General features: G+C 36.5%; 3 protein-coding genes across 3 annotated transcripts; all 3 read left to right on the plus strand.

Annotated features, from left to right (window-relative positions):
- Positions 1-12,659: 12,659 nt before the first annotated feature.
- On the plus strand, positions 12,660-30,169 carry LOC131436743 (nose resistant to fluoxetine protein 6-like). The gene is made up of 11 exons (XM_058605628.1): positions 12,660-12,789; positions 12,906-13,057; positions 13,127-13,270; positions 13,330-13,492; positions 13,554-13,685; positions 28,499-28,692; positions 28,752-29,093; positions 29,155-29,348; positions 29,409-29,559; positions 29,619-29,948; positions 30,021-30,169. The coding sequence occupies exons 1-11, from the start codon at positions 12,705-12,707 to the stop codon at positions 30,141-30,143; spliced, it is 2,010 nt and encodes a 669-aa protein (XP_058461611.1). The 5' UTR covers positions 12,660-12,704; the 3' UTR covers positions 30,144-30,169.
- A 6,926-nt stretch (positions 30,170-37,095) lies between these two features.
- Positions 37,096-53,285, plus strand: LOC131434247 (nose resistant to fluoxetine protein 6-like). The gene is made up of 11 exons (XM_058600905.1): positions 37,096-37,221; positions 44,190-44,341; positions 44,415-44,558; positions 44,624-44,786; positions 44,846-44,977; positions 51,634-51,827; positions 51,894-52,238; positions 52,301-52,494; positions 52,550-52,700; positions 52,761-53,090; positions 53,154-53,285. The coding sequence occupies exons 1-11, from the start codon at positions 37,137-37,139 to the stop codon at positions 53,283-53,285; spliced, it is 2,022 nt and encodes a 673-aa protein (XP_058456888.1). The 5' UTR covers positions 37,096-37,136.
- Positions 53,286-76,392: 23,107 nt separating this feature from the next.
- On the plus strand, positions 76,393-114,442 carry LOC131436449 (nose resistant to fluoxetine protein 6-like). Its single transcript, XM_058605173.1, has 12 exons — positions 76,393-76,644; positions 97,113-97,261; positions 102,011-102,157; positions 102,245-102,539; positions 102,610-102,973; positions 103,042-103,210; positions 103,272-103,351; positions 113,284-113,397; positions 113,463-113,613; positions 113,679-114,008; positions 114,072-114,189; positions 114,256-114,442. The coding sequence occupies exons 1-12, from the start codon at positions 76,545-76,547 to the stop codon at positions 114,327-114,329; spliced, it is 2,091 nt and encodes a 696-aa protein (XP_058461156.1). The 5' UTR covers positions 76,393-76,544; the 3' UTR covers positions 114,330-114,442.
- The last annotated feature ends 11,721 nt before the right edge of the window (positions 114,443-126,163 follow it).

Genomic DNA, 126,163 nt, shown 5'->3' on the forward strand with positions numbered 1-126,163 from the left:
TATTTGATAATTACCCAATATCAGTTAACAAAATTGAAGAACAGTCCAGTTTCTATTTTCGAATGAATTTTATTGTCTAATGTAATGAAATCAAACAATGAATGTTTATAATGAATTAAAACGTTTGATGTTTTACTGTTATTTCGATAGTAGCCTTATTTTCAAACAATGATTTCTGATATATTATATCGTGGAAATCCCATATGAACAAACATGAAAAAACATACTTTTGACGAGTATATTAAATTTCATTTATTAGTTCGTTATTTAGGTTTTGCAAAAACGTTTCGTATAAACTGCTTGTGAAACAACGTAACTTTTGCGTGTAAGTTTTGTAACATGAGAGTTCATGAATTCATTTCGTTCTATCAGTTACCCCTTTTAGGTTTTGCACGAACATGCCATAACCTCACAAAAGTTAACAAAATGAATCAATTTTGACAGCTATCAGTGGTTTGTTTATGTGTTCATTGCGTTCATTCTAATTTGAACACGTGTTTATAGATATGTAAACAAACCACTGATAGCTGTCAAAAGGTGAACTTGATTCATCGGCAATTCATTGGTAGTTCATTCGAGTGGTCATCGTGCAAAACCTAATTAGGTTTTTCACGAATATGCCATAACCTCACAAAATTCTTTTTTTGACAGTCGACGTGCACTTGTTTACAGTTTAAAAGTTCATCAGAGGTTCATCGTTCGAATGTAAAAATTGCAAGTCGCCTCACACTAAACAGATTCATACATAACAGATCGGCTGAAAAGTTCGTATCGTTTCTATGAGAGGGCGCCACTAGAATTAAATCCATACCATTTTCAGTTAGTACCAACCTTCAAAAGATACGTGTATAAATTTGACAGCTGTCTGATTATTAGTTTGTGAGATATTGCATTTTGAGTGAAGCTACTTTTGTAATTGTGAAAAAAATGGAAAAAAAAGGAATTTCGTGTGTTGATGAAACACTACTTTTTGATGAAAAAAAGTGCCGCCGATACCAAAAAATGGCTTGATGAGTGTTATCCAGACTCTGCACCGGGCGAAGCAACAATTCGTAAGTGGTTTGCAAAATTTCGTACTGGTCATATGAGCACCGAAGACGATGAACGCAGTGGACGTCCAAAAGAGGCTGTTACCGATGAAAACGTGAAAAAAATCCACAAAATGATTTTCAATGACCGTAAAGTGAAGTTGATCGAGATAGCTGACACCCGAAAGATATCAAAGGAACGTGTTGGACATATTATTCACGAATATTTGGATATGAGAAAGCTTTGTGCAAAATGGGTGCCGCGTGAGCTTACAATCAAGACTATGCACCGTGTCACAAGTCGATGAAAACCATGCTGAAATTGAACGAATTGGGCTTCGAATTGCTCCCTCATCCACCGTATTCTCCAGATTTGGCCCCCAGTGGCTTTTTCCTGTTCTCAGACCTCAAGAGAATGCTCGCTGGTAAAAAATTTAGAAGCAATGAAGAGGTAATCGCTGAAACTGAGGCCTATTTTGAGGCAAAGGACAAATCGTACTACAAAAATGGTATCGAAAAGTTGGAAGATCGCTATAATCGCTGTATCGCCACTGATGGCAATTATGTTGAATAACAAAAACGAATTTTGGCAAAAAAATGTGTGTTTCTATTAAACGATACGAACTTTTCAGCCGAACTGTTATATCGCTCCTTGATGCTGGAAACACATACAGGGCAATCTTTTTAGTTCTTTTCACTGTGGAATACGTTTTTAACAGGCACTTTTTCGCCATTTTTCAATTTTTAACTTGCAGTCGCAAAACAAAACAAGTACACGGCAACTGTCAAAGATGAACTTGATTCATCGGCAGTTCATTTATGTCGACATCATGCAAAACCTAATAAGGGCTACGTGAAAAGTTGAATTGAGAAAAACTACATATGTTTTCACGTTGTATTGAAGTGCGGATTTATTTGAGTATACAGTTATAAGCTGTGGTAGATTAGGTCACTACGATGTGGAAAAATAGCACTGTAAATCCTTAAATCGGATGTGGGCAAGGTTGATCAAGACGATCAAGTTAAACAAAATTCAAGTAGTATTTATGGGTGGCACCGAACTCCCATGGACTGAGTTATTCGGAAAAATGCACTCAAAAAACTAATCACATCATAGTTACGTGAAAATTCATGTGAAAATTTCCACACTGCTTTTCACGTAGGTTTTATTAGACTGCCATTTTGAAGCTGTTTAGTGCATAATCCAGTAAGAGTTATGCGTTTCATAGATCACATTTGAATACCAGAGAATTGTTTCAAATATTGATTAAAGTCATATGGAGATTTTCTCAGATTTTCATTAAAATTCATAGGATTTTTACCATGAAAAACATTTATTTTAGAAAAAAAGCATTTCAGAAAAATAGCATTCAATGGCTCGAAAAACCACCAGTAACCGATAACATCGTTTATTTCATAGGCAATATACATAAGTTTTTCTTCGCCGTAGCATCCACAATACATAGTACTTTACACCTAATACATTTCGAATATCATATTAGTATGTTGGTATTCATAAGTTAATCTAAACACTAAATACATTTATTTTGTACATGATATTATGATTATTTAGGTTTGTTTGTATTAGTTCATTGATTTTATTCAATAGAATATAGCTGGTTATTGGTTGAACTCATGGAAGAGAAAACAGTCTAACATAAAATAAAATTTAAATTGGAACTCCAATGCACAGTGGTCCGAAACGGAAAATTAGCGTGACAAAAATATTTTCACTATTAAATATTAGTTTTATGTAGTTGGTGTCTTCACAAAAGTTGTTTGTAATCAAATGGCGCTCCTTTTGATGGAAAATGTTACTAGGGTGGTCCTCATTTAGATTGAAATCTGAAATCTAACTTTCTTAATTGAACTTAAAAATGATTTTGTTGTACAATTAAATTGCAGGAAATTTTATTTTGAGCAACTTTTCTGCAACTTTTGAGCAACTTTTCTTTTAGGATTGATTTTATTTTGGCCCACTTTGTAAAAATAACCACCAAAAGTTTTACTATCTTTGAAAAAGCCTTCCACAATAGGTAATTTGAAGTGATTAGCTTTTAATTGATGCAACATGGGTATCTAATTTTCATATTCTTTTTCCCCTTACAATCTTCTGTTGAAATTGTTAAAAAAAACGAAAAACAGTTCATATAAAAACCCCAATCGAATAGTTGTACCACACTTCAACCGAGAACATTAAAAAAACAACTAGGGTAAAGTGTTATAATATGCCCCCCTTAAGAAAACATTGAGATATTTCCAAGTGTATTGATATATTTTCCTCTAGAATGTAAGTGTTTCATTGTAATACGGACGAGGAACATAATTTTCTATGATTCCAATAGAAAAGATGAGAATTTATTGATATAAACACATTTTCCAAAGCGCCTACGTTCTTAGTTTTTTTCGCTCGCCTCAGACATAATGCCCCAGCAGCCGTAAAATATGTCTCACAACAAATCAGTGGCATGACACACAACAAAAGACATTTTATCCCACAACAATGATGCATTATGCTTCTTGAAATGTCCATAAAGTTACTGTTTTGAGATAATCAGTACGTCAAAGAAATGGCGGATAAAACATCTATTTAGTCGAAGCAAAACCTTACATCGAAAAGCTGTCAAATGAAATTTTTAGTTTTTTCATACTTTCCTGCAAACGACAACCACCAAACTTGCATAGCAGATAGATCCTACGAAAAGATAGTGTTAGTGATAAAACTTTGGTTCAGAAAAGTCTTCAATGCTTAAGAAAGGAAAGGGGGCATTTTGGCTAGCAGGGGCGCTTTATAAGACTTTCCCCTAATATTTTAGTTGCATTGCGATCGCGGCTCGCTTCATGCACCAGCTTGGTGTTGTTTTTTACCATCAAAATGTTGTTGATAAACATTTAGTGAAACGTGTTGATTGCAAAAACTGTCACATTATTGCGTAGGTAAATTTTCAACAATAACATGTTTTGTGCTTACGAGAACTAATTAATGAATGCTAAGAGCATTCATAAATTACGTAATTAATTCTAAACGTTACCAAACTAAAGTAACTCTTCAGCTTTACTTCACTGTGCTCTGTATTGTGGTCATTAAAAGCTTCATTACACTTGCTTTTGAAACTCCTACGGATGAGAACACCAAACACGCGTGGTTTGTTTGTTTTATGATCTACTCTAGATTCAGATTTATGAAAACTTTAAAACAAGGACCTCGAAATACAACTGAACCCTTGCAATACCAAAGTAAATATACATGCGATTTGCCTTTTCCCAAACAACAACCGATAAATTATCGCTTAAATTGGTGAAGAAAGTTTATTCTACGGCTCAAATTTTCTGCAAAACAGCATGTTCCATCGTGTCGAAGCCATTGATTGCGGTCCTATTGAATGGAACATGTCCGGTGGAACCCTTTTGAAACCACGCGCTCCTAATAGGTTGCATGTAAACCAGATAAGACAATAAAAAAAACCGAAACGATTAATAAACGACGTACGACGTTGGCAAGCCTCTTAGGATGGTCTTAGTACGGCTAGGCAATTTGTGCAAACAACTTGTCCTCAAATTCTTAAACCCAAACGGTATGGGGTTGAAATTTGTTAGTTTTGTGACATCTTGTCTGTTCGGGTTACCGCTGATCGTTCTCGTGAATGGAGATTCGTTCAATTGTAAGTACGGTTTAATAGTAAAAATTTATCCACCGATAACAAACTGTCAATAATCAAATAATTCAGATTCGAAAGTAATATCTATGAAATCATTGAGTAGTGAAAAGGGCTTATTTTGGATCTACTATTACAACAATTTGAGAAAATAACGAATTATGCTGAAAACGAGCAAATATGTAATAAGCAATAATTGTGTATTAGGTTTTAGCGGTCGAAACGTCCGGAAAAAACAGCCGTTCTTATTTCATAGATCGCTTAAGACGAATTCGTAATCATTCTAGAAAATAACAACAAATAAAAAGGTAGTAAAATCAGAATCGATTTATTCAAGTTTGGATGAAACTTTGAGCACACCTTCAATGTGGCAAACCGTTTATTTTGATCAAATGAAGAGATCAATTCCCCTACGAGTATACATTCTTCAGATCTAAGTAGTAGACTATCTTGCACTTTCCTTACTTTGATATCATTGATTGAATACCGAATATCGAATACATGGGATCGTTAGTAGTAGAACTTGCTCGCAAAGCTGACATACTTTACTAATTAACTTTATCGAAATAGTCTTTCTGATCATGAAAACGTTAGCGTTTTAAAACTGTTTCGAGCGAGAAACGATAGCGAACTGAAGACTATAATAATGATCAAATATTTCTTTAGAAGATGATTTGCGGTTAAAATGAACTGCTATTTTACTATAAAAAGTAGTATTTTTATTTTGTTCTAATAATAACACTGTTTTAGATGCAGACTTTACAGATGCTCAAAAAACACTTCGAGTAGGTTTTACTCAAATTAGAGAGTTACATGAGTTTTTCGGTGTGCTACTTTGATCGATTACACTCTTTAAGGGCTGAGGCCAGTAGATCGCGTAAAACCACGTGGCTCGCTGTGCGTATTACATTTCTCTCCATGCTCTCTCGCAAATGTGTAAAATTACTCTCAATGTGGCCGGGTGGCCAAGAAAGTTTTGATATTTTCGATTACATCACATAAAATCCAAGAAAGCTACCGCTTGTTTGGCAGCCTTTTTGAGCCGATTTTATTTCTCTCTCATGTTTCGTTACGTTACAAGGGAACTAAAATGGCGCCGCCATAGAAATCGACTTACGCTAACAAAAATTACTTAAACTTCATTTTTATCGCGACAACATATATTATGCACTGATCGCATCTAAATTAAATTATCTAGACATTGTCAGGATAGATTTTTGATCCATGCTTTTGAAGGCGAGATATTCAATGAACAAGTTAAAAGACGGCGTTTTCAGCTATGCAAATATTCCTTCAGAAAAAGACTTTCTCGTCAATGAATCAATTCACAGAATATTCTAAACTAATTTTCTAAGAGATTGTCAGTTGGGTTTTTTGATATTCGTCACCGTTTCTGAGAAAATCAGATTTGAAGCGTGAAAATAGCCCTCTGAATCAACCTAAAACACACTGGCCTCAGCCTTTAAGCCCCTTTTCAGTGTTAAAAACTCTCGCTTCGACACTCCGTGTATGTGACGAATACATGCATTTCAAAGAAGAATGGTTTTGTCACACTTTTCCATTTAAAAAGGGTTTTAAATTCTTCAGATACTGTTTTTTGACGTTGGACTACGTCTTTCTCATCTTTTGCATCATTTGCTCATCTTGGTGTATTTTCAAAATTTCACAACACAAAAGTGTAACGAAATTTCTCCAGATATGTTTTCTTGAAAACTTTTCCCCTGTTTGAGTATTTTCTCTTATTTCGTTTACGAAAAGAATGGAAAAAGATGTAAGATTGTTGTTAATACCACGTTTATCACGGAACATTGTTTGAATAGTGAAAAAATAGATCCAAACACGAAACATTAAAATCAACCGAATCAGTAAACAGACCCTGTTGAACGTTTGCTAGCTTCAGTCTATGATAATCCATGAACGGATATACATCGGGTGCACAGGCTGCCATCTACGCCAACACCCGGTATTATTCAACTGGTGCTTAAGTCTTGCCATTGACTATATGAGGTTCCGTTCCTCAAGCCTAAGCGTAGACAAACAACAACTAGTTCTTCTGTGTGTGAGTTTCGCTTCAAACAAAAGTGATTGCATCGTCCAGCTTCTGGTTGTTCGCATAGTGGACAACGATGGGGAACATTATTCAAAATCAGCCGTTCTTAAGGCTCTGAATAGTATCTAAAGAGCTAATAATATTACTTTTCTTTCAAATCTAAGGTAAAAATCATCAGTTTAGTGCAAATTGAAAAATAATTTGATAGGTTATCCACTTTTCGTTGTGCAAAATTCGCACCAAACGAATGCAAAAAAGGTCAGCATACGGCATATCAATATCGTAAAAAATACCACCTTCAGTTAATCATATACATTAATTTGATTGTGTAAGATCAATTTTCAATCAGAATAAATGACGTCTCTAATACATACGGCGTGGGTGCCACAACTTGGAGCGGAACGTTAGCGCTGTAGGGAAGGGCACGCAAGCATGTGGCAGATTTACTTTTGTGCGCCGTTCGCTAAACGAGAGGCAACCGATTTGTTCGGAAACTAGCACATGGAAATAATTGTCAACTGTGTTGAAAGTTTAAGAAATGGTTCATTTAAGAATCCAAAGCATTTTACAAAGATCGAATGAGATTTTACTTGAAATGGATGATTTATTAGTAGAACAATGTACCAAAATAAATGTGCATTTTTAATGTAATCTGCCCCTTGTCGACAGGGGTGTTACGTCAATCTCGCGGATATGTCTCTAACATTACAGCAAGTATTTTTGTTATCCGTGACAATAGTTTAATTATCTTTTTGATATTTATATTTTCATGGAATAGTAGGGGAGAGTCTTCGGTTATTGGCACCATTTTATTTTAAGCTTATAACTTCTGACTAAGTGCACATTATGCGGACAACTGATTAAGCAATTAAGTTGATTTATTTGATTGGAAACACTTCATTATCAATTTAGTAAAGTGATAAATTTTTGGCCATTTCGGTTACCGGGAAACAGGAAAAAAATATAAGTAATGTCTGCAACTATTCAAAGAAACAACGGAATATATTCTTTTCGGATGCGTTTTGGACAAAAGTCTTCATTGCCTGATGGTGACTTCGCCTTGGCTCTCTTGGCCGATGATTTGGATGGTGGTGCCTTTGGTGTTGATTTGGCCGGCCTTTCACCGGCTTCGCGGCATTGAATACGTTACTGCAGACGAATTTAATTGGCTTCTTATCCTCTAAATAATGGCATTAATCAGTGCATTAGAGTTAATTCTCCTTGACTTTGACGATTTGTTTGGAGTCGCCATGGCTAACAGAACCTGAGAACCAAAGTTTTTACTTATATGACGGATGTTTTGAAGCTGTCAATTTGTCCACGTGTTGCGTATCACCAGAGATGCCAGTTAGTACAATAAGTTTAGTTAGTAAAATCAAAAAGATCGCACCAATTTTAAAAAGTCCTCAGACGAAAAAAGATTTGCAGGTTCACTACGAAATTTGATAATTTACAGACAAATTTGGAGATTTGGCATCTCTGCATATCACTGACAATTTTTCACGATTTGTCGAAAAAAATTAGCTGGCGGTAACTAAACATCTTGGGGTACTGGTAACCGAAATCGGTAGACATTTTGAAAATGACGGAAAGAAACATTTTTTTTTGTTTCGATTATAGAGGTTTTAACTTTAAGGCCGTTCGCCTCTTCGGACCAGAAAAACTTTCTGACCCTATGTGCGGGGTTTGGAATCGAACCCAGGCGGGCTCGATTAAAATTTGTTTTGAGCGCAGCAAAAAGTACAAGCGTCTGTTTGCTTCGGTATTCGACACAAAAAGAACGTGCTGCTATTACACACACATGACATTTGTCGGAATGACGCTATCTGCTTTCTGTCAAAAGTTACGGTGGGGTGCCGGCAATCAAACACCTTCCCCTATTATTAGCAAGTGCGTTGTTAACAATAATGGAATAATCATCGAAGGAAATCTAGTAGAACTGATTTCATCCCGATATATGTCTACATAACGCTGTTATGTATGTGATTTGTGTGTGTGTGTGTGTGTGTGTGTGTGTGTGTGTTTCATCGGTTGTGCATCTGATATGTTCATATTTTCAAAAGGACCAATCCAGATTTACCTTGCAGTAAAATTTTAAATGTAAAACGAAAAAAAAACGATAACGACCCAATAATTTTGACGTGAATAAGTCTTACTTTACTATGGGGCGCCTTTTTCGAAAATTCGCCCTGTGAAAGATTGGATAGAACTTAATCGTGAATATCTCGAGTTGTACTCAACGCAACAGCATAATTCTTTCTTCATGCCATCAAAAATATGATCAATAATTTATAAATTAATTTTCAACAGTGTGAGATAACCATGAACAACAGAAAAATTAAGTATACCTAAACCTTTGGAACCTTTTTCGCATTCGGACGACGGTTTTGGGGTAGTCTCGTGTTCAACTGGACGAGTATAAATGGTAAATCATAATCAAAAATCGATAATTTCATTTTGTGCGTTAGACGGAACTGTACGTCGCGATGAGGACCCTTCACCAACAGCAGCGCCTGAGTGGTATAAAACCTCAAAGGATCAGGTCGTGCTCTCATTCGCTTCGATTATCCATTTGCTTCCAAAATGCATTTGCTTTTGCTTCCAAAACACAGGTTCAGAATTTAAAACTAAGAATCTGGAACTAAATCATAGTTCTGGAACTAGATTTTGAAACTCCATTTTAAGAATTCAGCTTCAAATTTCTGGAACAAAATTCAAGATCTGGATTCTGGAACAAAATTTTAGATTCAAACTCTGAACCTAAATTTTAAAACTAACTTTTGAACCAGCATTCAATCTTTGAACTCAGTTTCAGAATTCACTCCCAGATTTCATGTTCAGAATCCAAAGCCTGCATGCTGGAACTCAATTCAAGTTCAGTATTTAGCTCTTGAACTAAATTCATGAACTGAATTATTGATCTGTATTCCGAAACTAAACTCAGAGCCTGCTTCTGGTTGCGAATTAAGTTCTTGAATTCAGTTCCAGTTCCTTAATTCTGGTTAAGAACTTTAATTCTAGTGTGGATAAATAAATGATGGCAAAAGTACTCAATACTTTCAAACATCGAATAAATATCCCTATACCCCTGGATAAAAAACTATACAGTTTGTTTGGAACTACTGAACGGATTGCTATCTAACTTGGCACACGAACTTCTTGCTCTTAAGAGATGGTTATAAGAATATTTTTATGGGGGAAGGGAGCGTAGCAAGTGTCCTTAACAAAGGGGGTCATTGAAAAAATTATCTAATTTGACGAGAGTATAATGTTTGTAACGACATAACTCCGGAACTACTGCACGGAACTACGTAATAATCGGGACTTCGTGAATCGAATTATGACACAAAGAAAGTTTACGTTATTTGGAATTTTCAACGTAAAAAAGGTTTTCCTTATGTATGCGTACTATTGGATATGTATAACATAATCGATAACTATGGAACAAAAATTATTAGTATTTGCAGGAAAAGGATGTTCTAAGTCGCATCAATTTCCAAGATGGCGACTTCCGGTTTATTGATATTCTTCAAAACGATGATGGTGGGCATGGGATTCAGAACCACCTCAAACATTTTTGTTCAACATGTACTCATCCAACCCGTTCCGAAAATATCCATATTGTAAAGGTTTTCAAGGAATATCAATATACCGGATGTCGTCATCTTGGAATTCAGAACTACTTCAAACATCGTTTTTCGACCTCTACTCATCAAACCCGTTCCGAAAATATCCATATTGTAATAATTTCCATGGAACATAAATGAGCCGGAAATTATTTTCATTGCATGCAAAAACCTCTTTTTACGAAGTAGGTACGTAAAAAAAGTTTACGTTATTTGGAATTTGGTTCGTAAAAAAAGATTACGTTATTTGGAATTTTGTTCGTAGAAAGAGTTACGTGAAAAAGGTAACGTAAAAAAGTAGTGTATAAAACTTGGCACAAATATTTCTTGCTTTTCAGAAATAGTCATAAAGGTATTTTTATAGGGATGGGAGCGTAGCAAGTATCATTAACAGGGGATCACTTGGCACAGCTGCTTTTTGCTCTTCAGAAATAGTTGTACGGGTATTTTCATGGGGGAGGGAGCGTAGCAAGTGTCCTTAGCCTGAAAAAATATTTAATTTGACGAGAATCGATACTTTTTGAAGACCATACATTCTCTTTGCGCAACTTAGATATGATTATAAGGGTATTCGTCCGAAGTGGATGTAGCAAGTGTCTTTAAAAAGAGGATGTAATGTTTTTAACGGCATAACTCCGGAACTACTGAACCTATTGATGATCATTAAGATATTTTCATAGGGGGGGGGGGTGTGTAGCAAGTGTCCTTAAAATGGGAGAAGGGGGTCAATGACGAAATTTATATAATTTGAAGAGAATCAACATTTAGACTAGAAGGAAAGGTTTTTGAAAATAAATTTTTACCTCCCATTTTTTGTAAAACAAGAGAGTGGCAGGAATTTCAAGGTTGTAGTAGATAGCACTGCTGTTGTTAATTTGATTGCAACGCAATTCTCTTCAAATAATTTCAAAATATCTGGTTCCATTTTGCGGGGAAATAAAAGAACTAAAGAAAAATAATGAACGCGAGTGTATTTAAGTCTCAGCATAACTAACTGAGGTTCACAAAAATATTCACAAGAGTGAGGGGGTATAAATATTCTCAACATTGATCTGAATTGACGAAATCAATGTGCATTTTTTTTACGTAAATTGAGAAAACTGTCGAGTCAAGGTGATGGAAATAAGTTTACAACAACATTTGTATGAACTGAATCGTTATTCAATAGGTTTTCCTCCCCGGTGAACGACCAAAATGGTTGAAGCCGGGGTAAAATAAATGATATAAAACAGTTATTCTATAGTACGAATGTAGTTATGAAGTTAAACAGCCTTTCGTTATAAAAAAATCATAATCAGATGGAAATTTTTTTACGATTACGTGGAAATAAAGATATCATAAGAAATTTTTATAACGAGGAGGGAGTAGCAAGTGTTTATAGCCATGGAACCCAAAGGTATTGTAGATCGAATGTGACGAGGAAGTACGTTACAAGCGTATATACATATGATATTAGGAGATTACTAACAAGGTATTTATAGAAAGAAAGGTGTTTTAAATGTTTCTAACAAAATAGTTCGAATATTAAAACTAACCCAATTAGTCGAGAATATCATGGAAATTATGATTATTGTGAGATCTGAGATGGGACACTGATCATACGCAATCTGAACAAGAACGGAGTATTGTTCAATCGGGTTGTCGTCTAAGTTGTGCTTCATTGCAATCAGAATATCAATAGGGAGAACAATTTTCAGAATTTTGTTCGGCCTTGCCTTCACGAAACATTTCCGAGCAACGCCGGGTAAATCAGCTAGAAATAATATTTTAATGACTGAGTCAGGATTTTGAGGTAACGTCCTTACAAATGAGATGAAATACAGAACCGTTACCCTAATTCATTACATCTTTCGAGTACACCAAATAGATCCTATTATTGTTCATAGAAAATGATTCGTTCGAGGCATTTCATCATTAGATACCGAATGGGTTATACTAATCGTCAAATGTCCAATACTAAATGATCGTTATTTTCACCATCTGAAGCTCTATCCTGGGCAGCAACGTGCTTTGTTTGCTTTTTGTACCGAGGGGACCTCTTTCGATGTTAATTACTGCTTTAATGAAATGTTTGTTCTACTCAAATTGGAACATTTGTTCTCCAATCTGGAAAATGATCAGACTTGAATGAGTTTCTCTAAGTAAGTATTTATCACTGTTTGCTCACCTTGGATCTGTAGAAAGTTAACAATCAGAAGTAGCAAATGATAAATTAGAGAAAATACAATCGTCTAATCACCCGTAGGCAGCAGATGCAACGACGTTAGCTAGACTCTTAGGATGTTTAGTATGACTGGGCAATTTGTGCCAGTAGCATGTTTGCAAGTTCTTGAACCGTAACGATATGGGTTACAGTTTCGTGAGGGTTGTGGCTTTCTGTTTGTTGAGCTTATCGCTCGAAATTTCTGTGAATGGTGATATATTTGATTGTAAGTATAGATTTTTTTTGGGTTGAGTATCGTTTTTGATGAAGTAAGTAATTAATCATTGTTATCTTTAAAAAAAAAACAATATATCTGTGCAGTAATACTTATTCCTTTTCCAGTATCCCAGTACCACCGCATGCCCAGGCTAACGGAGTTCGATGACTACGATCAATGTTTGGAAGATGTACCCGCCGGCAAAATGGCCACGTACTGCGTTGTACGGTTGGCCATTAAACCGGACAACAACTCCAAACTGTGGCAGGATATAGAGGTTGAACTCTTTCGATCCCGTTGGTAGAAACCACAAGCTAATCTGCGAACCAAAATTCATTCTCTTTAGGAATTCTCCAGTGATCGAAGACATTACAATCATCGTCATCTACAGCGTGGAGTCTGCGTTCAAGATTGTTTGAAATCGGTGAAACAGCTGTCCAACAGGACCCGGCAGGCACTTCGGGTGGAAAAGTTCGACTTTGATTACCCGGTAAGTTTAGTGACGTTACACCAGAGTGATTAGAATGATTTGCAATTATTCAATTTCAGTACATTTTCGATGTCACCGTGTTCAAAGATACCGAAGCTCATCGCGAACGTTATGCGGAGTTACTTGATGTTTGCTTGAATCACAAACTGAATGAAACATTTCAACTGAAAGCCTACACCGAGATTGAAGTTTGTGATCGAAATGACGATGTCAATGAAGTTGGTATGAATTCAGTTGAATCGTAAACTTTTTGTGTGCAACGTAAAACTATTGGAATTTTCAGATTGGCTTGACATGCTGTTCCTGCTTGTATTAATTACGCTGTTAACTCTTGTGGTGTTCTCAAGTTGGTATGATATGAGTATTAACAAGAAACAAGATACAACGCACTACCAGGTACAACTTGATACAAAAAGTGAGTTTTTTTTTCATATTTCTAAGCATATCTGTTCTGCTAACTATTTTCCGAAGAATTTATTTTTAAGCATTTTCAAATTACAAACCTACCAATGCAAAAAACAATCTTTCAAAGCTTTGGTATCCGGGTCTAAAATTCGACTCTCAGGCTAGTTGACATATGCTCGAGCCTCGTTTTTGAAAAAGATTTGGTCAGTGGGACTTTTAGTTACTATCCAACGAAAATCGAATTGGAATAGGACTGATAAATGAGTTAGCAAAAATGGAAATTGGCGAAATAAATTGGAAAAAGTCTGAACTTGTACGGATTCTGTACAGATGGGTTGCAAAAGAAGTAGTTTTTTTTATCTGATTCAGAGTAGTTAAATTGGCAGAGCAATAGGAAAACACATTTTTGAGTTCCAATTTCTGAGAAGGTTTCTTAACAATTTTATTCTCATAATTGTTTCCCTAGTCTGCCTTGAGATACTGATAGAAAGTTAAACCAAGTTCATGACGACTTTATACGTCATAACGAGTCAAATATCAAACTAAGTGTAAAGACAGTAAAGAATTGACGATAGTATGACGGGAGAAAAAAAAATCACAAAAGCATGTAGATTGGTACTAAGTTTCGGTTAAGTTGCTGGTTCTTAAAAGAACCGATCAATAGAATTTCATCCAATTTCTTCGATTGTGAAAATTTGCCGAATATTAATAAAAATTTTCCTCTCGCATGAGGCGACCAAAGCAATTTGCGTTAAGAAAAAAAATCCTCAAAAGGCCCACTCACTGCACAGTGGTTCAAATGCCCAATTTCACGCTATTAATTGATAACTCATTAAAAACGTGGTTTTCGAGGTACTGTATCCTACACACTAAGATTCAATTCCGTTGTTCGGTAATTTTTTTGACGAAAACTTTCGATAATCAATAGAAATTACCGATATTTCGGTATATGAACGTCGTTTCACAAAAATTATGCAAATTTTTACCGGACGATCAGTTCTCATTGCAGAGTTCGGTAAATAGATAAACAATTCATACGGTAAATGTGAATAGTCGCCGAGTACGGTAAAACCCATACAGTCCGTATGGTAAAATAATCTTCCAACAACAGAACTTCTGTAAATACTGATTGTCGTGAAAACTAACTGTCAAACAGTTGATCAAATTTTCAGTAAGTGTCTTTTTATTAATCAAATCAAAATCTTGTAGAGTTCATCGAATGGATTGAGGTACAGGTGCTAAAGTTTTTAAAACATTAGAACCACTAGAAACTTTTTGTTTCCTGTACGTGGCCGAATGAGCCATTTTTTTGTTAGTTAAATATATTTTTTAAGGCTACGATTTGTCTTTGACTCATCAGTGCATAGCAGTTTATGTTGAACTGCTAGTGCGACCTGACGGCTCAACATGAACCGCTAAGCAGACTTTTTTTTTGTTAGTGGATCTCGTTGTCACCCTTTTTTGTGGGGCAGAGGAGCTTCCATTTCCATCCAGTGAGGATTGAGGGGCACTTTGTTCGTGACTCGTCTTATCATCCATTGATTCGTTGTCGGTATTGTTGATGTTGTCATCAACTGTTATAGGTGGTTTCAGTTTTCTTTTCGTTTTCATTGTTGTTCGCAGTAAGTATTTTTGAAACAGGAGTACTGGGTTCACTAGTTACTCTTGCTGAATGGGTTGCTTGTCATTGGTTTAAGTTGTTTTTTCGCAGTTTCATTGCAAGGTTTACCGTAGTTTGAATGATTCAGTGATTTACAAAACTGACATGAAATTAGCTGATTCTCGTAAGTTACTAGCGATTTACAAGGATATCTTCTACACTGTCTTAAAATCCCGTAGAATGGAATCGACTTATGACAAAAAAAATTCCTTTTTGATGAAAAGATTTTCTCCGTACTGCGACATGTTTTCTCGAACGTAATGTTCTGTCACCTGCGTGGGAAAATCATGTACACGAACTTCTATTGCACCGTCTACCACGTACACAAGGATTTTGTATTTCATGTTATCATACTCACCACAGTGCAACTCGTTGTTAACCGAAGCGAATGCAATTGCATCTCGTTCACGTTCAAACATATACATATCCCAAGTTACAAGATGAACATGAACTCAGTGAAGCACCTTTTGCCAATGATAACGCAAATAGGTGAATAATCTGTTGCTAGCCAGTTACTAATTAGTGGCTAATTAGTTACGGTGATTATGACTTTGTTTAGTTTTTAAGTACTTCGCTAAGTTAACGAAGCACCTCTCCCAAATAAGCCTGAAAGTAAATTGAAACCCAGTCGATAGTTTGTTTCTAACTAGTTTGTTCAAGTTTTTACACTTGCTGCCTACACAAATCGTTCAAGTGTAATTTCTGGTGGACTCGACGGATTGTGCAGTGTTTTGGAAGGTGCTCATAATTCCGGTCAGCCGGAACATTTGACCCTTTTTTTCGTGGAATGAAACCATAGCAGGTTGGAATTTTCTTCATTCATTTTTGTGAATATGTGTAGTTTTCTAAAATCAGAGAATAAAAGAATTTAAATCAAAGGAAAATAAAAAACAACAAATTACCGAACAATCAGTTAGATCCATTTGGTTTACAGTTTACGGTAGTTGTTTGACAGTACAGCAATTACCGAACGATCGGTAATCAATTCAATTACCGAACTGATTACCGAACGTTCGGCTGTTGAAAATTCGGTAAAAAATTACCAAATTCTGGGAAATTTTCTAAGTGTGTAAGCTAAGTGGCTCAAAATGATAGGCGCCATATTCTGGAAAATTTTATTTATGTGATTATACCCCCTAAAAATGAGATAAAAATATTAGTTTAGCTCAAAACCAACATATCAAACAAATTTGCTGAAGTTTCAGTTCAGAAAATAGTTTTGAAGATTTTTGTTGCATAATAATACTACATTGATACATTTGAATTTAAGTTTAATTTAAAACTATTCAATCATATGTGAGAAAGTGAAGTGAGCTTCATTTTATTATATTTGATTATTATTGTCGGTACTTCCGGAACCGAAAGCTGGATATTGGCATAGTGACATTCGATTCATTCAACCATGCACTAATATGACCTACACATTTTTTCACGGTTCTCTATGACGATTTGAATTTTAGAAAAAAATGTAGTAGTAGTCGGACTTGGATAAAATTCAGCAAATCTTTTATAAGAATCTAATTCTGTGAAAATCGGTTCTGCCATCTCCGAGAAAAGTGAGTGACATTATTGTATTTACATTTGTAATGCTTTATTTCCATATTTTTGGTGCATATCACCCTATCAAGTTGGACCCATATGAAATTCCGGAACTTTGTTTGGAACCATGAGACCTTTAATTTGAATCTAAGTTTGTGAAACTCGGTCCAACCATCTTCGAGGAAATTAAATGATATTAATTTCACATTTTTGGTGCATATCATCCTGTAATTCTGGAACCAGAATCGAATCTAAATGATATTCAGGAACTTTGTATGGGACCATAAGACCTTTCAGTTGAATATAAGTTTGTGAAAATCGGTTCAGTCATCTCTGCGAAAATTGAGTTACATTATTTTCACATTTTTCGTGCCCAAAAAAACTTTGTAAAACATGAAAAACTCATATAAATTGAAAATATGTCTTCTTATAAAAACTGGTTTTAGGACATCCTTTTCAGAAAATACATCATATCATTAGTTACACTCAAGTTACGGGAATAGTGTCTTCAGCAAATTTGTTTGAAATAACTTTCTGCACAGCTTTGCCGAAGTTACTTAGCCCCTATGTTGGCTTTGAGCTAAAATAATATTTTTATCTCACTTTTGGAGGGATTAATCCCATAAATAAAATTTTAGAAAAGATGGCGCCGATCATTTTGAATAACTTTGCTAAAAATACTGTACCACGAAAACCACAGTTATCAATTAAGAATGTTTTATCGCAGATTTTCAAAGTTAGGCGTTTTTTACGCGGATTTCCGAAATTGCACGATTTTTCAAAATTATCCTGTTTTGTCTTAGACCTCAGTGTACACTATCATTAAAATCGTGGCTCACATGAACAAAAATGTCACAATAGACAATGGAAATGTTTTTATATCATCATATCCGCTGCCAATTTTGTCATGAAGAAAAAGGCGGATGGGTAACGTCGGAACATTTTGCCTCAGATTACCCATGTTAGCAAATGCTTACTACACCCCCCTCCAAACAAATATTCTTATAGCAACATATCACCAGCAACAATAACTTGAGTCAAGTTAGGTGTGAGGTGTGGTAATCTATTGAGTTGTTTCGGAGTTATGATCGATCATAAAAACAATCACACTTCCTTTCTCCTTAAAAATGCTCTTATTATCAGCTGAAGTGCAAATAATATCTGTACTTAGTATCGATTTTTATGGGAACTTCACATTAAACCTTATTTTTAGAGGCACTAATTATATCCATAAAATCATATTTGAGTTCTTCAAAAAGTATCGATTCTCTTCAAATTAAATAAATTTCGTCATTATCCAAGTCAACTTTTTGGAGACTTTTACTACACCCCATCCCTTTATAACCGTATCTAGGATATGCAAAATGTATCTATGGTCATGAAAAAGTATCGATTCTCATAAATTATATAATTTTTTTCATGACCCTCCTGAAAATGACAGTTGATACGCTTCCTCTATCAAAATATCCGTATGACCATCTTTGAAGAGCAAGAAGTACCTGTGTCAAGTTTGGTACATTATACCCCCCTTTTCAGAGGCCCTTACTACATCCATTACCTTTATAATCATATCTAAGATATTCAAAATGTATCTATAAAGAAAAAAGTATCGATTCTCGTCAAATTAGAAAAAAAAATTGGTTATGATCCTTCCTTTTGAAGACCCTTCCCCACTAAAATACACTTATGACCATCTTTGAAGAGTAAGCGTTACAAACATTACAGCCCCCTTTTTGAGGGCACTTGCCACATCCACCCCTCATTTAATCACAACTATTGTATGCAAAATGTTTCAATGGTCTTCAAAAAGTATCCCTTGTTAAATACCCTTGCTACGCTTGCTAAGCTAAAAATACCCCTATGACCATCTCTCAAGAACAAGAAGTACCTGTGCCAAGTTTGGTGGCAATTTGTTCAGCAGTTCTGGAGTTATGCCGTTACAAACATACAAAATTATATCCTTTTTATAAATATAAATATATATGGATTTTTTTAAATATACAGGGTGATTTTTTAAGAGCTTGAGAACTTTTTTAAACAATAAAACGCATAAAATTTGCAAAATCTCATCGGTTCTTTATTTTAAACGTTAGATTGGTACATGACATTTACTTTTTGAAAATAATTTCGTTTAAATGTTGACCGCGGCTGCGTCTTAGGTGGTCCATTCGGAAAGTCCAATTTTGGGCAACTTTTTCGAGCATTTCGGCCGGAATAGCCCGAATTTCTTCGGAAATGTTGTCTTCCAAAGCTGGAATAGTTACTGGCTTATTTCTGTAGACTTTAGACTTGACGTAGCCCCACAAAAAATAGTCTAAAGGCGTCAAATCGCATGATCTTGGTGGCCAACTTACCGGTCCATTTCTTGAGATGAATTGTTCTCCGAAGTTTTCCCTCAAAATGGCCATAGAATCGCGAGCTGTGTGGCATGTAGCGCCATCTTGTTGAAACCACATGTCTACCAAGTTCAGTTCTTCCATTTTTGGCAACGAAAAGTTTGTTAGCATCGAACGATAGCGATCGCCATTCACTGTAACGTTGCGTCCAACAGCATCTTTGAAAAAATACGGTCCAATGATTCCACCAGCGTACAAACCACACCAAACAGTGCATTTTTCGGGATGCATGGGCAGTTCTTGAACGGCTTCTGGTTGCTCTTCACTCCAAATGCGGCAATTTTGCTTATTTACGTAGCCATTCAACCAGAAATGAGCCTCATCGCTGAACAAAATTTGTCGATAAAAAAGCGGATTTTCTGCCAACTTTTCTAGGGCCCATTCACTGATTTGCAAGCGTTGCTCGTTAGTAAGTCTATTCATGATGAAATGTCAGAGCATACTGAGCAAATAATAATGCATGAAAATCATAACCTCAAAAAATCTGAGCAAATACTAATGCATGAAAATCCTAACCTCAAAAAAATCACCTTTTATATAGATTTTGAGGCTTTCACTCAATGTAAAAATTTTTTGCGCTCTTTTTTATCATGTATATACGGGTAAAGAACTATTGAAATTATTCGCCTCGATATGTCGGCATGATTTATGAACATACCGTTTAATCATACCCGGCTTTAACCTATGGCGGTAGTCGTGATCGCCGCTACTTTATAAACAAAACTTTGTGATTACACCTTGTTGATATAAATCAATTTTATTGTGTGAAAATAGTGCTGGTGTTCCGAAAATCAGCTATAAACGTCATCCATGTTTCCTTTCCATTTTTATTTGATGTCAGTGAACGTTACGGTAGAACATAAAAATTATGAACAATAATTTTTCCCTCATGCTAATTAAGGAGTGTATCGATAAGTAGTTAGCAACATTCAAACAGTTATTACTCTGAAATGGCTTAATTTTTTGCAGCGTGTTATGCGGTGACATGTTTGTTTACATGTCAATAACAGCTGCGCAATCAATTGGTTTCGGTACGGTTTATCGTTTTAATGATGAGTCGCACTTCCGGTGAAACTCTCAACGGATGAACACGTTGCATCGTGTTAGTCCGGAGAAAATTCGAGTATTTCGCAAGAAAGAAAGGATTTCCAGCCGTACTTTGACGATTCGACACAGCCACACAGCGAGATTTTCGCTTGTAGTCAAGTGAAAATAAAGTCCATTGGACTATAAACGAAAATTAACTGGCAATAAAGCCTTAGTTGCTGTACCATCAATTCGGCGTCATCTCAAGTGAGGTGACGCCAACCAGAAAAGAAGAAGAAGAAGAAGACAATGATGAGTCGAATTGATCCGGAAACGCGAAAGAAAATTCTGCACACTTGGTGCTCAGAAAGTGGTGTCACGTACAACGAAATTGCAAAACGGGTCAAAGTGCACCACACCAGTGTTAAAAATTATTATCCAGAAGTTCGGTAAGACCCTTTCCATGGAGGATTTGCCCCGATCCGGTAGGAAAACGGGTCCCAGCCAGCCCGGCCAGGACTTAAAAGTGGTTGAGTACATCAGGAAAAACCCATCGGCGTCGACGCGGGATTTGGCCAAGCATCAGGATGATTCAACGGATCAAAGTTCGGAACTCCCTAAAAACGTACAAGAAACAGAAGGTGCCGAAAAAGTCCCTGGTACAGCAAGTTCAGGCCAAAACAAGAGCGCGAAAACTGTATAACCGGATTCTACAGAATAAAGACGGATGTATCCTGATCGACGACGAAACCTATGCTTAGGAAGACTCTCGAGCGCTGCCCGGACCGCAATATTATACGAAATCGGTGTACCAGGACCTGGACGACGCTGACACCACGGTGGCGATGGAAAAGTTTGGGCAGAAGGTGTTGGTCTGGCAAGCAATTTGTACCTGTGGTTTGCGGTCGTCGATTTTCTTCACGAAGGGCACAATTAACGCCAAGGTGTACGAGGAAGAATGTTTGAAGAAGAGAATGCTGCCACTGTACAGAAAGCATACGGCTCCTCCTATCTTCTGGCCGGATTTGGTTTCAGCCCACTACGTCAACTCCGTTCTACAGTGGTTGTCAAAAAATAATGCACAATTCGTGGAAAATGACATCAACCCACCGAACTGTCCGGATCTTTGGCCAATTGAAAGGTATAGGGCAATTGTCAAGCGGCACTTTCGGAAGGAAGGTACAGTGTCCCAAAACATGCAGGAGTTAAAAAAACTGAACAGCTGCCACCAGGAAAGTCAACTAGGATTTTCTTCAATATAATCAGTGATATGCATAAAAATGTAATTTTTCTACAATATATCGAACACTGATGTTAAAATATGATTTTTTTCGCTTTTTTGTTCAATAATCAATGTTGCTAACTACTTTTCGATACACTCCTTACACTGAAACAAAGAAGAAATACATCTGATATCGAATCTAAACCGTCACACAGTGGTCCAAAACTGGAAAAAGACGGTCAAAAGTCTGTACTGACATTTACTGATTTATAAGAGCTAACGTGTCTTCGAAGTTTAACAAGATTATATAAGGCTTCTTTTGAAAGTGAGGGTAGTACCAATTTCGAGAAAAAATTATTTCTTTTTTTTTCTATCACATTTTGAAGAAAAAAACATTTGAAGTATTTTTACTGAAGATATAAATAATGTAAAAAAATATTTTTTTGAGATATATTCACTTTATTTTAAAAACAGTTTTTAGGTATTATCTACGTAGAATCTACCTCTATTACCTAAGTATCTACTACAAAGTGCGCATAAATACGCATAAACAAGCTCATGCTTGCACGCGCAACTTAAGCAAATGGTTGCGATTTTTATTTTGTTTACTTTTTGACATTTAACAATAACAGAAAAAATCTAAATGGAACCTAATGCAATATTTTAGGCATTTTCAAAGTTAGTTTTAATTATTGAAAATCCGAAAAATTATCAAATGTTCTACACATATTTAATAAATGGAAAAATGTTTTCTAAACAAAATATGATAAAGTATTGTAAAAGTACAAACCTTTACGAATTTCCTATAAGTATTGCGAAAGTTTTCTGCATTAAGTTGCATATTTCGCTTCGACACAAGGTTTTTTAGGTAAAATGATGCATAACTTTTCCAGAAAAGAATAAACCTATGCACTACCTTCAACGAAAATATGGGATTTTTTATTTTCTACAATCATTCCAAACAAAGTATGCATAAAAAATAACTCAAAACAAGTTATGATTAGGAAACTAGTTTTAAAGGGGTTACCATAATTCAATAACTGAAACTAACTTTGAAAAGGCCTAGAAAAAAGTTTCATCGAGTTCCACTTAGATTTTTTTATAGTTTTGTGCATATCTTTTTCTATTAATTTTGTAAAAATCAGCTGCATAAAGTTGCATATTTCGCTTCGGTTCAAGGTCAGTGATATGATACCTTTTTGGCATTAAAAATGCCTTACTCTTCACTATATGGGGCCGGGTGTCAATTAAAAGTTTCAAAAATAGTCGCGTAACCTTTTTGTGTCATAATTTTGAACGTTAATAACTCGGTCATTTGTTAATGGATTGTTATAATTTAACAACCAATCGATTCGGAAACTTTTAACTTAAACATGTATGACGACGTAGTTTCAGTATTTCAATAGCATACTATTGAAAAATTGGTTAGAAGTGACCTATGTTTTCATCCACCAATCCCTGTTTTACAAAATGACGTCAACTTTTTGTTCGGCATAGGAGGCTTTGCGTCATGCATAAAAAACACCGTATCGTTATGCGTAGTATGAAGGGAAATCTATAAATATAGGCTGCACAATATTTCTTTGCCTAGTTGATGTTTGACTGTGAATGAAACAAGTAGCTCGTCCAGTGAGCTGATGACTGGATTGTATATACGTTCACTTGCTGGATTGTCGCTTTTGCATTATGTGCTGGTGTAATTTTCTGTTGTCTGCACAACACCGCTTCGTGTTCGCTTGAATATCTTATATATCATCTAGCTATTGAAGAACCGAATCAGCGTGGTTATCGGTTCTTTTAAAATATCCCACGTATTTAGCAAATTGTTGGTAGATTTTGCCATTAAAAATGCCTTACACTTCGCTTCCCGAGGCTGGGTGTCAATTTAAAACATGCAAAACTAATCGCGTAACATTTTTCTGTCATAATTTTGAATGCTCATACCTCAGTAATTTGTTGATGGATTTATATAATTCAACAACCAATCGATTCGGAAACATTTAACTTAAACTTATGAGATAACGTCATTTGAATATTTCAATTGCATACCATTGGAAAATTGGTTTGAATTGAGTATTTTATTTTGGTTTTCTGGTAACTATCAGACCAATTTAGAATTATCGGTGATAGATTTTTCGGATATAATTTGCAGCGCTTGTTCCTCGATGATTTGTTAATGGATTTTCCTCATTTAAATGATTCCAAAGCTTCAATATTGTAAGCTTAAAAATGTTTTAATTTGGATTTGGATTTGGATTCAGTATAAAGTTGTGTTATGATGATAATCATAGATACTTCTTCTTCATTATATGTGACTGAACAAGTTGTTGTCCCGTCAGGAATTAAACGCTTCAAAAGATTCAAAATTAAATTCTGAAACTTATCTAAAAGCGGCCTCCTCGGTTTGGTAGTATAAATGAGTTCCACAGGCTCACATATACAGTATAATTCGATGCAATATCATATAGTATCAAAGATAAACTAAAGGTAAGTTTACCTGCGATTTTACATGTATCGTTTGAATAGCAACCCTCGTAGAATTTGGTTAACCGCCAGTTTCAGTTTAATCATTATTAGCTTCAAAACAATAAGCGTCTGATGGCTACACGCGTTGTAACTATGACAATGTTCATTCATGTGTTAATAACATCAAGTTACAATATGAACAAAATTTCTGAATTTTGTTGCGTACCCATTCCGTATATTCCTAATATGCCAAAGCGAAAATTAATGTAAGTAACTAAATATTTTATGCGGACTGTTTCACAAGTTTTCTTCCTCGTATTGTTGCCATATTATTTACCGACACTTTCCGAAGATTATCGACGATTTTGAAAAATGATTAATAAAATACACTATTACTGAGTTTACTGGTACAACATTTTTCGCTAAAATAAATAAAATTAATGATTTTGTACGTTTCTCGAAGATTATTATCATAAAATAAATCAGTTTCATTTGTTCAGGTTTAAATCTTTAGGTTGTTTGTATCTAAAATTGAGCTTTCTAGTTCTAGTAGAATTCAAGTTAAAGGACGTTATTCAAAATCTTAACAATGTAAAAAATTGTGGAAAGGGATCAAAATTGAATAGAATTTATTATCAAGAAAGAATCTAATTGTAAATTTTATCATTCGCCAACAATCTAAGCGCTTAAACTAGAGCAAGTTTGTAATTAGTCAATTGAAAAAGTTTTTAGTTTAGTGTATCGTCATCATTATCATCTTTATTTTTGTATTTATTATGAAGACCCTAGAAACGTTCCATTTTTAATGTTATTGTGCTCGGTCGTGCCTTAAATACAACCCTCTAATTTTTTATCAATCAATATTCTTCGGTATTTCAGTTTTCATGACATTGTTCTAATGTCCGTCATTTTAAGTGGCAATTATAGATTTTAACCACTCATTACTCTGTAGTGTCGAAACTAAATTTTTGGGTGCCTTCCGAAACGAAAACTGAGTACAACCAAGAATGAAATAAGTTTCATTGGTTATCGACTATCCAAATCTGCTAACCCGATAAACCTGATTAATTTATGTAAAATAGACTATTTTATACTAATCACCCTGTATCTTCGAAACCGGAAGTTGGATCTGACTGAAAAACAAGATGTTTTATAGAATCTTAAAACTTTTCATTTGAATCTTAGATGATTCTTAGATTTTATTTGAATCTTAGATCGGTTCAGCCATCTACGAGAAAAATGAGTTACAGTTTTAATTTCGTTTCACATATCATCCTGTAGTTAGGCAACCAAAGGTCGGAACCAAACATAATTCAGGAACCTTGTTTGGGAGTATACGACTTTTCATATAAATTTGAGTATGCAGAAAACGTTTTTTTTTATTTGTTATTTGTTTATTTGGGGCAGGGAAAAGCCCGGTGGAGTTAGTTTCTCTCAAACTTGCTCTCCAACGGGCATAAAACCTCCTCATCTTTTGCATCAACAGATTACAATAATCCAAATGATACATTTCACTTAAACATAGTATTTCTAAACTAACTAAAACTAAAACTTATTAGATAGTAACCCGAGGAAGAATTTCTTGACAACGTTTCGTGATCGATTAAAGTCGAATGAATTGGAACAGTGGTTGAATGTTCGGCACATGCTTACAAAAGGCTCGTTATACCCATAATTAGTTCTAGCATAGGGGGTCCTAAGAAAAGAATAGTTTCTAGGATTACGGCAATGGATATCAATTTGTAAATTCTTTAGTAACGCGGAAAATGAATCTTAGCAGCTTGGAGGCTTTGGAGATAGTAAACTCAATGTGTTTCTTGAAATTTAACTTAGACGTACAGACGATGTACGTTCCAGAACAAGTTGTGAAATATTATAGTCGAAACTGACTATAGACTGTTTGAGACTAAAAGAGATGATGGAGCATTTGGAGGCGTTCAAAACCATTCTGTTGATATTACACCAGTTAGTCAAATTATTCAACTGCTCTTGTAGGAACTCTGCGTCAGCTGTGGATTTGATGACATGAAATAATTTGAAGTTATCGGCGAATGATAGTTTCATGCACTTGATCGAAAAATTTAGATCTTTGAGATAAAATAAAAATATAAACAATCCAAGGTGACTTCCTTGAGGAACTCTAGAGGTAACGGCGAACGGTAAGGTTGTACAGTCTCCTATTTTCACTATCAATTCGCAACTAGTAAGATATGAGTGAAGCCAATTCAGAAATGACCCGTTAAATCCTAGTCTATTTAACTTTGAGATTGTTATTTGATGATTAGTCTTGTCGAACGCAGCGGAGAAATCGGTGTAGATAGAATCTACCTGTAGTCGTGATTGTAACGAACGATTCGGCATGAAACCATGTTGAGTCTCAGATATGTAGTTAGAGCAATTATGTGTTATAAAATCCAGAGAAAAAATTCAAACAGTTGAGATACAGTTGACTATAATGGATAGTGGAACTAATAGGCTGCCAGAGCAGTTTTTTTATTTGTTTCAATTATAGAGGCTTTAACATCTTAGGTCATTCGCCTCTTCGGACCAGAAAATCTTTCTGACCCTATGTGCGGGGTTGGGAATCGAACCCAGGCGGGCTGCGTGAAAGGCATCGACTATCCCATCACGCTATACCCGTCCCCTCAATGCCAGAGCAGTTTTTTATTACCACAGATGGGATTCCATCGGGTCCAGCACTAGATGACCGTTTTAACTTAGCACATGCTGAGCTCAAAGTAGCAGTTGAGATAATAGGATGACATCCAATTGGAGAATGAAGAGGGACAGTTGTTGGTTGAGTCATATCCGAAAAAAATTGAGTGAAATTATTTGACACACATGCATTTGCTGATCTCGACGAACTGATGCGAATGGTATATGGGTGTCATGTTCTTCCAGCATTTATTGCTGTAAGTAGTTTAAATCAATATAATTATGGAATTGCTTTCAACTCGAAAATTCTACCATCATCTGGTTTACATATGGCATATTCGAACGATTATGTTGCCAAAAACGAACCGTGCTAAAATCGGTCCGAGGCAAAATATCATGCTGTACACAGTCTTTTGGGTACTTAGAAACAAATGTATGACACAGTATAAAAAAATCGTGTTTTATTTTGCTCCCAAGCATTTCTTTGCCAGACAGCGCTCAAAACTTCTACTGCTGGAATAGGGGAAAAAGTAGCTTACACAGAAATTTCGATATCTCCGTTAAAAATGGACGGATTTTAACAATCTATGGCTTGTTGGATAGGTATTACCGTGCGGAATCTAAGTCTGAAAATATATCCTGTTTTCAAGGTCAATTGTGACAGATACTGTCAAAAACTGAAAATTTTGACATAAAATTTCGTATAACTCAAAAAGTAAACATCCGATCTCAAAACCATTCAATAGCGTTCAGGGTGACGGAAAGGCCTTTCATTTGCGACAAGTTTGATCAAAACCGGTCCAGCCATCGCTGAGATCTCGACCTCTTAGTTGACAACACACATACAGACACACACACGGACATTTGCTCAGTTCGTCGAGCTGAATCGATTGGTATATGACATTCGGCCTTCCGGGCCTCGGAAAATTTTTCTAAAGTTTGAGCGAATTCTATACCTATTTTTTATATTTATAAAAAAAGGTAAAAAGATAAAATGTTGTATAACTTTGCCAGGAAAGAACAAACCTATGCACTACCTTCGACAAAATTATGGGAATTTTTAATTTCTACCATTATTCCAAACAAACCTTGCATAACAAAATAACTCGAAACAAGTTATGAATAAAAAACTGATTTTAAGGGGGCTGCGATAAAAACGCTTTGTCTATCCGAAACGATGCGACCTAGACTTTTAATGTATTTGGCAAAGTAGATTATTAAATTTAAATTTATTAAATTATTTTCTTCCACCATTATTTTAAAACTTTGTAGAAGAAGAAATGTTTCTATCTCTTCAGAAAAAAAAGTTATGGTAATATTTTTTGTCAAAGTAGGCCATGAACAATTAGAGATAGAATCAAATTACGCGGTATATATTCGTAAATAATTTCATAAAAGCAACTATATGCATCAAAAGAACGGATTATCAGCTACTGATTTATTTCCACGTTTTTATTGATTCGAGCCACTGTGCGTCGTTGCGGGTACGACGAAGAGAAACATCCGTCTTGAATTTTTTTTTCTTTTTTTTTTGTTTCGATTATAGAGGTTTCAACCTTAAGGTCATTCGCCTCTTCGGATCAGAAAAAATTTCTGTCCCTATGTGCGGAGTTGGGAATCGAACCCAGGTGGGCTGCGTGAAAGGCATGGACTTACCCATCACACTATACCCGTCCCCTTAGTTTTTTTCTTTGTTATCGTAAATTGAAAATTTTATCATATTGATGATCATACAACAAAAGATATTCTGTAAAAAATGTTTGGACGAAAATTGACTCCGGGACTTCTGTGCATAAAAACCGTCATCACCTACTTTTATACTCTATCCTGTGAATGCAACCATGAATTATATTTTCCAGAACAAATGCTCCTCGCATCATTTTCCATTCTCCGTAATTGGTACACACTGACCGCTCGCTCACAGAACGAATCCATCCGGGAGCTGCGATTCCTGCAAGCGATTCGTTTCATGACGATGTATCTCGTCATAATGGGCCATGCAGCACTTCTGTACACGGTTATTCCCGTACAAAACACGGCTAGGGCAGAAATGGTACGCGGATATTACTAGTGTCCAGTCTGAGATGATTTTACGAACGCTCTTGTTTTTAGATGTACCACGACATTGGAACGATGGTCCTAACCGGCGGAGTTCAAATCACACAAACATTCTTCTTTATGAGTGGAGTGCTGCTAACAATCAACCTGATGTCCTATGCGAAGAAACGCAACAGCAATCTTGGGATTCTGTTTTTACTGAAAATGGCGATATATCGTTACATGCGATTAACACCTGTGTACGCCTTTATAATCCTGCTGCAAGCTACTTGGTTGACGAAACTGCAGGACGGTCCCCTATGGAAAGTAGGTTCGGAAACCGAGAAAGCCTTCTGCCGACGGAATTGGTGGACGAATCTGTTGTACATTAACAACTACGTCAATGCAGATCAACCGGTAAGAGGCTATATTTGATTGAAAGAAAAAAAAATGCTCATAATGATCTTTATTGCTACAGTGTGTTCAACAAGGATGGTATCTGGGATGCGACTATCAACTGTTCATCGCTGGCAGTTTGTTCCTGATTCTGATCAATAGGTTCCGTAGGTTACTGGTTCCAATAGTCGTGGTTACCGCGATCGGATCGTACGTGCTTCCTGCTTTGTTCATCTACTACCAAAAACTAGAAGGAGTGTTTGTGATAACACTCGAGTAAGTATACAAACCATCGTCGCATTTTCAAATCAAACTGTTTTACACATTATTTCACAGGGCTCAACGGTTCATCATGTGGTTTGATGAGCTATATTTAAAATCTTACATACCGTTGCACGTAAACACCGGAAACTTCCTTGCCGGAATTGTTACCGGTTTAATTCACATCCATCTGCGAAAGAAGGCTATTAATCCCGTTCAGAAAAAGGTTGGGCAAGGAAATCAATACTTTTGGATCATTTTTCATTCACCTTTTGTCTATTTTAGTGGTTCCGTGTTCTTTGGTATCTGCTTTTACCAATGGCAATTGTCAGTTTTCTTGTGCACTATATCTTCTACGTGTATGATTTTGAAAAACCTTCTCTGTGGATGGCAGTCTACTATCCGGTGATGAAACACACCTGGGGAATCTTCTGCAGCATTTTCGTTATCGGGTTCACAAACGGAATTACGCCAATATTGAAGAGGATATTTGATCATCGAATTTTCGAACCTCTGGGACGAATGACCTATTCCGCCTATCTATCTCACGTATTTGTTATGCGGTTGATTCTTTTGAACACCCGATCTCCGACACATTTCAGTTATTTGGGAATGGTAAGACATCGTGCTGAGACGGGTTAAAATGATAATGGAATCGAAAATTGATTTGTTTCTTGTTTTTTTCAGATGACGATCAACTGTGCCTCGGTCGTGTTTTCCTATTTGATGGCAATATTTCTATGTTTGACGCTGGAAGCACCGGTAACGGTACTACAGAAAAGGTTCATGGGAACGCTGAAAGGTTCATGAGATAAATAAAATGGGAATATAACAAATTTGAAAAACTATATTGAATCTGTATAAAATGTTCAAAACGACGTATGTAACAATAAGATATTCTCTTTGTTTACTTTCTCTTTTGATTATTACGGCACTCTTAGCAATCCTTCTTTTCAATTATTTACCGATAATAATAACTAAAGCTATCATCTTTTAATCTGCTCTGGAGAAATGACCGAAAAAAGCAAGAATATTTCGCAATAATCGAAAGAAAAAGCAAACAAAGAGAAACTCTCATTGTTACATATGTTACGCCGTTTTGAACATTTTATACAGAAATATGTTGCCCAAAAAGAAAAGACATTGGAAGTTACTATTCGTCAAAATACAAAAAACGGTTTAGGTATCTGACGAACATTGTCCTAGTAGAGTGTTCCTTAAAGTAATGCAAACGTAATTATTTAATCTTCTCCGCGCAGTGCCAGGATCTGAGGAAAAAAAACTAAAAATAATAGAGAATATGAAATATTTGTGTCAATGTAAGATAGATCTCCGAAAGCCTACTTACCTAACTAGAAGCTATAGTGCTGTTAGAGGGCGGAGGTCAGGGCCGGTGAAAGAGGTTGGTACGGTGGGTAGTACTAACCACCCGAAAATTCCAAAGGTGGGTAATTACCCACCTGAAATTTCGAGCGAAAAACAACGGTAACTTTAGTATTATTATTGTAATTCGGAGTAATAAATAAGATCCAAATTATAGAATGCTAGTTCTCAAGGTAGAGCGAGGATGTGAATTTTTTTAACAATATATTTATTAAGATGAGACTTGACAAGGATCATTTGAGCAAGCAGAAATCTTTTAGTAACTTAATTTTCCCCTTCCAGTCGAGCTTAAGCATCTCGTCAATGTAAACCACTCAAGTCTCCGATATACCGGAAAGTACCGATAAAGGTATTTTACCCTTTACTATCCGAACCGGCAAAAGAAGAATGCAGTAGAAAGTAACAACTTCTGGTAGCTTGACGAATCTAATAGTAAATGGTAGAAGTGCTTTATCGGATTTTTTCCGGCAGATGTTTAAGCTCGACTCCTTTGGTATAAAGTGAAAGCTAGGATACTAAGATACTTGTCTCGTCTCAGCTTCTATATTTTCACATAAATAAAATCACTCAAAATCTTTTGACATAGGACTACGTTTATGTTTTCTACACCGGTGTGCAAATTCAAAATACAGAAAATAATACCGTACAAACAGGTTTTGAACATTAATATCTCAATCATTTTGAATTGATTTTCAATATCACAAACACAAACATCACACAAACTGCTTGGAAATATTTCTACGCATATTTCAGATTGGAACTTCAGTTAGGAACGAAAATCATTGTCATGGGTTCTTTTAGCAAATAAGACAGTTTCGTCTGTAGACGGTTTTCATAAGATTTCTGGGTTTCAATTACTCATACAAAACAAGATTCTGTATCGAATAGACTCCATCCTTATAAAATTATTTGTCAATGACCTGAACATAGACTTCAGTTATAGTGATGACTGTCTCGTTCGAGCCAAATATTTTTCACTTGCGTGTCTTTTTCTGATCAGTAAAGGACAAGCAGTCACTGGGGGCTAGGTTATTGTGAATAAGGTGGGTGAGGAAACAAATTGCAGCCCAATTCGTTTAATATTTTCATTGACTTATGTCACGATGCATTGTCTTGGTTAACGGTGATTTTTTGGTTCATCTTATGAGGCTGTTTTTTTTTCAATTTCGCACTTCAAACGCATCAATAAATCAATGTAATGATCACTTTTGAAGGTACTTTGTAGCTCAAGGTAGTCGATGTTAATGATATCTCGAACACCTCAGCACCTCAGCTACCTAATACGTTTTTGGGTGACTTTTCAGTATGAATACTGGTATGACTCCGGATAAAAATAGTGGATCCATGTTTCGTCCATTACTTCATACAAACGCATTGTGAGCGAATTCGGCATCCATTTGGAAAAGATCTTTATTATGCCCAGATTTTCGTACAAGATCGTGAAAGAACTTCAACACATCTAATCTAATGAACTTTATGAAAACTTGCTTAATTTTTTTCATTTGGCCACGTTCAAAATCAGGACACCGCAAGTCTTTATTTTTTCGTTATTTCCATTTTTCATAAATGAATTAGTAACGCCGCTTATATGTAACGTCTTATATTCAGTGTTTGTGATGCTATTGATGTGAAAATTTGACACATGTTCTCTGACGGTTGGTACTTTCGAAAAATGAGATTAGTTCGACATCACAAACGTCATCTCTGGGTCAGTCCCGGGAATAATTGATCAATGCGCTATGTACATCAGCGGCTGGACTGTTCATGGATTTGATTGAAGATCGGTTGTTTCTTTGTATTCGAGGAAATGCTGGATGACCTGGAAAATTCTCAAAGAAATAATTTTGAAAATTCGCAGACACGAATAAGTTAAAACGGATCACGAAAGCCTGCTGGTTTTGTAATGAAACTAGCTGGGTAGTCCTTCGTTACATGCAATGTTTTATAGAAACAAAGCATTAAAAAAAAACGATAAATATAATTGCCGTTAGAATAAAGCAATACAGTTAAGGGATAAATATAATTTCCGTTAGAATAAAGGAGTACACTGGAACCTCAATTTACGCGCAGAGCCGGGGGTGCGTGAATAAAATTTCGCGTAAATTAAATAAAACATCGCGTTATTTCAATTTTTTCGGGTGAAAAAAGGTTTTTCAAATTTCATTTGATTTTAGTATAAATAACATGAACAATCCTACTACGTTCAATGCTTTAGCACCTGAGGACGTTCTGAGTATGTTCTGTGACTATGAAAATGCTTAAGAGATGTTCCAAGATCCAAGAACTACTTCGAGTACTGTCCTTAGGAACTACACTGTGTCACAACAAGAACTACAACGGCTAATACATTTTTTGTTTGTAGTTCAAACTTTTAGAGTTACACATTGTTTACTTGTTTATTTTTAACTGTTCCAGGTAGGTTCCCAGTCGTCCAAGAACTTCAGTGAAAACAGATCTTAAGATCTATACGAGCATGCAGCAGTTTATGTATAGTTTTTCAATGATGCATAGTCGTAAAGCTACATACTGCTCACTTCTGTATTTTTATCTTTTCTCGGAACATTCTCAACCGATCAAGAACTTCAGAGAAAACAGATCTTAAGATCAATACGAGCATTCAGCAGACCGAGAACGATGAGTTCGTTAATACACTTTGTTACACTGGTAGATCTTAAGGCCTAAGCTCCAGGAAGTTTTCGGCTGGATTATCGGTTACGTTGGTAGATCTTGATGCAAAAACATCATCATTATGCAAAAACCTTTTTTACGCGATCATCGCGTAAATTGAATCAAAAATCGTGTTATTTCAAATAAAACGTGTGAAAACAGTCGGGTAAATTAAATTCGCTTAAATTGAGTTCGCGTAAATTGAGGTTTTAGTATACTTTAAAATAGTGGGTCGTTTCCCCCGGTATGAAAATTACCCACCTGAGTTTTACATGTTTCACCGGCCCTGGCGTAGGTCCTCTGCCAACATAATCCAGGCCTCGTGGCCATAGAGAACAACCGGTCTAATGAGCGTTTTGTATATGATTAATTTCTTGCGGTGACGTACTTTACTCGATCAAAGTGTTTTTCTGAACCCAAACTAGGGCAGACCAGGGTTAAGTCGGACACTTGAAAACTTAAAGAAAAACATCTATTACAACTAGGTTTTTACCCAAGTTATTTAAAACCGTTGTGTAACCTCAACCTTCAGCTACAATTCCCAACTTGTCGCTAGGAAAAAAAATTCGTTAGTTTCCGTAAAAAGTCGCGAATAAGTGACTAACCCAAAATCCAAAATTTCCGTGAATGCGGAGTGAAACCGGACTAACATGACCGGACCGGTCTTTAAAAAATTGAAAAATCACCCATTACACCTTCAGCTACAATTCCCAATATGTGACTTGGAAAAACATGGGTTAGTTTTTGTACCAAGTCACCATGAAGTGACCAACCTAAAAACCAATATCTAGGAACCTCTGGGCTAAACCGGACTATAAAGCTAAAGAAATCAGTATATGAACGCATGACTGATGACTTTTGCATATCATTTGAGTGCGGTATGTTTTTGAAGTACTATATTCAGCAAATTGGCATACTGTGGTAATGTCTGGGAAATTCGTGTCCATCCAAAACCTCCTTGGAATAAAGGCCTTGAGGTCTACCAACGAAACCGATTACATTAAAGAGGAGGATGCTCTGGGTCACCAAAAACTACCTGGACCTAAGGCTTTATGATCTACCAACACAAGGAACTGCGTTAATGAGCTTTTGGCATTAAAAATGCCTTACTCTTCACTATATGGGGCCGGGTGTCAATTAAAAGTTTCAAAAATAGTCGCGTAACCTTTTTGTGTCATAATTTTGAACGTTAATAACTCGGTCATTTGTTGATGGATTGTTATAATTTAACAACCAATCGATTCGGAAACTTTTAACTTAAACATGTATGACGACGTCGTTTCAGTATTTCAATAGCATACTATTGAAAAAATGGTTAGAATCGACCTATGTTTTCATCCACCAATCCCCGTTGTGCAAAATGACGTCAACTTCTTGTTCGGCATAGGAGGCTTTGCGTCATGCATAAAAAAACACCGCAACGTTATGCGTAGTATGAAGAGAAATCTATAAATATAGGCTGCACAATATTTCTTTGCCTAGTCGATGCTTGACTGCGAATGAAACAAGTAGCTCGTCCAGTGAGCTGATTACTGGATTGTGTATGCGTTCGCTCGCTGGATTGTCGCTTTTGCATTATGTGTTGGTGAAATTTCCTGTTGTCTGCGCAACACCGTGTTCGCTTGAATATCTTATATATCATCAAGCTATTGAAGAACCGAATCAGCGTGATTACCGATTCTTTTGAAATATCCCTTGTATTTAGCAAATTTTTGGTCGATTTTGCCATTAAAAATGCCTTACACTTCGCTTCCCGAGGCTGGGTGTCAATTTAAAACATGCAAAACTAATCGCGTAATATTTTTCTGTCATAATTTTGAACGCTTATAACTCAGTCATTTGTTGATGGGTTTATATAATTCAACAACCAATCGATTCGGAAACATTTAACTTAAACTTATGAGATGACGTTATTTGAATATTTCAATTGCATACCATTGAAAAATTGGTTTGAATCGAGTATTTCATTTTAATTCTCTGGTAACTATCAGGCCAATTTAGAATTATCGGCGATAGATTTTTTGCGGATCTAATTTGCAGCGCTTGTTGCTCGATGATTTGTTAATGGATTTTCCTAATTTAAATTATTCCAAAGCTTCAATATTGTAAGCTTAAAAATATTTTAATTTGTCTAAAAATGTTTTAATTTGTTGATGGATCGGTGTTTTCAATTCCCATACGAACAAAACGGGACAATGTTACTGCAGAAGTTGTTGTCCCACCAGGAATTGAACGCTTCAAAAGATTCAAAATTAAATTCTGAAACTTATCTAAAAGCGGCCTCCTCGGTTTAGTAGTATAAATGAGTTCCACAGGCTCACATATACAGTTCAATTAGATGCAATATCATATACTATCAAAGATAAACTCAAAGTAAGTTTACCTGCGGTTTTACATGTATCCTTTGAATAGGAACCCTCGTAGAATTTGGTTACCCGCCAGTTTCAGTTTAATTATTATTTGCTGCAAAACAATAAACGTCTGATGACTACACGCGTTGTAACTATAACAATGTTCATTCATATGTTAATAACATCAAGTTACAATATTAACAAAATTTCGGAATTTTGTTGCGTATCCATTCCGTATATTCCTAATATGCCAAAGCGAAAATCAATGTAAGTAACTAAATATTTTATGAGGACTGTTTCACATGCTTTCTTCCTCGTATTGTTGCCATATTATTTACCGACATTTTCCGAAGATTATTGACGATTTTGAAGAAGGATTAATAAAATTACGCTATTACTGAGTGTACCGGTACAACATCTTTCGTTAAAATAAATAAAATCTTTTCTTGGATCGATTAACTGTTTATAAAATTAATAAGTTTGTACGTTTCTCGAAAATTATTATCATAAAATAAAAGTTTTATTTGTTCAGGTTTAAATGTTTAGGTTGTTTGTATCTAAAATTGAGCTTTCGAGTAACTTTGAATTCATCATAATTGACTTCTAGTTAAAGGACGTTATTCAAAAACTTAACAGTGTAAAAATTTGTGGAAAGGGATCAAAATTGAATAGAATCAATAATCAAGAAAGATTCTAATTGTCAATTTTATCATTCGCTAACAATCTCAGCGCTTAAACTAGAGCAAGTTTGTAATTAGTCAATTGAATATGTTTTTAGTCTAGTGTATCATCATCATTATCATCTTTATTTTTGTATTAATTATGAAGACTCTAGAAACGTTTCATTTTTAATGTTATTGTGCTCGGTCGTGTCTTGAATACAACCCTCTAATTTTTGTACTCGGCCCATACTCGTGATACCGCATGCAAAAGCTAAGGATCGATTTTCGGGACCACCAACAAACTACAGACCTACAATTAATTATCAAAGAGGTCCGACGCATTATCCTTATCGATAGCACAACCTGCAACTAACGATACCGAATCAAATGTCCGTTGAATGTTCGTTTACTGATACATGCGTGGGGTGTCGTGCTCGACTCGGTATCGGTCATCCCTAATACCCAGACCTTCAATATAATCCAGTTAAGTAATCGGACTTTACACCGAGACCGGAGTTTTTTTTTTATCACGCCATTAACGTTGGCAATAACGCTTCATTTCAGGGCAGTTCTCGTCTCTGTTAATTGAAGCACTCGTTCATTTTATGATGTGTCTCAAGTTCAGATTTTAAAACCGCAAAAACAAGTAACTAGGAAAAAATGAATACAGTGGTAGATTGTTCTTAGTGCAGCTGTGAAATTTGAACTAACATGTTCACAAATCCGTGAATCACAACAATATGGCTAACAAATTCTTCGGTTTCGTGATTTCCTGCCTGTTGGGTTTATCAATCACCGCTTTCGTGAGCGGTGACTCGTTCAATTGTAAGTAAAAATCAAGTAGATTAATTTTTGATTGTAAAATTAGTGGTATATGGTGGTATTCAAAGCGTCACTTTTGCGAAGCGTCGAATTCGTAGCAAAGCCTTGGTATTACATTCCTGTAGTGGAATTTGACCTTCTGTTTCAACAGACCTCGCTGCCGATTCAGAGTGTACAGAACCATTGTATGGCTGGTGCTACGATTCTACTGACGCTACGAATCCTTCCAGGTCGGGGCTCGAACATACGACGACTGGTTTGTAAGACCAGTGCCCTATGCATTGAACCGCCAACCCGGGACAATTGGAATTCGTTAGCAATGAATTACCTCTAACATTGGTATATCCGAACTATGTAATCAGCCCCTGGAAGGACTGAATATAAAGATCAGAAAAATATATCTAAGCTCGATCACACGCACGGCTGTGTGTATTCGCATTCATCACATAAAATTCAGACTGTTAGATGACTGAAAAGGTTACAATATTTTACATACATTTAAGGGAAAAACTAGCGTGCCTATAACCAGAGTGACGACTTCTCATCCGTAATGTTGGCAACAATTCAACACATTTAATCCGAAATGTTGGCAGTGTCGTTAGCTTTACATTGCAATTGAAAGGTCGTTTGCTCTTTTGAAACTGGAAGCTGTCATTTCAAATTAACAGCTGTCGTCACTCTGGTTACTGGCACTCTACACTCTTATCAGCCGCTACCTAATTTTGGGTCAGATCCTACCTAAAATCGACTGAAGGTAAATGTAATTTTACCCAAAATGTTATGCCATAACAAAGCACTACCCATTTTGTACGATCAAGTGAAAGTTTGAGTAGATAACGAACTAATTTTGGATAGCTTATAGAAGAGCTCGACAATGAGTGATTTCTTCTCAAAAATGGGTAAATATAATTTTCAATGTAGAAAAAAGTAGTGGAAGAGAGAAAGAGAGACAAAAATACTGCTCTCTCCTGTAAATTCTACGCTTTGAATAAAAGACCTTACAAGCCAGTTGTCGTATGTTCGAGCCCGAACATCCTGCAAGGATTCTTCGTGTCAATAGAATCGTAGCCAGGGCTAATAAAAGTCATTTTCATTGACTAAAAAATAGAAGCAAATTACAAGAAATTACTGCCATTCTCAGCTTCGCTTGCAAACTATGAGAATGAAATCCATGTCCAGTCAATGACATAAGCGGGACAGTAGTTTCAAAATTGTGTTTTTTCTTTCATTTATCCTTTCAGTCATTTGCAATTTTCAGTGAAAATCCCATAGTATGCAGCGTCGATATTCAACCAAAGCTGTGAGAATAGAAAATGACAGAAAAAAGTTTCACAATAACTTTTACCTGTTGGTGCTCGAATTTGTAGTAGTTTTGGTTTCCAAAGAGGTTCTGGGATGTAATTACTTCGATTTGTCACATTTTAGTCACTCTTTATAGCCCAGTGTTACAGATTTTCAATACATCGACGAAAGAATGAGAATTGAAATTCTGCCGATTCTCCCTGAAGACGATAGTTTGATTTCGTTTTGTCATAGAGGAAAGAGTGGCGTTGGCAATTATACTCTCTCTTTTTGCAATGATAATGTTTGAATGCTTTGTCTATCTTTGTTTGTTCTGGTGTCGGTCATTTACGAATGAGACAGTAAAACATTGAAAATGAGACTGTTGGAATGATTTCTTTCATTGAGAATGCGTGACAATTTTAAGCGCTGATCGTAGCACCAGCCATGGATCGCATCAATACCAACCATGCTGTACGCTACGAATCGGCTTCGAACAGAAGTTCAAATTCTACAAAAGGAATGGATGTAATACCAAGGCAAGGCTTGTTTTAAATCAATTGTAAAATAGTGTAAACTTTTATGCTCGAATATTTCGGTCACAGTAGGCGTAAATTTCAACGATTTCATCACACAAACACTTTTCACGCAGCTGTGTTGGGATCGCACTTAGCAACGAAGGTTTCAGCAAACCTAATATAAAAACCAGGTTCGAAACTGACTCGATGTTCAGTTTAACAACATTGAAACTAGTGGCGTTTTTCATTAAGAAACACTGCACAGTGGTCCGAAACGGGAAACTAGCGTGACAAAAATATTTTCACTATTAAATATTAGTTTTTTGTAGTTGGTGTCTTCACAAAAGTTGTTTGTAATCAAATGGCGCTGCTTTTGATGAAAAATGTTACTAGGGTGGTCCTCATTTAGATTGAAATCTGAAATCTAACTTTCTTAATTGAACTCAAAAATGTTATTGTTGTACAATAAACTTGTAGGAAATTTTATTTTGAGCAACTTTGCTGGAAAAAGCACTCTATAGCTTTTCATTTTATCGAGTTACATCAATTTTCCCGAATAAAAGTAGGGTGGCTCCTGAAAATTCACTTTTTTTGTTTTAACTTGTTTGTGAAACATTCTATGAAAAAGTTGTCTTTAGAAGAGTTCTTGTACTAATTGTTGCGCATAATTTTGCTCAATCAAGCTTTTTCATATGAGCTACCAGTAAAAAGTTATGATTATTTTTTCATCAAAAATTAGTCAAGCTTCAAATATCAATATTCATTAGATGCCAGATCGATAAAAATGTATCCTATGCGGTTCCTGAAAGGTCATAATATAAGTAAAAATTTAAGAGAAAATTGGAAGGGTGTTATTTTTTTAACTTATATAAATTAGTTTTAAAAATACCTTAAAAAAACTCAAAAACATTGCATAACTCTTAAACGCCTTAAGGTATCAACATACTTCTTTTAGCAGAATAATAGTATCAAATTAATTCTACAAGTGTTCCATACATTGTCCTTCCGAGAAATGAGACACTGCAGCCAAAAATAGATTGCAGAACAATTTTAATTATTTATTACCAAAATAACTACTTCAATTGAGTTTGAGCAACTTAGAATTAGAGATACTGTGTAATATGGTTATTTCAAACTAGTTGGCCATGATAAATTTCCCGTTTCGCACCATAGTGCACTGGTGGCGTTGATTGCTCTGGTTTTGCACTTTCGAGCAGAAATGCAATATTTGGACGGTGTTTCATTGCTATTTCTGCTCGAAAGTGCAAAACCAGAGCAATCCACGCCACCAGTGTTTCTCAATGAAAAACGGCATAGGTAAATTCAAATGGAAAATTATCAAATGCGGATTCGCCACACTGTTTTTGTTCATGTGCTGTCCGACCTCACTTCCAAACTAGAACAATTAAACCTAGCTTTGAGTATACGGAGCGAACGAGGCGGTTACAGGTTTGTATGCTTTGTGCCGCCGAGCCATCTTGGCTTCGGTTATGTAGCAGCACCAGATCAGTTAGGGGTAGATGGGGTAAAACGCACCCCCTAGGGAAATGTAGCTATATCTCAATTATAAAGAATAACACGGAAGAGTTTCATGCATGACTATCTTCCGTAATCATTATTTCTCAAAATTACGTACAAATACTCGCTGAATGCATTGAAAAATACATTAAATATCTTATTTTCCAAAACCCTTAAAAATTGTCTATTGAAATATATGCGGGGTAACGCCCGATCGTGGAAAACATGAAAAATATACTTTTTAAATTACGCGAAGTGACGATTATCTGAACATAGAGGCAGGATGATCTTGATCAACGGGTAAACATCCATCAAAACACCGGATTAAAGCTCATGACTACCACGGGGCAATAAGCACCCTCAGAAAGCTTCTTCTTTTTATTTAAACAAAGCTTTACATTTTTCGTTGACGAAATATTTGCCAGGTGGAAGATTGTTTACTATTACTTATTAAATTGATAACTTATGGATAATTTTTGTAAGCGAATTTTTGAGCATTTTGCCTCACACAATTCAGGTCGTTTTGCCCCCAAAAATATGAGACGATAAATTTGACGATTGTTCTAAATAGCAACAAAGAGAATTTTGATGTCGATTATTTTATTTCGTATTTGAATATTTCAGTGAAAGAAACCATCAAAATGCCGTACGGGATTAATTTCTGGCATTCAGAAGGGCCAAATTGTGTAATTCTCTAAGATATTGAACTCTGTTGTGATTTTCGCATTGTGAAAATTGCACAAAGCTAATCAAATTATCCTAGATTTGGACTACACTGATGATTTTATTTTCCGATTCACAAAGAAGTGATCTTTATAGTTCTTTAAATATCATTTGGAGCCATAAGAAGGGCTGATTTTACATAATGTTCCTCCCATTATGCTTTTTTGGTTATATTTTGCTCCAAAGCAAACGACCAGCAGCAGGATGACGTGATCGATCTTCTATGAAGAAAAACTGTGGCTCTGTGACCTGAGCGTTTGTGGCTTTATACCACCCAGAAGGTCTGCTTTCATTGCCGACTGCTCCTCCTGACGACCGAAGTCCAAATGAGAGGGCGATTTCAGCGTTTAACGCTTTATACTTGGTTTGTTATTACTGCTGTTGGTGGGAGAATCTCACCTCGATATCCAGTTTCGTCTGTAGCAATAGAAGAAATGAACGATTTTCAATCAAAGTTTACCTTTTATACTCGTAGATAATCGGAACTGATATGTGCCTGACTACCTCAAACCTGATGAATTTTACTCAGTATTTCCAAACGGTTTAGAAAACTTTGTTTTTCAGTTATTTATGGTTATATCACGCTGTTGAAAATTCAGTCACAAATTCCTGACCATATTTTCGATAGCTTGTAGAAAAAAATTAGAGGGTTGTATTCAAGACACGACCGAGCACAATAACATTAAAAATGAAACGTTTCTAGAGTCTTCATAATTAATACAAAAATAAAGATGATAATGATGATGATACACTAGACTAAAAACATATTCAATTGACTAATTACAAACTTGCTCTAGTTTAAGCGCTGAGATTGTTAGCGAATGATAAAATTGACAATTAGAATCTTTCTTGATTATTGATTCTATTCAATTTTGATCCCTTTCCACAAATTTTTACACTGTTAAGTTTTTGAATAACGTCCTTTAACTAGAAGTCAATTATGATGAATTCAAAGTTACTCGAAAGCTCAATTTTAGATACAAACAACCTAAACATTTAAACCTGAACAAATAAAACTTTTATTTTATGATAATAATTTTCGAGAAACGTACAAACTTATTAATTTTATAAACAGTTAATCGATCCAAGAAAAGATTTTATTTATTTTAACGAAAGATGTTGTACCGGTACACTCAGTAATAGCGTAATTTTATTAATCCTTCTTCAAAATCGTCAATAATCTTCGGAAAATGTCGGTAAATAATATGGCAACAATACGAGGAAGAAAGCATGTGAAACAGTCCTCATAAAATATTTAGTTACTTACATTGATTTTCGCTTTGGCATATTAGGAATATACGGAATGGATACGCAACAAAATTCCGAAATTTTGTTAATATTGTAACTTGATGTTATTAACATATGAATGAACATTGTTATAGTTACAACGCGTGTAGTCATCAGACGTTTATTGTTTTGCAGCAAATAATAATTAAACTGAAACTGGCGGTTAACCAAATTCTACGAGGGTTCCTATTCAAAGGATACATGTAAAACCGCAGGTAAACTTACTTTGAGTTTATCTTTGATAGTATATGATATTGCATCTAATTGAACTGTATATGTGAGCCTGTGGAACTCATTTATACTACTAAACCGAGGAGGCCGCTTTTAGATAAGTTTCAGAATTTAATTTTGAATCTTTTGAAGCGTTCAATTCCTGGTGGGACAACAACTTCTGCAGTAACATTGTCCCGTTTTGTTCGTATGGGAATTGAAAACACCGATCCATCAACAAATTAAAACATTTTTAGACAAATTAAAATATTTTTAAGCTTACAATATTGAAGCTTTGGAATAATTTAAATTAGGAAAATCCATTAACAAATCATCGAGCAACAAGCGCTGCAAATTAGATCCGCAAAAAATCTATCGCCGATAATTCTAAATTGGCCTGATAGTTACCAGAGAATTAAAATGAAATACTCAATTCAAACCAATTTTTCAATGGTATGTAATTGAAATATTCAAATAACGTCATCTCATAAGTTTAAGTTAAATGTTTCCGAATCGATTGGTTGTTGAATTATATAAACCCATCAACAAATGACTGAGTTATAAGCGTTCAAAATTATGACAGAAAAATATTACGCGATTAGTTTTGCATGTTTTAAATTGACACCCAGCCTCGGGAAGCGAAGTGTAAGGCATTTTTAATGGCAAAATCGACCAAAAATTTGCTAAATACAAGGGATATTTCAAAAGAATCGGTAATCACGCTGATTCGGTTCTTCAATAGCTAGATGATATATAAGATATTCAAGCGAACACGGTGTTGCGCAGACAACAGGAAATTTCACCAACACATAATGCAAAAGCGACAATCCAGCGAGCGAACGCATACACAATCCAGTAATCAGCTCACTGGACGAGCTACTTGTTTCATTCGCAGTCAAGCATCGACTAGGCAAAGAAATATTGTGCAGCCTATATTTATAGATTTCTCTTCATACTACGCATAACGTTGCGGTGTTTTTTTATGCATGACGCAAAGCCTCCTATGCCGAACAAGAAGTTGACGTCATTTCGCACAACGGGGATTGGTGGATGAAAACATAGGTCGATTCTAACCATTTTTTCAATAGTATGCTATTGAAATACTGAAACGACGTCGTCATACATGTTTAAGTTAAAAGTTTCCGAATCGATTGGTTGTTAAATTATAACAATCCATCAACAAATGACCGAGTTATTAACGTTCAAAATTATGACACAAAAAGGTTACGCGACTATTTTTGAAACTTTTAATTGACACCCGGCCCCATATAGTGAAGAGTAAGGCATTTTTAATGCCAAAATTATGCTGTTGGGTTTAGTACATCAAGAGATATTCGCGATAAAATTCTGCCCAATTTTGTACAGGGTAAATTTTGAAAAGGCTTCCCATAGTAAAGTAAGTATTCACGACAAATTTCGCCATTACCATTTCAGTGTCCCAGTATCACCGCATGCCCACGCTAACAGAATATGACGACTATGATCAATGTTTGGAAGATGTGCCCACTGGTCAAGTGGCAACCTACTGCATCGTGCGGCTGGTCCTTAAACCAGACAACGACTCTAAACTATGGCATGAGATTGAAGTGAGTTTAGCTGCCATCAGAATGTGCATAATACGATCAGACTAATCAAAGGTTATCGATTCATTGCTGATAGGAATTCTCCAATGACCAAAGACATTACAATCATCGCCATTTGCAGCATGGCGTCTGTGTGCGAGAATGTTTAAATACGGTGAATCTCTTGTCCAATGCAAGCAGGAAGGCACTCCGGGTGGAAAAGTTTGCCATCGATTATCCTGTAAGTTAAATAATTTATTATTGAAATTTTTATCAACATATGGCAAGTTTTGGTTTTCATTTCAGTACATTTACGATGTAAGCGTATTCAAAGATACGGAAACAAACCGCGAACGTTATGCGGAGTTGCTCGACATTTGCTTGAACAGCAGGCTGAATGAAACCTTTCAATTAAAGGCCTACACGGAAATTGAAGTTTGTGATAGAAGCGATGAATCCATTGAAATCGGTACTGAAATAGTGGAAACGAACGTTTTTAAAGTATTTCAGTTCTAGGATTTCTTCCAGATTGGCTTGACATGCTGTTCCTATTTGTGTGTCTGATGCTAATAGTTCTTGTCATACTCTCAAGCTGGTATGATATGAGTATTAATAAAAAGCGAGATTCAACGCATTATCAGCTACCACTCGACACAAAAAGTAAGTTTGAGAACATTTCATTTAAACCAGTCGTCTCATAGATCAATCGTAGGTTCGAGGTCCAAATTGTGCTTTGAAGATTTTTAAAATGATCCTGTACTCTAGTTTATTTATGCTCAGAATTCTTCATATATTTACAACTCAACGAAAACCATGTAGATTCCTAGAAGGTTCGTCGCTTAGAACCTTGGCTTGTAGCTAAATCCTCCCAAAATAGTGGTTTTTCATTGTATTGCACCATAAATAACAAAAGACGTTTTTGAAAACACTCAGTCTTGTTTCACTTGATGAATCGTCGTTTGGCTCTCCACAGATGCAGATAATCTACCAAATAAGATACTTAGAAGCTGGTGCGTAGGCGCTCTTATGTTACTTTATTTCAGAATGTCGTTAGATGTTTCTTCAGGACTTCCAAAATTTCAAATTCAAAATTAGCCCTCTGAAAAAGTGATTAGTTTTTTGTCATCAATATTTCTTGTTGTTTCTTACGTATTAACATTTTTTTCCTTCATGCCATGGAAAATATGATCAGCAATTTATGATAAAAATTTTAGTTGTATGAGAACTACAAATATTTCATAATTAAAATTTTCTTAAATGCACACTATCAACGAGTATCTAAGAGGAAAACTCATAACTCGTGGCGACGGTTTTGATATATTTTGTTCACTCTAGCCTGCGTAGTTGACTGAGCAGGATGTAAAGCAAATGAATCTTAACCACTTCATTTCGATTGGTTCAGATTCAGAGCTCAGTTCCAGAATCTAGTTCCAGCCTCAAGAATTTAGCTCCTGAATACAGTTTTAGAATTCGATTCCAGGTACAGAATCAAGCTCCAGAATTTTTCATCCAGGAAAATGACAATTAATATTGTGGAACATCGAAGTGATATAATTAATCGGTTCTTTTCAAAGCCTCCATCACTATTCGCAAGAAATTACTACGGTATTTACCAATCGACATTTTAGTGACATCAGGATATGAAAGTGGTATCAGATATTATAATGTTAATTACATCTGCATTTAGAAATTATTTGTATTCACGTCAATCCGGTTATGTCTCCGACATTACCCATTCTCCTCTTTTAGAGCAGACTTCGCCCTCAACCCCTTATTTAAATCTGTTCCAGATCAACTGTTGAAAAAAATGAATCTTTTAATAAGCAACCTTCATTGCTTTGTTTTAAAAAGACGAGTGGGTAATGCCATGGACATAACTAATGGACGTGAATACGATCAAAACTGACATACTTTTTTCACATTTCCGAATATAGATAACCGTTCGTGTTAGTTGATTGCGTGGATTTTACCACTTTTACTGCTTCGCTTCCGGAAACTCACTTTGTGAACGGTGCCTCAAATAAATCCGCAGTATTCTTTTTTTCCACACCAGAGCGAGCGTTACGGCGTTAAAAGCCAAAATGAAAATTACTATTTTTTTACATATTTTAAAGGAAAAATATCGAAGAAATTTTATACGAGAAATGGTGAAGGCTCTGAAAATAACCGATTAATTAAGTCACTTCATAGATCCACAATATCAATGCCGTTTTCCTCGAATGCAAGAACAGCTAAATATTCCTCCTCCTTTCAAAACTGAATGCTTCTAAAACAGAAATCGCAGGTGAAACTGAATTCTGAGCCTGGAACTATATTCCGGAACTGAATTCTTGATACTGGAACTGGAACAGAGATCTGGACCTGAACCAACCAAAATGAGGTGCTTACTTCTTACTCAGTTAATTGTGCTGGCTAGAATGAACGAAACTTACATCAAGAGTTAACCTAAAGAACGCTGAAATGAAAGGTCGCTAACTACCATCGTCACGGGTACGAGAAAGTTTAACGCCCGTTATAAGTTTTCTTCTTTGTTACTTATTGATACCATACATAATTTTAAATTATTTTTGGTTATATCGTATAACTGAAAATTCTATCACAAATTGCTGATCATATTTTCAAAAACACGTAGTAAAAATTATGGTTACACGTTAGATACAACCAGAGATACTCTCAATTAAAAACTCTTCACTCTTCCAGAGGGTCAATTTTAAAAAGGCTCAAAATATTTACGTCAAAATACAACAAACAATATTATAGTTGATTTTTAGGAGATTCACATATTCAGTAGAGGAAAACTGCATAATTTTTTGGGAATATTTCAATGGTCCTAAAACCAACCGGTTTGTGGAATCTTTTGAGTAAGGGAGAGTGTTCGGTTACCGGCACCCTTTTATTTTAAACTTATAACTTCTGACTAAGTGCACATCATACCGATCAACGGAAAGCTAAAGTCCCTAGCTAACAACTGATTGAGAATTATCAATCATTATTATCAATTTAGTAAAGTGATAAGTTTTTGCTATTTCAATTATTCAGGGACTGAAACTGAATTAAATAACTAAATTTGAAATATAGAAAAACCTCAGAATTGCAAAATTCTGGTTCGAAATTCTATCCCTGTTTTCCGAATCCAGAGATTCTGGAACAGAATTCTAAACTTGAATTCCAAAATCTAGTCCCAAAATTAGTTCTAGCATGCAGTTCTAGCTTCTGAATTCTTGGAATTGAACTCTTAACTCTTCGGTTGCCGGTTCCAGAAAAAAGTGTTCAAAAATCCCAAAATGGAAATTACTTTACTTTGTTTTTTTCGAAAACTGTTCGACTACTTTTCATCAACTCAGATTCAAATGAAAGATTTTATCATCCCATACATTACTATGTAATGTTATATGGATCCGGCTTTCGGTTTTGGAATTATTTGGTGAAAAATATTGGTAACTATACAAATAAATGCGAAAATTCTGAGAAACCGTACTAAAACTTTCCTAATATGTAAATTGTTTTAGTTGATTACCAAACTAAGTGGTTTTGGCTATACTAGGTTCTCAGATTCGGGTTCCAAAATTACCGGAAGTACTGGCCAAAAGAATGTATAAAGACTGTCCCAGAAAGTATGGACGCAACCAAAAACCGCTGCCATTTCGCAATGGTTCAGAATCTGTCAATCTTTATGGCTGCGTCCTATTGTTTACACTCTTCTCTAACCACTTTTGCCGTTGTTTGTTAGTTTTCATTTGTTTGTTTCGAAATGCGTGGACTTTCAGCAGAACAACGCCGAAAAATTGTGTACAAATGGTGCACAGAACGCGGACTGTCACTGATACCGTTTTCGTTTTTGAACCTACCCGCATACGCATGGCTGCCAGACGGCTGACTAAACGCTGCCAGCTGGTAAAATATGGCTGGCAGACATTCTGGTGACCGACTGGCTCACCGCTGCCAGATATACAACTCAAACGATACAACCTTATCCACCAAGATTTTTCCACATTGAAATCTTTGACATTTTCAGCAAAGGTGAGAAGATGAAGACGCTCGGCTAACTTAGATACAGGCGACTTTGTTTTGTCAAATTGGATTTGACAACCGTCACTGAATCAATTTTGGTAGCCGTCTGGTGGCCATGGCTGCCCAGGTAGCAAAAACGCTATGCGGGTAGACGCGGGCTACTCTGACTCCGAGTAAAACGAACACGTGGTACGCGCCCTAAACAACAACTCATGAAAAAAAAAAGAAAAAATAAACAAACTCGGCTAGATGCGTGGTGCGACCCGAGAAAATTTTCAGAGCGAAACTACGCGATTGGAGTCCGATCTAGAGCGACCTCAGGTTGATAAAACAAACATATCAAACGTTTTTTGGGCGACTCTGGGTCAGCTTTCGGGCTGCTCTGATCAATAAACGAAAACGGTATGAGAAAGATAGCAAAAATTGAAGGAGTAAGTGAAAAAGCCGTGCGAGCAAAAGAAGGAGATTTCAGTTCGGGATGTGGCCAAAAAAGTGGGCACTTCGAAGTCAAATGATCTTCGTGCTAAAGAACGTTTGAATCTTCGAACCTATAATAAGCAGAAACAACCAAAACGTAGTCCGAAACAAAAGCATCGATCAGGCCGAGGGTTCGAAAGCTGTACAATACGATTCTTGCTGGAAATTTGAACTGCATAATCATGGACGACGAAACCTACGTGAAACTCGATTACAAATCCTTGCTGGGACCACAATATTATACGGTGCGAGAGGGCCAGTGTTAAACCAGTCCGAGACATCGATTGAGATCGAAAAATTTGATAATAAAGCTAAGTGGTAAGAAAGGTAAGTCTGGCAAGCAATTTGTAGCTGCGTCAAGATTTCGAAACCCTTCATCACCACTGCTTCAATGAACAGCGAAATATACATCAAAGAATGTTTACAAAAACGACTTCTACCCATGATTCGAAGCCACAAGAATCCTGTTGTTTTCTGGCCAGATCTTGCTTCTTGCCACTACTCGAAATCAACGGTAGAATGGTATACTACCAAAACTGTCACTTTCGTCCCAAAAGACATGAATCCTCCGAATTGCCCATAACTTCGACCAATTGAGGAATTTTGGGCATTAACGAAGGCACATCTTAGGAAACATGTCTCGGCAGCCGAAACCATTCAACAGTTCGAAAAAGATTGGAAAAAAGTGTCAAAACTTGTCGCCAAGAAGTCTGTACGGAATTTAATGAGGAACGTTCGCAAGAAGGTGCGTCAGCTAGTCTACAATGGATAATTAGCAAATGTTGAGAATAATATTCTGTTGTTGTAGCCTAATATTATCAGTATATCGAATAAAATTTAAATATCTAACACTTGTGAATTATTTACAGCGAAATCAAAGTGCGTCCATACTTTCTGGGACAGTCTTTAAATAAAATTGTGTGAGAAACCGTCGTGGGCAGAATGTGACAACTACTCGTAACTTTACTTTTGCCGGTTCGGACAGTAAATGGCAAACGACCTTTGCCTTTACTTTCTGACATATCAGAGACTCGGATAACTCGTATCGCTAAGATGCCTAAGTTCGACTCCTCTGGTAGAAGGTAAAAGTTTAGATACGAGAAGCCTTCTGCTTACTTAAATGACCCTTGTCACGTCTCACTTTTCCGCACTTTATTCTTCACATCCTTGCTCTTCCTTGAGTACTATGGCTCTATGATTTCATATTCTTTCTCCTCTTATAATCTCTAGTTAGTTTGATATCGTTAAAAAACCGAAAAAAATTAAATAAAATGTACCGATGAAAGTGTCCGATTTGGGGAGGGGCGTACCCCCCTTCTGGGTGCCTGCATCGGGACCGATATGTGGGGTACGAGAAAGAGCTCTCCTCAGTTTCCAAAAATTTGAGAAAACTTAACTTTTGAGTTCTTTATAGTTATCTCACAAATTCGAAAAATTGAATCACAAATTGAAAGAACTATGATGTTTCGTGTTTAGTACTACTCGAGATATTAGCATTAACATTATGTTAGCACTAGAAACCGCCCGTGTGTTGCTACTCCGTTATTGATCAGAACCAATTAGGCTGGCAACATGTTTTTTTCTGAAACAACTTGCTTGGGAATAGAACGTAGTTCCACATTGTGTAAGCTGCATTGATCCCTGCATGCTGGTCAATACCGACGCCGTCCACGTCCGAATGCAAATCTACTTGGGAAGGAAGGATTGTTAGTTCAGTGCATATTGCTGCTAGAAACCGAGGAATCCTCTGTATTTCCACATGCATCGAAGGAAGGGGTTGTTTGTTATTCTATTTAAAAAAAACTATTATCATGTGTTTATTGTTCTGGGTAGCCGGTTACCGAGAATACGTTGCAATGTTATCGCGTTTTGTACTAATATGCGCTTCCTACTAAAATACGAACTTGCTTCCGAAACTCGCAAAACTCCGGACAACCGACTGTCGAGAGGTTCGCTATCAATTCATACATTTAATTCATAAGGAACAATCTCACCAGTATCCTGCTTCTCCTATTTGCATTGCTGTTGACAAAATAAAAAAAATTAAAAAAACACTCGCGCATGGGTTTGCTGCAGACCAGTTTTAGATTTTTGGCCTGAATCACACGATTGACTTGTAAATTTTCACACATTCCACTTAAATCTGATAACAAAAATTTGATAAAACCGACAATGATATGCAGATGGCGCTTCGATCGCTAGACATAGTTTCATTTTGGGCGGAAAATTCACAGCAACCGTCGGTTGAACATTTATTAGTTTCGCAAATCAGGATTATTCCATGAATAACACTTTTAACACTTTCCACTACACAGATAGAAACATTTTGTGAATTTACATCAATTTTCATGCACATATTTGGAGCAGACAATTGAATTGAAAGATACTTTATAATTCTTCATTTTTCAATATACTTTGAAAGCTATACTAAGTGTGTTTTGAAACATACAGTCCTGTTTATTGATAAATCGATGCATTTGAATTGAATTTTACATCCATCATGGTTTCAAATCAAATTCTCGAATCAACTGATGTATATTTCAATTAAATTATGTCACAGTTGCACTATCACTCAAACTAACTGTTTCGATTGATTACTTTACTATAAGTTGAAATTAGACTGTTTTGAGAGCAACATTTAGGCTCAGGGATATTCACGATTCTTCCACTAGGCGAATTTTGAAAAGATGCCCCATAGTAAAGTAAGACTCACTCCCTTTAAAAAAAAAAACAAAAAATAATTCAATGTCATCACCTGGCATACTACTAACATCCTACAATATTATTATGCCAACCTTTTTTATAGTAAATTGAACCATATTTTTTAGGAAAAATGTTATACGCATCGTTTTCGATTCTTCGCAACTGGTACAAACTGACCGCTCGTTCCCAGAATCAATTGATCAAGGAGCTCCGATTCCTGCAAGCTATTCGTTTCCTTACAATGCACCTCGTAATAATGGGTCATGCGGCACTTTTATTTGCGGTTATTCCCAAGCAAAATACGGCTAAGATGGAAATGGTATCCTAATACCGAACATACTTATAGTACCATAACTAATATCTATTGCTCGATCGATGCCCACAGACTTACCACAACATTGGAACAATGATCCTAACCGGTGGAGTACAAATCACACAAACCTTTTTCTTCATCAGCGGCTTACTGCTGACAATCCACGTTATGTCCTACGCTGACACTAGCAACTCGGGAAAACTTGGGTTTCCATTTCTAATGAAAATTGTCTTATATCGCTACATTCGTCTAACGCCTGCGTACGCCTTCGTGATTTTACTACATGCCACTTGGCTTTCGAAACTGCTGGATGGACCATTATGGAAACTTGGGTCGGAAATCGAGAGGACCTTCTGCCGGAGGAATTGGTGGACCAATTTGCTGTACATCAACAATTACGTCAATGCAAATCAACCAGTAAATACATTTTGACTAAATTGTTGCAATTCAGTAGACTTACACTATTTTTAACTTCACAGTGTGTTCAGCATGGATGGTACCTGGGATGTGACTATCAATTATTCATTGTTGGAAGCTTGCTACTGATACTGATCAACAGGTTCCGTAGGTTCCTGGTTCCAATAGTAGTGGTTACCGCGATCGGATCGTACGTCCTTCCTGCTTTGTTCATCTACTATCAAAAACTAGAAGCAGTATTCGTGATAACACTCGAGTAAATTTTCAATCGTATTCCATATTTCAACCTCAAAGTTATAATATTTTGACAGATCTCAACGATTTACCATGTTGTTCGACGATTTATATTTGAAATCTTACATACCGCTGCATGTCAACACAGGAAACTTCCTTGCCGGAATTGTGACCGGCTTAATCTACATTCATTTGCAAAAGAAGGCTATTGATCCTGTTCTGAAAAAGGTTAGTACAAATATTTGATAGAAAAAATTGCAGATTCTAATCGATCAAATTTCATTACAGTGGTTTTGCATTATTTGGTATCTTGTCTTTCCAATGGCAATAGTCAGTTTTCTTCTGAACTACATTTTTTACGTGTATGACTTTGAGAAACCATCTCTGTGGATGGCAGTCTACTTTCCAGTGATGAAACATTCATGGGGTATTTTCTGTGGTATTTTTTTCATCGGAATTACTCACGGAATACAGCCGGTACTGAAACGGATCTTTGATTTTCGAATTTTCGAGCCTCTGGGACGAATGACCTATTCCGCCTATTTGGCTCACGTATTCGTGATGCGATTGATAGTTTTGAGTATCCGATCTCCGATTCATTTCAGTGTGCTTGGAATGGTACGTTACTGTTTGTGTATTAGTTAGAACAACCCATTATATTTGATTTTTATTCATTTTTAGACAACGATCCACTTTGCCGCCGTAGCATTTTCCTATCTCATGGCAATACTACTATGCTTAACTCTAGAAGCACCGGTTGCGTCGTTGCAGAAGCAGTTTTTGAATTCGGTGAGAGCTACACAAAACGAATAAATTCTAAAAAAAATTAAGCGAATGAACAAACTTGATTACATGAACTCTTTAGTTACATTTGAGTGAAATTACAAAAAAAAATCCAAAATTCAATTTATGAGATATCCCCAGTATAAAAACGACCGTAGTAGGCGTGTGCGTTGGACGTGAATTTTTTTAATGCAAAATGTCTTGGAAATGCATAACACCAGATCTCGACTTTTCATGCATTTCTAAAACAAAACAAGAAAACCAATCCGCGTAAAAAAAATCCGCGTGACTTCGGTTTTGGGTTTGGTTTGAGACGACGAGAAAATGTTTGTGGCTTTTAAAAAGCATTGATACTTTGGAAATTGTATTCCATTACTCTTCCAAGTTAAAAGGTTCACGACTCCTAGTCCCATTCAATGCAAGTAGCAAAAATTTAACACAGAAATACTCGTGTTGTAGTACACCAATATTGCCGGCAACATTACCAAAATTAAGTGTTTTTTAATGAAAAAGTTGAAAATATTCAAAAAAATATATCGTCTTCGCATCACGCCGACTTTATCGATGAGACTGAAATGCAAGTTAAGACAGTAAACGTGAAATATATATTTCATCACTTGTGCATCGCAACCGCCTGTATGTTATGCAACCTTCTGAAAAGTTTGCTATGAAACTTAACAACCCTCTTAGAAAAAAACGTTCAACGGTGGTCCTTCATTGGTCCAATACGTTAGATCATTGGTCCAATGAAAGTCCAATCAAACGTTCAACGGGAGGCCAACACGGGGCCTTCGTTTGCCGATTTTGAAACAGACCGTTGTACCGAATGCCATTTTTTTCATTCAACAAACCCGGCAGACAGAGGTCCATTCTTGATCCATTTTTAATATGAGGAGTTGGGGCCCCGTTGGACTAGTTTCACTGCCGAATTTCTGAAGTTTTTTCCACTTATTTTTTTAAACTAACACTACATAGCTGTATAATACTTCTACTTCACGTAGAATAACAATAAATTTTCTTTCTATGTAAAGGTAACACTTAATTTTCACACTATTTTTGCAAGAGGAAAAACAACAACAAACCGTTCCAGCAAACCGAACGAATATTTCGTGCAATATGTCGTTCAACAAGCGCTCATAGACCAACAAAATAAAACGGCCTGCTGAGAGGGTGAATTTGTGTTAAAAATCTGCCCAAATTTATGCCAAAAATTATCTCAATGAAAAAATATGTTTATGAGACTGTTTGAATGGCAAGAGAAAGGCATTATCAATGCCCTAGGTGGATGAGGAAAAGATTTTTCAAGAATAAGGAGAAATCATGGTATAAAAGCAGTGTAGACCGGTTGGTAAGCCGTTAGAACAATTATATTGCTCTTATTGAATATTGGGCACGTAAGGGCATTCATTGGGCACGTAAGCGCATATTCAGCAACATTTTAGAAGTCGAATGTATCAGCAATAATACATTTGAACTTGATCATTGGCATAATCTGAAAATTTCAAATTTATCAAATTTGATCAGTTTTCTAATAGTAGCTTTCAATTTTAAATGAAGACTGTTGAAATCGTTTCTTTAATCCTCGAGACAATTGAGCATATGAGGAAGTGCGATTTGTCCGTCTCGTCACTTCTGTGATCGTTGATCCATAGCCCAATATTAGCTTTTAAACGTGTCTAAGGTTGTTGAAAACGGTTTAGCCGAAAAAATGTACAGATAGAAAGAGAAAGTGATATCTTCGAAACCGAAGGTATCTGCAATTCATTTTACGAATTTGATTAACGGTTTAGCAGCATCTTTCAAACTAACCTAAACTGCTTACAATCGCTTCCGCCATTTTCGAGAAATTGAGCGGAGAGAAAATTAATGCGGTTTGTCGGTTACGGCACTTATAGCATTATATCTTCGGAACCGGAAACGATAGTCAATCGATTTTAAAACTTGATTCATAACTAACAGTAGCTTCTAAACAAGCCCAAGTTTCTAGAAAATGGTTCAGCTATCTCCGAGAAAAAAAAGTTCGTTTTATTGATTACGTCACTTGTACCACTTGTACCAGCCAAGCGGAGAGAAAAATCATTGGAGGGTGCACAAATACACTCATATGTACACACAGAGAAATTTTCAATCTCGTCGAGCAGAATCGAATGGTATACAGCAGTAAGGGTTTCCGGAGCTTCGAAAAGTCGAATTTTCCAGCAATTCCATTACCTTTTAAATAGAGTTAGGTAAATCACAGAAAACAGATATGCAGGCTCGCATATAAACTTTTCTCAAGCAGTGTAGCGAATACTTGCAGATGTTACCGCGATCGACACTATTTTGGGTGCTACATTCACTTCACAAAGAATGTTGGTTAAAATGACTATTACATTTTTGTTTTATTCCGATCGAATTCACGTCTTTTACACTTAAGTTGCTGTCAGAGTGAACGCGGAACGCGGACTGAAGCGAAGCTATTCAATGCGATGTACTGTTTTCGCATCGCATTCACTCTGACAGGTTTGCTTTGATCAAATACAACTAGCTCGTACGCGCGTGACGCTTTCACTCTGACAGCAACCTCAGGGAAATCGTGTGAGAGGTATTCAAATTGTTGTAGTTGGAAGATTTTACTAAGCAGGCAAACTTTGCTATCATTCCAGAAAACTTTTGAAATCTCGCGGCGAACAGTTGAGTTGGGGGCAGTAGTGATTTTTAAAGGTTATCTAATCTGAAATTTACTCAGGATTTTTCAAAAAAAAAATTCGTGACTGTATAAGGCAACGGCTTCCTATTTAAATAATATAATTAAATTAATTTCACGGATACCAAAAAAAGCTTGTAGATTATAATTTAAAGTAAAACAACAAACATTTTTTGTGACATTTTGACAAAACTTGGCAACCATGCGATACGAAATGAGATGAAAACAAAGCGCAATCAATTGAATTAAGAGAAAATTTTCATCTCATATAGACTTTTATTACTTGCCGGGTGATTTTAGAAGTATTTAATCGTTAATTTAACAAGTGAAAAGTGAACATTACTAGCTGTGAAGTCATCCAACATTCAATAATGGTGTTATTATGTGAAATAGTGATCATGTTTTGAGACGAATCAATTGGTAAATATTCAGAAATATGGCGAACTGTAAAACTTGAGACGAAAATGTTTTTTTTAATCGAAAAGTGATTTTTTTTAATTGGAAAAAAGAATTGATAAAGAATTTAATACCATTTTTTTAATTGGAAAAGTGTGACAATAACTTAAATAAACATTTTAAAACATTTCACAGTTTGGTTCAGCTACGTTGTAAGATATGATTCATGTTCAAAGTTATTAGATGAAGGGATGAGACAAAAATAGGAGCTCAAATGAATTAGGGAGCTGTTATCTGTGGTATAATGCTTCAGTCTCAGCGATGACCTCATCATTCGATACAAATCTCTTTCCAGCAAGCTTATGTGGATAAAATTGAAAAGCAGGGTATGAGGCCATGAAACCATATATTTAAACTGGTTTTGCAGTCTTTGTGAAAATCGAAAGATTTTTCATAAATTTTTCTCATTTAACACTTTAAATTACTCCAGAACTGGAAGTTGATCAAAATAAAATGCATTGACAAGCCTTCAAACTGCAAGATCTTTCATTGGGATCTAGGCTTGTGGAAATAACTCCAGCGGTTTCTGAACAAATCGTGCGCACTTAATTTTCTACCATGTATGTTCGGAACCGGATAGAGCTCAATGGCAGGCTTTAGAATTAAGAAATTCATCAGCGGTTTCTGAGAGGAAATCAAGTGAATTTTGTTAAAATGTACTGCACATTATGTTCCGTTACTCCGAAACCGGAAGTTGAATCTGAATGAAATTCAGTAGCAGCCCTCGAGACTGCAACTGACCTTTCATTTGAATTTATAACTGTGAGAAGCGGTCGAACAATATCTAAAATATATCGAGTGCAGTTTTTTCATGTTTTTACCTTTTTTTATATATATAAAAATAGGTATAGAATTCGCTCAAACTTTCGAAAAATTTTCCAAGGCCCGGAGGGCCGAATGTCATATACCAATCGATTCAGCTCGACGAACTGAGCAAATGTCCGTGTGTGTGTATGTGTGTTGTCAACTAAGAGGTCGAGATCTCAGAGATGGCTGGACCGCTTTTGATCAAACTAGTCTCAAATGAAAGGTCTCCCCGTCACCCAGAACGCCATTGAATGGTTTTGAGAACGGATGTTTACTTTTTGAGTTATACGAAGTTTTATGTCAAAATTTTTAGTTTTTTGACAGTATCTGTCACATTTGACCTTGAAAACAGAATATGTTTTTAGACTTAGATTCGGCACGGTAATAGCTATCCAACAAGCCATAGATTGTTAAAATCCGTCCGTTTTTAACGGAGATATCGATATTTTTGTGTAAGCCTTATTCCAGTAGTAGGAGTTTTGAGCACTGTATGAAAAAGCAATGCTTGGGAGCAACGGGAAACACGATTTTTTATACTGTTACATATAATTGTTTCTAATTACCAAAAAGACAGTGTACAGCATCCTTTTTCATGACAATTTGCCTCGGACCAATTTTAGCACGGTTCATTTTTGGCAACATAATCTTTCGAATTTGGCATATGTAAACCAGATGATATCAGCATTATCTAGTTGGAAGTAATTCCATAATTATATTGATTTAAGCTACTTACAGCAAAAAATGCTGGAAGAACATGACTTCCATATACCATACGACTCAGTTCGTCGAGATCAGCAAATGCGTGTGTGACAAATAATTTCACTCAATTTTCTCGGAGATGGCTAAGCTGTTTTCTACAAACTCAGATTCATATGAAAATTCGTATACTCCCAAACAAGGTTCCTGAATTACGTTTGGATCCGACTTCTGATTGCGGAACCACAGGATAACATGTGAAACGAAATTAAAATAATGCAATTAATTTTTCTCGTAGATGGCTGAACCGATCTAAGATTCAAATGGAATCTAAAAATCATCTATGATTCAAATGAGAGGTCTTAAAATCCTATAAAACATCTTACTTTTTAGTCAGATCCGACTTCTGGTTTGGAAGATACAGGGTGATTAGTATAAAAAGGTCCATTTAACATAAATTAATCAGGTTTATCGGGTTTGCAGATTTGGATAGTCGATTACCAAATAAATTTATTTCAGTTTGAGCGGTATTCGTTTTTGGATTCGGAATGTACCTCCAAATTTTAATTCGCACTACAATTTCTCAAAGATGTCTACACACTCCTCAGGTGAATTTAACTGATTTCGGCTACACCGATTTTAGAATTCCGGTTCCAGTATCGAATCGTTTCTCGAAGCTCAATCATTTTCTCAAAAAAGACCAAATCGAACTTCAAAAACAAAAATTACAGGACTTAAGGTCCCATACAAAATTGGTGAATTTTATCCGATTCTGGAATTACAGATGATGAGTTTATAATATTCATACCATATTGTTTGGCGTAATAATTTATGGCCATTCGAATCATTTTGGGCTATGCTAGTTCCTGAATACCGGCTCTGGAACTACCATAAATAATGACGAAAAACTCTAAAGTGGAATTTACTTCGACATCTCATGGAATGTTCAGTCGATTGTCACACGTTAAGATTGAAATTCGATACGATTTGCAGTTTCGGCATTACAGGGTAATGAGTGATTAAAATCTCAATTTGCCTTTTGAAACGACGATAATTAAAATAATGTCATGAGAACTAAAACACCTAAGAATATCCATGCAAAAAAGACATGCGGATTGATAAAAAAAAGGTATCATCTCACTGCAAGGTGATCAATCCGTTTTACATATTTACCCCGTTACTCCGGAACCGGAAATTTGACTTGAATAAAATTCTAATATAGGCTATGGGAGTTATGGACATTCATTATGCTTCTGAAAGTCGGTTCAGCTGAGTTTAAGGAAAACGTGTACACATTTGCGTTACATACAGATACACGCACATAGACATTTGTCGATCACGAGTAACTAAATCGCATGGTATTTCGAAAACGCTTTCTCCGGGTCTTGATTGCAAAGTCGATTTTCACAGCGCTTTTTTTTTATAGAAAGAGATTTATTTCTTAATCCAAGTAACATATTTAAAACAGGTGACTAGTTCGCAACTACAAATATGAGTATATTTTAGTTTCAACTTGTTAGTAATCAGTTCGCTCGTACATCTTGTCCAAGTCAGTCGATATAGCAAAACCGCTTACGTTCAGGACAGAAGATACCAAGTACAGTATTGTGTAGTGAACAATAGAACGACCTCGACATGAGTGAACCAAACGAACAAAAGCTACCGCCGACACGAAAGAATACAATTGCTGTTGACTTCAGGCAGTGCAAAATTCGACCTTCGATACGAGAACTTGAAGGTTTGCTTAAGGAGCAAATGCATCTTGACATTAAACGTGTGCATTTACTTCAATGCAATAAGACCAATAATGTTGTTTATATCCAGTTCTATAAAGAGGATACAATTCAATTCACAAAAGACAATAACTATGTGCACTATGAGGAGCACGAGAACATTAAGTACAACATTCCAGTATATATGGAAGATAGTGCTATAGAAATGCGTGTGCATCTTCCCCCAAGCAACTCTCAACGAGCCCAAGACTACGATCAACAAGGAAAACGAAAATAAAACGGAAATCACACACAACACCGACGATAAAGCAATGGATGATGGGATAAGCCGCGGACGAAGTGACCCCCGATCCTCGTTGGATGGAAATGTAAACTCATCTCACACTTAAATTGGTTTAACGAGCTCAGTAATATTTTTGACGAAATTAGAACAGCTTAGTGTTCGGTAGTCAGTTCCGCAATTAAAATAGATGACGAATGTTTCGTTGGCGACTGATCGGTAATTTTTAGCAATATTTTTCGGTCAATTAGGTATGTAATATAACATAAACATAACTGACCAAGTCAGCATCTTTAACAAATTGCGTCAATAGCAGAATCCATGTTTTATTACAAATAATAAAATGGCGATGTTATTCATATTTCACCCAAGCACTTTATTTTTTCTTTAAGGGTTGAATCAATGTAAATTACAAAAGAAAAATCAATCACTCAATAATTTGCATTAATCGCTCGCCAGTGGTTGTTAGTTGTCCGAGTCCAAGCAAGTTGTATGATACAAAAACATAAAACTGCTTGTCTGTCGGCTGTATATAGGCATTTAATACGAAAAAAAATTCAATTAACACCTGAAAACATTTCCTTAAATCTGGCTCCAACATAATTGAATGCTGCTTCCATAATATTACAGCACTAGAGCCTATGACTGAAAAAAACCCCTTCACATAGACCAGAGGAACATTACTTTTGGTGGGGTAAGCATCTTCCAGCTGTAAACATCAATTTACGTTACAAAATACTAATTAAAACAAAAAATATGATTACCTTTATCAATTTTATGAATTCTTTTAACAAATTTTCTTTCGCATGATTCTCATCACGAGCTCTCCTAGCTCCTCGACTTGGAGTCTTCTGACAAATGATGAAAAGCGTTCGCAGAAAATCTCTTAAAGAAATATTAATACGTGTATGGCGATCGGCAATATTTAAATATATTATATATACTTACCATCTTTAATGTGCTGGCCCAGGCCGTGTGTGCATCTTCCCCCAAGCGTCAACGATTCTTATATTCGCAAAACTATATCCCAATACGGAGAGATTCTCTCTATCGAAAAAAAAGTGGAAGAACTTTTTCCCCGGTATTCTAAATGACGTACGTTTGTTACGTATACACTTGAAGAGGCCTATACCTTCTTATGTGATTTTCGGTCAAGATACAAGAATTCCGTGAAAATCACTTGTTACCTATGACAATCAGATGGCCACATGTCAATATTGCCAAAAAGCTGTTCACTACGGTAAGCCATGTGATAAACTGGACAAGGACTGGGCCAGCTGCAGTTAACACCTTACCCTCCAACCATCCAGTAAATGCAACCAATGTACGACAAGGCGCATCTACAGCAACTCTCAACGAGCCCAAGACTACGATCAACAAGGAAAACGAAAATAAAACGGAAATCACACACAACACCGACGATAAAGCAATGGATGATGGGATAAGCCGCGGACGAAGTGACCCCCGATCCTCGTTGGATGGAAATGTAAACTCATCTCACACTTAAATTGGTTTAACGAGCTCAGTAATATTTTTGACGAAATTAGAACAGCTTAGTGTTCGGTAGTCAGTTCCGCAATTAAAATAGATGACGAATGTTTCGTTGGCGACTGATCGGTAATTTTTAGCAATATTTTTCGGTCAATTAGGTATGTAATATAACATAAACATAACTGACCAAGTCAGCATCTTTAACAAATTGCGTCAATAGCAGAATCCATGTTTTATTACAAATAATAAAATGGCGATGTTATTCATATTTCACCCAAGCACTTTATTTTTTCTTTAAGGGTTGAATCAATGTAAATTACAAAAGAAAAATCAATCACTCAATAATTTGCATTAATCGCTCGCCAGTGGTTGTTAGTTGTCCGAGTCCAAGCAAGTTGTATGATACAAAAACATAAAACTGCTTGTCTGTCGGCTGTATATAGGCATTTAATACGAAAAAAAATTCAATTAACACCTGAAAACATTTCCTTAAATCTGGCTCCAACATAATTGAATGCTGCTTCCATAATATTACAGCACTAGAGCCTATGACTGAAAAAAACCCCTTCACATAGACCAGAGGAACATTACTTTTGGTGGGGTATGCATCTTCCAGCTGTAAACATCAATTTACGTTACAAAATACTAATTAAAACAAAAAATATGATTACCTTTATCAATTTTATGAATTCTTTTAACAAATTTTCTTTCGCATGATTCTCATCACGAGCTCTCCTAGCTCCTCGACTTGGAGTCTTCTGACAAATGATGAAAAGCGTTCGCAGAAAATCTCTTAAAGAAATATTAATACGTGTATGGCGATCGGCAATATTTAAATATATTATATATACTTACCATCTTTAATGTGCTGGCCCAGGCCTTCGACATATCCCGGAATAAGGCGACGACAGAAAAAACAAGACATGGTGTCGTCTATAAAAAAATATCAGGTACAAAAAGAAGTTTTAAACAGCAAGCATGCTTACCAAGCATTTGCATTGCTTCTGCATCACAATCACCAATGGTGTTTAAGATTTTATCCGTTTAGAAAATTTTGAAATCCAACTTGCAAAATGGCGGGTTCAACACAAGCACTTAACTTCACATCTGATACATATTTATACAAGTTTACAACAATTCGGCAAAATAAGAACGAACATTCCGCAAAATAAAAATACTAGCTGTAGGCTCAGCATTTATTTTACCGAACAATTTGACAGCAGCAAATACAATCTAGTTAGCTGATCAAATCAGTACAAAAATGACATTGTACAGTAATCTTTCGAACAAGTGCTGAATTCTTGTTTTTCTATTAACTGAATACAGTTTAAACATTCCAAAAAGCATACTGTTCCGCAAAATACTAGTTTTGATGGATGGACCAGCACTAAATTTTACCGAACTTCGAATATGCAATTAAGTGTGCTCCCCCTAGAAAAAGGGTGCCAACGAGATCCAATAGCAAAAAAAAATAAGTAACAAAAATGTAAGCCAATCGGCCACGTGAAGCTTTTACGCAAAAAGGCCAGAATAAAAATTTTATTATAAAAAAAAACTTGTTAGTAATAAGTTGTCACAACAAAATGTGTTACTAGGAAATCCTTATAATGTAATTGAGAAAGGCATAATTACAACCTTTCATTTGGAAATCTAAGTTTGAGCATGCAGGAGTGTGAGCATCCGGCCATCATACAAATTGAGAACAGGACAAGGAAACTTGAATATCCAGCCCAAGTCTCATAACACAACGAATTTTCTTTAGAAAGTCTGATATGAGTTTGACGGGCCCGAATCATCAGGTCGAGGTTTTTCGTTATATTGTCTGAATATATTTTTTTATTTCAGCGGAGTCCGTGTAAGCGCTTCTGCTTACGGGACCAGCCAACCCGTTTCGCTTCGTTTCCTGTATATAATAACAACAATAATGTGAAGAGTACCTTTTCCTTTATTTATGAATATATTTAATAAATCACACTGCTTTAGCTCTAAGATGCTGAGGGCAGATGAAGGGCACTATTTTGATGATTTCGGGGTCTACCCGTATTCCTTGATGAATCTTTATACTGATAGATCTCTTGCATACAAATTCGACAAGTTATTTCAATACATCGTTTTTATTTAACTATGAACCTTAACTCTAACATTGAAATTCTTGTTAAGTTCCCAATGTGTGTTGCATAACAATATATGTTGTTCGACGAACAGCAGAATAATAGTGACAGTAAATATGGTATTCTCTGGATGAGTTGTGAAATTTTTCACAATTGATTTTCAGACATGAATTTTTATAGCCGTTATGTCTCAACCCATTGCAGAATACATGATGAAGAGATTCGCCGATGAACACAAACTGAACTTTTCTGAAAATTTTAAGTGCGCCTAGGGTGGTTGAATGGAAAAAATTCAGAAATTTTTAGCACTTGCAATTTGATGCTTTGTTGATTAGCGAATCAAAAGAACTAGGGTGGTTCAATATTTTAAAAATGTAACATTTGTGACTATGACCGAAATGATGCTCTGTTGATTAATAAATCAATAGGACTTTGACTACAAATAATATAGAGATTTAAAATATTGTGAAATAGTGATTTGATATATAGCAGAATTCAATAATGATAAAAATATTATTCTCGTAAAGTTATTTCAGCAAACGTTCAAATGCAAATTAGTAATAATAATAATAATAATAATAGTAATAATAATAATAATAATAATAATAATAATAATAATAATAATAATAATATGAACATAACAACTATTACTGATTAAAATTTTCATATAAAGCCCTTTTAAAAATGTACAAAATTATTGAATTCAATATGCTATTCATCCATTAATCAACAAAGCCTCACTTTTTTTCAATAATATTTTTTATTTCAGCTCATATGCGGCACTTAAGCTTAGCGTTTTTTTAATGGCTAGATCTAGTTGTCATCTTTTTCCTAGGAGGAGAGGCGTTTTCATTGCTATCCATCAATTTAAGGGGGAGCAGTGGTTCGCTATTCTCGTTCCAGGTGTTGAGTTCGTTGTTAGCTGCAGCTGCTGTACTGGGGTTTTTGGGGTTGGTGTGAAGGAAGCACTGTTGTCCTTTGGTGCAGTTGTCTTCTTTTCCAGTTTTGCACATGGCTTACCAAAGTGAACAACTTTTTGGCAATATTGACATGTGGCCATCTGATTGTCATAGGTAACAAGTGATTTGCAAGAAACCCTTGTATCTTGACCGAGCATTACATAAAAAGGTAAAGCCCTCTTCAAGCGCATGCGTATCAAACGTACGCCATTTAGAATACCTGGGAAAAAGTTCTTCCACTTTTCTTTTTGGATGGAAAGAATCTCTCCATATTGGGACATAGTTTTGCGAATATAAGGATCACAGATGTTTGAGGGTAAATAATGCACACGCACTTCTATACCACTATCTTTCATATATATTGGAATGTTGTACGTGATGTTTTCATGCTCTTCATAGTGCACATTGTTATTGTCTTCAGCGAATTGAATTTCATCCAAGTTTTTGTGGAACTGAATGTAAACAACATTATTTGTCTTGTTGAATTGAAGTTAATGCACACGTTTAATATTAAGATGCATTTGTTCTTTAAGCAAACTTTCAAGTTCGTGTACCGAAGATCGAACTTTGCACTGCCTGAAGTTAACAATAATTGTATTCTTTCGTAGTGGCGGCGATAGCTTTTGTTCGTTTGGTTCACTCATTTCCAGATCGTTCTTTTGTTCACTACACAATACTGTACTAGGTTTCTTCCGTCCCCAACGTAAGCTGTTTTGTTTTATCGACTGACTTGGATGAGATGTGAAAGTGAACTAAACAGAGCCTCACTTTATAATAGTCGAAAATGTTACATTTTTCCACATTGAGCCAATATTATTTTTATATTGACCCTCCTACGTACACCGAAAATATCACAATCATTATTTCTCAGTTGTGAATTTATTCAGTGAAGTTTTTTTTTACAGTGATGAGAATATAATTAAATCTTGCTCGAACCACTTCGGTGTCGAACTTAAGCGTAGTGAAAATTCAGCATCGGAATATCATCGGAAGCTCTTCTCCCTTTCGATTATCTCCTAAGAGATGTTTCTGTGGTTGAAAATTCGTTATAAAGTTTTGTTGACATTTGTGAACTTCGAGTTCCCGAATTTTGTGAATGCTTGTTTCATGAAAATCCACGATTTGTTTTTTCAGTCCCCGAAATTTTTTTTAGAAAATCTCTTGAGCTGATTTTTTTACGAGTGATAACGGAATGAACTTTTTCTGATCATGAGTTTCCCAACACCGAGCTACTCACTTAAAAATTAAAACTATTGAACTGATTATGAAATTTACCATGTATGTAACATTTTTAGCTTTGTTAGTTTTAAAATTTAGATAAATATCAAAAAAGTTGTGTTTTTAAAGGTTATCTATCGCAACGATCACAATCATCATAATCACTAAATTACCAACATTCTCATCCTTACTATCAACTGCAATGTCGTTTACACTGCATCCAAATATCATCACACACATCATGATAATTTGATCACAAACGACATGATAACAACAGTAAAAATTTATACAAATGAAGATGACAAATGGAGATCTCACTGACCTTTAACAATAATCAGACGGTAATGAAATATTCTTGATCTGATCATTGTAAACATTCATAAAAATATTGTAGCAATTCATTGCTACATCCGAAGGCTCCAAAAATAGCACACAATCCACGCTTATGTTACAGTTATGAGCCACGAATCAATAAACCGCTTCCAAAAGTATTTGAGAAAATATCCCATCATTTCGCGAATCAGAAATAAATCAATCACAATTTGATTCGCACATAATTTTGCACCCCTATGCCGTCAATTGATATTTAACCTCAACCGGTCTGATTGAATTCACATCTCGGTGATAACGAAATGGGTAGAATTTAGCGTAACCTTATCCGCCGACTGTTCGGTTATTTACGACTGCTTTGACAAGTACTTAATCCGGTCGATAAACATGTGAATATGGTGAATAAACAGCGCCCTTTGAACACGACTTCCTTCGAACCGCTAAATCACTTCGCTTTCCGACCAAATGAACCTCATTGTTTAGCGATGGGTAATTAATTATCTGACCGTATCGAAAAACAACCGTAAACTGTAAACTACTCATGCTGTAAGCTACTAATTACAACCCGTCATTACCGCAAAAGAATCCCACGGGGGGCACGACTCTGAGCCCTTAGCACAACGATAATTTGACGAATGACGACAGTCCGTTCGAGCTGGATTTTTGCCTCATGGTGTTTTGTTGGGGAATTTCTTTTTAGGACGTCGGTAATATAATTGCTCTGGGGTCTGGTTTAATCCACACGAAGTATGTAGTTTGGCTGAACTGAATTAAAAGGGGGGAAATACTATTAGGCAAGTATAAAGTGTCCACCTCATAATCCCAGGGTTGGTGGCTCAATGCATAGGGTGCTGGTCTTACTGGATCCAGTTGTCGAATGTTTGAGCCCCGACCTGGGAGGATTCTTTGTGTCAATATAATCGTAGTACTAGCCATACAATGATTCTGTGCACTAAGGTGCGAAGTCTGTTGAAACAGAAAGGGTCAAACTCCACAAAAAAGTTTTTTTTTTCACATTCTATCCCGTTACTCCGCAGCCCGATAGCGGAACTGGTTACAATTCAACAGGAATTCAATTCCTTTGGGAGTATAGAACCTTTCATTTGATTTTAAGATGATGAAACTATAGCGTCACGTACATACTCACACATACATTTGCTGATTTGCTCGACGAACTGAATCGAATATGTAATAATATGGCTATGTCGTTCGATTTCTGCACTCGCGAATGAATTTTACAAGATTAAAAATTTCTTTTCGTACAGCTAGTGAAAAAAACTGAATCGCTTTTAGAAAAAATTAATTCCCTTTAGTTCCCTTATATCAATGTCGTGGATTTTTTTAAACGATTTATAAGATTGATTTGAAAGTTCAGGTAACATTCACAGTTTAAGATTAAGCAATGACTCAACATTTCAAATCATCGCACATAGATGCAAGATAAATCACCTCACAAAAGTGTCCTTATGGACACTAGTGTGTGTGTGTGTGTGTGTGTGTGTGTGTGTGTGTGTGTGTGTGTGTGTGTGTGTGTGTGTGTGTGTGTGTGTGTGTGTGTGTGTGTGAAATACAAACGAAATAAATTTATACCATTTATTCCGAAGTGTGAAAAAAAACAATAAAAGCGATCATTAACATAAAACCTGAATATTCGATGGATGTGAACAAATATTCGAGTGGGCTGAAAACAGACATAGTGTATTAACACGCTGAATAAGAAAGAATAAATTGTATTCTAATGGAAAGATGCACATTGATTACCGCCGTGATTACCACTACTGCTTTGTAGCGAACAGATACCAAAATAACTATTTTGGATGAAGAGTTTATTTTGCACTAAGTAGACCGAATCTGATTACTTGTTAATGAGTTTGAGTCTCAATTCAGTTGGCACCATCTTCTGCGTGTCGTTGACATCGAATGATTCACACTACTGCGTGAAATACGACATTCTGGTGAAGCATGGAATCTGTAATGAAGCAAGATAAGTTCTTTTCTAGTCAGCATCGGAACTTTCTATGTAAGCTCAATGGAGAGGATGAGAACAAATTAACAGACTGTGTAAAGAGTATGGAAGCAATTTCGAAATCTCGAAAACTTTTCAGACGATTTTCATGAACTTTGTTCAGAATTGTTCGTATTTACATGCATGTGTGATTACTTTTTCATCTGAAATTCTGCATCGTTTGCATGCAATAATTTTTTTCCGTCGAAATTAATTTCTAATTTTAAAAAATTGAACTGATCAAGTACAAAACAATACATTTTTCGTCTATAATTTTATTAATATTTTGGTTTCAGTTTTGTGGTTCGTCGGGGAAAGTGTTCACCGCAAGCCTCTGAACAAAAAGCAAGCTCTAGGAAAGGGGCATAACTCAGACAATATTTAATACTATCTTTACGTTTCGTCTTAGACTCGTCAGTGCAGAGCAGTTCAAATTGAACTGCTTACTGCGAACTTAAACAGTTCAATTTGAACCGCTAAGCAGACGTAAAGTTATTGCTATTTGCAACACACTTGTAATAAGCACCGAAGTGCTAAGTCTTTCCTGACGTGCCGAACGAAAACAAGTTTCGACTAATACTGGCCGATTCAGATGGTCATTTAGGGGTTAACCTTATTTTGTGCTAGGGCACATAACCAATTTCACTATCTTTACGTTTCGTCTTAGACTCGTCAGTGCAGAGCAGTTCAAATTGAACTGCTTACTGCGAACTTAAACAGTTCAATTTGAACCGCTAAGCAGACGTAAAGTTATTGCTATTTGTTATTTTAGTTATTTTAAGTTCGCAGTAAGCAGTTCAATTTGAACTGCTCTGCACTGACGAGTCTAAGACGAAACGTAAAGATAGTGAAATTGGTTATGTGCTCTAGCACAAAATAAGGTTAACCCCTAAATGACCATCTGAATCGGCCAGTATTAGTCGAAACTTGTTTTCGTTCGGCACGTCAGGAAAGACTTAGCACTTCGGTGCTTATTACAAGTGTGTTGCAAATAGCAATAACTTTACGTCTGCTTAGCGGTTCAAATTGAACTGTTTAAGTTCGCAGTAAGCAGTTCAATTTGAACTGCTCTGCACTGACGAGTCTAAGACGAAACGTAAAGATAGTGAAATTGGTTATGTGCCCTAGCACAAAATAAGGTTAACCCCTAAATGACCATCTGAATCGGCCAGTATTAGTCGAAACTTGTTTTCGTTCGGCACGTCAGGAAAGACTTAGCACTTCGGTGCTTATTACAAGTGTGTTGCAAATAGCAATAACTTTACGTCTGCTTAGCGGTTCAAATTGAACTGTTTAAGTTCGCAGTAAGCAGTTCAATTTGAACTGCTCTGCACTGACGAGTCTAAGACGAAACGTAAAGATAGTGAAATTGGTTATGTGCCCTAGCACAAAATAAGGTTAACCCCTAAATGAATATTTAATAGTTTTTTTTTAACAATTCAACTTTCTTGTTATTCTTCGATAACATTACCAACAAATGAACCTTCGCTTGTTCGTGGTAAAATTTTCAGGACACTCTTAGAAAAATTGCTAACGTTGCTCACTTTTTCCTTTCAACTTGGTAAATAACCCTTTTACGGTGAAAAATCGAACAAAACAAAAGAAAGCAATGACGTATCAAGAAAGATAAGTTCGTCGCTTGAAATTGCATTAAAATCACCTACCCAAGCATCAAATCGCAACTAGTTTGAAAAGATTTATACCGTTTTCGTTTTTGAACCTAGACGCGGGCTACTCTGACTCCGAGTAAAACGAACACGTGGTACGCGCCCTGAACAACAACTCATGAATAAAAAGAAAAAATAAACAAACTCGGCTGGATGCGTGGTGCGACCCGAGAAAATTTTCAAAGCGAAACATTGAGATATTTCCAAGTGTATTAATATATTTTCCTCGAGAATGTTAGTATTTCATTGCAGTACGGATGAGAAACATAATTTTCAATGACTCCAATAGAAAAGATGAGAATTGATTGATATAAACACATTTTCCAAAACGGCCACATTCTTAGTTTTTTCACTTGCCTCAGACATAATGCCCCAGCAGCCGTAAAATATGTCTCACAACAAATCAGTGGCATGACACACTACAAAAGACATTTTATCCCACAACAATGATGCATTATGCTTCTTGAAATGTCCATAAAGTGACTGTTTTGAGAAAATCAGTATGTCAAAGAAATTGCGAATGAAACACTTATTTAGCTGTCAAATGAAAATTTTAGTTTTTTTTATACTTTCCTGCATACAATAACCACCAAACTTGCTTGGCAGAAAGATCCTACGAAAAGATGGTGTTAGTGATAAAACTGTGATTCAGAAAAGTCTTCAATGCTGAGAGATATCTGAGAAAGCAAAGTGAGTCCCACTATTGCAGGTCCTTCCGAAATTGGAATCCGGAAACCGGTATAATCGAAGTCGGTTCGAGAAAAGGGACTGAGATTCAATTTTGTTGTTGTTGTTGTTGTTGTCCATGACTACAATCTTCGGTCGTTAATCAAAACCCGAAAATCAGGAAGGCCGAAATTAATTTGACTGACAATGACTACCGATGGGAATAGTTTTGAGGCGAGTTTGAAAATTATTTTACGTTTTTTACTTCGCCGCTTTTAGTAAAAGTAACGTATGTAACGCTTCGTAACGCCTCATTCATAAAAAATAACGTATGTAAAACCTATAACTTACAAAAAATCACATGTAACGCCCATAACACACGATAAAGCAACAATTTTACAAATGAAAGTAATCCATGTAACGCTTACAATTTACAACAAAGTAATGCATGTAACGCTTTTAATTCACAAAAAAGGAACGCTTCGTAATACCTAAAACTTACGAAAAAGCTCGTAACACCTATATTTTACAAAAAAAAGTAACACATGTTACGCTTCGTAACATCTATAACTTATGAAAAAGTAACGATTGTAACGATTTTAATTGGCGAAAAAGTAACTCTTCGTAACGCCTATAATTTATTAAAAAGTAAAGCATGTAACGATTCGTACCACAAATTCGTTTACAAAAAAGTGAAGCAGTGACGTTTTACAAAAAAGTGACGCATGTAACACTTATAAATCACAAGAAAGTGTCTCACGTAACGCTTCGCAACGTCTAAAACGTAACGAAAAAACGCATGTAGCGGTTCGTAACGCCTATAATTTACAAAAAAGTAACACATGTAATGATTCGTAACACCTTTATTTTCCAAAAAAGTAACACTTATAAAAAGTAACTCATGTATCAGGAATCAGAACAAATTGGCTCAAATGGCACGTTCCCCTTGATATTTGGAGATTTGTGCCTTGCCATCAATTTGTTTTTAGCATCATTTTCCCGATATATAAGAGGGAAGGATTGAAAGGAAATGGTAAGGGTTGGACTAGGAGGATGGGAAAAATTGACGACACAAAAACACATAAAAGCAAAAGTAAATTCTGCACCCCTAAGGGATGCTGAACAATCTGCTGAGGATCACATTTAGTGGAAGCAGAAGGAAATTCTGAACCTCTACGAGGTCCCGAACAGTCTGCTGTTAATAAAACCTCCAACCCCCGAGAGGATTTAGAGATCTTACAAAAGCGACATCATTCTGCACTCCCGGAAGAATGCAGAACGACTCGCAGTATGTACGAGCAGAAGTAAATTCGGTACCCCCCAGAGGATGCCAAACAATCTGCCAAACCCTATTTAAGGTTAATACAGAAGGGATTCATTCACTCCAGGAAGAACGATGAACCCTTCTGACTATAGCTCCTGACCACATTGGGTGAGAAACGAGATAATATCCTTCAATTTTAGCTCCGCATACACAGACTCAACCATGTATGGAGAACCAAAAACCCGGATACGTAGCTGCCTCAATGCGGGACAGTTACATATCAGATGATATGAAGTACCATAATCGCATTCACACAAATCACACGAATAATACTCAGCACGTTGAATAGTAGCCATGTGATAATTGAGTTTGCAATGTCCAGTCAGAGCTCTGACCAGAACACTTCAATGATACTTGGAGAAATGCAGTAGACACTTTGACATTTTCAGATCTAAATCTGGTAGAAATGCTTTGTCTGAGCGCCAGTTTGCAAGCTGCGCCAGTAGCTGGCATGTTTGGATGCAGCCCAAGAACGTATCTTGTGCTTTATCCAACTAGTTGAAAGTGGTAAAGCTGGTTCAGGACCAACGAAATCATTCGTTGCACCAGCTCTAGCCAACTCATCAGCCCATTCATTTCCAGTAATACCAGAATGGCCGGGTACCCATAAGAAGTAAACAGCATTTGAAATGCTGAGGTCTTTAATTTGAGTTCGACATGCGATCACTAGATTCGACCGTGAGTCATTCGAACTGAGTGCTTTTAAGGCTGCCTGACTGTCGGAACAAAAATAAATACGTTTACCACAGATCCTCTGCTGAAGTGCCGATTGTACTCCACACAGAATTGCGTAGATTTCTGCTTGGAACACAGTACAGTATCTACCAAGTGAATGAGACTGCTCCAGCCTATTTCACGACAGTAGATACCAGCACCAGCACGACCATTCAACAGAGAACCGTCCGTAAAACAAACTATGTGTTCATCAAGTTGTCGTTCCAGACAACCAGACAATCATTCCTAACGAAGAGGATAGCTCACATTGAATGTTTTAAAAGGAAAACTGCATGTGAGAGTTAGGTCACTAGGAGCGAGTAAATACTCATCCCACGGAACCATTTTAGACCACAAGCGAGTGTGACTGGTAGCATATTCTAATGGGTTACTGTTCCAAAGCCCTGTAACCCTAAGACGGTATGCACAAGATAATGCTTCTTGTTTTAGGAACACATGTAGTGGTTTAATGCACAGTAGCGCCTCTAGAGCAGCAGTAGGAGTTGTCGTGAATGCTCCTGTCATCGCCATTAGGACCATCCTTTGGAGATGATTTAGCTTTGACTGAACTGTCGCGACTTCTCCTTTCTGCCACCATACAAGACATCCATATGCTAAAATTGGTCTAACGATAGTTGTGTAGATCCAATGAATATATCTGGGTTTGAGTCCCCATGATTTTCCAAAAGCCTCTCTTTTCCCGGGAAAAACCCAAGATATTCCGTTCACGACTGCAATGTTTAACCTCCTGCAGCCATTCAGCCATCGGCACGGAAATACACCTTGACTTAGGAGTTCCTATTTATGTGGCCTTTTACGACATGGAATAGGAAACCAGTGGATCAATTCTTGGTAAAAAATAATTCCGCCGGATGCCACACGGCTTACCTGTTTGGTGGACTTATACCACCGGTACAGGTGGACCGTAGCGTTATTCTTAGCAGTTGGGAAACCGCTACCGACACTACACGGCTATCTAGGCTGCTCAGAGAGGGAAGTTAACATTGATGGTCAACTTCCATGGATGGCCGAACAGCCGACTGAGATTCAATTTTGTTGTTGTTGTTGTTGTCCATGACTACAATCTTCGGTCGTTAATCAAAACCCGAAAATCAGGAAGGCCGAAATTAATTTGACTGACAATGACTACCGATGGGAATAGTTTTGAGGCGAGTTTGAAAATTATTTTACGTTTTTTACTTCGCCGCTTTTAGTAAAAGTAACGTATGTAACGCTTCGTAACGCCTCATTCATAAAAAATAACGTATGTAAAACCTATAACTTACAAAAAATCACATGTAACGCCCATAACACACGATAAAGCAACAATTTTACAAATGAAAGTAATCCATGTAACGCTTACAATTTACAACAAAGTAATGCATGTAACGCTTTTAATTCACAAAAAAGGAACGCTTCGTAATACCTAAAACTTACGAAAAAGCTCGTAACACCTATATTTTACAAAAAAAAGTAACACATGTTACGCTTCGTAACATCTATAACTTATGAAAAAGTAACGATTGTAATGATTTTAATTGGCGAAAAAGTAACTCTTCGTAACGCCTATAATTTATTAAAAAGTAAAGCATGTAACGATTCGTACCACAAATTCGTTTACAAAAAAGTGAAGCAGTGACGTTTTACAAAAAAGTGACGCATGTAACACTTATAAATCACAAGAAAGTGTCTCACGTAACGCTTCGCAACGTCTAAAACGTAACGAAAAAACGCATGTAGCGGTTCGTAACGCCTATAATTTACAAAAAAGTAACACATGTAATGATTCGTAACACCTTTATTTTACAAAAAAGTAACACTTATAAAAAGTAACTCATGTAACGTTTTGCAACACCTATAACTTACAAACATGTAACGGTTCGTAACATCTATAGTTTACAAAAAGTAACGTACATAACACTTATAATTCACAAAAAAGTATCGCTTCGTAACGCCTATAATTTACGAAAAAGAAACTCACGTAATAATTCGTAACACCTATAGTTTACCTACGCATGTAACGCCTATAATTTACAAAAAAAAGTAACGTATGTAACGCTTCGCAATACTTATAACGAAATACTATATATACGAAAAATTAACGCATGTTATGGTTCGTAACACCTTTATTTTACAAAAAATAACGAATGTAACGCCTATAATTTACAACAAAGTAACGCATGTAACGCTTCGTAACACCTATATTGTAAGAAAAAGTGACATATGTAAAGATTCGAAGCAACTATATTTTACAAACAAGTAACACATGTAACGCTTATAATTTACAAGAAAGTATCTCATGTAACGCTTCGTAACGTATATAACTTACGAAAAAACGCATGTAACGGTTCGTATACCTATCTTTTACAAAAAAGTAACGCATATAACGCTTATAATTTACAAAAAAGAGTCCCATATAACGCTTCGTAATTCCTATGACTAACGAAAAAGTAACGCATGTAACAGTTCGTAATACCTTTAACTTTCCAAAAAATGTAACGTGGTTGCCGTTGCGAAATATGCCGCGCGATAAGGAAAGAATTTCTTAATGAAAGTACTCGGTTCATGTACTCAGAATCTTCACTGGTAGTTTATAATGAAATATTGTGTTGTTTAAGGGGAAGGTAGGGTATAACACTTTTGAAAAATCATTTATTATTTTCTTTCTATTTTCTGATAGTAAAACATTTCAAGAATATTCTGTGAAATTTTGAAGCCTATCGGAAAAAAACTCAGCAAGTTATGGGCCTTTATCTTTGCCGATCTCATACGAAGAATTAAGAGCTGCGCGCACAGGCCCAAGATTTCTGCTTCGATTGACTTAAAAACTTGATAAAACATTCTCGAAATGTTTCATTATAACAAAATACAAAAGAAAAAATATGGCTTTTTGAGAATGTTAGAGCCTACGTGCTCCCCTGAATAATAAATTGTTTCTTTTAAACGCGTTTTTCTCGAAAGCACGTTTTGAAAGTCCGTGCCCATCGTCATTAAAAAACTACTGCACCAATTTTTTTCAAATTTTGCACACACTTTCTACATATAAAAAACCAGACCCCAACGTTTTCCTTTTCGTTGTTTGGTACTATGGAGAGGTTTTACAGCTACAAAATGGCCGATTTTTTCGTGAAAAATCGTACTTTTGAATTTAAACAACCACCAAAAATTAAAAAAAAAATTAAAAAATCAAACAAAAACGTTAGGGTCTAGAAAAACTTCTGCTTTAACTATGCTGCTTTGATTCGTTCATTTCTGATTAGTCTGCGCTGAGATACAGTGGACACCGCAAATCATGATTTATAAGAAGCGTCCTCAAAAATTTTTCTTCATCGACTTATTTCTCAATATTTTTCTACGAAAAAATTAAAAAATGTTGTTCGAATGATGCTTTTTATTATACAAAATATTTGTATTTATTTTGTTGAACGATAGTTTTGAAAAAAAAATTCGCAAAAATGATGATTTTTTTCGTCATTTTTTTTTTAACTTTACTAAAGCGATACTATAATTTCACCCTAACGCAATGTCTTCATTGCCTCAATAGACGAAAATTGAAAAGCACCCTGCGTTCTTCGAATTTTTTTTTATGAGGTGGGAGATTATTTTTTCAAGAGCAAATAATAAAAAAAAATTAATTCTGATGCACATACTGGCGATATTCCCTACAAATTTCTTTACATATCCCGCAAACCGACAGAACGGAAAGCACACATCTTTCGCGTTGAAGAGAGATCTAATCAGATCATGTTACATGCATACGTCGAGAGTAAATAAACTGACGTAAAAACGCTAGGCGCAACATGTGTTGTGTTGTGTTGTGATGTGCGGTTTAGGATGCTGACTCCATAGACAGCGGCTGTGATTCAATTCGCTGTTCCGCCAACGGGTGACAACGGCTGCGGTGGTGATGGTGGTGAAGCGCGGTATAATCGCGATCGGATGCAGTACGCGGTTTCTCCGCTTGTTCTGTGTAGGGACCTGTCGGGAAATAAAGAATTACTTCACGCGACAGTTATTCGCGGGATTCCACAGCGGACGGAGTACTATAGTTGGGATAGTGAAAATCGGAATCGTTCGGAAACGCAGTCGGAGCCGATTGAACTTTTACCAAAGTTTAGGGATAAATGTGCTGCTAAACAGTTGTAAATGACAATGATGGGAATGTTTCGGAAGTTCTTGGTGCCTGCAGTCATAGCCATTTGGATGCGGGCATGCTGTTTGGTGAATGCCGATTCCTTTGTTGAGTGTGAGTGATTTGTTGTTGTGCTAATAATTAAGATATAATCGAAATCATGAGCAAGTCTGGCACGTTCTAGGAATTTCAGATGTACGCTAGATAATAGTAACAGATAACTTTTTTTTTAATAATTCGCTTTCGATAAAAATCACAATATACGATTAACAATAGATTACAAGAACAGTTCACAATTTACGTGTACAATATGCGAAGAATGCGATGTAAGTCAATGTCGTAGTTGCAATGAAAGTTGCCAAACAATTAAGCTACTCCGTAGTTAATTCGGGATAATCAATATTCTGATTGCGGTCGCAATCATTAGAATCAAAAATTGATTGCCACCCAGGTGTCTGACTTGCACAACAGAATGTTTAATAACAATTTAAACATACATGACCAATTCTCGTCCTCCGATCGCAACTCAACGACTGTCTGTAACAGATCAAACTGATTAATAAACGCATCGTGACCAGAATCTAATGATTCCAGTAGAAAATGTGCACAGTGCAATACAGCCGATCAGAGGATCGTGACAAAATTCTTTCAAAAGTGTTTTGTTATTTCAATTTTCTTTTGAATCCAGACTGTTGTCAGAACAAGTAACGATAATTGTTTTCGCTTATACGAATTGTTATTACTTTCTGATCGGGTAGTGCTCTATTTTTAGTGATGCTTCAAAAGCGATATCCACTCAATACTGATTGATATTCTAGAAGAATAATGTGTTTCAAGTGTACTGATTGAATTGCATGCTGTGGAGCAATGCTAATGCATAATGGTTAGCATCTTGAAAGCTTACAATATTTGTCGTGTCAATTGATAATAAACAAAATAGTTCTTGCCTTTCTCATATAAAAAAGCTATACAATCACTGTGAAAACCGAATTTTGAACTGGGACCCGAAAGCAAAAATATCTTCGTGTGTTTGTGACAGTATGTAACAAAAATGTGCCGTAGCCTGCTTTTGAATTTCGTATGGATCCGACTTCCGGTTCCGGAGTTACGGAGTAAAATGTGCAAAATGAAATTTCAACAAGCTAAATAATGAAAGGTCTCACAATCCCATATAACCCAACTGTATTTAATCCATATACGACTCGAATAAAAAATTTCATTTCCAGGAGCCTGTTTTATCCAGACTTAGCTTCCGGTTCCGGAAATACAGGATTGTGTGTGTGAAACTGCAACCTTCTAAAAATTATTCTAAATTTGGATCACCATTGTTTCAATTCATGCAGAAAACTCATCATTGTTACAGAGTTGAGGTTGAGTCGATTTTCACAAACATATACTCCACGTCTATAAAGTAATTTGTGTCGCTGTGATGGTATAAAAATATTAATACACTTCACCCTATAATTCCGAAACCGGAAGTCGGATCCAGATACAATTCAGTAGTTTTGTATAGAACCATAAGGAGTGTATCTAAAATAAGGTTTTTTAATAATTTTTCTTTCAAATTATGATAAAAACGATATTTTATTCAAACTAAACATTGATCCCATATTGTACGAGGTTAAACTTGAGCATAATGAAAACCGGATGAAATTTAAGTTATTTCTTCACGAATTTTCGAACTTTTGATCGAACGCTCTTCATCAAGTTCCGGACAAGTGTTGCATTGCAGTTTTTGGACGCTTGAGCCCAAACTTTTTTGGACTCCTGCATGTTTTCAGCTGCCTTACCAGTTTTCTTGATGACCATCTTCACGATTGCCCAGTAACGTTCGATGGGTCGAAGCTGAGAGCAATTTGGTGGATTATTATTTTTTTAAACGAAATTTATACCCTTTTCCGCAAGCCAATTGAGAGTGGTTTTGGCATAGTGAGCCGACGCTAAATCCGGCCAAAACAGTGGAGGTGTACTATGCTTCTTATATAAAGGCAGCAATCTCTTCTGGAAACACTCAGATCGATAGGTTTCTGCATTTATAGTTCCGGTAGTGTAAAAAATGGTTGACTTCAAACCAACGGAACATATTGCTTGCCATACCAGTACCTTTCGACCGAATTTCTCCACTTGAATCGACCTGTTCGCATCGCTCACATCATCTCCAACGACGACAGTAAAGTATTGTGGACCGCGAAGGGTTTTTTAGTCCTCCATTACATAAGTCTCATCGCCCATCAAAACGCATGCATCTGGACACTGCAAAGGACGCGAATACAATTTCCGGGCCCTTGTTGCTACTCATTTTTCTGCTCTACACTTTGTTTCGAGATTTTCTGCTCCCTGTAGATCTTCAGGTAATTCCGCCTCTTGATACGTTGGATCATTCCGACACTCGTTCCTGCTTTTTCGGCCAAATCACGTATTGACAATGATTTGTTCTTCATGATTAGATATACCACTTTCTGATCCAGTTTCGGTTTGGAAGAACCGGTTTTTCTGTCTCTTCCTGGTAGCTCATCCAAAGAATACTGTTCCCCAAACTTAGTAATGATGGTGTTAACACTGGCATGATGAATTCCAAACCACTTCGCCAACTTTCGCATAGTAATACCCTTCTCACTTAGCCATGTGTCCAGAGCCTTAATTTTCATTTCTTTTTCAATGCGCGACATTTTTAAAATGCAGAATTTCAACCGCACAAACAAGTAAACAAACGAAAGCTGACGAAAGCATGTTGTGATCTGAGCATAAAAAAACCATCACAAATACTCTCCTCTAGACCATTCATTTAAATTATAGTTTGTAAAAATCGGACACGTCATCTTTGAGGAAATTTTGTATGGAACTACAAGACCTTTCATTTGAATTTATGTTTGTGAAAATCAGCTCAGCAATCTCCGAGAAAAGTTGGTGCACTAATATTAATAATTTTAATAATAGTTTGTGAAAATCCGAGTGATTTCCGATTTGAAAAACACTTTTTTTAACACTTCCGGAATCTGAAACGAAGATCCAAAGCAAAGTCCTGGCACTACAATCCTTTTGTGGAATTTGGCCTTTCTGTTTCAACAGACTTCGCAGCCGATTCTTAGTGTACAGAATCATTGCATGGCTAGTGCTATGGATCCTACTGACACTAAGAATCCTTCCAGGTCGGGGCTCGAACATACGACAACTGGCTTGCAAGACCTGCGTCCTATGCATTCAACCGCCAACCGGGGTTTAAGAAACGTAGATCCGGTATACCCAAAATCAATGTATTTGGTCATCAACTAATCAAATCTGTCCAAATCAAAAATTTTACGGCTATTTGAATGTATTTGATGGAATTTTTCCGTGTCATGTATAAAAACACGCTCCTGAAAATGAAATTTTTATACCTATCAGTTTGTAATTTCGGAACCGGAAGCCGTTCCTGGATGAAATTCGGTAGAGTTAAATGGGGTAGTAAGACCTTCCATTTGAACGTTTGAGAATATTGGACGAACAGTATCTGGAAAAAAATCGATGAAATTTGATTTGCGATAATTTTGCACATTTTACCCCGTCCCTCCCGAACCGGAAGTCTGATTCAGATGAAATTCAATAGCAATCTATGGAACCATGATACCTTTGATTTGAATCTTTGTCGAAGAGAATCGGTAGAGCGGCCATGTTTTATTATTTTTTTTGCACTTTTTACTCCGTTACTCCCGAACCAGAGGTCGAATGGTGAGTCGAATGGTATATGACATTCAGCTCTCCGGGTCTCGGTTAAAAAGTCGGTTTTCACAGTGATAGAATAACCTTTCTATATGAGAAAGGCAAAAACTACTTTTGACTTTTGTTAGGATCCGACTTCCAGTTCCGGAGCAAAAGGTTGAGATGTGTTTAAAATTGTAAACCGTGATTTTGAGCAAATGAAAAATTCTTATTAACTTGAGTCAAAACTGTTAAAAATTGACAAGGTTATGCTAGTGTATGTCCAAACATTTAATTCACTTGATTGCGCTTTGTTTTCATCTCATTTCGTATCGCAAGGCTGCCAAGTGTTTATGAGACTGTGAAAAAAAATAAAAAGTAATTAAACTTATAAACTAATATTTATATTATTTATATTTCAAAAAACCTGTTTCGGTTTCGAATATTACTAGAAAGTGCGTGTTAAATACTAATGAAATAACCATTATGGCAAATCTAGTAGCACTAGTTTCATTCAACATATATATCAACACGCTGTTAAGTGTGTGTGTGTTTCATCGGTTCATCTGATATGTTTTTTTTTAAATGATCCGATCCAGATTGACCTTGCAGTAAAATTTTAAATGTAAAACGAATGAAATGGAAAACGACCCAATAATTTTTTAAAGAAGTATTGATTCCAAACTGGTTCTAAAAATATCGTGAATTTGGATTATTATACGACCAAAGATGGCTAAATCAGGTTTATGAGGTAACGTCCTTACAAATAAGATGGAATAGGGAGCTGTTACCCTATATCAGAAAGGCATTATAACACCACTAAGTGAATTAAAACAGGTTTTATTATTTGATTGCATCATACTTTGGGTCTATACCAACATATTATACACAATTTTAGGTGATATTTTAAGTTGGTAAAGACTGTCCCAGAAAGTATGGACGCAATCAAAAACCGCCATTTCGCAATGGTTCAGAATCTGTCAATTTTATGGCTGCGCCCTGTTGTTTACACTCTTCTCTAACCACTTGTGCAGTTGTTTATTCGTTTTCATTAGTTTGTTTCGAAACGCGTGGACTTTCAGCAGAACAACGTCGAAAAATTGTGTACAAATGGTGCCCAGAACGCAGACTGTCACTGAGAAAGATAGCAAAAATGGAAGGAGTAAGTGAAAAAGCCATGCGAAATGCAATCAGGAAGTTCGGTAAGGAGGATAAACCGAAAACAGGTCATAAAAAAGGTACCGCTAACCCTCAGTTGGATAAACGTGTACTGAAGGCGTTCGAGAAAAAGAAGGAGGTTTCAGTTCGGGATGTGGCCAAAAAAGTGGGCACTTCGAAGTCGAATGTTCTTCGTGCTAAAGAACGTTTGAATCTTCGAACCTATAAGAAGCAGAAACAACCAAAACGTAGTCCGAAACAAGAAGCATCGATCAGGCCGAGGGTTCGAAAGCTGTACAATACGATTTTTGCTGGAAATTTCAACTGTATAATCATGGACGACGAAACCTACGTGGAACTCGATTACGAATCCTTGCCGGGACCACAATATTATACGGTGCGAGAGGGGCAAGTGTTAAACCAGTCCGAGACATCGATTGAAGTCGAAAAATTTGGTAAGAAAGCTATGGTCTGGCAAGCAATTTGTAGCTGCGGTAAGATTTCGAAACTCTTCATCACCACTTCTTCAATGAACAGCAAAACATACATCAAGGAATGTTTACAAAAACGACTTCTACCCATGATTCGAAGCCACAAGGATCCTGTTGTTTTCTGGCTAGATCTTGCTTCTTGCCACTACTCGAAATCAACGGTAAAATGGTATACTACCAAAAATGTCACTTTCGTCCCAAAAGACATGAATCCACCAAATTGTTCACAACTTCGACACTTGAGGAATTTTGGGCATTAACGAAGGCACATCTTAGGAAACATGTCTCGGCAGCCAAAACCATTCAACAGTTCGAAAAAGATTGGAAAAAAGTGTCAAAACTTGTCGCCAAGAAGTCTGTACGGAATTTAATGAGGAACGTTCGCAAGAAGGTGCGCCAGCTAGTCTACAATGGCTAAGTAGCAAATGTTAAGAATAATATTCGGTTATTGTAGTCTAATATTATCAGTATATCGAATAAAATTTGAATATCTAACACTTGTGAATTAGTTACAGCGAAATCAAAGTGCGTCCATACTTCCTGGGACATTCTTTATATACCTTCGGCACAAACTAGAAAGAATTCAATTTAAAATAAATTCTCGCAAACAACGAATTGTATGGACAATATTAGACAATTTCACGTTATCTATCTGTCACCATCACAGTTGAAAGACAGCATACAGAAAACAAGGGGAAAGTTATCAGCATTTTAGCATAATTTCATGGATTGGTTATAACAAATCCAAATTAGCAATGGTAAGGATTTTTACGGGGAGCAAGAATGGTAAAACGCGCATGAACGAATGCATAAGAACGCAGGTTCGAGTCCTGTCTGTGAGCGTATATTTTTCCAAAAAGTCTTTTTTTCTGTGAGTTTTTCATTTATTTGACTTTTTCAATTTATACTCATTACTTTGAACATGTATAACATCTTACAACGTACCTGAACAAAACTGTAGAATGTTTTAAAATGATTATTCAAATTTAAATTATTTATTTTTAATTCTTCGGTGATCATTTTTTTCATTTAAGACAAACTCACTTTTCGTCTCAAGATTTACAGTTCGTCATGTTTCTGAATATCTACTAATCGATTTGTCTCAAAACATGACCACTATTTCGCACAATTACACTGCTATTGAACGCTGGATGACCTCATAATTAGTAATGTTCACTTTCCACTTGTTTAATTAACGATTAAAAACTTCAAAAACTACCCCCGACAAGCAATAAAAGTCTTCAATAATATAAGATAGAAGTTTTTAACTTAGATCACTTGATTGCGCTTTGTTTTCATCTCATTTGGTTTCGCAAAGTTGCCAAGTTTTCTCATAATGTTACCAAAATTATAACGATTTATTGTATTGTATTTTACCACTACGTATATTACAATTAAGACGTCATACTTCGGCTATAACACTTCTTTTTGCTGGATTTTTTAGTTCCGCCGACTACAGACAAAACAACAAATAAAATCGGGCAATAACTGCTTATTGGAATTGAATGCAATGAAAAACGTTATGTTGGATAACTCAGCACCACACAAAATACGATGAAATTTTTGGTAACATGACAAGTATTATTATTTGAATGTGAATAACATGCATTAATATATAAACGAAATTGGCTGCACTACCAATGTCGCTAGTCACATACAGTCAACTATCATTAATAATACAACAGGGCACATAGAAAGCAAACAAAATATGAGTTAGAAACCAGCTGTCTCCTCTTGCCCTAAACTGAAAATCAATTTTACTTATTTGTATCTAAGTTGTATCGTTTGAGTTGTATATCTGGCAGCGGTGAGGCAGTCGGTCACCAGAATGTCTGCCAGCCATATTTTTCCAGCTGGCAGCGTTTAGTCAGCCATCTGGCAGCCAGTCGTATGCGGTTATAAGCTACCCAAAATTAGGTCGTTATCTAATTAAATTTTGACTTGATCGTAAAAAATGGAAAGCGTGCTTTGTTATGGCATAACACTTTGGGTAAACTAACATTTACCTAAATTTTGAGGTCATCACTCGTTACCTAAAATTGCGGAGATGCAGGGAGGCGGCAACCCAATCGTTAGGACCTTTTTTTTTACTCGTCCAAGTCATTTTTTTTTAATTTCTCATATGCAAAAGCTATGCAATCGCTGTGAAAACCGACTTTACAACCGGAGGGCCAAGTGCCATATACCATTCGACTCAGTTCGTCGAGATCACTAAATGTCTGTGTGTGTATGTGTGTGTATGTATGTATGTATGTATGTGTGTATGTGACAAATAATGTCACCCAATTTTCTCAGAGATGGCGTGACCGATTTTCACAAACTTAGATTCAAATGAAAGGACTTATGGTCTCATACAATTTTCTTGAATTTCATTTGGATCCGACTTCCGGTTCCGGAATTACAAGGAAATATGTGCAAATTTATTAAAAAATGCACACTCCATTTTCCCGGAAACTTCTTAGCCGATTTTCACAAACTAAGAAGCACATAAAAGGTTTTGAAATTCTTAAAAAAGTCTCCGAAAAGTTGATCCAGATCCAACTTCCGGTTCCGATATTGCAATGCGTTTAGTGAAAAATTACAATTTCATGAGTATTTTTCCACAAGCGATGCACATTTTTATAAAGCTAAATTCATCTAGTTTTCAGATCTTGTTAGAATATATAAAACTACTTTGGGACTTGGGACTACTACTGCCCGGTTTCCGCTTCTGAAAGCACCGATCATAGTGAAGAAAATCTTAAAAAACGGAACTCACTTCGATTTCTCAGAAACGTTTTAACCGATTTTCACAAATCATAATTCAAATTAAAGACAATGTTAAATATACTGTTCAATTTCATCCTGATCCGACTTCCGGCTCCGAAATTATAGGGCGATGAGTGACAAAACATTCAAATCGTCATTGAAAATGACGATGCAAAACTAGTACGCGACGGTACGTGCGGCTTTGCTCCGTTCGTAGCGTGTTCAATTTCGTATAGCGTGCAGAGTTGCCACATTAAAATTGATTTCTCAGGTGAAAAAAATGTAAATTTTGTATCCTTTCATTCAATTTGTATCTACTTGTTAGTGTTATTACAAGATCATGATAACGATGCTTTTCTATAAAAGTACACTTATTACCTTTCTCATATAGAAAGTTTATGCTTTAAGTTAATCAGTTGAAAAATTGACTAGTGAATTGGCCCAGAGGACTAAGTGTTATATATCATTCGACACAGTTCATCGAGCTGAATAATGTATGTGTCTGTGCGTGTATGTGTGTGAGTATGTATCAAATAATGTCACTCATAAAATAAAAAATCTCGTAGTCCCATAGGTTGCAATTGAATTTCACACCGTCATTTAGAGCGACGATGCAAAATAGGGTAAAATTCTTCTAGATTTTAAAACTGATTCAATTTGTAGCCTATATTAGTCACTTACTAAACGAACCGACTTCGGCTAAACTGGTTCCAAGTTCCCGGTTCCAGAAGTACCGGAAATGGTGGTAAAAAAGTTTAAACTCACTCAATTTTCTCAGTGATGATTTGATCGATTTCCACAAACAGGCTCAAACAAAAGTTCTCATAGTCTCATAGGCTGCTGTTTAATTTCGTCCGGGTCCGCCTTCCAGGTCCAGTACAATAAGGTAAAAAGTGTTTAATCAATTAGTGCGACAATGAAAAAAAAAAGAAAAATTCTTATTAACTTGACATAAATGTTTAGAAATTGAAAAGGTTATGTTAGTTCATACCCAAAGAAAGTTTCTTATTGCATTCAAGATTGAAAAAAAATCTTCACAGAATCTTCTAGTGATATTTTTGGAAATATAAGTAATATGAGAAAGGCATCATTACATCACTAGGTGGATTAAAACAGGTTTTTTACCGTCATTTTGTCCCGAGCACCAAAGTTTCTCGGTACGCCACTGAGTAACAGTTTGGCTGAAAAGTTCGTATCGTTTAATAGAAACTCACATTTTTTGTCAAAATTCGTTTTTATTATTCAACATAATTGCCATCAGAGACGATACAGCGATTATAGCGATCTTCCAACTTTTCGATACAATTTTTGTAGTACGATTTGTCCTTTGCCTCAAAATAGGCCTCAGTTTCAGCGATTACCTCTTCATTGCTTCTAAATTTTTTACCAGCGAGCATTCTATTGAGGTCTGAGAACAGGAAAAAGTCACTGGGGGCCAAATCTGGAGAATACGGTGGATGAGGGAGCAATTCGAAGCCCAATTCGTTCAATTTCAGCATGGTTTTCATCGACTTGTGACACGGTGCATTGTCTTGATGAAACAAAACTTTTTTCTTCTTCAAATGAGGCCGTTTTTTTTAAATTTCGTCCTTCAAACGCTCTAATAACGCTATATAATAGTCACTGTTGATGGTTTTTTCCTTTTCAAGGTAGTCGATGAAAATTATACCATGCGAATCCCAAAATACAGACGCCATAACCTTACCGGACGATTGTTGAGTCTTTCCACGCTTTGGGTTCGGTTCATCGCGTGCAGTCCACTCAGCTGACTGTCGATTGGACTCCGGAGTGAAGTGATGGAGCCATGTTTCGTCCATTGTTAAATATCGACGAAAAAATCGGTTTTATTTCGATATAACAGCTCCAAACACTGCTCAGAATCATCAATTCGTTGTTGTTTTTGATCGATTGTGAGCTCACGCGGCACCCATTTTGCACAAAGCTTTCTCATATCCAAATATTCGTGAATATTATGTCCAACACGTTCCTTTGATATCTTTAGGGTGACAGCTATCTCGATCAACTTCACTCATATGACACCAGTACGAAATTTTGCAAACCACTTACGAATTGTTGCTTCGCCCGGTGCAGAGTCTGGATAACACTCATCAAGCCATTTTTTGGTATCGGCGGCACTTTTTTTCATCAAAAAGTAGTGTTTCATCAACACACGAAATTCCTTTTTTTCAATTTTTTTTTTCACAATAACAAAAGTAGCTTCACTCAAAATGCAATATCTCACAAACTAATAATCAGACAGCTGTCAAATTTATACACGTATCTTTTGAAGGATGGTACTAACTGAAAATGGTATGGATTTAATTCTAGTGGCGCCCTCTCATAGAAACGATACGAACTTTTCAGCCGATCTGTTAGACATAACTTATTATTTAGTATGTCACTAACTTACTGTTGAGTAGATTACTGTTTGGTTTATTTTTACAAGGAAATTACTTAGAGTCCCTTAAAATTCGACTATTCAACGAAATCCTTTATTTGGATGAAAAGAATTTGAAATTAGGTAATTTTTTGGTTCCGTGAACTTTACGTTGTAGTATTATGCGAAATGTTGTTTAAGCTCTGCTCTTTCGACCAAAAAAATACAACATACACTGCGGCTGTCGCTACGGCACTGATATTTCGATTTTATTTACTGTGTATCAAGAGTTTCTTGTGACTTCCAACACAGTGTGGAACACGTGGTCATATGTCATATGGGTCAAGTCAGCGAGTTCCAAGGATTCAAATTCTCACAATCACGGGTTATTACATTGATTGATTTTGGACAACCTTGTAAATTGATGAATTTGTTGGCAATTAGTATTACCTACTTAAAATGCACTCGTTCTGATCTTAACGTTAGACGGATTCGTGCTGTGACGCGAAGGATGATTTATTGCTACCAGGCAATTACAACCGTTTTCGTGCTTTGAAAATAGCAACAATCGATGTTGTTATGCAAAATATTCCAGTTTTCAATAGCTTTGTTCCATCCCGCCCACTTTGTTTCTAATGTAACCACTTCGGAAGCATGTGACCTTATCTGGGTCATAATTTATTGACTGATTATACAGTTTATTTATAAAACAGGATTAGCTAGTCATAATCCAAAGACGCTAACAAAACAGTTCCTGCGGTTTTTGAACTCTATCCGAATTCGACCCGTTGGTATATAGGTGGGAATTAGTATTCATTTGAAACCTGTTTGCCAGTCTAGTGAGCATTTCTTTCAGTCTCGACGTAAAAGTGAAAGATAGATCAAAAGGATTTACACGCTTTTATTCTCGGTTAGTCGGTTTTGCGAAGAACGACTACAGTAGAATTGGATACTGCTATCCAGAAAAACTTACGTCAACAGTGCGCACACACACACTTTCAGATTAAGACGTAGGACGTTGGATGGGATTTCCCAAAATGATTCGCATTTTTTTCGTCGTGACTTGCAAAAATGTTTATATATGTCGGCACTGATAAAACCTATGAAAATTGGAACATGGAAATCGATGTTGTTGTGAACAAATATTAATTTTATTTTAAACTCGTTTGATATGATAGTGTAGAATAACGCCATTTCAATTCGATTTTTTATTTAATCGTCCCACTAACTGCTAGTGAGATCAATTTTCTGATGAGCAGGCATTTAGTCTCGAGAGGTGGAAGAAAGCACGGGTGATTTAGTACACTTTAATACTCGTTTTGTCAGCTTTTAGTGGGATGGCTACACAATTTGATACTGTTAGCTTGTGGAACCGTGCGTGAGCAACAAACAAACAAAAAACCCGCCTACTGTGATTCACTCGTAGGTGGTAAGATGAGACTTCCCAGAACGATTGTCATATTTTTCGTAGCTATGTCTAAAATTGCGTTTAATATAAATTTGGCGCAGCGAAATGATGAAAGCGAACATTGTATTCACTGCGTGGATTATTCTCGCATTTTTCATACGGTAGACCTATTCTCTCTTTGATCAATACAACGATTTAAAGTTCCCTTCACTTGGTAGATTACAATCGGTTGTGATCACTACACATACACCAATCATAACACTATCGCACCCACGGATAGTAGGTCAACCTGAAAATTAATGACGCACATTAGCGGCATTCATCGAAATCGAATCCAACTCGTCACCTCCAGCATCATGGGCAACATAAGAGGTAAGATTCACCGTACCAATGTTATTCGCATTCCCATCAATCCGATTATTGAACGATTGAACGATGGTAAGACAATAGGTATGGTAAGACGAGGTATTTTGGTCCACTTTAGGATTGATTTTATTTTGACCCACTTTGTGAAAATATCCACCAAATAGTGTTTGATTTGATCGATAAAATCTGATAAGATCGATAAAATCTGTTACTAAAGTTTTTTAAAAACTGCGCCATTTATCAAAAATTTGGAATTTTTGGAAGAATCTCATATTCTAGTGTTACAACTAAAAAATATTCTTAATCCACCTAGTGGTGTGTCAATGTCTTTTTCCTTCATCGAAACAGTCTCTTTGAATTATGTACTACGTTTTGATTAAGATAATTTCTGGAAATAATTTGAGCTCATTTTTGGCACCAATCAATTCAGATTGATTCGGGTAATTCACAGAAGCATACTTCAGAGTTGATGTCACATATTCGGCAGCATTTCTCAAACGAGATCATAGGTCATTATCTGAAATAATTATGCGTTACTTGTACTATTATATCTCCGAAAATTGAGCAGTGACGAGTTTTGACGTTTATGTCACTTATTCGATTATATTTCCGGAACCAGAAGTCACATCCATTTGATATACCAACTTGATAAATGTCCTAAACGTAGCTCCAAAACCAAATAAAATTTGTTATAATCGGTTCTGCCATCTCTGAGAAAATTGTGCGGTGAAAAAAATAACACCTATACCAATATAGGGTAACAGAGATATTTCATATATTTTGGCCCACCTAACAAACTTTATAGATTTAACCGATGTTAAGTAACCCATGTTGTATCAATTTGAAGCTTATCACATTAAACTACATATTGCGGAAGGGTTTTTCAAAGATATTACAACATTTGGTGGATATTTTTACAAAGTGGGCCAAAATAAAATTAATCCTAAAGTGGTCCAAAATACCTCTGTTACCCTATAGCCGGAACCAGAAGTCACAGCCATTTGATCTTCGAACCTGATCAATGGTCTGAAGGTAGCTTTTAAACGATTCTAAGTTTGTTGAAATCTGTTCAGTCTTCTCTGAGAAAATTAAGTGGTAAAAGACGGGTTTTATCTGCTACGTCTCTTATACCTTATACCTTTTTATCTCCGGAACCAAAAATGACAGCCTTCTTCAAACTTGATCAATGACTAAATAATAGTTTTCAAACACCTAATTTTGCTAAAATCGGTTCAGTTATCTCTTAGAAAAGTGAGCAATGAAAAAAACAAGGCGTTTGGTCGGTTACGTCACTTATACCATTATATCTCCCGAAAGAGAAGTTACAGCTATTCGATCCCCGAACTTGATCAATGAGCCTAAGTTTGTTAAAATCGGTACAGCCACCGTCGTGCTGAGTCGAATGGTATACAACACCATGGGTCTTTGAGGCTCCGGTAGAAAGCTGACCGGCACAAGTGACGTAACCAATAAAACGCTAGATTTTTTGTCTTTCTCAATAGAAAGGTAACTGAATCTGGAATGCTGGAAAATCCGACTTTCTAATGGAGCCTCGGAGACCCATGGTGTTACATACTATTCGACTCAGCTCAACAAGATCGGAAAATGTCTGTGTGTGCACGTTTTTAGATTTTTCTATCCGAACAATGTTCTCGGAGATGATTGAACCGATTTCTAAGCTAAAGACTGTTCCAGAAAGTATGGACGAAACCAAAAATCGCTGCTATTTCGCAATGGTTCAGAATCTGTCAATTTTTATGGCTGCGTCCTGTTGTTTACACTCTTCTCTGACCACTTGTGCAGTTGTTTATTCGTTTTCATTAGTTTGTTTCGAAATGCGTGGACTTTCAGCAGAACAACGTCGAAAAATTGTGTACAAATGGTGCACAGAACGCGGACTGTCACTGAGAAAGATAGCAAAAACGGAAGGAGTAAGTGAAAAAGCCGTGCGAAATACAATCAGGATGTTCGGTGAGAATAACACACCTTTGCGGATAGACCGAAAACGGGTCGAAAAAAAGGTCCTGCTAACCCTCAGTTAGATAAACGTATACTGAAGGCGTTCGAGCAAAAGAAGGAGGCTTAAGTTCGGGATGTGGCCAAAAAAGTGGGCACTTCGAAGTCAAATGTTCTTCGTGCTAAAGAACGTTTGAATCTCCGAACCTCTAAGAAGCAGAAACAACCAAAACGTAGTCCGAAACAAGAAGCATCGATCAGGCCGAGGGTTCGAAAGCTGTACAATACGATTCTTGCTGGAAATTTGAACTGCATAATCATGGACGACGAAACCTACGTGAAACTCGATTACAAATCCTTGCCGTAAGAAAGCTATGGTCTGGCAAGCAATTTGTAGCTGCGGTACGATTTCGAAACCCTTCATCACCACTGCTTCAATGAACAGCGAAACATACATCAAGGAATGTTTACAAAAACGACTTCTACCCATGATTCGAAGCCACAATGATCCTGTTGTCTTCTGGGCAGATCTTGCTTCTTACCCCTACTCGAAATCAACGGTAGAATGGTATACTACTAAAAATGTCACTTTCGTCCCAAAAAGACATGAATCCACCAAATTACCCACAACTTCGAACAATTGATGAATTTTGGGCATTAACGAAGGCACAGCTTATGAAACATGTCTCGGCAGCCGAAACCATTCAACAGTTCGAAAAAGATTGGAAAAAAGTGTCAAAACTTGTCGCCAAGAAGTCTGTACGGAATTTAATGAGGAACGTTCGCAAGAAGGTGCGCCAGCTAGTCTACAATGGCTAAGTAGCAAATGTTGAGAATAATATTCTGTTGTTGTAGTCTAATATTATCAGTATATCGAATAAAATTTGAATATCTAACACTTGTGAATTATTTACAGCGAAATCAAAGTGCGTCCATACTTTCTAGGACAGTCTTTACCATGGGGTTGTAAATTAAGTTTGAAGATCAAGTAGCTGTCACTTTTTGTTACGAAGATATCTTGGTATAAGTGACTTAACCAACAAAATTCAGAAAGTAACCAATGATCAAGTTCAGATGTATTATTGCATTTACTTTTGGTCTCGACAATGTTGTGGAATATGCGACGTAAGCGTTGAGTCACGCTTTCCTGAACGAAACGAAATATTCTGAACGAGTTTGTGTGAAAAATCAGCCCAAAACACGTATCAGAAATTATCATAACGAAAAAAATCGTTTTTTGAGACTGTTTAAATGACAAGAGAATAGCATTATCACACCACTTGGTAGATAAGGGAAAGGTTTTTAAATTTGGCTTCAAATGAAAGGTTTTAAAATTCCTGAGTTTCATTTTGATCCAACGTTGAAGCTTTTTTCTTCAAACTGGTAAGCAAAACTTGGAGTAGATGATGTCAGAGACATAACCACCAGCTTGACGTAGAACTGCTTTCGGGATGTGTATGTCTATATTCGTAATCATGGTTTCGGAAGATTGTATTCTAGAAAGTAGGGCGGCAGTTGACGCTAGTTTTCTAAATAAGTTCTTTACGTTACTTTTGGGGTCCCAAAAAGGGCCGTTAGTGACTTTAGAGTACTGCAAAGGATTTGGCTTCGGATAACGTTACGTTTGCATTCCAAAAAGTAAGGCGCCTGTCCAATTCATTTGTAAGTTTGTGCCTTAACGTAGAAGTCATTACACAAATACAATCGTAACACAAGTCATACAATCGCTCGTATATTTCAATATTTCATATATCTCAATATTTCAGTGAAATATACTATTAAAATGCTGTACGGGACTCATTTTTAACTTTCAGAAGGGCCAAATTGTGGAATTCTCTACCATATTGAACATTGTTCGAAGCATTTTTCTCGAACGCAAAGCAGTTAAATGCTGACTTTATTCGCACTCGTTTGGTGTGAAGTTCACACTGCGGAAAGTGCTCAAAGCCTATCAAATTATTCTAGATTTGCACTAAACTGATGGTTTTTACCTCCGATTTGCAGAGAAGTAGTCTTTATAGTTGTTTAGATAACATTTGGAGCAGAAGAGCTGATTTTGTAGAATGTTCCCCCATCGTTGTTCACTTTTCGTTTTATTTGTTTGAAACGAAATTTATACTTCGAACGTTCCACAACGGATATACTCACAGAAGAACTAGTTGTTTTTTTTTTTTCTGCGTTCAGGCTTGAGGAAAGAAACCTCATATTCGCCGTCTGCGGCCTGCGCACTCGATGTGTCTCCGTTCATGGATTATTATAGACTAAAGCTAGCAAACGTGCACAGGGTCTATGTATAGATTCGCTTGATTTTTATGTTTTTTGTTTGGGCTTATTTTTTTCTATTTAAACAACGTTTACGTCATTTCCGTCATAAACGTGATATTTACAGCAGTCTTACACAGACGTAGTCCTACGTCAAAACATTCTAATTTACAGATTTCATTAGTTGATGGCTTAAGAAACTCATTTCGACAATACCGGTTTTCGGTTTCGGAAGAACAAAAAAAAATCATCTATAAAATATTACATACTTCGATTTATCGCAGACGGCTCGACTGATTTTCTCATATTTAGATTTAAATATAAAATCTTATGATTCCATAAATCACTTAATTTCAACAGGGCTTTGACTTCGTGTTCCGAAATTATAAGATGAAGAATGCTGAAAATTTTCAACCGTAATTTTGGTGACAATGCAGAGAACGAAAATACTCTTCGGAACTGTGCTAAAATCTTTTCTAATATAGGGTAACAGCTCCCTATTTCATCTCATTTGTAGGGACATTACCTCAAAAAGCAGATTTAACCACTAAAATTACTAAAATTGTTTCATATTTCTGCTTAGTTCGCCTTGCCCCACATTAGAAATTAATTCACTTTGTTGGAAATCAAACTAGTATTCAAAAACCCGCTGAAAACACTTAAACAACACTTTAGTATACTTAAAAAAACTGGAATTGGTACCATTTAGGCATTAGCAAAGAGATCATACTAACAAGATATCCAGCTCTCACATTTCCCGAACAAATCGTTGGCAACATCCTTTTTTGCTAGCATGGCGAACTCAGGCGAGTCCGCATGGAATCTCGTACATAGAAGTATAGGTGAGAGAAATGTCAAATAGGTGCGCGCCAAAAGTAGACTTTTTATGCAATGCAATACATATTTTCTATGAAATTTCATTGCTCACTACCAACAGCGAAGACAATGCCAACTACTTGGCACTTGAAACTGAGCAAACAAAACTTCAAATGACTAAGTAAGATTATTCAACTGACGATGAATTCTGGGAGCTTCACGTGAAAATGGCAGCAAATGTCAAATGAATTTGTATCGTTATGCTGACCGGTGCAGTAAAACTTCATTCAATTCAATTGAAACTGAATGTGGAACACATTGACGATCTCTCCACTACAGTAAACATTCAGTTCATCACTCGTAGCTCAGTTTTACCATCGTCAGTTGATCTCTTGAAGTAACAAAATAACTCTTTCAATAGTGTGAGAGCGGCCTTCAAATGAGGTTCATGTAAACATTCGAATTGGTTCAAGATAATAGATGAAGGACTAATCAGATAGCTGAAATATCAATCACAGAATACACATAAATTAATTGTTTCTTACTTCAGTTTTCATTTTTAATACTTTACTCCATTTATAATTCTATTCGTTCGAATCTGCTTACTACCAAGAGCGAAGACAATGAAGCAGCTATACTACTTGGCACTTGAAACTGAGCAAGCAAAACTTAAAATGACTAGGTACGATTATTCAACTGACGATGAATTCTGGGAGCTTCACTTGAAAATGGCAGCAAATGTCAAATCAATTTGTATCGATATGCTGACGGTCAGTGGTCATAAATTTCATTTTTATCTGATATTATTCGATTGAAAATGAAATTTTACCGCACTGGTTGACATATAGCGGAAAGAAACCAGTGCTACTAGATTTGCCACAACGGCTCCGATTTCAGTAGTATTTAACACGCTCTTTCTAGTAATATTTGAAACCGCAGCAGTTTTATTGAAATATTAATATCAATAATATAATTAGGCTAATGTCACAGATACCAAAAAAAAATGCTTGGTAATGATAACTTGAAGAAGAAAAACATTTTTTTTTGTAACATTATGAGAAAACTTGGCAACTTTGCGAAACCAAATGAGATGAAAACAAAGAGCAATCAAGTGAACTAAGTGAAAATTTTTCATCTCATATGTTTGAAGACTTTTATTGTTTGTCGGGTAATTTTTGAAGTATTTAATCAATAATTAAATAAGTGGCAAGTAAATATGACTAATTATGAAGTCACCCAGCATTCAATAGTAGTGTAATTGTGCGAAATAGTGATCTTATATTGAGACGAATCGATTAGTAGATATTCAGAAACATGACGAACTGTAAATCTTGAAACGAAAATGTGTCCTAAATTGGAAAGTGAGTTTATTTTAAATGAAAAAAAAAACGATCACCGAAGAACTTAAAACCATTTCTTTCAATGGGAAAGTGTGACAATAGCTCAAATAATCATTTCAAAACATTTGGTTCAGGTACGTTGTAAGATATTATTCATGTTCAAAGTAATGAGATGAAAGGATGAGATGGAAATAGGAGCTCAGATGAAATAGGGAGCCGTTACCCAATGAGACTTGTTAGGCTAGGTTAGGCTAAACGAAACGGTTTTGGTTTTACCAGTTTCCGGAAGAACAGGAAATAGAAGTCGAAAACTCCATCGATAAACGACAACGAGAACTGTTATACTACTTGTACAACCGTTCTGAGGATAAACTGCCTTCGTAGTTCGTTAAATACTATACTTTTTGCTTTGAGTGAAAGTTACAAATCACTGCAATCAGCGAGTCTTATAGAAACAAGCCCTTAGTAATGATTAAACACTCATAACTTAAACAACATTGACAGATCAGCATTTATACGGCGAACGGAATGCAACAGGTTCCTTTCCTGTATAAGCTTTGTGCAGCACGTCAATTGGAAACTAGAATCACAGTCTGTCTAGCTAGAGATCGCTCTCCAATATTCGGTCATGGGTGATAGATTAGGACATCAAGCGGAAGCAGTGTAGTAACATTTAATTGCACTACCATTACCGGTTTGTTCGTGCTTTTCATCTTGTCACGTGCTGGCGCCTGTCAAACGAATCTATGGATTAACTATGTACTTCTACCCTAACAACCGTAATGAGAAATTCATGACCACTGCGGTACCGAGTGCAAATTCTTATCGTACTCAACTGACAATATGCAATTAGATGCGGCGCATCAACAGTCGGCCAGCAATGTTAAAGATGTATTGTGACTTCGATCAATCCAGCTGCGGAATAAATTATCCAGCTACGGAAGAAGCTAGTTTTTCACTGAATAAATAATCCTCTACGGTTGTTCCATTCATCGCGATTCGGCCGTAAACGTATTGTAACATTTATTTAAAATATTTACTACAATCAAATTTCAGATTTTCTAATGGCTTTTGAAATATTCTTTAACGTTAATTTTAAAATCAAAACACATTCCGAAAAATGGAACGGAACAAAAAAACACTGAAAACATATTATTAAAATTATTCAGCAAAGCTCAAAACAAGCTGATACAATGATGGAAGGTCGTACACCTCTTTTGAAACCGCCCCAGGAAGATGAGCTGTACAACGATCCTAACGTCAAAATGAAGAACTCAAAAATCTTCAGAGCATACAGCATTCTTCAACCGGACTGCATGGTGTTGTGCAGATTTAATGAGGCCTAGTAACGGTCTGCAATAAAACAGGTTGTAATGCAGTCGAGAAAGAAAATCTAGTTATAGCTCATCTTAATGCGAAATAAGAAAATACACACAAAATGAAAAAGTCGGTACTTTTTAGAAATAGTTTTCACTAAAGCAAAACATTTTGAGATACTTTGCAATCCATGTTTCGTGGCAATTCATAAATAGACACACCTTAAATTTCGAATGTAGAAAAATTATTGCGTAAATTTTACCTTGACACTTTACAACCGGTTCCGAAGCGGGACCAACCCAAAGCCAATGTGGAGCGTGAAGATTCACGGCGGGATCAGAAAATAAACCCATCTGATTTAGCACCCATGAACTTCCCATTTCTTTATGGCCTCTCACGTTTACACTCTTCTTGCATATAAACGCATCAAAATGCATTCCTTCAGCTATATTTCCTACATCAAAACGATGCGTCATTGGCTGGAAAGATGGTGTTGGGGTAGGTCAAACCACATAACTACCCGTCGACATGCACGGGGAATTGATTGACGTGATAAATGTTTCGTAGATTATGGAATTAGACTAGCTCTCGATTGTCTTCAATTAGATGAAAACACATTAACCTATCATTTAGTTTATTTATGTTTTCCTTTTGATTTATTTCAGTGGACCAATACTACCGAATGCCGAAGCTGTACATGTACGACGATTACGACGAGTGTTTCGATGCGTACGACAGCCCGGATCCGGTATACTGCGTATCCCGGTCCGTAATCAAACCAGACAACCGGTCCGATCTCTGGAGGTTCATAGAGGTAGGAAACCGCTAAAAAATCCCGGTGAATCATCCGGTTAATCAATGCCTTCTCAGTATTTCTACTTGTTTAATAACAGATGACTATAATTCAATATCCAAACCAATGTATCCAATATCATTAATTGGTATGGAATCATTTACCACAAATTGACTCTATAGACATGTTCCCTTAGATTTGTGCACTATGTCTCGGAAAATCAACATTTAAAGAACAAATCAAGTGATCACGTCCATCACGTAATTTCTTACTAAAAGCAACAAAAATTATTCAGTATTGAACTACTTCCATAAAAATTGTGGAAACAAGAAAAAAAAATATAAACTTGAAATATAGTGAAATAGTCATTTTCATCTTCGCGTTTGTGAGATGTATATAATATGAAGTGGATATTTAGTAGTAGCGATTATCGTTAACCGGTTCTGTGCAGTCTTAGTACCGTTATTCTGTTATGTGCCAAACGCTTTCGCGGTTTTTAACCCTCCCATTGGGGATCCTAGTGCAAAATAATGAAAATCGAGGAGCACGTAAAGTCTGTTCACCTTTGCCCAGTGATTCCTAGAATGATTTATTATTTATTTATTCTACCTTCACATCTTCTTTTAAGAAGAGCTTAAAGAAGATTTAAATAAAGGGCCCCCGGAACCGGAATCCGGAAGTCCGTGTAGCCGAAGTCAGATAAATTCACCTTAGAAATAGTAAGCATTTTCATTTAATGTGAAGTTAATGGAAATCAGTGTAGCCATCTTTAAGAAATCGGAGTGCACTCCAAAAAAATGTTTTGGGTATCGAAAACCGAATACTGGTACAACTAAAATAAGTTTGTTTGGTCATCGACTATCAAAATTCACAAACCCGATGAACCCGATTAATCTATGTGAAAATGACATTTTTACACTAATCACTCTGTATCTCCGGAACTGGATGTCGGATATGATTAAAAACAGGAACATCTGGGATCTTAGGGCCTGCTCTTTGAATCTTATTAGATGGAATAAATCGGTTTAGTCATCTACGAGAAAAATGAGTGATATTATTTTAATTTTCCAGAGCAAGAAGTCGGATCCAAATGAAAATCAGAAACATCCCGATCAGATGCACATAACAAAATCATAACACAAGTATATCAACAGTTGATATGTATAACAATTTGTGTTAATTTGAGATATTTAACAAATGAAAACAGTTGAAAGTTAAAGCTTATGGTAACAATATAATAACAAAATCAGTTATGGTGTTTTATTTTCATTTGCAAGACTCATGATAAAGTTCAATTGTTGAAAAAATGAGTTTTTCCGTTGCTTTATATCGAAATATAATGATCAGAATTTCAAAAAAACTAAAAGAAAATATCAGATTACTAAATAAATTATTCATTTAATAAAAAAAATCATTCAACAATTTTGGATTGAAATGATGCTTGAAGTTAGTTGTGATATAGTTTCTCTGTGTTAAATTTGCTATCTAATTTATTACAACTTTTGTCATAAATTTCTGGTTTTCCGACCTCTGTAGTTATATCAAATTCAATAATAATTGTGATACAAAAGTTTCATAATCTGTTACGATTTTGTTCCCGCTAGAGTCTTTTTTGTTATGATTTTTGTTATTTTAACAGCTTACCAGCCAACAATATTTCAAAATTTGTTACAAAATATTTCTGAAATAAATTATTTCAGTTGTTATAATTCTGTTATTACCATCTGTTCGGGATTATATGGAATATTCGAGCCCTCAAAATCCGCGCCCTGCATACACACCTGGTTACGTCACATATATTATTACATCTCTCGAACGTCACTTATACCATTATATCTCCGGAACCGGAAGTGGCAGTCATTTGATCTTCGAACTCGATCAGTAGCCCAATAGTACCTTTCGAAAGTGTTCAAATGGGTTGGCGGTTTAAAGCATAGGGCGCTGGTCTTACAGGCCAGGTATATGTTCGAGTCCCGACCTGGAAGGATCGTTAGATTCAGTACCAGCCATACAATGGTTCTGAACGCTATGAATCGACTGCGAAGTCTATTGAAACCAGAGGTCAAATTCCATAAAAGGTATGTAATACCAAGGCTTTGCTTTTCTAACCACTTGACCGAACTTCTTGGAATCGACTCAGCCATCTTTGAGGAAATTGAGCGGTAAAAAACACGTGTTTTGTCGGTTCCGTCACTTATACCATATTGTCTTCGGCAGTGTTGGTGATTGCCGATAATTTGACAGAAGCTGTTCAATATTTATCTACATTGTATACAACATTTTCAATCCGGTAGAAAATGCTACAATTACAGTCTGGTAATGAACGGTGCTGTGTGGAATTTCCAAGAGAGAATCGCAAATTGACAATTATTGCAAAAAATCGAATCGATGATTTGACGTGATGATTCTCATTTTAGGTTACAATATTTCAAAACCATTGTATGAAGCATTCACATCCATTTTTATAGACACAACTTATACAAAGGTTACATGCACATAGTTAGAATAAGTGGCAATAGTAAAATGATTCTATCGCAATTATCAACTGCCCATATAGAATCGGATCGCGAAACGAGAATAAGCGACCGTTTGTTGCATTAGAGAGAATCCACACAGCAGCGTGCTAATCTTCGATTCTCAGACAGGTCATCGAGAGAAATTCGCTCTCGCACTGGTGTCTAAACTATGTTAAATGAATCATGCCGGTTTTTTTGTTCCTGTGATGATATCCGTCTCTCTTAGATGGCACTGATTGAATCGTTTGAAGAGTTGCTAGTGAGCGTTATTTGATACGATAAAAGCCATCCTTGATCTTTGGAACCAGAAGTGACAGCCATTTGATCTTCGAATTTGATCAAATGTCCAATAGTAGCTTAAGCTTGTAGAAATCGGTTCAGTCATCTGTGAAAAAATTGAGCGGTAAAAAAACGTTGAAAAGTGCACGTAAATACGCAAACATATACCCTCATACACAAACAGATATTTTCCGAGCTGAGTCGATTGGTATATAACACTATGGGTCTCCGAGGCTCCATTTTTTCATCAATTCTATTATCTTTCTATAGAGAAAGGCTAAAAAGTATCATCTTACAGCTAGGTGGATTAAGGACGTTTTTACAAAGTAAATTCCAAATAACGTTAACTTTGTTTACGTACGTACTTCGTCAAAACAAGTTTTTTTTTTTCAAAATATGACAATATGTGATATGGCAATATTTGAATACTGTATTTTTGAAATAAATATAACGAATAGGCCAGAAAACGATATTGAAACACAATTCAGAATCTGAGGTTGCTGTCAGAGTGCGCGCAAAATGCGAAGCGTCAAGGAGCGCGTGCGAGCGCTCCGCGCTCACTCTGACAACAACCTAAGATGGCGACTTCCGGTTTATTGATAATTTTTGAGTGATTTGAAAACAACTTTTACAATATAGAAACGATTCGATTCGTTTGATGAGTAGATGTCGGAAACGATGATTGAAAGGATTCAGAGAACCAAGATGGCAGTCTTAGGTTTATTGATATTTCTTGAAATTCAATCTAATATGCGTATTTTTGGAACAAACTTAATGAGTAGATGGAACAAAGAATGAATTTTGATAATTTTGAACGAAGGACGACCTCAAACACTGTTTCCCGGCATCTAATCATCAATCCCGTTCCGAAAACATGCATATTGTAAGAGTATTAAGGGGAGATAGGGTCTGAATTATGGTAGAAATAATAATTTTTGCGATTTTTTTTTCAGACCTTTCGTTCAACAAAATAAACTCAAACGTTTTGCATAATGCAAAGCATTATTCCAACAGCATTTTGTAATTTTTTCGTAAAAAATATAGAGAAAAAAGTTGGCGAAGAGATATTTTTGAGAACGCTTCTTAAAAATCATGATTTGCGGTGTCCATTGTATCTCTGCGTAGACTAATCAAAAGTCAACAAATCATAGCAGCATGGATAGAGAACATGTTTTTCTAGACCCCAACATAAAATTTCAAATATTTGATAGTTCTTTAAAGTCAAAACAACAATTTTTCACAAAAAAACGCCATTTTGTAGCTGTAAAACCTTGTTTGTCACCAACGAAACGGAAAACGTTGGGGTCTGGTATTTTACATGTAGAAAGTGTGTGCAAAATTTAAAAAAATTGGGGCAGTAGTTTTTGAATGACGATGGACACGGACTTTCAAAAACTGCTTTCGAGAAAAACGCGTTTGAAGTTTTTTGTCTATAAAATCGAACGAAATAATTTACTACTCTAGGGAGCCCGTAGGGTCTAACATTTTCAAAAAATCATATTTTTTCTTTTGTATTTTGTTATAACGAAACATTTCAAGAATGTTTTGTCAAGTTTTTAAGTCAATCAAAGCAAAAATCTTAGGCCTGTGCGCCGAGCTTTTACCTCTTCGCAGTATGAGATAGGCAAAGATGAAGGCCCATAACTTGCTGAGTTTTGTTCCTATAGGTTTGAAAATTTCACAGAGTATTTTCAGAATGTTTTACTATAAGAAAATACAAAAATAATGATTTTTCAAAAGTGTTAGACCCTACCCGCCCCTACTAGCTCAAACATCGTTTTCCGACATCAATTTTTTACATCCGTTCCGAAAATACTCATATGATTGTGGTTTTCCACATTCATTACTCAAAACTGTTTTTTTTTAATTCCAAATAACGTAATTTTTCTCTCTAAACCGATTTAAGCACCTCTCGCTTAGTTCGTAAATGGAGGTTTCGGTCCATTCTTAAACGACTTCTAACTTTTCATTGCAGGATTACTCGAATGATACCTACCGGCACTATCGGCATAATCACTTTGATCGCGGTCACTGCGTGGAGCGCTGCCGCCAGCTGGTTGCCAGACTGGACAACAATACGCTCCAGCAGTTGTACGTGGAAAAATTCAACATTGATTTTCCGGTAAGCAGCCTTATTCGTTCTTACGGTCCCATTTGGAGCTTTGAAAAGGAATTTCAATTTTAAAAATAAACGACATTTCTTTTTCAGTACATTATTGACGCCCATACATACGAGAATGTGATCCCCGATCGTGCCAACTACGGCTGGCTAATCAACGTGTGCGAAAACTACATCCTGAAAAAGGTTTACAATTTAACTGCCTACACCGAGATAGAATATTGCACTCGCCCCGTAAGTCGAATCCAAATCGATCTGCTGGACATGAGTTTTATTGCCGTCTCGATGTTGTTGATATTTCTCGTCTGCGCTTCCAGTTGGTTCGACTATCGGATGAACAAAAGCCAAAAGAATGAACACTACAAGTTGGAAATTCCCTGTCGAAGTAACGCCATCACATAAATTGATTTATGATTACCGTATAAAACGATTCGTTCCGATTGCATTTATTACAGAAACAATGCTTTTCACGTCGTTTTCGCTCAAAAGAAACTGGTACCGATTGACCAGTCGTTCCAAGGACCAACTGAACGAGGATTTGCGATTCTTCCAAACGTTTCGGTTCTTCACGTTCTTCCTGGTGGCGGTCGGCCATTGTGCGGACATGTTTGCCGTTACGCCCATCAGCAATCCGTTCGACCGCGAGCAGGAATATTACAAATTCTTATCGATGGGGATGATCAATGGATCGCAGATCGTACAAACCTTCTTCGAAATGAGTGGTTTCCTGTTGAGTATTCACTTCTTCACCAGTAGTGCCCAGCTTAGAAAAGTACCGTGGACCTTAGTTATAGGCGTAATATTCTACAGATTCGTGAGGTTAGTAACTATCTCGAGTTTCTGTAAATGATGAGTAACAAAAAAAAATTGCATTACCAATCGAACAGACTGACCCCGGCATATGCTTATGTATTGCTGCTTCATGCCACCTGGCTGCCCAAACTACAAGACGGACCCTTGTGGAAACGTGGAACAGAAACGGAACGTTATTTCTGCCGTAAGAATTGGTGGACTAATATGCTGTATGTCAATAACTACGTGAACGCTGACGAACCGGTAGGATGTCAAGTTTGTTGGTTAGTTAATGTGTTTGTTACAGTATTTCATTTGTTTACAGTGTTTACAGCAAGCATGGTATCTGGCATGTGACTACCAACTGTTCACTTTGGGTATGGTTCTAGTCGTTGCGGTAACTAAGTAAGTATATGTTTGTATTTTCGTAATAATAAGCATTGAATTTTTCATGCGTTTCATAAGAAATAACACGATTTTCCATTTAATTTACGCGATAGTCACAATAAAAAAAGTGTTTGCATAATGAAGGAAATTTTAATTTATACATACACAAAAGAGATGTTCGGGTTCGGGTTTTGTACTCGAAACCCGACCCGAACCCGAAGCGGGTATTGGTCGGGTTCGGATACAGAGAAAGTTGTGTTTGTCGGGTACGGGTGTTGATTTCGTCATCTTCAATGAATACGGCTCGGGTTCGGCTTAAAAAATTTAATCGGGTTTCGGTTTTTTTCGGGTTTTGGGACTCTCTCGGGTACTTACACGGGCATTTCTAATATACGAGGTCTGTTCAAAAAGTACCCGGAATTCTCATTTTTCTAAAAAAATATTTATTTATTCGTCTACATGTATATGGTCCCCTTCAAAATAATCCCTCCTAGATATAATACACTTATGCCAGCGTTTTTTCCAGTCTTCGAAACACCCCTGATAGTCACTTTTTGTAATGCTCTGTAGCACTCTCAGCGATTCTGCCTTTATCTCTTCAATCGATGAAAAACGCTGTCCTTTCATGGGTCTCTTCAACTTTGGGAACAGGAAAAAATCACACGGAGCGATATCTGGTGAATAAGGAGGTTGGGGCATAATTAACAGCTCCTGAGCGATGGTAATGCGTTTGTTTTTTTGATCACAATTCAGCAGTTTTGGAACGAATTTTGCTGCCACTCGTTTCATGCCCCAAACATTTGAAAAAATATGATGGCATGAGCCAACTGATATGCCAACTTCATCAGCAACTTCTCTAATAGTGATTCGGCGATCATACATAATCATTTTTTCCACTTTTCCCACATTTTCATCGATTATTGACGTGCTGGGTCGACCGGAGCGTTCGTCGTCTTCAACGTCTTCGCGGCCATCTTGGAAACGCTTATACCACTCGCAAACACTTGTTTTTTTCATAGCAGACTCACCGTAGGCTCTCTGTAACATTTCGCACACTTGATTACACTTTATTTCATTTTTCACGCAAAATTTAATACAAATTCTTTGACTCTTCAATTCTTCCATTGTTTAAACTAACAAAAATCGCCGAGCTCAAAAAAACACGTCTACACCAGACAGAATGTAAACAATGAATTCAGCTGAAAATTTCACCATACATTAGGGACATATGTACCAACACAATAAAAAAAATTTGACCACCGGACTCTCCAGACGCGCGCAATTAAAAAATTCCGGGAACTTTTTGAACAGACCTCGTACAAAACAATCTAGCATGCTTCAAAGAATTGAATATCATGAATTGTACATTACTGATATCTTTAGTTCCATATAATCTGGTCCAGTGACTTTTGCATAACTTTTGAGGGAAATGACTATATAGTACTATATAAAGCTAATCGATATAGTTACGCGGTTTTTGCATGCATGAAACTTCGAGATCTGGTGTTATCCCGAAAAATTTTTCAAGTTTTTTCAACTTCATGCATTTTTAAGATATTTGGCATCAGACAAATTTTTTTCTTTAGTGTTAAAGTTTTTTGCGCGGTTTTTTTTTAACGCGATACGTATCCCTCGCGTAAAAAGAGACCTCAGTGTACTGTGATAGGATCTGTAAAAGTTCTTGCTCATCCCAAACCTCCTTGGAATATAAGCCTTGAGGCACTTTTTAAACATCATTTATTATTTTCGTTAATATTTTCTTATATTTTCCTGTGAGCCGAGCTCTTGCTTCTTCGCCGAATGAGATAGCCATTGATAAAGGTCCATAACTTCCAGAGTTTCGTTCCAATAGGCTTGAAAATTTCACAGAATATTCTGGAAATGTTTTACACATGTTTTACACATTTCAAGAATATGCTGTGAAATTTCCAAGCCTATTGGAATGAAACTCTGGAAGTTATGGACCTTTATCAATGGCTATCTCACTCTGCGAAGAAGCAAGAGCTCGGCGCACAGGCCCAAGATTTCTACTTCGATTGACTTAAAAACTTGAAAAAAACATTCTTGAAATATTTCGTTATAATAAAATACAAAAGAAAAAATATGATTTTTTGAAAATGTTAGATTCTACAGGCTCCCTAGATTAATAAATTGTTTCCTTCGATTTTATTGACAAAAAACTTCAAACGCGTTTTTCTCGTAAGCAGGTTTTGAAAGTCCGTGTCCATCGTCATTCAAAACCTACTGCACCAATTTTTTTTTAATTTTGCACACACTTTCTACATATAAAAAAACAGACTCCAACGTTTTACTTTTGGGGAGGGTTCACAGCTACAAAATAGCGGATTTTTCCTTGAAAAATCGTAGTTTTCACTTTGAACAACCACCAAAAATTAAAAAAATTTAAAAAAAATCAATCGTTTTTCACTTCTGATTAGTTTGCACTGAGATGCAGTGGACACCGCAAATCATGATTTTTAAGAAGCGTCCTCAAAAATACCTCTTCACCGACTTATTTCTCAATATTTTCCTACGAAAAAATTACAAATTGTTGTTCGAATGATGCTTTTTATCATGCCAAAAATTTGAATATATATTTTTGAAAGATAACTCTGGAAACGCAAAACGATGCAATTAATAGGCTTATTGTAAATGTTCTAACAGTTCAACCAGCCCAATAATGTGCAACAAGAGAGGCTTAGGGCATATTCAGTAGTGTTCTAGTTCTAGATGCATAATTTATGTCAGTTACAAAATTTAAATCTGGATTTTATAACAAGAAAAACTTCCAGCCCCAGCAGTGTTTTACTCGTGTTTCAAATACACAAAAAATAGAACGGCATCGTAGACCAGTTTTAAATTTGATAGTAAAACTGGTCGAATAAATAAAACTAGAACGGCTTGCTGGGGATACGTTTGTTCTAGTTTATGTTCTATTATAGATTTTCCATATAGAACTTCTAGCTGCTGAATTTGCTCTTAACTATCTATCAGTACCCAATAAAGAACGTGAGATTATGAGTTTAAATGGAAAATGACTCGAATTTTCTAATCTGGATTTTCTGGAACTGTTCTTTCAATTTTACTAAGGTTAAACTAATATACGACATTCAGCATCTTGAACCTGTATATTGAATATTGCATTCAATATTACATTCGTTTTTGCGGAATTTGGCCTTTTTGTTTCAGCAGACTTCGCTGCCAGTTCTTAGCGTACAGAATACATTGCATTGTTAATACTGTGATCTTCATGGCAATATTGTATCCCAAAACTCCTTATCCTGCTTAGATTCGCATATCTTTTTTCATAAAATTTGTTCACAGTATGGTAGTTTGAGTTAAGATTTTGCTTTGAAAAACAGCCATCATTATTTTTCACACCGTGGCAGAAAGTTAGACTTAGCAATGAAACAGCGGTTTCAAAAATTTCGGGTCTAAATCGGGAGCAGGATTCTGGAGGATTCCAAGCAAGATTTTTACTCATAAAATACGACAGAGATATTGGGAATGCACCAGAATGGTGAACCTGGAACTTGGTCCTGATTTTGGATTCTGAACCTGAAGCTGGATTCAGAAACATAACTCTGGACTTGGATTCTGGGTCAAAATTTTGAAGCATTAATAGGACCTGATTTCTGGATCTGAGTTCTGGACCTGCATTCTGATCTTGGATCCTGATTCTGTATTTTGAAACTGATAAAGAATTCTTTATTGGGATTCTGAATATGGACCTGGATTCTGTAAATGGATTCTAAGCCAAGATCTGAATTCCAGACCAGGATTCCGTACTATAATTGGAACACAGCACCTGGACCTGAATTGAATAACTTGACTTTGTGATCTGAGTGTAGAAGCTGAATTTCGAACCTAAAATCGACACTTCGATTCTGGACCGAAATTCTTAGTCTATATCGGAATTCTGAATTCTGAAATTGTACTCTGGACCAAAATTATTGACAGAGATTTTTTACCTCAACCTGAATTCTGCATCTGGATTTTGGAATTTAATGTTAATGCTGAAATAAGTTAATGCCCACTAGTGGGCTGTAGGAACCAGTTTGGGAATCACTGTTCTATCGAAATCAAATATAACATACATTGTTGACATTTTTGTCAATCCTCCCTACGCGTCTGGATTGAAGCAAATTTAAATTTAAATTTCGCACACATAGCAAACTATGAAAAGTTTCCGTTCCAATACGTTCATATCTTACAATTCGAGAGCCATAAACCTTCAGTAATAAGCAGATTATTTTTCGGTTAGAGCATTGTTCTTAATCAAAAGATTAGCTCTTTTAGATAAAACAAAGCGCTTATCCCACGCATTGTTAAAGTTTTATTTACGGGAAATTGAATTTACGCTCCCCCGACTCTGCGCGTAAACCGAGGTTAAAGTGTATCTGTGAACTAAATTTGCGAGTAAGTCCCAAAACACGGCGAATGAATTTTTCAAACGAATCCCTTATCTAATCCTTGAATGTCTGGCGATAACGTTAATCGCTTGTAATGTAACTGTTATTGAACTTTGAACTAAAACAACGGAAGTCAAATCGGGTGAATGAAGTTGTCGGACAAACGATTGAAGCCCATAAATGAAGATTTAGTCACGTTTGCGATGTTTTTGTCTAGTGCAACAAAATTCTTTGCCGCTTATTGTGAGGTCGTTTCGCAGTGGCTTTTGAACGCTTCAATGATGCGCAGTTACACTCACTGGTAGTATCCGAATAATATGCCATAAGAATGCCTAGGCCACTCCGGATAGCCCAACATGCTTCCGAAGTGCGCCTGCGTTCGTGCTTTTGATCAGGAGTTAGCATACAAGACTCCCTGCGGCAAGAATCCTGTCACTATGAACCCCTTGGATAGTAGAGTTTCGGTTACCACGAAACTCTCGAAACCAATATTTCACAGTGTAATCTAAAGAAATACAGCAAAGTGATCTAAAAACAAAATCTGGATATTGCATTTCTTTTGTAGAATTTGACTTTCTGCGTCTTGCTGACAACTATCTTTTGCACCTTCTCGATCTAAAATATCCTATTGGATTCTATTCCTATTCCTAGTACTGGCGTATTGGGAGCGTTCATGTCCTTGCGCGCTTCTTGCGAGTTGTTCGCGACCATCGACTTCCACTGGCCTTTTCCCGTTATAGAAACATACCGCATGTGTCTAAACCAGAACGATTCTTTTACTTGAGATAAGATAAAAGATCACAGACGTTTTTCCTAGCACTACACGGAACGACCGAAATTAGCTCTGCGCCTAATTCGTATTACTGTTTTTGAATTAGTTGATTCTAACAACAAAATTTCCAAAATAACTATAAAATTAGTTAAAATGTAGAATTTACTGTGCTGAAAAAAACTCCTATTTTTAGAGAATGTGTTTAGTTGGAGAATATTCTGGACACAAACCAGCAATATTTCAATCCAACACGAAATTCTCATTGACAACTAATTTCGTTATTAAAATCAGAAACTTTGATTCTATTTATCTATCACCGTCATTACTGAAGGACAGCAGTGTCAAAGCAAAACAATCCATTAAAAAGCTAAAAGGGACAGTCTTGTTGAAACTGCTCGCAAATTGTTTAGATGTTTTTCGCATGTGTTACGATATATCCCTATATAATTTTCTAAACCGATATGTAAAAATGACGTAAACTGTTAGTGGAAAGTGTATTTATTCAGAATTTGTGCGCACTTGAAGCGATTGTGCGTAATAATGTTTTTACGCGGAACAGTGGTGTGAATTTCGAATGTTTCACTCTAATTGTGATGAAGGTTTTTTGTATCTTCAAACCTTCCGAGCTGCGCCGTCCGGTGTACTATTTGTATTCGGTTTTTGTTTTCCGAGTGCTCAAAGTTTTCAGTGAGAATGAAGAAACAGTGATTTAGAAGAAAAAAAATTCAAAAAGATGTTTACGTTTCGTTTATGTCTTTTTCTCCAACACAACATCGTATTTATACCTGCCAATATAGAAAAGACAACCGCGTCTGAATTTTTTTCGGCAGTAGTGTGCCATCTAGTGGCTAGTAGTCATTAAGGTGTTACCGTTTCGGTGACAGGGCGCCATATAGCTGCAGATTGCAGAAGCCAATTCAACCATTCATATTGGTTGAAAACAACATTATATTTCTTTAATTCAACTAAAAAATTAGTTGACTGGATATGAAGTGTGCCTTAGCTAAGAAATGACAGTACGTTTAATTTGTGAATTCAACTAAAAAAAATAGTCATTTCAACAAATATTTTATTATTATTAAGGGAATGAGAATAAAAAATCTAAATCAGCAAAAGTAAGATTTTTTTAGTTGTCTCAAAAAATAACTAACTAAAATCAGCAAATCAACTAAATTTTTCGCGAAAATGCTGATTTCGGTCGTTCCGTGTATATAACAATAATTTCCTGGTCGATGATCTCGATCGCAATGAAAATGTCACTTTTCAAGCCACGAGATTATTCTTTGCAAATTTTGACAGCCTTGTGTGTTTCAAATTCACTACCACAGTTGCAATCGACACTCCTAGCTGGTTTGCGGAGTTGGCGGTTTAATACATAGGGCGCTGGTCTTACAAACCAGTAATCGTATGTTCAAGTACCGGTCTGGAAAGATTCTTGGTGTCAATTGCATCGTAGCATCAGCCATGCAATTGTTCTGTACACTAAAAATCAGCTTCGAAGTCTGTTGAAACAGAAGGTAAAATTTCACAAAAGAACTGTAAAACCAAGACTTTGGCTTTCGATTTTTTCCTGATTCAGTCTTCCAAGCTGTTGTCAAACGTATGGTAATAGTTGATTTGTCTTCATTAAACAATTTCTCCCGTTTGACGTGCGAGTAGCTTAGATTTTCGCGATGCGGGAGAAGAACCAAGAATTGATCCACTGGTTTCCTATTCCATGTCGTAAAAGGCCACAAAAATAGGAACTCCTAAGTCAAGGTGTATTTCCGTGCCGATGGCTGAATGGCTGCAGGAGGTTAAACATTGCAGTCGTGAACGGAATATCTTGGGTTTTTCCCTTACTGGATACACGCAATGCTTAGCAATCAACTTCTTTGATCATCGCTTCGGCAGGCCAGAGATTAGAAAGCTGAGTGTCTGTGGGTGTCCTCAAGGTGGTGTACTATCCCCACTTTTATGGAACCTAGTCGCTGATAGTTTGTTAAGGAAACTTAATAACCTTGGATTTCCGACTTATGGTTTTGCCGACGATTATCATATATTGATGACCGGTATAAGCATTAACACTCTCTTTGATTTAATGCAGCAAGCCCTGCGATCTGTTGAACAATGGTGTTGTCAGGTTTGGATTATCTGTAAATCCGGGCAAAACATCAATGGTGCTTTTCACTCATCGTAGGATAATTACAGGAGCTCGTCCGTTGCAGTTCTTTGGTTCAGGGGTCACTGTGGTCGATCAAGTTAAATACGTCGGGGTTATTCTTGACTCAAAACTGAATTGGTCTGCTCACATTGATTTCAGGATTAAAAGAGCTTGCATGGCTTTCGGCCAATGCAGACGAGCTTTTGGAAAATCATGGGGACTCAAACCCAGATATATTCATTGGATCTACACAACTATCGTTAGACCAATTTTAGCATATGGATGTCTTGTATGGTGGCAGAAAGGAGAAGTCGCGACAGTTCAGTCAAAGCTAAATCATCTCCAAAGGATGGTCCTAATGGCGATGACAGGAGCATTCACGACAACTCCTACTGCTGCTCTAGAGGCGCTACTGTGCATTAAACCACTAAATGTGTTCCTAAAACAAGAAGCATTATCTTGTGCATGCCGTCTTTGGGTTACAGGGCTTTGGAACAGTAACCCATTAGAATATGCTACCAGTCACACTCGCTTGTGGTCTCAAATGGTTCCGTGGGATGAGTATTTACTCGCTCCTAGTGACCTAACTCTCACATGCAGTTTTCCTTTTAAAACATTCAATGTGAGCTATCCTCTTCGTTAGGAATGATTGTCTGGTTGTCTGGAACGACAACTTGATGAACACATAGTTTGTTTTACGGACGGTTCTCTGTTGAATGGTCGTGCTGGTGCTGGTATCTACTGTCGTGAAATAGGCTGGAGCAGTCTCATTCACTTGGTGGATACTGTACTGTGTTCCAAGCAGAAATCTACGCAATTCTGTGTGGAGTACAATCGGCACTTCAGCAGAGGATCTGTGGTAAACGTATTTATTTTTGTTCCGACAGTCAGGCAGCCTTAAAAGCACTCAGTTCGAATGACTCACGGTCGAATCTAGTGATCGCATGTCGAACTCAAATTGAAGACCTCAGCATTTCAAATGCTGTTTACTTCTTATGGGTACCCGGCCATTCTGGTATTACTGGAAATGAAAGGGCTGATGAGTTGGCTAGAGCTGGTGCAACGAATGATTTCGTTGGTCCTGAACCAGCTTTACCACTTTCAACTAGTTGGATAAAGCACAAGATACGTTCTTGGGCTGCATCCAAACATGCCAGCTACTGGCGCAGCTTGCAAACTTGCGCTCAGACAAAAGCATTTCTACCAGATTTAGATCTGAAAATGTCAAAGTGTCTACTGCATTTCTCCAAGTATCATTGAAGTGTTCTGGTCAGAGCTCTGACTGGACATTGCGAACTCAATTATCACATGGCTACTATTCAACGTGCTGAGTATTATTCGTGTGATTTGTGTGAATGCGATTATGGTACTTCATATCATCTGATATGTAACTGTCCCGCATTGACGCAGCTACGTATCCGGGTTTTTGGTTCTCCATACATGGTTGAGTCTGTGTATGCGGAGCTAAAATTCAAGGATATTCTCTCGTTTCTCACCCAATGTGGTAAGGAGCTATAGTCAGAAGGGTTCATCGTTCTTCCTGGAGTGAATGAATCCCTTCTGTATTCACCTTAAATAGGGTTTGGCAGATTGTTTGGCATCCTCTGGGGGGTACCGAATTTACTTCTGCTCGTACATACTGCGAGTCGTTCTGCATTCTTCCGGGAGTGCAGAATGGTGTCGCTTTTGTAAGATCTCTAAATCCTCTCGAAGGTTGGAGGTTTTATTAACAGCAGACTGTTCGGGACCTCGTAGAGGTTCAGAATTTCCTTCTGCTTCCACTAAATGTGATCCTCAGCAGATTGTTCAGCATCCCTTAGGGGTGCAGAATTTACTTCTGCTTTTATGTGTTTTTGTGTCGTCAATTTTTCCCATCCTCCTAGTCCAACCCTTACCATTTCCTTTCAATCCTTCCCTCTTATATATCGGGAAAATGATGCTAAAAACAAATTGATGGCAAGGCACAAATCTCCAAATATCAAGGGGAACGTGCCATTTGAGCCAATTTGTTCTGATTCCTGATTCCTGATACAAACCAGTAATCGTATGTTCAAGTACCGGTCTGGAAAGATTCTTGGTGTCAATTGCATCGTAGCATCAGCCATGCAATTGTTCTGTACGCTAAAAATCAGCTTCGAAGTCTGTTGAAACAGAAGGTAAAATTTCACAAAAGAACTGTAATACCAAGACTTTGGCTTTCAATTTTTTCCTGATTCAGTCTTCCAAGCTGTTGTCAAACGTTTAGTAATAGTTGATTTGTCTTCATTAAACAATTTCTCCCGTTTGACGTGTGAGTAGCTTAGATTTTCGCGATGCGGGAGAAATAATTGTTCCTCTTGCTACGATGTCAATTGATATTTGACATCGTAGCAATTTTTCAAAACTGAGCAGTAGCCTCATTATTGCATACACAAATCGTTAAAATGATAGATGATTTTTAATGATTGATAAAAAAACAAAACGCATCAAGTAGAGTTTGAGCATTTTTTGCACCCCATTATTATGTATTGTAATGTAGCTACCAGCAAAATTTACTCCATTGTCACCTTTTTTAATGTCTAATGTTCAGTTTCTCATGAAAGAATTCAGTAAAAAGGTAATAACCTGATTACCTCTTTCACAGATACCCCAAATTTAGAACAACAATTTTCTCAACTGCAGTAGCATTAACCTACGTTATCCCAGCTCTGGTGATCTACTTGGGCGGATTCGATGGCTCCTTCATCAATAGGTTACAGTGAGTATTGGATCTCTTATTTTTTTCCAACATATTCGATATTTTAAATGTGCAAAACATTACAGAGATGAACGATTCATTTACTGGTACGATCGAATGTACCAGGCGGTCTACATACCGTTCCACACGAACATGGGATGCTATTTGGGAGGTTTAATACTTGGAATGATTTACTACAAGCAGCGTAAACACAATCACGATAGTAATCGATCCTGGGTAAGGATGGTTTTTTTTAAAAACCTGTAGAACTTATAGAAACCAATCTTCCCTCTCATTTTCAGTACCTCAAAACTCTATGGTACGGAGTAGTTCCAATTGGACTGCTGTGCATGATGAGCAATATGATGTTCTACGTATACGATTTTGAGAAACCCTCCATCTGGATGGCCATCTACTATCCGGTGATGAAAAACATGTGGATTTTCCTCGGTGCCATCATGCTGTACGGATTGATTCATGAGTACAACAAAACGATAAAAGCATTCCTCAACTTCTCCATATTCGTCCCTTTGGGTAGGCTCACGTACTGTGCGTACGTGTGTCACGTATTTATGCTGAAAAATGTCTTCTTCGGCACCAGGGAGGTCGGATACTTCAGCAAAATGTCGCTGGTAAGAAAATGAGTTCAACGAAGCGAGGCCTATTTCGCAGCAACCTTTTCTTTTTCTTGGTAGCTTTCCAAGGTGATCACGGTAGTGGTAGCAGCCTACTTCATGGGTTTAATACTAGCGTTGATGCTTGAGTTTCCGGCAACTGCAATCCAAAAACATTTATATGCTAAGAAGATGATCGGTCAGTTTAGGTTATTTTTTCGTAACCTACGTTGTTTGTAATTCTCCTTATTTTTTTTTCTTGCAGAAGAAACAGCAAAAGCTTCGAAACCTCCTCAACACCAGAACAATAATGAGATTGTTTTAAACGGGCGTGTATAATTTCAGTTCCCATCAGATCCCATCTCGAAGGGATGGATAACGAAATGACAGACTGTATTTATATTTGATAAGTTATTTATAAGTAAATTAAACAATTTATACTGTAATCTTTACATTTTGCAAGACATTTTATTCTCTTCATCAAATCAAAGAACTCAATAATAGTTTTTAAGGGACTCAACGCTGTGCCAGTTCCTTTGAGCGCTAGGGTTACCTGTTCACCTTCCCGGTTGCAATTTTGAGGAAAATATATCTTGAACTTAGAGAAAGTTATTGATTTAACTTTCCAGCTTATAAAATCGCTGATGTAACAGATCGGCTGAAAAGTTCGTATCGTTTCTATGAGAGGGCGCCACTAGAATTAAATCCATACCATTTTCAGTTAGTACCAACCTTCAAAAGATACGTGTATAAATTTGACAGCTGTCTGATTATTAGTTTGTGAGATATTGCATTTTGAGTGAAGCTACTTTTGTTATTGTGAAAAAAAATGGAAAAAAAGGAATTTCGTGTGTTGATGAAACACTACTTTTTGATGAAAAAAAGTGCCGCCGATACCAAAAAATGGCTTGATGAGTGTTATCCAGACTCTGCACCGGGCGAAGCAACAATTCGTAAGTGGTTTGCAAAATTTCGTACTGGTCATATGAGCACCGAAGACGATGAACGCAGTGGACGTCCAAAAGAGGCTGTTACCTATGAAAACGTGAAAAAATCCACAAAATGATTTTCAATGACCGTAAAGTGAAGTTGATCGAGATAGCTGACACCCTAAAGATATCAAAGGAACGTGTTGGACATATTATTCACGAATATTTGGATATGAGAAAGCTTTGTGCAAAATGGGTGCCGCGTGAGCTCACAATCGATCAAATACAACAACGAATTCTGGGGACGGGTATAGCGTGATGGGTAAGTCGATGCCTTTCACGCCACCCGCCTGGGTTCGATTCCCAACCCCCGCACATAGGGTCAGAAAATTTTTCTGGACCGAAGAGGCGAATGACATTAATGTTAAAGCCTCTATAATTGAAACAAAAAAAACAACGAATTGATGATTCTGAGCAGTGTTTGGAGCTGTTATATCGAAATAAAACCGATTTTTTTCGTCGATATATAACAATGGACGAAACATGGCTCCATCACTTCACTCCGGAGTCCAATCGACAGTCAGCTGAGTGGACTGCACGCGATGAACCGAACCCAAAGCGTGGAAAGACTCAACAATCGGCCGGTAAGGTTATGGCGTCTGTATTTTGGGATTCGCATGGTATAATTTTCATCGACTACCTTGAAAAGGGAAAAACCATCAACAGTGACTATTATATAGCGTTATTAGAGCGTTTGAATGACGAAATTTCAAAAAAACGGCCTCATTTGAAGAAGAAAAAAGTTTTGTTTCATCAAGACAATGCACCGTGTCACAAGTCGATGAAAACCATGCTGAAATTGAACGAATTGGGCTTCGAATTGCTCCCTCATCCACCGTATTCTCCAGATTTGGCCCCCAGTGACTTTTTCCTGTTCTCAGACCTCAAGAGAATGCTCGCTGGTAAAAAATGTAGAAGCAATGAAGAGGTAATCGCTGAAACTGAGGCCTATTTTGAGACAAAGGACAAATCGTACTACAAAAATGGTATTGAAAAGTTGGAAGATCGCTATAATCGCTGTATCGCCTCTAATGGCAATTATGTTGAATAATAAAAACGAATTTTGGAAAAAATTGTGTGTTTCTATTAAACGATACGAACTTTTCAGCCGAACTGTTAGCTAATTGCAAACTATACTCTAATATTCTCACTTTGTTTGGAATGTAAATAACTAACTATAGATCTAATTGCTAAAAACTTAACAATGCTTGGGAGATGCGCATTGTTGTATCTAAGTGAGCTGATTTTTTAATAAACAACAATATTTCAGCGGATGAAAAATATACTTATTAGTGATATGCATTGACCAAAATTAAGTTTTGTTCAAGCCAAACTGGTAATATTTAGAAAAAGTTCTGGTCCTGCTTTCAAGTCTTCCAGCATGAAACGTCATAAAATCTGCAAGTCCCGTTAAATCATCGCCTTTGTTTTGTGAAAAGAAATAGCGAATTGTAAATTTTGTTTATAATTTTTCTACTCTCGAAGTTTATTCAACATTTTAACGCTTTTTTCGTCAGTTACATCTTTTATGTTGGGTCCCGTTAAACCTCTTGGAAATTTACAACATCAGCAATCGAAAACGGAGTTTGTTTTATGCCACTCGGTGGCGATGTCATCTTCAGTATTTTCATTTTCATGATTAACAAAAATAAAAAAGTTGCCGAAAATTCTTCCATGACTGGTGCCCGAAAATTTAACTAGCTGTTCAAATTTTAGGCAAAAAAGAAACAGGCAGGAGAATGGACATACTTTATTACCGACTTGTAACAATAACAGTGTAATAACACACTATATTGACATGACATAAAACCACGACGAATTTATATTGCTTCTTCTGTTTAGAAAAAAAGAGTATATAACCATATACCTTATGATCAAAAAAGAACCGGAATTTTATTAAAAAGCGCAAAATTTCAACTTTTAATAAATTTCTTTATTATCGCCTTCAAAGTACTCTCCTCCTGCGGCAATACATGCATGCCAACGCTTGATCCAATTTTCCATACAAGTTTTATAGGCCGCCGAAGGTATGGCCTTTAGTTCACGCAGCGAATTCTCTTTTATGGTCTCAATGGTCTCAAAACGCGTTCCCCGCAATGGCAATTTGAGACTGGGGATAAGTCTGGCCTTCCATAAGTCTGACCTTTTTTGCGAATGACCTCACGCAAACGACGGCCAAATAATAACACAGTAATCTCTCTAATCGGTACAGAACGATTTTGCAACACGATTTGCTTCGCCGATTCAATGTTTTCTTCAGTAACAGATGTTGTTGGGCGGCCAGGGATCTCATCATGATCCAAGCTTGTACGACCACCTTTGAAGCGTTTATACCACTCGTATGCCTGTGTTTTTCCTAGACACGATTCACCAAAGGCCTTTTCTAACATTTTCAACGTTTCGGAACACTTAAATCCATTTGCAACACAAAATTTGATGCACGCACGTTGTTCTAAATTTTCATCCATTATAAAAATCGCCACACGAAATTTTTTCAACTTCTTTGTATAGACGCCAAACAAAAACTAATCGTACGATATGCGTCAAAATTTGACAGAATGTGTATAAAAGTGTTGCCAACGTTGAGTGAATAAAAGTTTACCGATTGGACAAGCGCGGGAATTTTAAAATGAAAATTCCGGTTCTTTTTTGATCATAAGGTATAAGTAAACAGGAAGTATTCGATTTTTTTAAATTTAAATAGGATGCAACATATCTGTATATAGGATTTAAATCAAAACTATGGAATGTGTCATTTTCAAATGTAAAATGTGATTTCATCACTGTGTCTCAATCTTAATCAATTGTTCTTCCGACTTCACGAGTTTGGAACTCCGCTTATTTCAAATGTCGGTATATAATTATCAGAAAGCGACAGTTTTTTAGGTATATTTTTCCGTTCTATAGCAAGTACAAATTATGACGAAAATAGTCCTATTTTTTTTTCAATTTGTAAGAATTTGTACATGAAAACAAATTTGTGATCTCTTCTCGAGTAACAAACGGTGTCTACAAACTTGACTCTTAGTATTTATTTCAGGTCTAATTTTCTGTCAGACGGCTGAATGAATTTGTGAAAATCAGTCGTTCAAAATTCATTGAGTGTAGAAAGCGTCTCGGGTTGGCGGCTTAATGCATAGGACACTGGTTTTACAAACCAAATGTCGTAAGTTCGAGTCCTGGCCTGGAAGGATACTCAGTGCAATTAGATCGTAGTACTAGCCATGCAATGATTCTATACGCTAAAGGAATGTAATGCCAAAACTTTGCTTTGCTTTCAGTAATAGCCGTTCAACCGAGAAGGTTGTGTATAGAAGCGTACAGTTTAATAACGCTGGTTGGTTTACACGCGTTAAATACGACAACGGTTGAACTACAGGTAGAGACCTGTTGGCAGCAGCCGTTAAAACGTATAGTCGTGCTGCATAAGAGAGCCCTAGTGCTGGGCCAAGCTGGTGAAGGAAACAACAAAGGGCGTTTCCCAAACTCTACCCAGGCCGCAATATACAGCCACAAGTGCTGAGCAGGAGAGTGCAAAGGCACATCGAAGAGGAAGAGTGCAAAGGCACATAGAAGCAGGAGAGTGCAAAGGCACACCGGTGCGAAGGCACTTCGGTGCAGAAGCATATCGGTGCGGAGCACTAGGAAGAAGGAGACAAGACAACTCGGTCTTTCCACTGCCATACAACACGCAGGTATACACCGGTGACCTGCGCTGGTTACAGCTGGCGAAGACGAAAGCAAATCGGAATTCGAGTGGTGCTGGATGTCAGGTAGCAGTAGCATCACATCATATTCTATCGCTACAGTGAGCTTCTGCATTGTATCAACGTCCAGATACATCCAACAAGAACATCTAGAGCAACGAGGATCTACACGGCAGTGCAACGGAGATAGACAACAATTTCAAGGTAGAAGTTTTTTCTTTTCCTTTTGATTGAGTACTGTGTAGTGTTGGTTTCAAATTTTATTTTAAAGTTTAGTTAAAAATTTTAATGTAATGGATGAATCCATGGACGTAAATCCTAGCATGAATCCGATACCCCCACGAACGAAAAAATATCAGGAGAGCTCTTCTGGGCCTTGGATAGTCTTTTTTAGACGTATATCAAAGCCATTAAACATTTTTCAAATTAATAAAGGTTTGACATCACGATACTCTTCAATCAAAGAGATCATAAAAGTAAATAACGATAAAATTCGTGTTGTGGTAAATAATTTGAAACACGCGAATGATATTGTCTCTTCGGAACATTTCAATAAAGAGTATAAAGTTTACATACCCTCCAAAGATGTCGAAATTGACGGTGTTGTTACCGAAGCGAGTCTTTCGGTAGATGATTTACTCAAGCATGGTGTTGGTCGTTTCAAGAACTCTATGCTTGAGGGTGTGAAAATACTGGAGTGCAAACAACTGTACTCAGTAGTTCATGAAGAGGAAAAAAAAGTTTATCGTCCATCAGACTCGTTTCGAGTGACATTTGCCGGGTCTGCGTTGCCGTCCCATGTCTATGTCGATAAAATTCGCCTCCCTGTTCGGCTTTTTGTTCCAAATGTAATGAATTGTACGAACTGCAAAAAATTCGGCCACACAGCTACTTACTGTAGTAATAAACCAAAATGTATTAAGTGTGAAGGGCCTCATAAAGATAATGATTGCAACAAGGAAATTGAAAAATGTATTTATTGTGGGAATAGTCCTCATGATGATATTTCAGTATGCACTGCATTTAAAGTGCACAAAGACAAAATTAAGCTTTCTTTAAAAGCACGGTCTAAGCGCACATATGCAGAAATGCTTAAAACGGTCATTGATGTCCCCCCTTTGGAAACCGAAAACGGGTTTTCAAATCTAGAGGAACCAGAGGACTCTGACTCTGACGAAAATAGTGAAGGTAATTCGTTTATCACTACCCAAGGGTCAGTTAAGAGAAAGAAGTCTTCCTCCAAATTACCAAAAAAGACACCTAAAATTTCATCTTCAAAAAAAGATCCCCGTGTTAAACAGAAAAAAGTCAAAACCAAAGACTGTGCCTCCTGGTTTGTCAAATTCACAAACCAATCCAGGATCTAGTACAGAAAAAGATAATAATCCAGTGGGCTCCATTTCACAGCCACCAACAGGATTACTGAAGTTTTCGGAAATTGTTGAATGGATTTTCTCAGCATTCAATATATCTGAACCCTTAAAGACCCTCATAATGGCATTCCTTCCAATAGCTAGAACCTTTTTGAAGCAGTTATCAGCTCAATGGCCAATTGTCTCAGGTTTTGTATCTTTTGATGGATAATTTATCACCCGTCGCAAATGATACAATCACTGTCCTGCAGTGGAATTGTCGAAGCATCATGCCAAAACTTGATTCATTTAAAATATTATTGCATAGTCAAAAATGTGATGTATTTGCTTTATGCGAAACATGGCTTACTTCAAACATAGCTTTAAATTTTAATGATTTTAACATTATACGTCTCGATAGAGACTCTCCGTATGGTGGAGTGCTTTTGGGAATTAAGAAATGCTATTCCTTTTATAGATTAAACATCCCTTCAACTTCTAGTATAGAAGTTGTTGCTTGCCAAATAAACATTAAAGGCAAAGATATTTGCATAGCTTCGGTTTATATTCCTCCAAAAGCACAAGTTGGACAGCAACAGCTTAATGAAATGGTTGAAGCCCTTTCTGCACCACGATTGATTCTGGGGGATTTAAATTCGCACGGTATTATGTGGGGTTCCGTTTACAATGATAGCAGATCATCTTTAATACAAAACATTTGTGACAATTTTAGCATGACGGTATTAAATATGGGTAGCATGACACGGATCCCAAGACCTCCGGCACGCCCAAGTGCATTAGATCTATCTCTTTGCTCAACATCAATTCGACTAGATTGCTCCTGGAAAATACTGCCTGATTTACACGGTAGCGATCATTTACCAATCATCATCTCAATTAGCAGTAGCAATTGCATTGCTACTTCCGCTAGTATTCCATATGATTTGACAAAAATTATCGACTGGATTAAATACCAAAGTAGTATCTCTAGTATTTTGAATTCAATGGAAGAGCTCCCTCCACTTGAAGAATATGACTTCCTCATTTGTTCGATTCTGGAGGCAGCAGAACAATCCCAAACTAAACGCTTTCCTGGGCCAACGACTAACAGAAGGCCTCCCAACCCCTGGTGGGACAAAGAGTGCTCAGAGGCTAAACTCGCAAAACAAAATGCTTGCAAGACGTTTCTAAAACGGGGAGGAGGAACTCCTCAGAATTTTGAAAAACTTATGGTTTTAGAAACCAAGTACAAGAGCATACTTCGAGCCAAAAAATGTAGCTATTGGAGACATTTTGTCGAAGGTTTGTCAAGAGATACCTCAATGAGCACTCTTTGGAACACGGCCAGACGAATGAGGAATCGTACCGTGGGCAATGAGAGTGATGAATACTCGAACCGATGGATATTTGACTTTGCTAGGAAAGTTTGCCCAGATTCTGTTCCTACGCAGAGCATTATACGGGAATCTCCTCCAAATAATGGTTTTATTAATAACCCATTTTCAATGATGGAATTTTCTATAGCACTCTTGTCTTGTAACAATAACGCTCCAGGGTTGGACAGAATTAAATTCAACTTGGTGAAGAATCTGCCCAACCTCGCAAAAAGACGTTTGTTGGAATTGTTCAACAAGTTTCTTGAGCAAAATATTGTTCCACCTGACTGGAGACAAGTGAAAGTTATCGCCATTCAAAAACCGGGGAAACCAGCTTCCAATCACAACTCATATAGACCCATTGCGATGTTGTCCTGCATCAGAAAATTGTTCGAAAAAATTATTCTACGACGTCTCGACACTTGGGTCGAGACGAACGGTTTGTTGTCAGATACTCAGTTTGGCTTCCGTAGAAATAAAGGGACGAATGATTGCCTTGCATTACTTTCGTCTGACATCCAAATTGCCTTCGCTCAAAAGCAACAAATGGCATCTGTATTTTTAGACATTAAAGGAGCATTTGATTCAGTTTCCATTGATGTTCTTTCAGACAAGCTTCACCAAAATGGACTCCCAGCGGTTATAAATAATTATTTGCACAACCTTTTGTCAGAGAAACACATGCATTTTTCACATGGCGATTTGGCAACACTCAGAAATAGTTACATGGGTCTCCCGCAAGGCTCATGCCTCAGTCCGCTCCTCTATAATTTTTACGTAAATGACATTGACAGCTGTCTAGTAACCCCATGTACACTAAGACAATTGGCAGATGATGGCGTGGTTTCAGTTACTGGACCCAAAGCTATTGATCTGCATAAACCATTGCAAGATACCTTAGATAACTTGTCCGATTGGGCTGTTCATCTTGGTATCGAATTCTCTGCGGAGAAAACAGAGTTAGTCGTCTTTTCAAGAAAGCATGATCCCGCGCAGCTTCAGCTCCATATGATGGGAAGAATGATCCAACAGGTTTTAACTTTTAAATACCTCGGGGTGTGGTTCGATTCCAAATGCACGTGGGGAGGACACATTAGGTTTCTGATAACAAAATGCCAACAAAGAGTAAATTTTCTTCGAACAATAACAGGATCTTGGTGGGGTGCTCATCCGGAAGATCTAATAAAATTGTATCAGACAACGATACTTTCAGTGATGGAATATGGATGCGTTTGCTTTCGTTCCGCTGCAAACTCTCATATTATCAAACTGGAGCGAATTCAGTATCGTTGTTTGCGAATTGCTTTAGGGTGCATGCATTCGACACATACAATGAGTCTTGAAGTTCTGGCGGGAGTTCTTCCATTAAAAGATCGATTTTGAGAGCTTTCATCACGCCTGCTAATAAGATGTGAGGTGCTGAATGCCATGGTAATTAATAATTTCGAACGACTAGTCGAGCTTCGATCTCAAACAAAATTCATGACAGTATATTTTAACCATATGTCACAGGAAATCAACCCTTCAAGATATATTCCTATCCGTGTCAGCCTCCTAAATGTCCCTGACTCAACTTTATTTTTCGATACATCCATGCAGCGCGAAGTGCGTGGAATCCCGGATCATCTACGTTCGACGGAAATCCCAAAAATATTTTCAAGTAAGTTCAGGCATATTGACTCTGAGAAAATGTTTTACACGGACGGATCGCGAATTGAAGAAGCGACAGGGTTTGGTATGTTCAACAATAATGTTTCGGCCTCATTTAGGCTTCAAGAACCTGCATCTGTTTATATAGCAGAGCTAGCAGCAGTTCAATATAGTTTGAGTGTAATCGTCACATTAATTCCAAACCATTATTTCCTCTTCACAGATAGTCTGAGTGCAATTGAAGCCATTCGCTCAAACATGACTGGCAAGACTGAACCGTTTTTCCTGGGCAAAATAAAACAGTGCCTGAACGACATATTGAACAATAATTATCTAATCACTATAGTCTGGGTCCCGGCTCATTGCTCCATTCCTGGCAATGAAAGAGCCGATATTTTAGCCAAACGTGGTGCTATTGAGGGTGAAGTTTATGAGAGACCAATTGCTTTCAACGAATTCTATAGCTCGTCTCGCCAAAGAACACTTGCCAGCTGGCAAGCTTCTTGGGATAAAGATGATCTGGGTCGGTGGATGCACTCAATTATTCCGAAAATATCGACAAAGGCATGGTTCAGGGGACTGGATGTGAGTAGAGATTTCATTCGTGTGATGTCTAGACTCATGTCCAATCACTACACGTTAGATGCACATCTCCTTCGAATTGGGCTCTCCGAGACTAATCATTGTGCTTGTGGCGAAGGTTATCGAGATATTGATCATGTCGTTTGGACATGCGTGGAGTATCGTGATGTCAGATCTCAACTAATAAATTCTTTGCGTACCCAAGGTAGACTATCCAATATCCCAGTTCGAGACATTCTTGCTTGTCGTGACCTTTCATACATGAAACTTATTTATCATTTCATAAAGAAAACTGGAGTTTCAATTTAATAAAGGCCCCTTTCAAGACTTAGTTCTGATCCCAGCTGCGTCCATGAGTTCAACCAATAGCTAAATTAGAATAAAAATAATGTAATGATACAAACAAACTCGAAGCAGTTTATGAAATTATTAACAAAATGTCTGAAAATAACAGCTTATTTTATAATTTATAGAAGTTAATCGTTTGGTTCAAATAATATTTCCGAGTAGATTTCATAATTAATGACGAGTTACCTAAGATGATATTTAAGTAATAAGAGAATATGTTTTAATAAATGCAAAACGTTGTGACTATGTTAGAATTAAATTAGGATAAGAATATTATGTAAAAGTGATGCTACGGCGAAGAAAAACTTATGTAAACTGCCTTAAGAAATAAACGTATTTATGAAAAAAAAAACTTTGCTTTAAAAAATGATTCAGGATATTTATAAAATAAACAATTCAAACGTTCATACTGTGAACTAATTTCTAGATAAAGACAACTCACTGAGCTAATATTTTGATAATAATTTTACCTTTTATTTGTTTTCTAAAATATTTTTTTATTGAATAAAAAAGGTAAAGTTGGTAGAACAGCTCCAGAAAATCCAGGAGAAATTCAGAAAGTTCGAGTCATATCTCTGAGAAAAACTTTCTCATTCTTTTCTATCCCTATTTATAGTACGCAGCACCCTACGCTGCAATACTCCGTGAACTCTTCGATCAGCCGGATAAGTTTCATGGTGATATTAGGTCAGAGTTTTGTCTTCATTTAAATACGCCTTATTTGCATTTACAATACGCCTATTCACTTCGCTTGCAACATCATTATCGCACGTCACAACACGGGAAAGGTCGCAATCGCAAAAGTACTAAAATATTGTTTATTATTTTTATTTTTATTTTTGTATCATTTATTTCACATTTCGTCTTTGACTCATCAGTGCATAGCAGTTTATTTTGAACTGCCACGCCATTCAAAAATTCAACAAAAACCGCTAAGCAGACGTAAAGTAAAAAAAATGATTTATTTTGTATTTTCTTATAGTAGAACATTACAAAAATGTTCTGTCAAATTTTCAAGCCTATCGGAATAAAACTCTATAGCTTATGAGTCTTTATCTTTTTTATCTCATACTGAGAAGAGGCAAGATCTGCGCTTCGATTGAATTGAAAATTAAACAAAACATTCTTGAAATGTTATATTTTACAAAATGCAAAGGAAAAATATGATTTTACTAAAGTGTCAGACATTAGACTCCCCCTATAAAATTAATTTTTTTTTCTTCAGTTTTATAGATAATTAACTTTTAACGCGTTTTTATTTCGAAAACACGTTTCAAAAGGACGTGTTCATCGTCACTCAAAAATTACTTCACAAATTGTTTTCAAGCTTTGCACACACTTTCTGCATATAAGATACCCAATTCGAACGTTTTTTTTAATCGTTTTTTGATACTTTGGGGAAGTTCTACAACTACAAAATGGCGGATTTTTCCGTGGAAAATCGTAAATTTGAATTTAAACAAATACCAAAAATTAAAAAAAAAATCAAATAAAACTACTATATTACTGGATATTTTTGATACAGTGGTCACCGCAAATCATGGTTTCTAACACAAGTCCAGGAAAATACTTCTACTTCACCGACTTATTTCTCAATATTTTTCCACGGAAAAAATAAAAAATATGGTTCGAATGATGCTTTATATATTTGAATTTAGTTTTTTTAGCAATATCTCCATGAGTGGCGATTAGATTTAAGTTTCGAAATTACCATTGTTTTATTTTTAAAGTTTGTTTTTAATTGATGTAGTTTGTTATTGAACAATCCAATCAGCGTGGTCACCACGAGATAGCGTTATGGTGATTGTTTTGACATATCTCATGTATTTAGAAAAATTTTTTACGAATTTTTCAATTTACTTGAGTTTGAAAGAATGCAGATGGCAAAACCTTACAAATATGGGTAAGAAAAACGATTATTCACGTGTTGTCATCAAACATATGATTTCAAATTGTCCTATACTCTTGACAATCTCGGATGAAATTTGAAATTTTCAGTTCACATACAGATTTGATTCAGATGATAAAACATGAGTAAATAGACTAGTCATAAAACTTTTGATCATAATTTATCAACTATTATCAAAATCCAACCCAAAAAACATAGAATATCCCAGATATGAAAACAGTACCCAACCTCACTTCTTCGAATTTGGTATTTCATGTTAC

The sequence above is a fragment of the Malaya genurostris genome, chromosome 3 (genome assembly GCF_030247185.1).
Source record: "Malaya genurostris strain Urasoe2022 chromosome 3, Malgen_1.1, whole genome shotgun sequence".
NCBI lineage: Eukaryota > Metazoa > Arthropoda > Insecta > Diptera > Culicidae > Malaya > Malaya genurostris.

Coding starts and splice junctions, on each gene's coding strand:
- LOC131436743 (XM_058605628.1), top strand. CDS start 12,705: ATGGGTTACAGTTTCGTGAGGGTTGTGGCTTTCTGTTTGTTGAGCTTA. Junction 29,349..29,408: donor GTGTTTGTGATAACACTCGA/GTAAGTATACAA, acceptor ATTATTTCACAG/GGCTCAACGGTTCATCATGT. Junction 29,949..30,020: donor ATTTCAGTTATTTGGGAATG/GTAAGACATCGT, acceptor TGTTTTTTTCAG/ATGACGATCAACTGTGCCTC.
- LOC131434247 (XM_058600905.1), top strand. CDS start 37,137: ATGGCTAACAAATTCTTCGGTTTCGTGATTTCCTGCCTGTTGGGTTTA. Junction 44,559..44,623: donor AGTTTGCCATCGATTATCCT/GTAAGTTAAATA, acceptor TTTTCATTTCAG/TACATTTACGATGTAAGCGT. Junction 52,495..52,549: donor GTATTCGTGATAACACTCGA/GTAAATTTTCAA, acceptor ATATTTTGACAG/ATCTCAACGATTTACCATGT.
- LOC131436449 (XM_058605173.1), top strand. CDS start 76,545: ATGACAATGATGGGAATGTTTCGGAAGTTCTTGGTGCCTGCAGTCATA. Junction 102,974..103,041: donor ATATTCTACAGATTCGTGAG/GTTAGTAACTAT, acceptor CCAATCGAACAG/ACTGACCCCGGCATATGCTT. Junction 113,614..113,678: donor ACGATAGTAATCGATCCTGG/GTAAGGATGGTT, acceptor TCTCATTTTCAG/TACCTCAAAACTCTATGGTA.